At 46.6% G+C, this 143,438-nt stretch overlaps 2 protein-coding genes across 2 annotated transcripts in view; both read left to right on the top strand.

The window, feature by feature from the left end:
* Nucleotides 1-36,820, top strand: part of SCN11A (sodium voltage-gated channel alpha subunit 11) — a gene marked incomplete at its 5' end in the record, with an annotated part of 53,061 nt that extends 16,241 nt beyond the window's left edge. Inside the window, 17 exons of the mRNA XM_081159366.1 lie at nucleotides 1,063-1,236; nucleotides 3,812-3,941; nucleotides 4,970-5,208; nucleotides 8,624-8,791; nucleotides 10,498-10,869; nucleotides 13,115-13,546; nucleotides 16,870-16,980; nucleotides 17,726-17,840; nucleotides 19,798-19,952; nucleotides 22,879-23,052; nucleotides 23,682-23,783; nucleotides 24,263-24,535; nucleotides 25,217-25,270; nucleotides 26,923-27,064; nucleotides 30,942-31,042; nucleotides 32,407-32,677; nucleotides 35,491-36,820. Coding sequence (XP_081015492.1) covers nucleotides 1,063-1,236; nucleotides 3,812-3,941; nucleotides 4,970-5,208; nucleotides 8,624-8,791; nucleotides 10,498-10,869; nucleotides 13,115-13,546; nucleotides 16,870-16,980; nucleotides 17,726-17,840; nucleotides 19,798-19,952; nucleotides 22,879-23,052; nucleotides 23,682-23,783; nucleotides 24,263-24,535; nucleotides 25,217-25,270; nucleotides 26,923-27,064; nucleotides 30,942-31,042; nucleotides 32,407-32,677; nucleotides 35,491-36,515 — 4,038 coding nt within the window. The 3' untranslated portion in view covers nucleotides 36,516-36,820. The remainder of the gene's footprint in view (nucleotides 1-1,062; nucleotides 1,237-3,811; nucleotides 3,942-4,969; nucleotides 5,209-8,623; nucleotides 8,792-10,497; nucleotides 10,870-13,114; nucleotides 13,547-16,869; nucleotides 16,981-17,725; nucleotides 17,841-19,797; nucleotides 19,953-22,878; nucleotides 23,053-23,681; nucleotides 23,784-24,262; nucleotides 24,536-25,216; nucleotides 25,271-26,922; nucleotides 27,065-30,941; nucleotides 31,043-32,406; nucleotides 32,678-35,490) is intronic.
* Nucleotides 36,821-74,531: 37,711 nt separating this feature from the next.
* Nucleotides 74,532-143,201, top strand: SCN10A (sodium voltage-gated channel alpha subunit 10; the record flags this gene model as incomplete). Its single annotated transcript, XM_081159304.1, has 28 exons — nucleotides 74,532-74,655; nucleotides 74,698-74,861; nucleotides 76,249-76,367; nucleotides 79,305-79,385; nucleotides 89,500-89,628; nucleotides 90,205-90,296; nucleotides 91,840-92,049; nucleotides 92,446-92,509; nucleotides 94,829-94,970; nucleotides 95,118-95,315; nucleotides 96,024-96,194; nucleotides 99,621-99,914; nucleotides 101,587-101,698; nucleotides 107,018-107,256; nucleotides 108,304-108,477; nucleotides 113,689-114,048; nucleotides 115,813-116,256; nucleotides 117,605-117,745; nucleotides 119,267-119,390; nucleotides 120,608-120,762; nucleotides 123,600-123,773; nucleotides 127,619-127,741; nucleotides 128,988-129,272; nucleotides 130,047-130,100; nucleotides 130,872-131,013; nucleotides 133,048-133,148; nucleotides 138,201-138,471; nucleotides 141,418-143,201. 28 exons carry the CDS (start codon nucleotides 74,532-74,534, stop codon nucleotides 142,629-142,631), a joined length of 5,901 nt encoding a protein of 1,966 aa, XP_081015430.1. The 3' UTR covers nucleotides 142,632-143,201.
* Nucleotides 143,202-143,438: the final 237 nt, after the last annotated feature.

The following is a 143,438-nucleotide window of genomic DNA, read 5'->3' as shown; positions in this document are numbered from 1 at the left end:
CTGCTGTAGGAGGCCTGGCCACAGCACTCGACCTGCTGGTGCTTTTCTGAGGATTTAAACCCCTTGTGGACAGGCTCTGCTGCTGTCTCTCGCTGAGATGTCCAGGCACTGGGCCCTTGGGAACAGGGAACCCTTGGTTTGGTTGCTCTTTCACCTTCGGAAACCTGGGCCTTCTGGGACAGATTTCAGATTGCTGGCTAGAGGATGTATCTATCTATATCTGTGCCTACGCCTATGCCTATGCCTATATATATCTATATATCCATATACCTATACCTATATCTATCTATATATCTATATACCTATATCTACACCTATATATCTATATATCTATATGTATACCTATCTATATATCTATATCTATACCTATGCCTATGCCTATACCTATACCTATCTATATATCTATATCTATAGCTATACCTATAGCTATCTATATATGTATATCTATAGCTATAGCTATGTATATCTGTCTCCAACCTCTGCTCCAGGCCTTCTTGTGGGAATCTGGAGATGTTTATGTTCAGGGCCTTGCTTGAGAGAGCCTGGGAGGTCAATAATGGTGGCTCTAGAGACAACAGCCATCACCATCTCTCCCTTCTTGAAATTCCTGTCACATATATAGGCCATTCTCATTGTTTTCCTGGTATCTTTAGATTTTTCCAGTTCAATTGTAAGATTTTCAGGGCAGGGACCATGTCTTATACTCCTTCTCACCCTCCACAGAGATTTGTCAGAGGGAAACCTATTGTATGTGCTTAATATATGTATCACAGGCACACACATTTATCAGGTGCCTAGCACATACTGGATGCTGCACTAAGGGTTAGGAATACAGATATGAAAGAGTCCACCCTGCCTTCGAGGGCTGCAATCTCCGTGGGCAAACAGGACATGTTCCCCAGATAAATAATGACAAAGTATATTTCAATTAGGTGATGAACAATCTACATGGAACAGTGCTACCAGGAAAGAGGAGAGAGTGCTCACTAAGGCTGAGGTCATTTGCAGTGTTTCATAGGGAGGTATAACCTGTTCATTAATTACTTTTGTTTCTTTTCTAAGGCTCTGGTTGCCATGGGAATTGACAGAAGTTCGCTTAATTCCCTTGAAGCATCATCTTTTTCCCCAAAGAAGAGAAAGCTATTTGGTAATAAGACGAGGAGGTCCTTCTTTTTCAGAGAGTCTGGGAAAGAGCAGTTTCCAGGGTCAGATTCCGACGACGATTCCCCAAAGAGGGTAAGTGTTGGCCAAGGAATTAATGATAGGCCAAGTTGTCAATCTAATTGAAAGGATTCATTCATTCATTTACTCATGTATCCACTCCTCCATTTGCACATACTTTCCTTCCCCCCTGTGTCTATTCAATTACCCATTTCTTTACAAACATCTGTTTAAAGTGTTGACAGTGTTTCCTGTCTGCTTGGCACTGGGGTAGGTACTGGGGATGCGTGGGATATATAAGACAAACAATGAATGATGAAGACACACTAAAAAGGAGGCAGTTGCTGTTCCATGTGATGACTGACAGGATGACTGCTGGGGGAGAGCAGCATTCCTTCCCAAGCACACCGTGAGACATTAGAGTGCAAGTTGATGATGCAGAAAGCGACCCCAGGAAGCACTGAGAGGGCAGGAAAGAAGTGACACATGGAACAGAGGGCAGCCAATGGAAGTGCATTATCAAGCCAGTTGTCACTGAAGATACTTGGAGTTTAACTTCCCTGGAGTAGGGGCACTAGAATATTTATACACCGACTTTGGTCCATCCTTGGTTAAAGACTTCTGGGATCAGGAGACAATAATTTTCCTGTATTTATGACTTGCTATGCAGTAGGGCAGAGGGGGTTTGGGTCACCAGAGAAAGCTCCCAGGTAAGGAAGGCCCAGGGACTTGTGGATGGGACCAACAACAGCATCTGCTTCAGATAACCAACCCAGACTTATTGGGGGCTCGGGAAAGAGCATTAGATCAGAAAAGAGTTCCCGGAGGAAACTGTGCTTGAGCTGAAAGGATGGATTAGTAAGCAAAAGGAAAAGTCGAACACTATAGGCAGAGAGAGCAACACATGCAAAGGCGAAGGCCTGGAAGCAAAGGAGAGCAGGGGAACATGACCCAGTGGAAAACTTGCATGTGTGTGTGTGTGTGTGTGTGTGTGTGTGTGAGAGATGAGGGTGAAAGGAGGCTGTAGTGATAAGATGGGAGCCATCACAAAAGACCTTGAAACCAAGCTAAGGAATTCACCCTTTTACATGGAGAGCAAGGGGGTAAGCAGCATTGAAAAGTTTTAAGCAAAAGAGTGATATGATAATATTTACAGTTTTGCATTGAAGAAGGGGATTGGAGGAGGGCAAGACTAAACTCAACCAATTAAGAAGTTGTTGCAATAATCCAAGTAAGAGGTGACAGTGGTTTAAACTGTGGTTAGAGCAGAGGATGAAGAGAGAGGAACAGATGACAGTAACCCACAGAAGATAAAATTTGGCAGTGGACTAAATATAGAGGGTAGGGATGATGCCCAGTTTATGGCTTTGGTTGTTGACTTGATGGAGGGCAATTTACTGAGACAGGAAAGGAACTTGTTCTGGGGATGTTGAAGATGGCAAGTTCAGTTTTGGACTATCAATTTTGAGGTCCTTATGGGCATCCAATTACAGATATTGAGTAGCCAAGTGGATATACAGAGATGAAGTTATGGGGGGATGTGCAGTAGAAAAAATATATAATTAAGGTGGGAGATGTTTAAACATGTTTTAATTGTGGAGAGAGGAGTCAGAAACCGGGAAAATGTTGAAGATACAGGCCAGGGAATAAAGGCTAGAGCCACTTTCCTGGGCTAGAAGGGGGATGAAGTGGGCAGCAGGCGCGTGTGCATGCAGAGGATGTGGGGGAGTTAGGGGCCTCTGCAGGAGTAGATGGATAGACGCCATCCACTGCTGTGAGCAGTTCTCTGATGGAATGACAGGGTTCAGAGGCTCTTTGCTGTCAGACCACAGCATATTGAAGAGACTACAAACACTTCCTTAATATTTTGAAAGTTTCTTCTTGTTCCACAAAGACAAAGACCCAGACACCTAATATAAAGTGTTTTTTCCCTTTAATAAAACAGAAAATAGCTATGTAAAGATTACAGGTTGCCTTTAGAATAACTGATCACAGAGGGATAGTTCCCTCTGGGGCTCTGGTTGGTCAGAACTTTTGGGAAATAAGTCATATGGATACTCAAGTTTCCTGGGTAGCTGAAGGTTTATGTTCTTTAATCTCCAGAGAATTTGGAACTGTAGGTAAAGTAGAGTCAGTAAGCTCTTGGGCACAGTCAGAGTATTCGAGGGTTGGTACGTAGCTCTTGCGATATTTATTTTGATCATACTCTTCAGTCACTGTTTCAGAATCTATTTAGGGAGCCATTCGAGGTACTTCACTCTCTGCCCTGGTCCACCTTCCTAAATTTATCTCCCCCTCTCAAACATTGTTCCCAAGTTAGATTTTTTATTGCTTTCATACCCTGAATCACTGCTCATTAGTTTTTGTAAAATTTTGTTTGCTTTTTGTTGACAATGAATAAATCACAGAGAAAGAAAAATTTCTGTAGCTAGGCCTCTAGAAATGTGAGTGGTCAAGCCACACTTCTCCTATTTATTATATATGAGATAAGAGAACTGAACATCTGTCATGCCATGATCATGAAATGGGTCAACCTATGTAAAATATTGAATGCCTTCGCTGTCTGTGGCACTCTGAAGTCTGTAGTTTGTGAAGTTTTGAAGAGAGGCAGCTTCTTGCCTTAGAAGGTCCACCATGTCCTCTTTTACAGCCACACCTCCTAGAGCAAACCAAACGACTGTCGCAGAACCTGTCAGTGGACCTCTTTGAGGAGCATAGAGACCCCTTTCAAAGGCAGAGGGCACTGAGTGCTGTCAGCATCCTCACCATCACCATGCAGGGTAAGTTCTGCCTCCCAGCCCAAGGGAGAGCCTAACTTCAATGATGTCTTCCATTCTCTCTCTTTAGCCTCGACACCTCCCCTCCCCCGCCCCCGGAGCCCTCTGCAACCCACTGTACGTCTTGTAAAGAGTGATTTCCTGTGCCTTTTTGGAGCATGTGAGCAAAGTGGTTTGGAAGAAGTGGGTCTTCCCTGTATGCTCAACCTGAGCTGGCACTTGGGTAGTGTGGGAACTGGCTAGACAGGACCAAGAGCACGGATGGAACCTCCTGATCAGGCTGGGCAGTCACAGGAGGTCTGTCACAATGATAGTCAACCTAGAAGAGAAGACATAGAAGTTTCCAGTAGGTGGCAGATGTCATTGAGGTTAGAGTTAGGACTCTGGCATGGACAATGGAAGACATGTGAAGACAAGCTGGATCCATCTGATGAACCTGGTTAACAGCTCATAACAGGGACCCAACTAAAGGTTGGTGTTCAAGGGCAGGACTCAAGTCCCTACAAGGAGAGGGTCAAGTGGATTGCTTGGCACTTTCGTGCCTGTTGAATCACCTCACTCGGACTGCATTTGTCCCTGGAGTGATTCCAGGGAAATCAGAGATGCAGCTGCTTGCTGACCTGAACTCAACCAGCTTATAGAGTGCCATCTGTCTCAGTGCATACAGATGCTCCTGTCTGAATATCCCTCCTGCCCTGAGCCCTGATAGCTCCTTATGCCTCTATGACAGCTGTCAGCATGGTCTGCCTTGAGTGAACATATCATGGGTTTGTGTTAATCTCTCCCATGGGTTCACAATATAAGTATAAAGACTTGTATACAAGTATAAAGACTTGATGAACTTGACTATACCCCATGCAAGTTGTATGTGGAAAACCTTACTGACCACACCAGTTGGTGCCCTTCTTGACTAGTCATACTGTGTCACAAGAGGCCCTGGGGAACAGGGAGGAAGGAATACATTCAGGCGGAGAGCAGCCAGACAGGTTCAGAGACCACTCCTCAGCCACTCTTTCACTCTCTTTCTCCAGAACAGGAAAAATCCCAGGAGCCTTGCCTTCCATGTGGAGAAAACCTGGCATCCAAATACCTCATCTGGGACTGTAGCCCCCAGTGGCTATGCTTTAAGAAGGCCCTGAGAACTGTGATGACTGACCCCTTCACTGAGCTGGCCATCACCATCTGCATCATAATCAACACTGTCTTCTTGGCCATGGAGCATCACAACATGAATAAGAATTTTGATTTGATGTTGCAAACAGGAAATTTGGTAACTTTAGGCTTTTTACAGTATAAAACACATTTCAGACTTTGAATTCTCTCTTTCAAAGTCTAAACATTTTTTGAGTGACCCAACCTAACCTAGGTCTTTGGTTCCCTTACGTGGAGTAGAGTAAAAAGATGACTTTTAGGATTTTGCATTTACCCTGTTCTGTAATTTCCCATGGGCTCTGTGTTGGCTCCTCTAGTATGGTAAAGTGTCTTTTTAGTCATCCAGTGGTAAGCCAGAAGCAAGTAGACATCTTAAAATGTCAATTATTTGGGATAATTAAGAAAACATATCCAGAGGCCCATGGTAATGAGTACCACGGTCCCCGGTGATACTGATGACATTATTTGTCACAAAATAATGTGATTGCCATTACTAGAGGTTATTCCCTTGGAAAGATGAGTCAGGGCCTGGCAGCTGTGGGAGGTTTGCCTTCTGGGAACGGGGTGTCTGGAGATGGTGGGGTGGAATGAGTTGGGGGTAGGGTTTCAGACTTGAGCCTACTTCAACATGTTTCTCATTGGATGGAGCTAGTCTCAGATTGGGAAAACCAAGGTAAGAGAGTGGACTTTTCATAATTCCTGTAGAAGGAAATTTTTTTTTCCCAAAGGAAAATTAGTTTTCCAAATATCATAAATAACAAATAATTACTCATTGAATGTTCTACCCTAATTAGTTTTTAGCCTAGTTAATAGGCTAAAAATCTTACCAGAATGTCTAGTCTTTTCTTCTTAAAGCTTTATTTTTCCAATTTAAAAAGCAATACATGCTTCTTTAATTTTAAAAATAAGGGAAAATACAAAGAAAGGAAATACAAAGAAAATAATTTCCTATGATCCCATTAGCAAAGACAATAATTATTTAGCATTGTTGAGTGTTTTCATACAGTACGAATATATGTATGCATGTATTTTTTAATTCATTTTTTTACCTTGATGAGAACCTACTGTACCTGTTGAATCAGGACTTGGTTCACAGAGCTACTTCTATGTATTGAGTTTAAGATAGTGTAGAACTGGAGATAGATACCTCTTACCCTCAGTCCCACATTCCTCCTAGGAGGAACAGGGTTACAATGAGACTGCAGTGCAAGACCAAGGTGGTTCTCCTTACAGACAGTCTGTGTCTGAGTTCCTTTCCCCATAGTCTTTGGGAGGAGGTACCCTGTGGGTATGCATGGATCTGATTAGATCCCATGCATAGATAACCCTAACACGCTCAGTATCTTCTGACAGGTGCAGTCTGGGCTCCAGGCTAGTGTATTCAGCTATTTCCTGCTCTGGTACTCCAAAAATGGGCTGATGGTGTTGTTTCACTTGGGATCAGAATCCTATACCTTTATGGCCATGCTTCCTGCCTCAACAGAGTCAGCAGACCCATCTTTCAGCACCTCCTGGTGGATGGAGTTATTGGATAAATTCCAGAGGATACTCAAAGAACAGAGTCATCCCCCTGGACAGGGCTTCACAATTACAAAGGTGGTCTTTCCATCACTTCATCAGCTGGTCCAACTGTGGGAAATGACAAAAGCCCCCTCTCAGATTTCCCACTGGCAAGGTGTCCCGAATGTTGAGATGAAGCCGCATTTGCAGTCAGAAGCTGGCTAATTAAGTGACTATTTTCTTCACTCTCTCCAGAGGTAAAAGGAAACACAGGGACGTTGTTGGTGTCTGAGGGTCCAGGCAGCAGCTGCACCTCAACTCCTGAAAACTGATGAGAAGCATGTAGAGCTGGCTACCCAGCCTGTGCTTCCATTCCGTGTGCACCATTCCCTAGACATGCAATACAAAGGTGGCAGCCCCCCCACCTATTATGCCCTTATGGTGCTGGAGGGAGGCCTAGGGGCCTTGAGTTCCAAAGAACTCATCCAAACCTCCCTCCTCTGATGGGTGGACCAGGAGTAAGCTGGTTTACGGAGTTCTTTGGGACTGAACTTGGAAATGGACTCTCCAGGCTTCAGGACTGCTCGAATCAGGGGAGTATACTGAGCTCCTGAGAGGCCATACGTAGCAATTGAATTGGATTGCAAAACCAATGTCCCAAGGCATCAGGGAGACTGTAGGGTTAGACACCTAAAGCCTGAAGGAGACAGGAGGAAGAGGAGGGTGTCAAAAGGGGACTGGGATCAGTCCAGCACAGTGAACTAGGACAGGCAACATGTAGCCTTTAGGCACTGGGTGTGCGTTGGGCAGGGGTAGGCAGCAATGTTTAAAGGGAAAAGAGAGACATAAGCTTTACATTTTTTCTTGCCACCCTTGATTTCTTTTTATTTGGCTATCATGGATTTATCTTTGCCCATCCTTTTAACTTATGTCATTTTATTTTAGGGATTTAAAAAAGAAATAATAAGTAATTGAATTATTTATAAAAACAGATCACCTGTTACTTTTAATAGGGAGATTTAATCATTAATGGGTTGTTTTCTCTTTTCCAGAATTGTAGAGTCTTGTAATAGACAACATTTTAAAAGACTTTAACCCTTTTTATAGTACCTTACAATTTTCATGCTATTGTTTTTCTCATTTTTATGTGTGTGTGTGTGCGTGTGTGAGATGGAGAATGTGCTCTTTGCTATGAGGAAATTTAGAAGATAGATTTAGTTTTGAATTTAGCTACTACTTATTCAACATTTTGCAAGTTTCTTAAGCCTATATTTACCTAATTATAGGTAAATTTTTGCCTATGGAAAACACAAAATTTAGCACTTTTTTTTTTTTTTAACTCTTACCTTTCCTTTTTAATTCTTTGATATTTAATTCTGGAATGAAGAGCCTTGCATTCGGAGTGAGTTTTTAGGATTATATTCCAACTCACTAATCCTCCTCTTAGCAGCAATCAATCTAAGGTTTATCGTGTGAGTTGCTCAGAGACACTTTTCTGTCCCTAGTAAAGTTTTTCAGTTCTCTGCTCTGGGCCCCTTTTTTATTTTTTTCCTATCAAGGTGCTAAGGTTGAGTGGTTAGGTGAGCTCCTCCTGGATTCTGGTTATGGAGCATATCTGTTTTCAATTTGTAGAGCTGTTGTGTAGTTCCCCCTTCTGGAGTTTTTACCCCTTGTTGTTTTAAAGAATTCAGTGAAATTGATTGACACTTTCTATCATTCTGCCACCTACCAAGATGCCAGCTTTGCCTTATTTTCAACAAAATGAAAATATTTTTTTCTCCATCCTGAGATGTCTGTGAGCTTGGTAACATTGGACTGGGCAGCATGGAAGGGGGTGGAGAGAGAGCACAGGCGGAGTAAGGTTCATCCACAGCAGTTAAATGTTTCATTTTCAGGGATTTTAGGGCATATTGTGCAACCACAAGATTGTGTTTTATTTCTTTGTAACCTCTGTAATTCCTGGGGCCATTCTTAAAAGTGTGTGTGTAAGAAGAGGTAGCTTCCTTTTCCCACTTTTTTTTGTCTCAATGTAGGTTTTCACTGGCATTTTTATAGCAGAAATGTGCCTGAAAATCATTGCGCTCGATCCCTACCACTACTTTCGCCGAGGCTGGAACATTTTTGACAGCATTGTTGCTCTTCTGAGTTTTGTAGATGTGATGATGCCGAAAAATTGGCCAGTTTTACGTTCCTTTAGAGTGGTAAGGCACTTACTTTCTTATTTCTCTGAATAACTTCCCAGCCAGGATTGAAAAGAATCTTGAATGAGTTCAGTGGCTATTTTGGATTAGGCTTTAGCCTCCGAGCCCATGAGGGGGATGGGCACTGCCGGCAGGAGCTTCCTCCTGAGTCCCTCCACAGGGCCGCCAGTGCCACGTCCCACATGCCCTAACCACTGCAGGCATTCTGGCAGCCTGTGCAGAGAACCTGATGTTAGCTCAGGTTAGGCACAGGGACAGCTCAGGGAGGAGGGAAGGGTCGTCTGCAAGGAGTTGGCAGTCCAGGGAGGGTACAAGACAGACCCAGAAATGACCAGAAGACAGAGGAGAGTGTGGCCAGGCACACAAGAGGTTATGGATAGAAAGCGATAGAGAAGTCGTCTGAGCAGGAAGCGGGGAGACCACGAGGGGTGGCCTTTCCCCCTCTTCCACAGGGAATCTGGCACAGATGGGATTTCTCAGCCTGGAGGAGACATTTGGTTCAGTTACCTGAGTGAGTGCACAGTTCATTCTTGGGGATGTCGGGAGAGCACACTGCTCAGTCAGGCACTGTTAGGCTGCTCTACTAAAGTTTTATGGGTGCTCAGGTGAGCAAAGTTACATTTGTTTTTGCTATTGTTTAGGCTTATTACAGCCACATGCTTAGGCAGGGAACCCTGGTGTTGTCTGCATATGAGACCAGGGCCACAGTGTCTCCCAGCTCCACTCTGAGTAGATGGTGATGGTCTTTCTCTTAGGACATAAGACTTACTGCCCTGCAATATTTCCACCCCCAAATAGTTGATACTTAACAGGATTGTACTTGGGATTTAAACCATAGTTTACATTGAAAGTTAATGGAAGAAATAACCTATGAAATTAGTTGCTGTGTTTTCTCTAAGGTTATTGTCTCTAATATATCTGTAAGGTTTCATGGAGAAAATTTCTATTTTTCTGAAAAAAATGTATGTGTTTTGAGTAGCTGATTGCCTTTTCTCTCCCGGGTATAAAACATTTATGACATTCATCATTACCATAAAGTTAGATTCAGACTTGTGGTCTGAATTATACAGTGCAGGAGTTAGCAAACCTTTTCTGTGAAAGGCCAGATGGCAGATATTTTCAGCCTTACAGGTCATGTGGTCTCTGTGAACACCATTCAGCTTTGTCTTCATAACACAAATGTAGCCATAGACATTCGAGAATGAGTGGGCATGGCTGCTTCCCAATAAAACTTTACAAACGTGGACATTTGAACTTCATACAATTTTCATGTGTAATAAAATTCCCTTCTCTTCATTATTTTCCAACCATTTAAAAATGTAAAAAATGTCCTTACCTCGCAAGCCATACAAAAACAGGCAATGGGATGGATTTGGCCCTCAGGCCTGAGTTTTTGACCTCTGATACATATTTTATGTAATAAACATGTATCTCACTCACTTCCATTATCCTGACCCCAGAGTCTTTATCATTTAAAAATAATTAGAACAAAAATACTTTCATTTTTAAAACAAAAAGTAGATGTAGGTGAGTATTAGATTGGGATATGGGGTTGGTGACCATGTTTAGTATGGATTTGGCTTTGAAAGGATTTTTGAAAGTCATAAATGCTGTGGTTTGGGAACATGTCATTTGTTTTGTAACTGGACAGATAAAACTTGTCCTTAACGGGCTCTTCCATTTTTGTTCATTGTCTTTTTCAACAGCTGAGGGTCTTCAAGTTAGCCAAATCTTGGCCAACTTTAAACACGCTGATTAAGATCATAGGCCACTCCGTTGGAGCCCTGGGAAACCTGACTGTGGTCCTGGCCATTGTGGTCTTCATTTTCTCAGTAGTTGGCATGCAGCTGTTCGGCTCTAAGTTCAGTCGTGAAAAGAAAATTGCCAAATCCTGTGACACCACTACAGCCCCGTGTGTTCGACGCTGGCACATGGGGAATTTCTACCACTCCTTTCTGGTGGTGTTCCGAATCCTCTGCGGGGAATGGATCGAAAACATGTGGGAATGTATGCAAGAGGCTGATGAATACCTGTGCATTGTTGTCTTCCTGCTGATCATGGTGGTAGGAAAACTTGTGGTGAGTGCCTTAGGCTTTTTAAAATAAAAATCCATGAACTAAAGAGATGCATTAGCTTCTCTGCAAACATTTCACTAGTGCAATTCTTATTCTAAATATAATATTATGATGTTATGTGATATTAATATTTTGGTTTGAATCTGGTTTGAGGCAAGTATATAAGCATGAAACAAAACAGCATAAGTGCTCGTGCTGACTGATGCCCCAGCAGCTGTTCCACTCCAGGCGATTATTCCAAGACAGTCATATGCTCTTTGCCAGTGATTGGCTGAGGGAGGGATTTGTGACTAAATTTGGTCAATAAGCTACAGAGGGATGTCCACTGAGGAAGGTTTCTTATTCTTTAAGAAGAAGGAAAAGGGACAAGGGAACAAATGGTTACCTCCTCTGGGCCTTTTTATGCCCATGAGTCTGGGTAGAGCTGCAAACATTATGCCAGCCCTGAGGAAGGTAGAGGGACAAAGTGGAACAAACCCGTGTCCGTGTCATAACTAGTCCCCTGCTTCATTTTCAAACTTCTGGGTCTGTTACACTTCCTTATTGTATAAACTGCCTCGAGTCTGTTTCTTGCAGCTGGAAACATAGATCTTTATGGAGTGGCTAATTCAGTGTCCACCAGTGAGGGTGTGAAGAGACAGGAGACACCCAAAGACCCCTGAGCACAAGACTTTCAAAATCAAGTTGGGGTGATGGTGAAAATATAATTAGGTATCTGCACATGGTGGTTTTAGCCTAAGAACATAATGAGAAGTGTAGATAGACAGTAAGTGATACAGGAGTCCAGAAGAGCAGGATATCTCTGATGGGAGTGCGGAGGGATCATTAAGAAAGGGTGGTACTTGAGAGTGGTGTGTGAGAGGCAAGGAGGACGTGGCAGGTGGAGGGTGCATCTTAGCTCGAGCAATGGTACAGAGTCGGGAATTCTCCTAGGGAAGCCAAGGACGATTGACTAGACCCACTCATACCTGACAGACACTCCTCCCTTGAAGGCCGTATATTTTTGAGCTGCCGAGAGCCACAAAGAAAGGAGTCTGAGGAGGTAAAGATGATGAATTACAGCTGTGTAAATGTAAACAAAAATCCTAAGTAGGGAGCTGTGGAGATGATCTGAATTTAAAGTGATACATACTTCAACAGAAGAGCTGTGGATTTGATTCAAACCCCTCTGGCTCAGTGCCGAACCTCACTGCAGTTGAAGCAGAGGGACCTAAAGAGCCTGCACAAAGTACACTATCTCTCAAATTTTGCAAACAGGAGAGGACCCTGCAGCAGCCTTAGACATCAGACCCACATCCCTGTGGGCAATTGCAACAAAAGTCCAAGCTCATGCCTCTGGCTGATTCACAAGGAATATACACTTTTGATCATGCCACATGGTCACACCAGTCTGCTCTAGCCTGGCCAGAGTCTACAATATGTATTACTTATATGTAGATAAGCTGGATTTGGCTATTTGTACCTCTTAGCATCAGTTTTTCTTTTGTTTTATCTCGCTATCTCTATTACTCCTCAATCTCCTCTCCATTTATTTATTTATTATTTATTTATTTATTTATAAGTTGTTTTTTTTAAAAAAAATATATCTTTATTGATTTCAGAGAGAGGAAAGGAGAGGGAGAGAGAGAGAGAGAAACATCAATGATGAGAGAATCATTTATCGGCTGCCTCCTGCATGCCCCCAGATGGGGATTGAGCCCGCAACCCGGGCATGTGCCCTGACCGGGAATCGAACCCCGATCGTCTGTATCCTAGGTCGATGCTCAACTGCTGAGCCACGCCCGGCCGGGCTTTATTTATTTTTTAGATGAAATTTTTTGGGAAATAGAAGGACATACCCCTAGCCAGTTTGCTCAGTGGTTAGAGAGTCAGCACTCAGACTGAAGGGTTTGGGGTTCGATTCTGGCCAAGGGCATATGCACTGGTTGCAGGCTCAATCCCCAGCCCTGGTTGGGGCACATGCATGAGGCAACCAATCAATGTGTCTCTTTCACGTTGATGTTTCTCTCTCCCTCCCTCCCTCCCTCCCTCCCCCCTCCCCCCCTCTCTTCCCCCCTGTCCTTCCACTCTCTCTGAAAAGCAATGGAAAAAATATCTTCAGGTGAGGATTAAAAAAATATCTAAAAAAAAGGACATAGAACTCTCATTAGTTTTGGGTCTTGGGGAAAAGTTGTTCTGGAAACCTACTGTATCCTTTCCTTGTCTAAATTGTCCATTCTCCCTGTGCCCCTACCCTCCCCCACCCCAGGTGCTCAACCTCTTCATTGCCTTGCTGCTCAATTCCTTCAGCAATGAGGAAAGAGATGGAAACTTGGAAGGAGAGTCCAGGAAAACCAAAGTCCAGTTAGCCCTGGATCGTTTCCGCCGGGCCTTTTGGTTTGTGATACATACTCTTGAGAAATTTTGTCGCAAGAGGTGCAGGAAGCGAAAGTTACCGAAGCAAAAAGAGGTGACAGAGGGCTCTTCTGCAGAGAACAAAGATGTCATTCCTCTGGTCACAGAGCTGAAAAAAGGTCCAGAGACCTGGGAGGAGTCTGGTGTACTAACTTCTGCACCAAAGCCCTTGAGTGTTGGGCTCGATCGGACTTGGTTGGCCCCACTTGCAGAGGAAGAAGATGATATTCAATTTCCTGATGAAGATGATGCTCAGCCTGTCACAGAACCTGAGGCTGGGAAACAGGTATGAAGGTTCACTTGTAGACTTAGAGGTTGTGCACAGCTAGAATTATCACAGGGCGCTGGTTGCCATGTGGTGCTGGTTGCACTATGCATGGATAATAAGGGTAGAATATGTGGTGGCTGCCCCTCAATGCCATGTGCACATCCCTGGGCTGTGTTGATCGTGGTCCTGTGCATGTGGCACAGATGGGAGGTGTCAGAGGAGTTCAGAGGGAGCAAGATCAGAGTGGGCTGGGACAACATGAGAATCAAGTGCCTTTGGTTGAGCCCTAAAAGAATTTGGATTGGATAAAAGGTGAGGAAAGGGTGTGGGAAGTGAAGTGAGTAGCATAGACAAAGACAGTGGTAGGAACACATTCGGTCTCTGCAAGGATCAGTGGTGGGGCTCATGGGCGAGGAATGGTAGGGGACGAGGGCTGTCAATTTCTATTACACGTATGTTGCAGCTTTGTAGTTGCCCTATAGATCTTGGGTATTCTCCTCTTTCTTTTTTCTCCATATTTTTTCTCTTTGCTTTTCAGTTTTGGAGGCTTCTGTGGAGATATCCTCAAGCTCAGGGATTCTTTCCTCAGCCTGTGTCCAGCCTACTAATAAGCCCATCAATGGCATTCTTCATTTTTGTCACAATGCTTTTGAACTCTAGCACTTACGTTTTATTCTTTCTTAGAATTTCCATCTCTCTGATTGAATTGCCTGTGTGTCCTCACATGCTGTCTTTATCCATTAGAGTCCTTAGCATTTTAATCATGTTGTTCTAAATTCCTGTTCTGATGAACTCATACACCTTTGCCATATTGGGTCTGGTTCTGATGCCTGCTCTCCCTCTTCAAACTATATTTTTTGCCTTTTAGTATGCTTACTGACCTTTTTCATCATAGCTGTACATGGACTGGGTAGATGAAACTGCTATAAATAGGCTTTTAGTTATGTGTTGGCGAGCTGTGGGGGGAATGGAAGAGTTCTATCGGAGAGGAAAAGGGAGAGGGAAGAATTCACAAATATATGGAAATTAAACAAAATATTCTTAAATAACTAACAAATCAAAGAAGAAATCACAAAAATATTTAAAATACTTAAAGATAAATAGGAGTGGTAATATAATACGCCAAAATTGTTGGATGCAGTTGGATTCTCTCCCTCTCCTTCCTCTATGATTAGGTCACAGTGTTTTCGTGAGCCTGTGCCTCTGGACTCTGAACTTCACAGTGCTTCTCCATACCCCCTCCTCTTAGGTGGGACAGTATGGCCAAAGTAAGCTGGAGTTGGGTATTTCCCTCCTTTCACATGGAAATCTAGAGCTGGCTGGAATTGGGAATTTCTCTTCCCCCAGATCAGTAAGAACCTGATAAAACCCAGCAGATTAGGCTCTGGTTAACTAGTTTCTTTTAAGGATAGGTCTTGTTAGGAAGAACTTAGAATACTCTCCTATATTTCAAAATGATTTATTTTACCCTCCCCCTGCCAAAAACATGAGGACTTTTCTTTAATATTCTCTGTGAGAACCTAGTAGAGCTCCAAGAGGTAAAACTCATAAAAGTATGGGGCCCACCTGAAGACTGGGTCCTATGGAGCTTTTATCTCTTAAACTTGTCCACACTTAGTCTCCAGCAATTTGTCAATTATAGTTCAAATTTCCCTACCCTGTCACTAGTTCCTATTGAGGTTTTGGCTCTTGGGTTTCTGCTCTAGTAAGACGTGATTCTCTGTATTTGCCTATCTCTCTAATTGGGGGGATGGGCAGCATTTGCCTTGGACCTCACTTCTTTTATGGATCTAAATAGAGTTGTTTATTTTCCAGTTTGTCCAGCTTTTTACTTGTTAGGATAGAGTGGAAACCTCCAGATGTCTTACCTGTTACACTAGAAACTGGAAGTCTCTGTGGGAAGTTTCCAAATTATAAATTCAATCTCTTTACTTGCAATAAGGCTATTCAGATTTTCTATTTCTTCTGGAGTCTGTTGTAGATTTTTGTATTTCTAGAAATAAGTCTGTTTCATTAAAGTTATCTAATTTGTTGACATACAGTTTTTTTCTTGAGTAAATTCACCACCCAGTATTTAATTTGGGGGAGGGGAGCGGCTACTTATTTTATGTTTGTCTCCTCATATATTTTGAAGTGGTGGTTTGCAAACTCATTTTTAGTGGGAAGATCTATCACTCTCTTTGCATTCTAAGTTCCATGATGCCTTCAATGGACACTTCTAAGTCATCCATTTCAGAATCAAGTGTTATATCGCCAACTTGGGATTACTGTCAAGTAGTAATACTAAGCATATTGCAGATCCAGTCACTGAATCAATGGGTACCTTTGCTCAGGTCCTATTTCTGAGACTGTTTTTCCTCCTGCCTCCCTAGGTATGCAGTCTTGTATGATCATAATTCCAAGCATTGGCCACAGCTCATTTTGGCTTTCTCTCTTAAGTTTAAGAACTTCAACCCAGCCTACAGTTTCAAGCCTTGGACTTAGCTGTGGTTCCCTTCCTCACATGGGGCACTTTTAGCCACCACTACCTACTATGTGCTTTAATTCTTACCACTGTATGTTTCTGTTCTGTGTGTGGTCCATAGGTATATTTACCTGTTTTCGTGTGTGTATGTTTGTGTGTGTTTGTCTGTGTGTGTTATTGCATGTGTTCATAACCTTGCAGTGTCAGACTCATGAGGACTCTTGCATGGATTTTTGGATAAAACCCTCACCTAAAGTGTGACTTTGCACATCCTTTTTGGATAACCCTAAAAGTCATCATACAAAATTTATTATTTATTTTTTAAAATTTACTTTTATGTAGTGATACATTTTCATATTTTCTTTTATGCCTTTTGTTTTTTTATTTTGCTAATTCAACCCTTTGTACACCAAAGGATAAAAAAATTATTTTCCAAAATTTTCTTCTAACATTTTTACTCATTTGTTTTTACATCAAATTATGAATTTTATTTTTACTACACTCTGGTATTGTATTAATTTTTCAGGGGTAGCTAATTATACTAGTACCATTTATTAAATAATTCATTATTTAGCTACTGAATTGAAAGGACACAGTAAGTTTCACCTCTGAATTTTTTTGGTGAATTTTGTACCAGAACCATATTATAATGATTATATGACTGCTGAGTAAATTTTGTTATCTGTTTTCTTTAGTAGTTTCTCTAGATTCGTTTTATGTTGAGTTTTTCCACAAGCAATTTTAAAAACTAAAAAGAAAAAGAGTAATGTCACAATTTTCATGACAAACAGAAAACCAAAGAGAATTCAAACTTGTTTCATCTCAAGTGAGATTTCCTGGAGGAATATTAATTCTACTCTGGGCTTCTCTGTGTCAGGCCTGTGAGCTCCACCAGGAGGCCAAATCCACCAGCCCAAGAGATCAAAATGTGGAAATTGAGGTATTCTCTGAAGATGATGCTTATCTGTCAACACAGAATCCCCGAAAGGTAATTCTCCCAGGTGTTTGTTCCCAGAAGGAACATGTGGCATGGTCATCCATACACCTCCAAGGGAGCCACTCTGGAAAATATCAAGATTAGTGCAGAGACAACTTCTATAGTCAGATCTTAAGCAAGGGCCTGTACCAGGGTTTCTCAACCTCTGCACTATGACATTTGGGGCAGGATAATTTTTTGCTGTGGTGGGCTGTTCTGTGTACTTTAGGATGTTTAGCAGCATGGTTGGCCTCTACCCACTAGATTCCAGTAGCATTCCCCAGTTGTGAAAATCAAAAATGTCTCTAGACATTGCCAAAAGGTCTCCTGGAGGGCGAAGTTGTTGCGAACCCCCGGTGTAGGCCTATTATTCCAGGAGGCGAGAGAGCTGAGTATCACAGTTGCAGCCAAGTAGCCATCTTCTCGTCACCTGGTTTCTCTATTTGGGGTTAGGCATCTGATCAGGGCTATGACTTGAAGGGAGGAAAAGGTTAAGATACTATGTGTTTATACTCCTCCCCTTTCCTCCACCAGGGGCGAGCAATTAGAGAATTCTCTCCTGAAGTCAGGGCTGATCAGAGCATTTGGAAAAGGGCCCAACAAGAGGGACACTTTCTTGATGTCCCTCATACATAGAAGCCTTTGCCTAGTTAGTTTCATACCTAAAAAGTCATACTTTTATGAGCTATTAGGCACTACCGTGGTGAGACAGGGTGCTGATAAAATGACTCTCCCTTTCCTCTGTTCTGGTGTACAGAAGTCTGACACTACCAGTGTGCTCTCTGAATGTAGCACCATTGACCTGCAAGACCCCTTTAGGCGGTTACCTGAGATGGTTCCCCAAAAGGAACCAGAGAGATGTTTTCCAAAAGGTAAGTGGCAGTATTCCTGCATCCAACTCAGAGAATATTTGCATGGGATTCTGTTATTCTTTGTAGCTCTGTGGTTTTGATACCTGCCTTCTTTCTACTTCTACTGGAGACAAAAGTGGAGAGAAGTTACTCAGATTCTTGGGGTTATTGTCAGGTGGAGGCAGAGGGGATTCCAGGATATTCTTGATCCGGGTAGGCTCAGTTTACAGAGACCAACAACCAGGGTAGAAATGTCAGAAAACTTTCCTAGAAAGCCCAGTGAGCCAATATATCTGTAACTTTGTAGAGTCCCCAGTACATCAGTTGTCAGGATATACTTGAGTCATAGACCGAGAGAACTTAACTATAAGTTTAGGGTTCACTAGAACCCCTACCAGGCCCTCAGCTTATCCCTCCAGATTCTTCTCTGGAAGCAGGACAGCACTGTAGTTAAGAGTTTCATCCCTGGAGCCAGACTGTCTGAGCTCAAATCTCGCCTCTCCATTTACTAAACAAGTTTCATTAACCTCTCTGTGCCTAACTTATAAAATGGGTATAGTAACAGTACCTGCTGCAAAGGGTTGTTGTAGGTCTGAAATGAATGAATGTAAATCATGTAGAAGAGTTTCTGGCACATAATAAGCAATCAACAAGTCCAGCATTTCCTGACTCCTTGAGTGGATGCAGTGGCTTCTTCCTATGTGCCTTCATTATTTCTTGTATTCGTTGAGGGGAATTCATTTGTGTCTGTCTCCCCAACGAGGTTCTTAAAACAAAAGCGGTAACTTAATCAATATTGTATCTCTCATGTGAGAAGAGAACCTGGCCCAGACTATGAGCTCAACAAATGTTGATAAGTACATGAATAAGTAACCTAACAAATGAATAAATGAATATAAACATTAAAAAATTTCTCCATAAGTTTGAGACTAGACCAGGTTCAGAAGGAACACTGAGAATGGGTTTTAAACTCACTCCAGGTTGTTTGAAAGCTCTAAAGCTGCCCATGGGGCCAGAGGTCAGGCTAGGGATAGAATACTATTCTCTTGACTTACATTTGGACTGGTCCTTGAGGTGTACACAGGATGTCAGCAGCGGAGAAGGAGGTGAAAAGGGGGGCAGTTCTAGAAGAAGGGGGGAGTAGGGTAAGAGAAACAGACTTTTAGGAAAATTAATTTATTGATGTTCTGAAAGATGGAGGGAGGTACGGGGCAGACTGAGGAGACCTACAGTGATTTAGGAAGATGATGAGGAAAGGAGAAGAATGTTATAATCACCTTGAAGTAAGCATCCACAGAACTGAGGAGGAGGCAAGGTGAAAAGGGTGATGTGATTCATCCTGAAGGCTCGTGCGTATTGGGGCCAAATGCTCAGCTATTTGTAAGTATGTTGACAATTTGATCCAATTCTTCAATGGGTGGCTGACAAAGCCTGTGTCCATCCCTGCCTCATTCCATGCAGTCCTTAGGATACTGTTTACTATTGCCAGAAACACTGCTGCATAATAAACAACCACAAAACCCCAGTAGCATGTGGTAATAAACATGGTGCAGCTCATCTAGGCTGGCTGTCTCTGCTGATCTTGGCTGGCTTTGTTCATGTGCGTGGAGCTCAGCTGGTCTAGCCTGGGTGTAACTGCAGCTTGGCTCTGTGTAGGATGTCCACTTTCCTCCTAGAACCAGTGGGCTTGCCTGAATACACCTTTCTAAGGGACATGGTGCAGGAGAGCAGGTGGAAACGTGCAACGCCTCTTAAGGTCTAGGCTCAGAACTGGCTCACTCCGCTCTGTTGGCCAAACCAAGTCACATGGCTGAGCCCAGATTCGAAGGGATGGGAAAAAGACTCCGCCTCTTTAGTGAGAGGAATTGGCAAAATCACATGGCAAGGGGGGCATGTGTGCAGGGAGGGGTGAAGAGTTGGGCTATTATTGTAATTTACTATAGACACAGATGACAGCACTACTGCTCCTTCCTTGCAGGCCTGGGTTGCTGCTTCCCGTGCTGGGCTGTGAACAAGAGAAAGTGCCCCTGGATCACTTGGTGGAACCTGCGGAAAACCTGCTACCAAATAGTGAAACACAGCTGGTTTGAGAGCTTTATTATCTTTGTGATTCTGCTGAGCAGTGGGGCATTGGTAAATTATCATGTCTTGTGGGGACATTGGGGAGCAAGGAGCTGGGGGAGCTGCATTCTGACTTTGCCCCTCATGGGGCTGTGAATGTGGGAAGAATAGGCAGACATGGGATCTTTACTGCGGGTGCCCCTTGGGGATAGGATTTCACATAGCAACTCCTGGAGTCATGGGGCAAGTGGGAAATCCCCAAGCCAAAGGCACCTTACCTATAGGGAAGCACCACCCAAACCAGCCCTCTACAATGGCCCCTGAAGTCTGGCCCTTGACCCCAGGTCTATCCATTATTCTTGGAGGATTTCTAGACATTTTCACTGTATCCTACCTTTAGACAGCAGTGCTCCTACCCTCTCTTTCCTGAAGACCATAATGCTGCTTCCTAAAGGGTAAATGTTAGGAGAAGGCTACAGGGACCAGATGAGAACCTAATAAGTTGCCTTGGTGTTTTCCATAACTTTTAATCCCTTGAGAGGAGAGGCAAAGAGAGACTGCTTTATGAGCATGACAGGTCCTTTCAAACCGAGGTATGCTGTGTCCCAGTGAGGTTTGGAAATAACCAAATCCATCAGCCTCCAGAGCCAGAGAGTCATAAACTCCTTCCTGCCCTCTCTCCTCGCCTTTTGGTCCTTTCTGCCCCTGCTTTGCCTCCCCCTTTGCTCTTATCACGCCCCCCCCCCTCCTATCTTGTGTGTCCCCTTAAAAAGCCCATAATATAGAACTAAATTTTCTTACCATTTGTTATGTTAAGTGAATGAAGCCCTGGTTCTTCCTTTTTGATTTAGAGTCACAGAACATTTCACAGCAAGTTCTTAGCAAATAGAGGGGGACAAGGGTATGTTTCGCTTCTTTACCCCGTCCTTTCTGCTTAGTGCTTTACGCCTGTGCGATCTCTCGGTGAAAGGAGATGAGCACAGACTGGGGCCCATCAGAGCCTATAACCAACAGACATCCTCATTTATCTACTCACCACAATGTAAATGAATCCTCAAACAATAAGCAGATCTCTCTAAACCTATCCAAGAGGACTTCCATGATTAATTTCTATGGCTAGTCCTTAGGCTTTGGTTCCCTATAGTCTTTTGGTAATTACAGTTTCACCAGCTGTCTACTCTCATTCAAGTGGTAGGGGTTTCATTGACTCCACAAATGGTACTTGGTGTCTCCCAAGCCCTGTGCTGGTCAGTGGGAAAGCAGTGGTGTTGTCAGAAGGCCACGGACATGTGACCCATGGCACCATATGAGAAAACTTTATAATCAGAGAAGTAGCAGAGGGCAGTCAATCCTCCTGTTTCCCATCTGCCTTCAGCTGAGGCAGGTGTAGGCTGGGCAGAGCGAGTCTGAACACACAATGCAGAGGGTTCCAGAAGAGGGACCCAGGCCCTGTTTCACAATCCATATTTGCAGAGAAACAGAGAAAAGAAACATCTGGTTGATTGCCAGTATCTGTGGTGTATGGGCCAGCAGCCTTAGTTATCTCAGAGAAGCTTGTTAAAAATGCAGTCTCGAGCCTACCCCAGACCTGCTAAATCAGAACCTGGGTGATTGGGGGCTCATGAGAGTTTGAGAAGCTCTGGTCTGGGAACTTAATAACGGGAGCATTCTGGATTAGTAAATGGCTTCATTAGAATGTGGGAGCCTCCAAAGAGCAGTCGCTGATCATCAGCTCGCTCTTCCATTGAGCTAACTCAGGCCTGCTGAGCAGCTTGCTGCCAGGTTTCCAAAATGAGAGAGAAAATGAGCTTCCAATACCATTCATGATTGTCTCTCTTCAAGAGGCAAGCACATGGACAAGCCCCTGACCTCCAGGAGCTTGGAGTCCAGTAGGAAGGCGAGATGGAGTCCAGCCACTATAGACCAGGACAGAGAAGCAGTAGGTGACATGGGGCCATGTAGGGTGGCAGCTAACCCAGTCTTGGTGGAAGGAGGACAGTTTCCTATAGAAAAGATCAGGTAATCTGGGATCGCAGGGCTGACAAGGAGCCCGTGGGGCAGAGGCAGAAGCAGGGATGGAGCGCCTTCTCAAGTCAAGCCCACTTGGGAGTTGGAGGTGAGACTTACTCTGTTGCACTCTTTTACCCCAAGGCCATGGAGCCATGGGATTACTTCAGTCCCCAACAGCAGGGCTTTTGGTATTTGCCCAAATGTCCTGGCAGGTTTAGTGTCAGGGCCCCTTCTCGCCTTCCTTTCATCCTCAGTAGCTGTGTAAAGGCCAAAAGGACAGTGTACATTCTAGTTCTATAGACCCCGAAGAAGCACACGTACACTTTGGGTGAAGGAAATGTTTGTACATAGCATGAAAAAGGGTCTCTGAAAGCCAGGCTGTCTCCTTTTCATAGTCACAACCAATGAATGTTTAGTATTCAAAGTCATTTATGCTGGGAGCTCTAGCCCATAGCCTCTCGAACTTTTGTATGTCATGGTGCATATACAAAATGATCACATGTGTAGGGAACTCTGGGCCACATAGATAAGGCTATTTGCGGTAGGAGATGATGGGCCTCAGGGTGGGCCAGACCCAGAATGTGGACTAAGGTGTTTGGATTTGGTATTATAAGCAACAGAGAGCCACTGGATAGAATCACTAAGGTAACTAGGAGGACAGACGAGATGGTGTGTGTGCCACTGGGTGGTTCTAGAAGAGTTGGCAGGATATTGTTGACAAGAGTTGAAAGGATCAGGAAGCCCAGGAAATGGTGTGGTGATTCAATGAGAGCCTGGGAACACAGTGGCTAGAAACAGGATTTTTCTTCTTCCAGTTTTACTTAAGGAATTGATTCCATTGGAAAAATTCAGCCTTAATACCTGTTGAGCAAAACTTTATCACCAAGAAAGATACTAGTTTATTCAAATAAGGAAGGGAAATGAAAAGTAAAGTCAGCAAGGAGACCTGTGCAAATATTCAACCTGGCCTGTGGTTTTATCATTTCAGATATTTGAAGATGTTAACCTTGGTGAACAACCCAAAATCCAAGTATTGCTTAATTGTACTGACAATATTTTCACATACATTTTTATCCTGGAGATGGGTCTGAAATGGGTGGCCTTTGGATTTCAGAAGTATTTCACCTGTGCCTGGTGCTGGCTCGATTTCATCATTGTGATGGTAAGTTTACCATCTCTGTCAAGGAGTAAAGGGGTGTGGTACCTGCAACTTAATCTCAAGCAGTTTAGAAAAAAAAAAAAGAGAGAGAGAAAATGACAAAGCAGATGGGGCAAAATGTTAATTGGCGCGTATTTCTAAGAGCAAGGATATTGTCTCACACAGTCACAGTACAATCATGAAAGTTAGGAAATTTAACATGACCTAATACTAAAACGTCCATTTTCAGATTTTGTCAGTTGTTACAACAAAGTCCTTTAGAGTTAATTTTCTCTGTCTACCCATCACCTCTCCCCCCAACCCCCAACACCCTACTCCAATCCAGTATCCAATTCAGGACCCCACGTGACATATCATTGACATGTCTCTTTGGTTTCCTTTAATTCATGACAATTTCTCAGCTTTTCTTTGTCTTTCATTCAACAAGTAATGTAAATACATCGTTCTCACCGGCATGGACTGTAACTTTGCCAGACAAGAAGAAAAAGAGCTTCTCCATCTGTCCTCTCCCTTCCAGCAGTTTCTGTGTCTGGATAATCTACCTTGCCTCTCAGAATGAGGACCCTCAGCCCCACATTGGCTTCTCTGGGCATCCAGTCAGGTGCACTCCCTGTGGCTTTTCTTCCCACCAGGTGTCCGTGCCCACTCTCATCGACTTAAAGATCTTTAAATCCCTCCGGACTCTGCGAGCTCTGAGGCCCCTGCGAGCTCTGTCCCAGTTTGAAGGAATGAAGGTACATTCTTCAGGTGCATGAGGGGCCCATTCTTCAGCTATCAAGGAAAGGCGGAGCTTTTCTCCCTGGGCTGAGAAGGCTTCCCTTAGATTGCTAAGCTTTTCCTGGACTCCTTCCATTCCGGCCAACTGCTTAGAATTTGAGAAATGGAGAAAAGTCTAAGATAAAGTCATCATCCTAAAAGAGCTTCTGTGACAGCTGACATGGGCTATGGCTTCCCTTCAATCCTAAGGCAGGTGTCCCATGAGTCTCTAACACCATCACCAGAGAACACTTCTCAAGAGATCCTCAGTGGCAGCAGAAAGGACCCATTACTTATGGAGCTGAGAGCCCATGGGGGTGAGGGGAGGGGTGGGGGTGGAGAGTAAAGACGAGCTCTAAGAGACCCAGCCCCACACATCAGGCCTATTCTGAGACGATCAAGAGCTTGATGAGTCTCACACATCTGTTATATTTTTCTTCTGTTTTGTTTCCTTCAGGTGGTAGTTAATGCTCTCATAGGTGCCATACCTGCCATTCTGAATGTTTTACTTGTCTGCCTCATTTTCTGGCTTATATTTTGTATCCTGGGAGTAAACTTGTTTTCCGGAAGATTTGGAAGATGCATGAATACAACAGCTAACTCAACTGCACTTATAAATTACACCATTGTTGCAAACCGAAGTCAATGTCTAAGTGAAAATTTCACCTGGATCAACCTGAAAGTCAACTTCGATAATGTGGGGATGGCTTACCTCGCCCTGCTCCAAGTGGTAAGTGCTGCCAGCATGATTTTCACCTTTAGGAGAACCATACATTATTTCTCAACTAATAAGAATACAGTGGCTCCCCTGAGATTATAGAGTCAAATCCCAGTTCCTTATGTGGGAGCCAGCACCCTCTGGAATTACTCTTCACTGAGTATCTCCAACGCTACTGTCCACTGAGCCTCACCTTCAGGTGATGCCCCAGCAAGGGCCTGTCCATCTCCCCTGCCATGTATGGTGCCTTGTTCCTCAGAGCTCCAATGAGAGAGGAGAGGAGCCTCGGAGGCCCACCTGCACCTTCAGTAACAAGTCCCTGTTGGAAGTCAGTCCCAGGTCAGGACACAGTTGCCAGGTCTTGGACAGACAGTGCAGACAGATGTGGCATTAGGAAGAGCCTTAAACTGGCTCTTTCCAGTAGTTGGTTCATGGCTTCTCTAGCAATTTTTAAGGCAGAAATTTCTTTTGTTTTTAATCTTTTTATTTTGTACAAATTTAGAAGAAACAAAATCCAAGACACCCATCCTTGCAGTTCCCTTCTACTGTTCTTTTATTTGGACATTCTATCTTGGAAGGCTGGGGCATCATCTTACACACATCTTTCCGCTGGCCTCGCTTGCATTTGCCTGGCACCTGTCTATTGATGGCAAGTCTATAATTATGTTCATGTTTATCTACTTTTCATTGCAGGCAACATTTAAGGGCTGGATGGATATTATGTACGCAGCTGTCGATGCCAGAGAGGTGAGCTTGTGTTCCACCATGTTCTTGAGCACTAGGGTCAAATCAGGAATATTATGACTACATCCCAGCATGCTTCAAAGTCCAGTCCTCTTTCTCCATAGTGGCCAAGGAGAAACCATGTAGGAGAGGGAGGCAGAAACAACAACAGAACCACAGGATGCCTTGATTTTTTTCTCTCACCTTTCTTCCAAATGAGTGGGTAGGCAGAAGCCATTTTTCAAAGGGTACTAGCCCTTGACTGTGGGAAAACCTGAAGATTGGACTAAGTCCAAGCAAGACCACCCCTCTCATGGCTTCAGGCTTCCCTGAGACTAAAGGGATTTCTGGTGATTGTCAACTGTCAAATTCAAGTTAAATAAAAAGTGATCATGGATTCCCAAAGTTAGAAGAATACTCAGCGATCTAGTTTATTTCCATTTCCCAATTGGAAGATTGAGGAATTGAAAGGGTTAGTGTTGCCTAAAGTCATACTGTGAGCAAATGGTCGAATCAAGAACGGAATCAGCATTATTTACTTCTTCCTGTCATCACATGTGTATGTGTTATTGCTTTGGAGAGTCTTCACAGTTGATGTCTGGCGCATAGTAGGTGTTTGATACATGTGAGCTGGTAGCAGCAATAGAGGTGCTATGAGTAGTGTTATAGGAGTAGTACGGGCAATTTATAACCAAGGAAGTATTTTAAAATATTAATGTGCTCATTTTTTTTTTTGGTCTCGGTATACTGCTTTTGCCCTAATTTACTGTGAGCTTCCACCTGCCTTGAGGTGGAACTGGGGGGTGGGGAGGAAATCTTTTGCAGATGCGTGATAGGAAAGGTGTGTGGCTTACGTATGTGAGTGGAAGGGTGTGGAGGGGTACCTGTCCTGAGGCTGGTCCTGGGACATTCTAGTTGGCGTGTGCTGGCTTCTAGCATGATCACCCTTGTCTGTGTAGCCATGGAGCATCCTGCTGGTCTCAAATATTGAAGTTACAAGTGGTTAAGCCATGGGCATTTCTCCCCCCTCAACTCCTTCTGGCCTCAGATACTGACTTGCTGCCATATTCTCCACATGGTCTCCTGGCCTAGCAGTCTACTCCATTCCTTGCTATGAAGGCCACCATGGCAAGCCCATGGTTGTCAACCTCATGTCCAAATCACATGAGAACTGAAAATGTTTGAGAGACCTCTCTGTCCGATTATGCTACCCCAGCCTTCGATGCTTTTGGTTATACCTTGAGCTGGGAAAGCTTGGTTATAATCCATCTCTGTCCATTTTGGAGCTTGATCATTCATTCATTCATTCATTCATTCATTCATGGAATGCTCCATGTCACAAGGTATGCTAGGCACCAGGGGTTCAAGAGCAACAGGACATAAGCATAGACTAAATATGACGTGGGCTCTGTATGAAGGATGTAATTGTTCAACAAGAGTTGGAAGTCAGTCACCTCTGCCCTTGACGGCCTCCCCTCCAGTGTGGTTCCCTCCCACTGCATGGCACCCCGGGCTGGGGGAAATGGGGGGCTCCCTGTAGGCGCCATGGCTGCCTGGAGTGGGCTGAAGAGTTAATGCAGCTGCTGAGAAACGCTTGGCCTTCTGGACGAGGCAGTTAGTATGGCTTACAGTCCTCTCCAGTAACTGCTCTCTCCTCTCATTTAAAACATCCCCAGAAGGAAGACCAGCCAGGGTTTGAGACGAACACGCACATGTACCTTTACTTCGTGGCTTTTATCATCTTCGGCTCCTTCTTCACCCTGAATCTCTTCATTGGCGTCATCATTGACAACTTCAACCAGCAGCAGAAAAAGATAAGTGGGGCTGTCCTGGTTTGGCACTTTACCCCCGTCCTCCCAGGCACTGGACTGAAACCTAACTCTGGTCCAGAGGGTTGTGCAAAGCAGCCTTTATCATCAGCATGGGGGCAGAGAGGGCGCCACCTGCAGAAGGGGCTTGAAAATGGGGCTGGAAAGGGACTGAAAACAGCTGGGTTTCATGGAACCACTGTTTCCTCTCTCCATTCTATCCTTTAACACAAAGGACATTGTTGAACCCCAACAAAAAAGCAACTACCAGCATTGGTATTCATGATGCTATAGTCGTGTGTTAGTAACCCACCAAGTATAACTTGTCATCCAGGGTAAAGAATAAACTCTTCTCGTCAGCAAACCTATGTCCTGGCCCCCAACACCCGAACTCAGCGGATTCATGGAAATAACTAGGAAAGAAGATGGTTGGGAAAGAGGCAGGTGGTTTTGGGGAGATTCCCCCCACCCCCATGCATTGTAATAAACAGATTTTCCCCTTGATTTTGTCATTCCTAATATATGTAGAAGATTTAAACCATCTGTATGGTGACCACCAAGGGATAACCATTTGGATTCGGCCTCATCACTTTGGTACACCCCCTTCCAGTTACTTTCTAACTGGGTTCCTTTCACATAGCTGAGTTCGCATGAAGTTTTTAATTTTGTGGCTTCCCCTCCTTTCCATTGGTTATGAGCCCATGTCACGAAATCATCTTTGTCTTAACAATTTTCGGGGCTGAATTACATCCCATGTTATGGATAGATTGTAAAGAATCCTAAGCATTCTCCCCCTTTCTGGACACTTAGGTCATTTCTGAATTTCTTGCTCTTCTAAAACTGTCACAAATGTTCTTGAACTTCTCTCTGTTTATCTCTGATTATTTCCTTAGGATAAGTTCTTAGAATTTCAGGCATTAAAGATATACTGTCAAATAAGCTCTCAGTAATAGCGCTGGGTGCCCTCCTTGTGCAAGATATGAAAGTGCCTCTTTGTTCTTTTCTCATCATTCTGATTTTTAAATTTTTTATCTTTTCTAGCTTGATGGATACAAGGTTATCTCATTTGGGGTTTTTTTGTTGTTTTTTTAAAAAAATATATCTTTATTGATTTCAGAGAGAGGAAGGGAGAGGGAGAGAGAGGTAGAAACATCAATGATGAGAGGGTCATTGATCGGCTGCCTCCTGCAACCCCCAACTGGGGATCGAGCCCGCAACCCAGGCATGTGCCCTGACCGGGAACCAAACCACGATCTCCTGGATCCTAGGTCGATGCTCAACCCCTGAGCCACGCCTGGCTGGGCTCATTGTTTTATATTCATTTATTTGGTCATGTGTGAGGTTATACACGGTTTCAGGGGATGGTGGCCACAAGTATTTCTCTCTGAAGAATTATGTTTTTAGCCTTTGTCTCTTTAGAATTGAGACTGTCATCTTTTTCTTAAGTTTTTATGTAGTAAGTCCAGTTGGTGACTTGCTTCTTGTATTTTTGTAGTGACGTTTTTGACTTACAGGCATTTAGTGTATTCATGGAGTCCAACTCCCAATCTTGACCTTTATGACTTCTTCTCTTGCATTTCTGAATTCTAAAACCAGGTAACTAAATATTATTCACCTTTGGTTTTCCTAGGTTTTGGGGGACTCTTTTTTATTTTTCTATTGAGCTCTTTTAACCCATCCAAAATGTATCTTGATACCGATGAGCCCTCCCAATGTTTGCAGGGAGAGCCAGTCACTGTCCTTGCGCAGCTCTATCATGTCTGTTACTCAGGAATGTGCTATGTAGAGTCACCTCTGTAATATGCAGCTTGATTGCAATTAATACCTGAATTTGGGTGTGAGGCCTTGCAATTTTGGGTTTCAGCTTCCATGTGAAATCACTGTTTTGATCAGGCCATTGCAATTTTATTGTTTTACTTTTCATTACAGAAAATTTCAAACATGCTCAAGAGGATATTAAAATGAACCCAAACTACGCATCACCCATCACAACATTTATTGATTTAAGAACATCCTTATGTTATCTCTGGCCTCACCCAAACCTGCCACTGGATTTTTTTATAGAACAAATCAAAGACATCATATAATTTCATCCACAGATATTTGAGAACATAACTCTTTTTAAGCATAACAACACTCTATTATCTCACCTAAAAGGGTTAAATGAATTCTTTAAATTTGTCAAATACTAAGTTCATGTTCAAATTTCCTACAGTCTTTCATTTTGTTATAATATTTATTTATTCGTCCTTTCATTGATTAATTCATTGATATTAAAATTTGTTTCTTTTCAAATCAGGATTCAGACAGGGTCCTCCCATTTGACAGCTTCCTTGCTCTCTGGAATAATGAGATGCTCCAGGCATAGATCACACCCTTCCTGGCCAGCTCTGGAATCGGTGTTTTTCTAAGGAGGGCTGGTTTTGTTCCATGAGATGGTGGTCCAGGACCACAGTCTGGAATGCTCATTGTCATTGCTTCAAGGCTTTGTCAGCAGACAGAGCTACTTCAAATTTAGGAATAAATTCAGGACTCTGGGGTTTTCATTTAACTGATACATCTGTCTCTCCTCTCCTCTGCACTGAGAAACCTGGTTCTTACGGGCACAGGAGATGATAGCATTAAAAATTTCCTTAATTACTCATTTTCTCAATCCCACAACACACACATAGGACAGGCTTAGAAAAACAGTGTTAATACTTTCATAATGCATATTGCTGAAGACACTTGTTTCTGTCAGGCATCCTGAAACAACCTGGTTAACTTCTAGGGCTCTACTTAAAAATATATATATATTTTTTACTTTAGTGCAATACACATAACACACAATTTATCATCTTAACCACTTTTAGTGTACAGGTCAGTGGCGTTAAATACATTCATAATGTTGTGCAACTATCACCACCATCCATCCTCATAACTCTTTTCATCTTGTAAAACTGACACTCTGTACCCATTAAATAATAACTCCGCATGACCCCCTCCCCCCAGCCGCTGGCAGTCACCCTTCCACTTTCTGCCTCTATACTTTGACTGCTCTAAGGATCTCACATAAGTGGAATCACACAGTATCTGCCTTTTTGTGATTGGCTTATTTCATTTAGCACAATATCCTCTAGTTTATTTTGTTTCTTTGTCTTGTTTGTTCACCTGTTACTTTCTGTTTTATATCCACATGTAAGTAAAATCATATGGTTTTTGACTTTTTGTGTCTGACTTATTTCGCTGAGCATGATGTTCTCGAGACCCACCCATGTTGTCGCAAATGGCAGTATTTCATCTTTGTGTATGGCCGATCAGTATTCATTGTATGTATGTATAACATCTTTATCCAGTCATCCATCGAAAGAATGTAAATTGGTGCAGCCACTATGGAAAACAGTATGGAGGTGCTTCAAAAAACTTACGACTAGAGCTACCATATGACCCAGCAACCTCTCTCCTGGGTGTCTGCTCCCAAAATTTGAAAACATTTATTCATAAAGATACATGTTCCCCTATGCTGACTGCAGCATTATTCATGGTGCCCAAGACATGGAAAAAATCTAAGTGTCCTGTGATGATGCACTAAATTTTTATGAAGTTTAATTTCTCAATTTTTTGTGTGTGGATGTTTCTGTTTTTGTGGATGTTTGCAAAGAATTTGTAATCTTTGTTTATATTCTAAAAAGTGAAATATAACTGATAAAAATAACATTTCTTTTATTTCTTAATTTAAACCCTGTTTCCTTTCAGCCCTCCCCTAGAGTCCTACCTCTTTTGCTTCCCATTGTAATTTAGGAATTATTGATAGAAGTGTAATATAACTTTCAAAGTATTTCTGATAATTCAGAACTTGTTTCCAAAACTCTGTTAATAATCAATTCTCATCTTCTTCATATACTTAGGTGGCCAAGACATTTTTATGACAGAAGAACAGAAGAAATACTATAATGCAATGAAAAAATTAGGATCCAAAAGACCTCAAAAGCCCATTCCAAGGCCTCTGGTGAGAACAGCTGATTGATTCTAAATGCACAGATCCATTAAGTGGTTCTGAGGAACTTAGATGTCTACACTGCTGTCCTTTAATTTTCAAAATTTACAGACATTACCCAAAAACTCAGTAAAAACCCACATACACTGGTGTATGGCTCAAGTCCTTAGGAAAATTAGACACTCACAGTCAATAGTAAGAGTCTGAGCAGCAACTCTAATTTGCTTTTTAGTGTGCTTATTATGTACTCATTGCAATGATGGGAACTTAGCAGACTGTTGTTGTTTTTTAATTGAATTTATTAGTTCATAAAACCATACAGGTTTCAAGTGTACAACTCAACAAAACATCATCTGCACACTCCATTGTGGGCCCATTGCTCCAAGCAAAGTCTCCTTCTATTCCCATCACCCCCCTTTGCCCACCTCCACCTTGCCCCCACCCCCCTTTCCCTCTGGCTATCACCACACTGTTGTCTGCGTCTCTCAGCAGACTGTGGTAACTTCATCTTGACCAGTTTAAAATGTGTTCATATCATTTGTCAACTTTTTCTGCTGTGATGTTGAGGCCATGCATACTCGTTTCCACTTCACAAGTGTTTCTGATAAGCTTTCTGTATCAGGCACTGGCAGACTCTTTCTGTAAAAGGTCAGGCAGCAAATGTTTTCGTTTTCGCAGGCCGCATGGTCTCTGCTCCTCCTCACTCTGCCACTGTGGCACTAAAACAGCCTCAGCCGGTATGGGACGAATGTGCATGGCTGCGTTCCGATACACCTTCATCTGAAGACGCCAGAGTTTGGATTGCATATACTTTTCATATGTCAAAACTTTATTCTTTTGAGTTTTTTTCTCAAACATTTAAAGACATAGAACCCATTCTGAGCCCCCGGGCTATACGAAAACAGGTGGTGGCCAGATTTGGCCTACAGGCCACAGTTTGCTGACCCTGCTTTCTAGGAACCCTGCTTTACCAGGTACAAGAGGGCTGCTCTGTGCTCACAGTCTGATTGAAGGGCTGGGATTTGAGAGCATCAGATTATAAAATACTAAGACAAGCACCATTGGTAGCTCTGACGTGAGTTTGAAGACGTGCTAAGCGGGGAGGGTGAGTGGGGACTGAGGAGTCTGGGGAGCAGTGTATGGAAGAAAGGCCTGGTGGCTGAAGCATGTGGAGGATTTTGAGATTTCCATTCAAACATAAGACCCAAAATTATCAAAAGTGTGTTAAATTTACTGCTATTCCCAGCTCTCAGAACAGAGCCTGGCATAAAGTGTGTTCTCTGTGTGTATTTGTTGAAAGAAGGAATGTTTTAGGGCATACACAGAGCCCATCCCACTAGGATTAAGTGATCTGCGATTCCTTGTTGTTTCCTCAGAACAAATGCCAGGGCCTGGTGTTCGACCTGGTCACGAGCCAGTTCTTCGATGTCCTCATCATCATCTTCATCCTCCTCAACATGGTCAGCATGATGGCCGAGTCATACGACCAGTCCGACGCCACGAGATCCATCCTCGAGCGTCTCAACCTGGCCTTTGTGGTCATCTTCACAGTCGAGTGTCTCATCAAGATCTTTGCTTTGAGGCAGTACTACTTCACCAATGGCTGGAACTTATTTGATTGCTTGATTGTGGTCATTTCTATTGTTAGTAAGTAAAATCAGCAGCCAGAGGGGTTTTAATCTGAGAGCCAGGAGTAAACTTGTAAATCTTAGTATTTGGAAGTATGTTCCACACTATGCACAGAGCAACAAGGGAGGCTTCGTGTGATTTCTGAAAACATAGGTGTGCTGATGCCATTCTTTACTGGGAAGCTGCTAGAAGATACAGAGTAATTTCCACTCCCTCAGCTGTCTACACAGCTGGAACAGAGAGTTAAATAATAACGTGGGTCATTTATTCCATGGAGACAGGCAACACTAAGGTGACTTGGAAGTTTCTGTGGTTCCGGGTAATTGAGTAAAAGCTCTACCTTTCCTGTGCATCTAGAAGCCCTAATGAACATTTTATAATTTTAAGGATTTGGCATTTAGTTTCCATGTTTTTCTTTGGTTCAAAATCCATGTGGATGTCAGATCATGATTATTGTGCTCCTGTGGCATTGTCAGGCCGTCCCTCACCTCCTGTGTAAGGCCTCTGTGACCCATCCTAGATGGGGCTCCCACAGGTGTGTCAGGAGGCCAAGCAGTACTTTCTCTTTACTCTGTACCCTATGTTAACTTAAAGCACTGCATGAACTATGCTTGTCTCTACTGCTTAGACCCCACTCACCAGCCAGCCTCACTCCGTAATCAGTATGTTTCCCCAACCACAGGCAGGATTAACCATGAGGTTTATGAAGGAAGACTAGGGGGAAGAGGGTTATTGCCATATTCCTTTATTCTTCATGGCTAAACCATTGAGTTTACTCTGGGTTTTTGAAGTCTGCTTTTAACTAAACCAATAATTTGACTTTTTATAATTGTGTAAAACTGCCCAGGGGCCCTTCTTATAGCTCAAAGAGCAGTGGAGACAATAGAAACTGATTTCACAGGTGGAAGCTTTTGTGCTATCTCAGAAAGAATGCGTTAAATAGATATGTTGGATCAAAATACTTTGGTTCCTATCACTAAAGCAGCAGTGATATTTTTCAGGGGACAAGGAAATGGTACAGTTCATAGGCTGTTCTGGTTTCTAAGCCACGAGGTTTATGTAGATAAAGTTTATCAATAGATCCTTCTATGTGCTTACAGTTCAATAGACGTTTAATCTTTATGACTAAATTCCAATCACAAATCCTGGTGAAATTGACAGGAGCAGCTATGTTAGAAAATGGTGGTAGGATGAGGCTGGGGCAGCCCTCTAGGAGCTTCTGGAGCCCTTTCTCCATTATACAGAGAGCAGCTCATTCATTCCACCATCCGCTGAGCTCCTTCCAGGCAGGGCAGGCATCATGCAGTTTGTGGAAACACCCCTGACTTCTGTCCTTTGAACAAATGTTCGGCAGTTGCTTTTACTCTGCCTAGCCCTGGATCGCATTCTGCTCCAATGATCTAGGAAATAGGCACATTGAGCCAAATCCTACTCACCAATGTGGGCAGCATTTTTTATGCCTTTGCCAGTAGGTCTGCCATTCAACGCTTAGCCTCTACACTTTCTCCAACTCTTTCCTAAGCCTTTAAAGAAATACAAAATGAGAGAGAGTCAAAGTGAGTGTCTCTCTCTAGGAGTTAACAATCTAGTCGTTAAAATCCACTCACCTCAGAGTCAGAAAAAGAGAGAGAAATAAATTGAACACCAAACTACATGGTACACAGATGACTTGAGCTCTGAGATGGGACAGATCACTGTGGACTTGATTCCTCAAAGGAGGTGAGCCTTAAAGGATGGACCTCCTCCAGCGGAATTGGTACTTAAATTCCACATCTCACCAGGGTTGGCTGCCCAATGGACTCGTGAATTAAACTTCTTTGGCACTATTGGGCCATCAGTGAAGTATGTCATCAATTAGTTCTTTTTAGTCATTAGGTGATGGCAGACAGTGTTGGCTGCCCAACACCCTAAGGACCTTAGAGGACCCCCAGAGCAAGGCCATGTCTACTCAAGGCAAGCACGTTCCAGCCATTCTTTAATATTGGGGCCAAAATGTGAGTTGTTTTAAATCTTTGTTTCACTTGCCTGCAAAGTAGGCAATGAGAGAACAGGGTGACATTTTAGGCCAAATGTTAGGCAGTTTGCAGAAACCTCTACTTGAGATGCCATTTCTGGACTGTCTACAACAGAGAAAGTACCTCCAATTCAGTCCCTTAAACTTTTTGAGTTTGGACTTCAGGAATCCTTGGAATTACCATATTAACAAATAGGAGAGATCCATGGCAGCTTTAGCCCAAAGATGAACATCCTAACACCACCATCTCCTTCCAGCCCTGACCGCGCCTATGTCACGCTGTGTTCAAATTCCTCTATACAAATAAGAACCCTTCCCTGTGAGGAACTTTGAAGTTAGGGGTTCCACTGATAGCTCAGGCTTAAGCCAACCTTCATTAGCAGACATTTCTCTTTGCACTCTAAGATACTCCATCTGTAGCTTATCTGTTCTCCATTCCATACATTTAATAAATGTGGAAAACTATTATACTGTTATCCCACAAATGACTTTAAATGCCCAGCATAGATAATACATTTCAAGTGCATGAGATAACTCACAAAATAGCCTTTCATCCACTGCCTTTTCTTACCTTTCCTTGGGTCTTGAATATTCCAGACATCCTATCTCATCTAAATTCCCACCTAAAACTGTATGACCCTTGGAAATTATTTTCCAAGGTAAGGCATAGATAGATATTTTCCCTTATATGGGTAAAGAAAATTCTTACTTTTGTGCATAAATGAAAAGGTATTGGTAAAAGTTGGTCCCACTAAGATTTCCAAGGGTCTGAAACCAGCGTGCCTGCTAGAAACTGATGGACTCCTCTCCTCCTCAGGTACGATGATCTCTGCCTTAGAACACCAGGAGCACATTCCTTTCCCACCCACACTCTTCAGGATTGTCCGCCTGGCTCGGATTGGCAGGATCCTGAGGCTTGTCCGAGCTGCACGGGGAATCAGGACTCTCCTCTTTGCTCTGATGATGTCCCTCCCCTCTCTGTTCAACATCGGCCTCCTACTCTTCCTGGTTATGTTTATTTATGCCATTTTCGGTATGAACTCTTTCTGCAGAGTGAAGCCAGACTCTGGAATTGATGACATATTCAACTTCCAGACGTTTGCGGGCAGCTTGCTCTGTCTCTTCCAGATCACCACCTCAGCAGGGTGGGACACCCTCCTCAACCCCATGTTGCAGTCCAAAGAGTCATGTAACCCCAGCACAGACAACTGCCACCTCTCGACCATAGCCATCGCCTACTTTGTCAGTTACATCATCATCTCCTTCCTCATTGTTGTCAACATGTATATTGCTGTGATTTTAGAAAACTTCAACACAGCCACCGAAGAAAGTGAGGACCCTCTGGGTGAAGATGACTTTGAAATGTTTTATGAAGTCTGGGAAAAGTTTGACCCAGAGGCCACACAGTTTATCAGATATTCCGCCCTCTCCGACTTTGCCGATGCCCTTCCTGAGCCTCTGCGTGTGGCAAAGCCAAATAAATTTCAGTTCCTAGTGATGGACTTGCCCATGGTAAGTGGGGATCGCCTTCACTGCCTGGACATTCTCTTCGCTTTCACCACAAGGGTCCTCGGTGACTCCACTGGCCTGGACAGCATGAAAGCAATGATGGAGGAGAAATTCATGGATGCCAACCCTCTGAAGAAGTTATATGAGCCCATAGTCAGCACCACCAAGAGGAAGGAGGAGGAGAAATGTGCTGCTGTCATTCAGAAGGCCTTTCGAAAATACAGAGTGATGGTGAAGACAAACAAGTGCTCCGTGGAAGGCAGGCCTCATTCGCTCTGCAATGGGAACCTGTCTGGCTCCGGGGGGGCTGAGGGCAAGGTCCACTGTGATTGAGCCCCTCACTGCCACCCCTGCCTCACAGCCTCACAGCCTCGCCTCCAGCCTCTGAGCTCCAGGGATCCACAGCTCAGTGTGTGAACAAACAGTGGACTTACTGAACAGGCTATTCCATCATTTTTCTTGCTAAAAGAAGTGATATTTCAGGGGTCACTTAAAATGGTTTTTACAGTGCTATAAGATGAGGCTGCCTGACTATAACCCCTGATACTGTGTTAATAAGTAAGAAGATACAAGTAAGAGGACACACTAACGCAGTTCAAATTATGTCAAAACAAAGGAAACGCAGTTCAAATTATGTCAAAACAAAGGAAAAAGAAGCCAAAAAAAAGAGAAAAAAACATTAAAATTTTGAATTGTGTTTTTCCATATATTTTGAGGTATATTATCCAATACCTTTGTTTAATGTTTTTTTCAATGCAAGTATGTGGCTGATGACATAGAGCTCCTTTGCATGCTGAGTAAAAATTCAAAACCTGCCAATAAATAAATAGCTCACTGCAGATATTTTTACCAACATTAAATATTTGGGGTTTACTTCAAACCTAAAAGCATGATCTTGACTTGTCAATTACCACCATATCTTTCACCAGCTATAGTCTGTTATATATATTTGGATAAATAAATAAATAAATAAATGAGACTTTCATTTTTCATTTTATTCAGATAGTACACTAAAAGCCTCTTGTTTGGCGATTGTGTAAGCAGCGGTTTAAATGCGATGCTTTGTTTGGAATTAAAGGTGAAAGCAGGTGGTGTACGGATAAGGGTATAAAAGCCAGGATTTGTAGCATTTACTGATCTCTGTGGCAAATTCTTCCATCATGGCTGATTTCAAGCTACCAACATGATGTTCCTGAGCATGGAGCTGGGAAGAAATGTCCAGCATCAGATCTCGTGGGCTGGCCCAAGCTGGCTCTAGCACACTGCTGGCTGGAACCAATAAGAGAGGCTCACTTGGCTCTGGCTAAAAATCTGTAGTGGGCACCTTCGGTGGAGAGGCCACCCCCTCAGCAGCATCTGGACCCCAGGGTGGGGAAGCCATGGGACGTAGTGGTTAGCTGGTGATCTTAACCATTTGATGAGCCCTACACTTAGTTCTGGTTGGATGTCTGCATGAAATTCAGCCCAGGGAACAACCCAGGCCTATCAAGTGGGCTTGGCCCCAGGGGTAGCCCAGGACCTCCCTAGAAACTAGAAACACCCAGAGGCTAAACAAGACATCAGGCTGGCAGTCCCCAGAGACTGGACTGAGGACAAAGAACCTACATTGAAAATCCTGCAGAAATAGCCCTGGAATCCTGTACCGCACACAGCCTGGAGGAGTTGATGTTTCTATCAGCAGCCTGAAGTCTGAGGGTTGAGCCTCTGACTGTCCAGTGGAGGGAAGGCCAGTGCCAGATGCTGCGGTGCACGGAGGGGTGATTATTTTCAATGTGTACACAATCTAACCGTGACTCAATGTATTCATGTCCAGGGCCTGAGTTTCCTGAGTTTTGTAGGCAGCCTTGGGCTCTGGAGCATTGGCAGAAAGTAATAATACCATTATCTAATTATTGTCAATATCTAATTTTTACATAATCGGTGGCTGTGCACCAGGCACTGGCTAAGCATTTGTCATGAATAATCTCATTTGATCCTCACAGTAACCCGGGAAGTGTGCAGTCATTCGCCTGGTGGAGCCTGAGCCTCCCCATGCTAGCGAGGGGGAGGGAGGTGTCCCAGGAGCAGTAAAACTTTGAGACACGCCACAGCGGCTCCCATGTCAGGCTGCAAGGGCACCGGTTCTAATGTTATGGCCAGGTCTGCCCGAGGCATTGGGGATGACCTACGTCTTCCATAAAAGATGCCTCAGATTACGAAATGGGTGTTTTACAGATCCCTACCAAGTTTTCTGGAAAAGATGGCTGGCCATCGTTCCAGTAGGGACACCTCCTGAGTGGAAGGAGCGGAGGATCTGGGAATATATGGTCTTGCCCATTCCAGATTACAATTTAGGGGCTTAGATAGGATCTGTTCTGTGCAGAAGCTTTGGCCCTTCTCGCGGACACCTGTTCACCCCCATATGGTCCCCCTTCACCAGGGCTGGATTCCTGGAGCCAGCTCCTGGGGAGAGCACAGGGTCCACTTGGGTTTTGCAAGAGGCTGAGTCACGTTTTCTCCACTAGACGGCAGCAAACGCCCAGCCATGAGAGCAGCACAGCATTTGTGTCCCAGCCCAGCATTCAAAGAGCCAAGGGCTAAGGCGAACCGAGGCAGGAAACGACGCGTTATCCAAACCCTGGTGGGTGCTAGAAAGCTCATTGTCCCCAGAGGCAGCTCTCACCATGTCGGGGCCCGGGATACCCCCAGGAGGCGGAGAGGCTGGCTGAGCTCCGTCCTACAGGCACGTGAAGCTACAAGGCATGGCCAGGAGTCCTCAGCACAAGGGTGACATTCGAGCCCCCAGCAGCCGATGAAATCGTGGACCGAGCACAGCCAGACCTAGAAGGAGGCAGAGGACTCGCCCGGGGCACGCCCTCGCCCTCGGGGACCGAAGATGAGGGGGAATGGACAATTTGGGGAAGGGTATGGGGAGGTCAGCCAAGGTAAACTGGGCACCATTCAGCGTGGGCGCAGAGCAGGCTTCAAGAGGAATTCACAGCCCCCAGATGAGATGCAGGGTCCCAGCCCTTCAGCCCCCCCACCAAGAATGCGCAGGGAGCCAGGGGACGCTGTGGTCCTGTCCCGGGAAGAACCGCTCCCTACTCCTGGACCTCTCTACAGCGCGGGCGCCTGTCTTACAAATGATCCAGGCACAGGGCGGCCGGAGGGAGCCGCCTTGGAATGCCGGGCCCTTAGGAAGCTGAAACCCCGCGCAGGGAGGGGGACCGCTGGTCCCAGGTAGCCTGTTGCCTGGCAACGCAGGTAGAAGCTCCAGGGTCATTCAGTGGGCAGTCCCGTCCCTCACTGCACAAGCAGTAATCAAAGAGGCTTCAGAACACAAGTGCTAACATTTACTGAGCACTTACTCCAGGCTCGGTAGCCACTTTACTGGGATCACCTCCTTTCATCTTCGCGACAGCTCTCTTAAAGAAAGATGAACTATTTTTAATCTTCGTTCTGACGAGAACACGGAGGCATGTGGTGGAAACAGGAGGCTTGTCCAAGGCCGCATAGCCCATCGATGGCCCCGACGAGGCTCGAGCCCAAGCCATCCAGCTCCAGAGCTCCAGCTCCGGGCCAGGGCCCGCACTGCTCACAGGCGGGTGACAGACGCTGCGGGGACAGCACCGCGCTTCCCGGGCGGTCTCTGCAAACCTTGCACCACCCGCTTCTCCTCTGGGGCTAATGCATTTATTTCCTCCGAGATCTGACTTTGTGGAAACACCCTCCACGTGGGGAGACGCTGTGCTCTGTCTCTGAATTTAACACCCTCAGTTCTGTCGCCGCACTGGGCTCCCTAGTACTTGGCCGCAGCTTCTGTGCTCTTAGCAGCCTCTGCGCGCTCCGGCCAAGCTCTGGCTCCCTTCCCCGCCAGCAGCGGGGTGCCCGGGGCTGCAGGGGCCGCCCCTCCTTTAGACGTACTGTATATGACTTTCCTAAATGCAGGCTGAGGTGTGCTAGTCTGACAGCGGCGGGACCAAGAGGTGTCATGGGGTCCAGATTTGGCTTTCCTTAATCTCCACCAGTCCCCAGCCCAAGCCACCTGAATGACCACACGGTCTCACTAAGAACCTTGTGTCTGCTGAGCCATTGCTGCTTCAAGTCCCCTACCTCCTTTCCATGCTCTAAGCTCTTTCCATATTTTCAAATCACTTCTGGAGCCACATCACACTGATGGTTCATAATCGACTTTTTCCCAGGTTTACTGAGGTCTAATTGACAAACATTGTATATAGATGGTGTGCAATATAATGGTTTGACACACAGCTACACTGTGAAATGATTACTGCAATCGTTCATTCTCACACCCATCATGTCCCACAGTTTGTTTGTTTGTTTTGTGGTGTGCTGAGAAAACTTAAGATCTACTCTCTTAGCAAATTTCTAGTATGCAATACGGTATTAACTACGGTCACCATACTGCACATTAGATCCCTAGAACTTAATCATCTTATAACTGAAAGTTTGTACCCTTAGACCAATATCTCCCCAATTCCCCGCCCCCACCCCCTAGTTTCTGGTAACCGCTATTCTACTCTCTGGTTCCATGGGGTCAACTTTTTTAGATTCCACATATACATGAAGTCATTCAGTATTTGTCTCTATGTGTCTGGATTATTTACTTAGCATAATGTCCTCCAGGTTCACCCATATTGTCGCAAATGGCAGGATTCCTTTCTTTTTTATAGCTAAATGATATTCCATTTGTATGTAGTATATACTATATAGTATGTAGTATATAAATATATATGTATACATATACTCTACACTTTTAAAATTCCTTTTAAAAATTAAAAAAATTAATTTTTAAATTACAAATGATGTTCAATATTATATTAGTTTCAGGTGTACAACCCCATGATTTGACATTTATATAACTTACAAAGTGATCACCATGCATCTGGACCTGTTTTGTTGGCTAGTTTATTTTGTCCATTAGATTCCACAAATAAATGAGATCATGTGATATTTGTCTTTTTCTGCCTGGCTTATTTCACTTAGCATATCCAGCTCCATCCAGGCTGTCCCAAAGGGTAAGAGATCCTTCCTCTTTACAGCTGCGTAGTATTCCATGGAGTAAATGTCCCACACCTCTTTTATCCACTCATCTACCGATGGGCATTTGGGCTGTTTCCAAATCTTAGCTATTGTAAATAACACTGCTATGAACACAGGGTGCATATAATCCGGTGTGGTCTGAAGCTGACCACTGTGTGCACTGGCTCTGGAGTCTCCCCAGAGGTGCAAGGTCAGCCACTGCCCGTAGACGGCTGCTACTTGTCTGGGCTTAGAGGTGCCCAAGAGAGGCCAAGGCAGGCAGCTGCTAGTGCTGGGCCTGGAGCCACTTAGCAAGAAGTACAAGGTATGCAGAGGCCAGGTGCTGCTTGTTGAAGAGATTTTAGGAAAGCCCAAAGCGTGAGGCAAGAGAGGCCCTTTGTATGGAAAAGCAACTGGAAAGGCTTGGGTGGGCCTGCAAGCTGGGTGGGGTCTCAGGTAATCACCAGGGCAGGGCTGACTGTTAGCCAGGTGGCTGAAAACTCAGATCCGGCGTCCACCTGCGGGCTCCGTAGGCGAGGGCTCGGCAAAGGAACAGTGGCCTCTGCCTGCATTTGTGTCTGGGAGAAAGCTGCCCCTCTAGCTCTCGCCCTGACTGCAGACAATTCCGCTCCTCGCCGTGTGTCCCTGGCGCCTTTGGAGTTGCTGCTGCAGCGTTGGAGCTCAGAGCAAGCGAGTCCCAGTAAGTGCGCATGGGCCCTCTAAGAGGAACCCTTGGTATTTCAGCAGCCCTTCGTCTCACTCATCTGCAGTCTGGTTTTTACTGCCAGAAGTTATGGGGGTTTTCTTCCGGGCACTGGAACCCTGGGCTGGGGTTCTGATGTAAGGTCTGGACCCCTCGCTCCCTAGGGGGGGCCCTCCACAGCAGAGATATTCCTCTTGATTTTATCTGCCACACGTGGGTGTGGGACCAGCCCGTTTCATGTCTCCACCCCTCCTACCAGTCTCGATGGGGCTTCTTTATATCCTTAATTATTGGATTTCTGTTTAGCTGGATTTCAAACTTTCTGAATGATGGTTGTTCTGTAATTTAGCTGGAATTTTGATGTGGTTGTGGGAGGTTCTGAGTATGATGTTTACCTATGCTGCCGTCTGACCGAAACTCACTCTACACTTTCCTTATTATTTTTTTGAATTTTTAAATTAAAATGTTATTTTATTGTGGTAAGAATACTTAACATGAGATCTTCCCTCTTTTTCAAAAATTTTATTTATTTTTTAAAAACATATCTTTATTGATTTCAGAGAGAGGAAAGGAGAGGGAGAGAGAGAGAAACATCAACGACGAGAGTCATTGATCCGCTGCCTCCTGCACGCCCCCTACTGGGGACCGAGCCCGCAACTGGGGCATGTGCCCTGACCAGGTATTGAACCACGATCTATTGGATCATAGGTCGAAGCTCAACCGCTGAGCCAGGCCACCCTCATATTTTAAAAATTTATCTATATTGTTGAAAGTATTACAGATGTCCCTCTTTTCCCTCATTGACCCCTTTTGTATTCATTTATAGGTAGATACTTAGGTTGTTTCCATAGGTTGTCTACTGTGAATTCGCTGCAGTGAACACTGGAGTGCAGATATCTCTTCGAGACATTGATTCCACTTCCTTTGGGTATATACCCAGTAGTGGGCTTGCTGGATTGTATGGTTGTCCTATTTTAAAATTTTTTTCCATACTGTTTTCCACAATGGCTGCATCAATTTACATTCCCACTCAACAGTGTACAAGGGTTCCCTCTGCTTCCTCCTCAACACTTGGTATATCTTGCCTGTTTTATAATAGTCATTTTGTTGATATCTCGTTTAGTTAATATCTCATGGTGGTTTTTATTTGCATTTCCCTGGTGATTAGTGATGTTGAGCACCTTTTCATGTACCTGTTGACCATTCGGATGTCTTCTTTGGAAAACTATCTGCTCGGGTCCTTCGCCCATTTTTTTAACTGGGTTATTTGGATTTTTGCTGTTGAGTTGTATGAGTTCTTTATATATTTTGGGTATTAACCCCTTTCCTGATATATGGTTTGTAAATAGTTTCTCCCATTTCTTTTGTTGATTTTTTTTTTTTTTCCTGTGCAGAAGCTTTTGAGTTGGATGTGGTGCTATCTGTTTATTTTTTACTGTCGTTGTCTTTGCTTTTAGTGTCATTTCCAAAAAATTATTGCCAAGGTCAGTGTCAAAGAGCTTCCCCCCCCATATGTATATTTTAAGAGTTTTATGGTTTCCAGTCATATGTTTAAGTCCTTAATCTATTTTGAGTTTTGGGTTTTGTGTGTGTGTGGTGTGAGATAAGTGTGTCATTCTTTTGCATGTGGATATTCAGTTTTCCCAAAACCATTCATTCACTCACGTGACTACCCTTGTCAGATCAATTGACTGAACATGAGTGGGTTTATTTCTGGACTCTAGAGTCTCTTCCATTGGTCTATGTGACTGTTTTTAATTGCCATACTATTTTAAGTACCATACTGTTTTAATTACTATAACTTTGTAATATAGTTTAAAATTGGGATGAATTATGCCTCCAGCTTTGTTCTTCTTTCTCAAGATTGCTTTGGCTATTTGGAGTCTTTTGTTTTTCCATACAAATGTTAAGATTATTTTTTCTGTTTCTATGAAAACAATGTCATTGGAAATTTGATAGAAATTTCATTGAATCTGTAGCTTGCTTTGGCTAGTGTGACCATTTTCACAATATTCACTCTTTCAATCTGAGAACACAGGATATTTTTTCATTTAATTGTGTTTTCTTCTATTTATTTCATCGATGTCTAATACTTTTCCGTGTACAGTTCTTTCACCTCCTTGGTTATATTTATTCCTAAGTATTTTGTCGTTTTTTATATTATAAATGGAATTTTCTTAATTTCTTTTTTGGGTGGTTTGCTGTTAGTGTACGGAAACATAACTGATTTTTCTATGTTAATTTCATATCCTGCAACTTTACTGAATTCATTTGCTAGTTCTAACAGTTTCTCAGTGAAGTCTTTTAGGATTTTCTCTATGTAAGATCATGTCATCTGCAAACAGAGACAATTTAGCTTCTTCCTTTCTGATGTGGATGGCTCTTATTTATTTTTCTTGCCTAACTGCTCTGGATAGAGCTTCCAGTACTGTGCTGAATAGAAGCAACGAGCGTGGGAAACCTTGTCTTTTTTCTGATCTTAGAGAAAAAGCTTTCAGCTTTTTACCACCGAGTATGATGCTAACTGTAGGCTTGGCATGTATGGCCCTTATTCTCTTGAGGTACATGCCTTCCATACCTAATTTGCTGAGAGTTATTATCATGAAAGGAAGTTGAAATTTTCAAATGCTTCTTCTGCATCTATTGAGATGATTATATGATTTTTCTCCTTCATTTTGTTAATGTGCTGTATCAAGTTTATTGATTTGCATATGTTGAATCATCCTTGCACCCCACGGATAAATCCTGCTTGATCGTAGTGTATGATCCTTTCAGTGTGCTATTGAATTTGGTTTGCTAGTACTTTGTTGAGGATATTTGCATCTATGTTCACCAGTGATATTTACCTATAATTTTATTTTCTTGAAGTGTTCTTGTCTGGGTTTGGTATCGGAATAATGCTGGCTTTGTAGAATGAGTATAGACGTGTTCCCTCCTCTTCAAATTTTTGTAAGAGTTGGATTGGCATTAATTCTTTTTTTAAGTGTTTAGTAGAATTCACCAGATCCTGGGGTTTTCTTTATTGGAAAGTTTTTGATTACTGGTCCAATCTGCTTACTAATTTTTTGTCTGTTCAGATTTTCTGTTTCTTCATGATTCAGTCTTGGTGGGCTGCATGTTTCTAGGAATTTATCCATTTCTTCTAAGCCATCCAATTTGTTCACATATAATTGTTCACAGTAGTCTCTTAGGATGGTTTGCTTTCTGTGGTATAACTTGTCGTGTTTCCTCTTTCGTTTATAATTTCATCTGAGTCCTCTCCATTTTTTCCTGGTTAATCCAGCTAACAGTTTATCCGTTTTATCTTTTCATAAAACCAACTCGTAGTTTTGTTGAGTTTTTTCTATTACCTTTTTAGCTTTATTTCATTCATTTCTGGCTAATCCTTATTTCCTTCCTTTTGCTAACTCCGGGTTATTTTTTTCTAGTTCTTTGAGGTGCAGAGTTAGGTTGTTTACTTGAGATCTTTCTTCTTTTTATTAATGTAGGCATTGATCACTCTAAACTTTTCTCTTAGAACTGCTTTTGCAGCATCTCGTACATTTTGGCAGGCTGTGCCTCCGTTTTTGTTTGTCTCAAGTTAAATGTTTATTTCCACTTTGATTTCATATTTGACCCACTGGTTGTTGAGGAGTGTCCTGTTTAGTATCCACACATCTGTGAATTTTCTAATTTTCCTCCTGTTATGGACTACCAGTTTCATGCCTTTATGGTTTGGAAGATACTTGATATGATGATTTCAGCCTTCTTAAATTTGTTAAGACTTGCTTTATGCCCCAACATGTAACGATGGCATCCTGGAGAATGTTCTGTGTAGGCTCGAGATGAATGTGTACTCTGGGGTTATTGGATAGAATGTTCCCTGTCTGTCAGGTCTATTTGCTCTACAGTGTTCGGCAAGTCCTCTGTTTCCTTATTGATTTTCTATCTAGAAGATCTATCCAGTGTTAAAAAGCGGAGCATGAAAACCCCCTGCTGTTATTGTACTGCTATTTATTTCTCCTTTCAGACTTAATATTTGCTTTAAATATTTAGGTACTCCAATGTTGGGTGCATATGCATTTATACTCCTTATAGCCTCCTGATGAATTGACCACTTTATCACTAGACAGTGACCTTCTTTGTCTCTCGTGATCGATTTTGGTGAAAGTCTATTTTATTGATATAGGTACAACCACACCTGCTCTATCTTGGTTACTATTTGCATAGACTTTCTCCTTCACTTTCAGCCCGTGTGTCCTTAAAGTGAGTCTCTTACAGGCAGCATGTTTTGGGATGTTTTCTTAATGCATTCAGCCACTCTGTGTCTTTTGATTAGAGAGTTTAATTGCACTAATTGAGAACTAATCCAATTGCACTTAAAGGTAAGGATTTACTGTTGCCATATTGTTGATTGTTTTTTGACTGCTGTGTAGTTCCTTTGTTCGTTTCTTTCTCTCTTGCTCTCTTCCTTTGTGGTTTATTTCTGGTTGTGATATGTTTTAATTCATTTTCTTATATATATTTTCTGTATCTACTAAGGTTTTTTTGTCTGGTTACTCTGAGGCTTACATAAGACCTCTTATACTTATAACAGCCCATTTTAAACTAATAACTTACCTTCAATCACATAAAAACTACACTTTCATTTTTCCTCCCTCTACACTTTACAATATTGATGTCACACTTTGTCTTTTTATATTGTGCATCTATTAACAAATTATGGTAGCTACACTTACTTTTAATGATATTGACTTTCAACGTTCACGCTAGAGATAAAGGCTTCCTTACATCGCCACTACGGTGTTGGAGCACCCCGAGGTTCACTGTGTATTTACCAGTAAGTTTTATACGCTCATCTGTTTTCATGTTGGGCTTAGCGTCCTTCCATTTCAACTGTCGGCACTTCCAGTGAGGCAGTTCCAGTGGTGACAAACTCCTTTAGCTTTTGTCTATTTGGGAATGTCTTTATCTCTATCACTTCCAAAGACCACTTTTGCTGGGTATAGTATTCTTGGGCTTCAAAATTAAAACATTTGCTCTTAAAAGACACTATTAAGAAAATGAACAGGAAGCCACCGACTGGGAGAAAATATTTTCAAAACATATATCGGGCAATGGACTTTTATCTGGAATATACAAAGGGTGCTTCTAGCTCAATAACAAGAAGGAAGGCAGTTTAATAATAATTTTTAAAAATTGACATAGTAAAAGCTTTGACTAGGTGGCAGAAAATAAGTACATGACAAGACGCTCAGCATCACTAGTCATTAGGCAAATGCGAATTGAAGCCTCAGTGAGATACCACTACATGCCTATTAGCCTGGCTGAAAGGAAAGACAGGAGGGAAAAAAGAGAAAAGACTCGCCACACCGAGTTATGGTGAGACCGTGGAGCAACTGGAACAGTCACACATAGCTGGTTGGAGCGTAAAATGCTGCAGGTATTTTGGAAAATAGTACTTTTGATGAAGTTAAATACAAATCTATATCCACTCTGGGTATTCACCCAATGGAAACGAAACCATAGGCCCAGGCGAAGGCTTGTCCACAAATATTAATAGCAGCTTTATCTTCAACAGCCCAAAGCGCCAACAACCCAAATGTCCATTAACAGGTGAATAATAAATTGTGGTAACCGTCTAATGCCATGGCACTCAGCACAGAGGCAGGAGCTGCTAACACGGGCAATGGCGTGACTGAGTCTCAGAAAATCATGCTGAACGAAAGAAAAGCACTAAATAAAAGCAAGCATGTACTGTGTGACTGCGTTTGCATAAAACTCCATAGAAGGCCCTGCAGTAGAGTGTGGGAAAGTAAGCCAGTGGTAACCCGGGCTGGGGAGGGTTAAAGAAGATAAAGGGGCGTGAGAAAGCCTTAGGGGGCCATGGGGACGGTCACCATCTTGATTGTGCTGATAGTTGTTGTTTTTACAAGTGAATAATAGATGCCAAAATTTATCAAATTGAGGACTTTAAACCCGTGCAGTTCATGGTATGTCAATTAGCCTTCACTATACCTATTTTTTACAAAGCCCAGTTCTTGGGTCTTTTTAATGGGAGTCTCAAGCCTCTGGATCTCTTATTTGAGCACTAAAGTCTGAAGGGAGAGGCGGCGGCTATTCGGGGGGCTGCAGCTAAGCCAAGGCACCCCACCGACCTGGGGAGACTCATCCAACGAAGGTGATGCCCAAACAAAGGTGTGGCTGCCGCAGTGTTTGGAAAGAGGCCTTGGGATGGGAATTGGGACACACAGCTCCCACGTTAAAGAATGCCAAAGCTCAAACAACTTCAAGACATCATCTTGTCCAGCCCATCGTGGAAAAGAAAACTGATGCCCAGAGATTGGAGGTGATTGAAACTAGGTCCATGGCTGATGGTAGATAGATTTAGGGACAAAATGGTAAGTGAGCGTGGTCAGGGGAGGGGAGGGACCGTATGAGCACAGACGGACTTCTCTGTCTCCTCTCTCCTCCCCTGCAGGGGTCGCTCATTGCACAGACGTGACTGCTTGAGAGCTGTTGGGTGGGTGGTCTTGGCTCCTGTCCCCCAGCCCCCAGAATTAGTGAGAACCAGTGGCCACTGAACACTGTGTATCCTGCATTCTCTCCTGGGGCCTCACCCCTCTTCTCCCTCCCATGGGAGGGCCCCATCCTGCAGCTCGGAGGATGGGCTTTCTGCACCCCAGACGCTGCCCCAAGAGGCAGTAAATGCCAGGCACTTTCCTTCTCCCTATAGGCCTTGTGAGCTCATTCTGGTAAAAGTTTAATGCCTAAAAGTCAATTACATTTAAAATGCTCTGATGAGCCCCACAGCAGCCTTTCCTCAGGGCCATTCCGGCCTGGGCCTGCAGCTGCTTCCCGCTCCCTCCACCCGATACTGAGAAGACCTTCCTGCCCTTCCTCGGGGCAGCAGGGGCCTGATCTCCGCATGGCCACCAGCTTGCTGCCAGTGCGCCTTTCTCCTCTTTGACTGGTCTCCAGAGAGACAGAGCCCTTCAGGCTGCATCAGTTGGACTCATTGCAGCCTGACTTCCAGTTGGGTGACCAATGGGAGGCGCCAGCAGGAGACTGGAGAGAAGGGAGAGGAAGAGTCAGGGTGTTACTCTGCCTCCTGCTTGCTCGGGGCTGTTTCAAGCAGTGGCCGTGCCTCAGATGCTACAGCTGCTGACGCACATGCCTTCCCGCAAGCAGGCCCAGATCTCCCTGGCTCCAGGAACACGAGCTCCCCTGGTGGGAATGCATCTGCCAGTGCTGGTCCCTGAGTGCCCCCAGGACAGCCCTCAGTCATCTTTGCCTCCTGGTGTTCAGTCCCTCGAGTGGTCCCCTCCTACACTGTACCGGGTTTGTTTGGTATGACCAACAGCAAGCAGCAGACGTGATGGCAGGTCACTTTGGGGATTAGGTTACAAAAGTCCACAGCTTTTGTCTTGAGTTCCTTCTGTCTCTTTCTTTTGGGTCACTCATTCTGGGCAGTCAGGTGGCCAGGTCGTGAACAGCCCTATGGAGAGGCCCATGTGGCACAATAGCCAGCAAAGGTCATGGCCTGCTAACAGTCCCCTGAATGAGTCTGGAAGGAGATCCATAGCCCCAGGCAAGTCTTGAAATGACTGCAGCCCCTGGGACAGCTTGACTGTAGCCTTCTGAAAGACACCAAGTCCGAGCCTTCTGGCTAAGCCACGCCCAGATGCTCATCCCTCAGAAACCACGTGAGGTTGCAAATGTCTGTTGGTTTCAGCTGCAAAATGCTGGGGTAACTTGTTACACAGCAATAGATAACTAATACAGTTGAACCCACACCTCAGTAAACAGTCATGTCATTCACGTTTCCTGAACCATCTCAGGTGGAATCCACTATCTGACTAACAGGGGCTGAAGGTAGCAGCCACTTAACAACTGGCATAGAAAAAGTGTGACATCTTAATGATGCTGTGATTGTTCCGGGGTGTTCCATGTGAGTATTTCCTAACAATCCATCACCTGAAGATCCAGGGTCTGGGGTAGGTCTGCTGCCTTTAGTGGGGGTGGAGGGGCCTTGGACAGGATGGGATTAGGGATTGAGGAGGAAACAGAAAGGGAAAAGAGGGGGAAGGGGAGGAGGGAAGTGAGGGGGAGGCCGATAGGGAGCTGGATGGCAGAATAGAAGATTCAGGCCCAAGTTAGCGCAGAAGAAACCAGAGCAGGCATCTTCCCATCTCCACCCGCTCATCAGATGGGATCAAGGTGAGAGCCAGAGGAGCCCGGTACCAAATGCTGACCGCGCCGGGCGCCCAGGCTCAGCGTGCAGCTCTGCCTCTGTGAGCCAGTGTCAGCAGTGCCTGCACCCCACCGGGAGCCCCAGCCTGGGGAGGGCAGCCCCCCTCCATGGGCGGGGCACTCTCCTCCCTGCAGTGGGCCAGCAGCCTCACATTACTGCTCAGGGGGCCCCTTTGTACAGCCCAGTGGCCTCGGGGTCCCCTCCGTGAGTCATTTCCTGTTATTCTGCTCAGAGAAATCCTGCCATTCTTCAAAGCAAGATTTGACATTTTTACAGGACGAACTTCTGGGGCCTTTTGGTCAAGAAAAAAAGCAGGGATCCTTTCTTTTATATTTACAAAGCCATTAATTGGACTTTTTATAAAATTAGACTCCATTATGAGCTCAGCTGGAGTGGGAGTGCAGCCCTATTTAATCCAAAACACCAGCCTTAAAGGATTCTTTTTAATAACCAAGTGCTCAGCAGCAAGAAGACTGGTAAGGTGGGCTCTGCCCCCTTCTGCTGCTGGAGCCAGAGGCGTTGGTTGGCTCCATGGTGCGCTCAGCGTTCCCATGCACCCCAGGTGCCCACCAGCACTGGAGGGGGGGAGGGGAAGGCGTGGCCCAGGGCCTTCCCAGGAGCCCCCCTGCGACTCCTGCCTCTGACTCCAGGTTCCCATCCAGCTCCAGAGGCGAAGTGTCAGATGAGGGCTCCCCCAAGCCTGACACTGCCACTCTTTAGTGAGCCTCTGTTTCAAGCCATTGTGGGGAAATTCCAGCTGATACAATGGTCCTGCCGTCAGGGGTGAAGGGTGATATGATGTGTTCCGTTGCCAGTGTCACCCAGAGTACTTGGGAAAATGCAGATTCTTGAATCTGCAAATCTAGACTTGCCAAAAGGAAAGAAAAGGGGTGGGGGTCTGGACTATGAATTTTAGGACCACCCCAGGCAACTCCTGAGGTTTCACGGGTGCAGCTGGGCAGGACAATCTTGCTGATGGCATTTGGCTGCCCTCCTGCCGGTCCATTGCTGGGTCTCCCCCATCCCACCTCTCCACCCTCCCTATCTGGAGGAGCCCAGGTACAGCTCCAGCCCACCCTGACCCCCCCTCCAGTGCAGTCCTGGGTGAATTTTCTGCTCTGAGCGCAGGCAACCCAGGAGATCTGAGACGGTGTGCCCTGAGCAGTGAGCAGGGAGCAGGGAGAGGGGTTGTGGGCCAGGGCGCACACTTCTCTTTGCACCAACAACAGCTTCTCAGTAGACACAGTACCCACCCATCTGCCAGCTGTCCCTCAGCTCCACCCCGGCACTGCCATCTTTACTGGCCACAGGCACAGACAGGTTGTTCTAGGATTACCTGTGCCAAGCGCATGAGTCTTCACATCCCGAGCAGCGAGCTTGCGGAGGGAGAGGCCGTCTGCGTGCCATCCCCTGGAACCCAGCTCTGCACAGCTCCTGCTACAGAGACTCCGTCCAGCCTCGCAGGGCAGTGCCTGCCTTCACCTGTCACGGGTCAGGAGGGCACCATTTCTGGCCAGGGAGAGCCGGCATCTCACTGGCCCCCTCGGGAAGCTGTCCCTCAAGAGAACAGACTCCTATCCAGTCCCCCCACCTGGTTCTCATTTTATTCTAATTATCAAAATAATATCTTTTCATGGTAGAAAACCTGGGAAGCACAGGAAAGGAACTGCATTATTTCAAGTATATTTTCAAAACACCACCTCTTCCAATTTCTACTTCATTCATTCATTCATTCATTCATTCATTCATTCATTCATTTGTTCAGCAAATACTTGAGCGAACAGTTCTCTCCCAAAATAAGCATGAGAGAAAATAAAGGTCCCAGAGCAATTCTCACTCTGCATGGAACTACATGTTGGTTTCAATTAAATATATATTATATTGAAATGCTCCTTGGGCTCCTATTTCGTCTTGGATTGAGATGTCCATTACCAGCCATTCCATATTTCCTTTGTCCATTTAGATGAAACTGTATTCTGAGCTCCCGATTCTCCTGGGCACGGCTCAGCTCTCAGAGCACACCCCGCCTCTCTCAGCCATCTCGGAGATTTTCCTGCAGCCCAGGGCTAAGAGGTTTGAGATCCCAGATGCTTTCTCTCCTTATAAAAATCTCCTCGCCCAGCTTCCACCAAATCCACACCAGGCAATGCGTTTTCCTTTGCACAGCGCTCTGAAAAGTGAAAGGTACCGTCTAGTGTGGGGCCCTCAGATCTCACTGTGGATGCTGAATTAGGCGTCTTTTCTTCCACAGTACTTGTGGTTTTTTCTCTCTTGCTTTGAAATTATGGAAACAGGTATCAATTACGATTTAAAACAATTGTCATATAAAAGAATGGGAATCTATTTCAAAGGAAATGTGCGAGATAGTGCTGGTCTCCTGTCAGCACCGCCCCCTCCGATCCTATCATATAGAGGAGCTTGGGTGTGGGAATAAATTCCCATCGCCTTTAATATTCAGATTCCTGTAACTAACTCCAAGCTCTGTTCTGCTCTTTGGGGAGATCTTTCTTTCCTAACCACCTGCTCATGCAAAGTTCAAGAATCCCAAAGACATTCACTGCACTCAGTCCATCCATGGCCTGGTAAGTTGGAGCCCCAAGGGGAAAAGTCGTGGTGTGAATCCATTTCCGCCCAGGTGACTGTCCCCTCTGCAGCATGCCCCTCTCATTCCAGTGACCTTCCTGTCTCAGGAGTTCAGGGTGGAAGGTGGTTCAGTGAACCTCATGCCTGCAGACCCCAGGCCTCCCAAACAAATATCCTGTTACACCTTCCCACCCAGCTGAGGGCATCCCAGGACCTGAGGGGTCTCAGAGGGGTCCCCTTAGCAGCTGGGTCTCATCCCCTGGGGTCTCAGCCAAGCTCCTGGATTTAGTCTTGGCTCCAGCACTTATTAGCTGTAACCTCTGGGATCAGCTCTCTGATCTCCAGGTTTATTATCTCTAATGTTGGCACAGAAAGCATGTTGAGGGTGGTAGCCATTCCCAGTCATGCCTCCTGGAGCAAGAGGAACCCCTTCTCCCCGCATGAATCAGTGGTGCCAGTCCCCAGGGAGAGGGGCTCGGCTGGGGAGGCAGTTTTCAAAGTCTCGGAAAGCTGGGATAGCCATGACCCATCGAACCCACAACCTTTTGGTGTATGGAACGATGCTCCAGCCAACAGAACCACCCAGCCAGGGCTGTAAGCCAGTTTGTTTGTTTTTTTAAAAAAAGTATTATGTGTAAGGGTTACTTTCCAGCCTCTGTGCTTGTCAGGAATGGAGACCATCCCCCCTCCCCCAACCTCTGGAGTCAGGGTCCCAGGGCTGGGCCCAGGGATCTGGGTTAACAAGCTCTGCAGGTGATTCTATTGCACACGAGGTTTGAGAACCATTGTTCCAAACCACTTTATCTCACCTTCCCCTTCACCCCCACCCCAGCCATTTTGCACCAAGGAACACTGAGACCCAAGCACCACAGATCAGGTCTCCTGGTCCCCGGTGGAGTGTCACTCAGCACTGCCCTTTAAACCCTCTCCAACACCCCCTCCAACGGCCACCAGGCCAGCTCGACTACCCTGCCCTTCTCCACAACTCCAGCTCCCTCTCGGGACTCGGCTTCAGGAGCTCCCCTTGCCATTGGCTCTCCTTGCCATTGCCCTCTGGCTCTGCGCGACTCCCTCCTCCTTCCTGCTGGGCCCACAAGGTTGCGTCCTTCTGTCTCTCTGTAACCCTGGCCCCTTTCTCCAGACCCTCTCTTAATCCCCTAACTCCCCTAACATCATGACTATGCAGATAGACTAGTCTAATTCAAGCCCCCCCCCCCCCCGGCCCTGTGATCCAGGCAGGTGACTTCGTGCATTTGAGACTCGATCTACTCCTCTGTGAAATGGGGTGACAGCACCTGTCCCCCAGGGCTGCTGTGGGAGTGACGTGAGGTCCTGGCACATGCCTGGCATGTCCTGGCTGCTAAGGCATGAGCTGTCGGGAGGTGCAGAGGGAGAAACAGAGCCCACCTCCCGAGGGTGCTTACAAGGGAAGAGAAGGGGTGGTGGCCCTGGAGGGAGGTTGACCAAGTGAACTACGCTTCCTGTCCTAGAGCTCAGTTTCCCATCTCTCCCCGCCTTTACGGAACGAATCTCTGCTTATAAACCAGACAAGTCCATTTCTCAAGGCTGAGGGCAGTGTCCTTCATGTGTCGCTGCTCCAGCCCTGAGCCCAGAGGATGGTCCCGGGCCCTGACCGGACGATCCAGTAGGAAGTGAGCGGGTGGGGCGGGGGTGCGGCCGCCTCGCCCCTGTGCACGGGCTCGGCAGGTAGGGGCGCCTTGTTTGGAATCCATGCTTCTGTGACAGCCACGGAGTCGTCCCCGGAGTCCTCCTGCAACTCGGGGGCCTCGGGCCAGCTGTGAAAAGCTGCGGTTAGAAGGAGCCACTTGCCCGCCCGGAGAAAACGTCCTGGGGTTAGTCAGCCTTCCTGTCTCGAGTTCCAAGTGCCATTGCTGCGGGGCACGCTGCGTTGTAATTACCCGCTCCGGGCCTGTCCCCCTCACCCTCCTTCAGGGTAGGGACTATGCCTCAGTCATCCTGGTGTCCCCAGGCCCTGGTGTCCTGGTGGCCCCAGAGGGCATGCCGCGTACCTGGTACAGAAAGGCCCCTGGTCCCCAGTGCTTAAATCTTTCTTTGGTTGGGGTGGGCAGATGGGGGACTAGGACACCTGAGGCTCCATCCTCCTTCCTTCCAAGGGCTCTGCGCCCGGGAGGAGCCGCCTAAATCGCAGGGCGGGTGATGTGGGGACCTGACCACAGCAGCGCAGACCCGCCGTCCCCATGGGAACCGTGTCAGGCAGAGGCTCCAGCTCAGAGCGAGCAGCCCGCCTCTGGCCTGAACCCTGCAGGGACCGATGGCATGGGCACAGGGCTGGCTCGGGCCACCTGCAGCCCCCGCTTCAGGGGCCCGGGAGGGGCTGCAGCTGCGGGGACCTCCGACTGGGGGGGCAGGTTGCCATGGGAACCGAGCTCCTCGCCTTGCCTGGCGCTCGGAGCTCTGACAGGGAGGCCAGGTTCCACCAGGACTCGGCCGAGCACCCTTGCCCCTGGGACCCTTCTCGCCCCCTCAGCCTGCACCCAGGGCTCATTCTGGGCACAGAGATGGATGACGGGCTCAGAGGCCAGGGAAAGCAGAGGGACCAAGGAACTGCCAACGACTCTGTCCCTCCCACCTCAGCTGCCACGGTTCCTGGGGGCAGCTATTGCCTGGGAGGAGATGGCTTGCCCGAAGAGCAGTAACCAAAGGTGCCAAGAGTCACGTCTGGGACACTTGTGGTGTCAAGAGCCTTGGAGTGGGGGATCTTGAAATCTCATCCTGTCCTCATATGTCATAGCTGGGTGTCACTGGTGAAGCCACTCAACCTCACTAAGCCTTACCGTTTCCCCACATAGAAAATAAGAACCCCCCACCCACCAGACAGCCATCAAGAATCATGATGGAAGGTAAAGGGTAAGCTCTAAAGCCCTGTACTATAGGGGACCGTCACTCTAGCAAGCTAAGAACAGAATCTGTATTCACAAGAGTTAGAGGAAGCCACGCGTGACAAACCGCTGATGGATTATAAGGAACAATTGCATTATTTCTTCACTAAGTCTTAGCTCAGTGCCTTTCTATCTAGACAGGCATGGTCCCAGGGCCTGGCAACCCAGGACTAAGTCACGGACCCTGCCCTGGAGGGACTCCAGCCTGGAAACAGGGTTCTCTGTTGGCCTACTGTGCTGTCTAGCACATCACACTTTTCTCAAGGAGCATGAATCCAGCTTCTTAGGGAGCTGCACACAACACACACATCTGCAAAGCACAGAAGGAAGGCTGTAACTTATTGGGAAGATGACTTTAATGGGTGTTTTCACTCGTGACAGGAAGCTTCCCGGGGTGAAGTATGAAAAGTGGAGGTCGAGTCAAAGGGGGTGAAAATTGGTCTGTGTCATCAAATTCTCTGGTTGTCTGGGCAAAAGAAATCTTTGTGAAATATGTTGCTTTGTGGGAAATAATTCTTTCCATTTACCAAAAGTGTCCTTCCTGAGCACCCAATTCCAACATGTGTGTGGGTTGGGGGGAAGGTGTTCCCTCACGTCCAACAAGCAATTCTAGCCGAGGGTCCCTACAATTCAACTCAATTCCCACACTTTCTACCTGGAGACGGCGTCAGACTCCACAAGCTAAGGGCTCAGACCCACAGGACTGGCCTCCGTTTCAGGTGCCCGTTGCAGGCCCTGGTTGTCACCCACGCTGCTGACCAACTGGCTATAAATTAGAGGTTTAATTCCCTACAGTGGCTCACAGAACTCAGGGAACCCATTTACTCTCTCGATCACTGGTTTATTAGAAAAGGGTGTAACTCAGAAACAGCCAGATGGAAGAGATGTGGAGGGCAGGGTATGGGGAAAGGGCACAGAGCTTCCATGCCCTCTCTGGTCACATCCATTCTCCCAAAATCTCCACATGTTCACGAAGCTGGAAGCTCCCAAGCCTGGCCCTTTGGGGGTTTTACGGAGGCTTAGTTACATAGGCAATGTGATTAAACCATTGGCTGTTGGAGACTGGATCAACCTCCAGCCCCCCACCTCCCCAGAGGGGTAACCGAAAGTTCCAACCCTCTGATCACGTGGTTGGATCTCCTGGCAACCAGCCCATCCTTAGGATGGTCCAAAAGTCACCTCATTAACAACAAGAGACACCTTAATTTCGTTCATCGCAAGAGGGCTTTAGGAACTCTGTGCCCAGAACAAGAACAAGGGATAAATATATATTTTTTATTCTAAATCACATCACATATGCATTCATTCATTTTCTAACTGCTGATTTCCTGCCTCCCCTTCTAGAATGAGCTCCATGAGAACAGAAGTTCATCTTTTCTTTCTATAAACTCAGTGCTCAGCAGACACACCTAGTAGGTTCTTATTAAGCACTAGTTGAGTAAATAAATAGTATGTAAGGTAGACATTAAACACGTGGCTCGGGGAGGTGCTTTAGACCCTCAGTGTTGCAAGCACTTGATTCCCTTTATTTTTTTCTCCTGCAATTGGCTGCACAGTAAAATCCTGCCAAGATGCCATGAGTGAGACCCAGAAAGTTCAGCCCTGTAGAAAGAGCTGCATTAGCACGAGGCTGCTGCCAAGGATGGGAGCCCACCCCTGATTGCTAGCTGTCTGAATTTGCATTACCATGGGATCCGTCACCACAACACACGTGATCATGGCCATTCTATGGGTGATTTGTTCCGTGTCTGTCTCTCCGACCAGCCTGTGGGCTCCTGGCACGTAGTTGGTACTCAATACATACAGGATGGTGCAAAAGTAGGCTTACGGTTGCGAGTACATGAAATACAGTTTATTGTGTTATTATTTATTAATTATTATATCCTTTCTTGTATGAACAACCATAAACCTACCTCTGCCTCACCCTGTGTGTGTGTAATGAATGAAAAAATTAATTCATATGAGGGTCTAACATGAGTATCTACCATGGTTTGGAGGTCAGGGAATGTATTCTCAGGGGGTGATGTTTAGTCTGACAAATGAAGGATGACTAGAAATTAGTAAGTGAAGGGGAGGAGAGGAAATTAACTATAAGAAAACAAGAGAGAATACATCCTAGAGGTGTCCGAGCTGGAGGACAGCACAGTGCGTTCAAGCGTCTGAGAGGAGCCCAGTATCGCCGGCTCTTGGAAATGGGGGTGGGTAGGGGGTTGTCACCACCAAGCCGAGATGTTGTGGAGAGAGCTCACCAGCTACTCCCGGGATCTGGGCCTCTGTTGTAACAGCAGTGGGCAGCTGGTTGGGGCCTTTCAGGAAACGGGTGTTCTGCTCAGACGTCTGCTATAAAGAACATTCTAGCTGTTGTGTGCAGAGTGGATTGGAAGAAGCACTGCCCTCCCACCCCACCCCACCCCACATGGAGCTTTCCTGATGCCCAACCCTTCCAGCCTCTGCCCTTTCCACTAAGCTATGCCTGGGAGCAGGGGTGCTGGCCCCCCTTGGCCCCTCTCTTTGGAAGTTGTGGTCTCTACAGGGAGAGGCCAACATCCTAAGAACTGAATTCTGATCTGAAGAAGCTGCTTTTTGTTTGACTTGGGAGGTTTTGAACAAGTGAGTCCTAATGCAATAAAGCACTCGTATCTTGCCAGTTTTCTGCACCATAACTCCTCTGCCAGCCCGGAGTGAGCCAGGGGGCCACCGAGGTGTCGGGATGGGTGCAACCCCTCTACCCCAAGTCCCCTGCTTCTCAGTCCCACAGCCATGAGGACAGGCTATTTTCTTCTGCTTATACTGAATCTGAGGTTTTAGAACTTCTTTGTAATTTCATTTCAAACTATCATTTCCTAAGGCCTGAGTATGCATAAAGAATATGAAAATCACTCCAATATGTTTTTCAATTACATTTATCCAAAAGGCAAAAAATGTTAAGTTTTAGTTGGGAAGGGGAGCAAAACCATTTTAATGGACATGAGAGTTTGTTCTGGAACGAGGGCCTGGATACAAGGAGGGCACCCCGTGGATGGGCCAGCGGCAGGAGCCTGCGTGTCCCGCGGCCGAGCAGCCTTGCTCGGGGCCGGGAGGCGGGTGGATGCGGGAGGCGCTGTGTTCTAAGTGCAGCTTCTTTGCTTCCTCGGGTTTCAGCATTTCCCAAGAGGTCATTTAAAATCACATTTGTTACTTTACCATCTAATCACACATAAGCTTCTCCCCCCCAGCCCCCGCCCTGCTTCCATCCAAGGAATGCACTTTCTGGAGCCAGGGCCAGGGTGGGACTCGTGACGGGAAGTGGGAATGGCACCCAGGAAGGCAGGGACCCTCGCAGCTCCCTGAGCAGCGGCGGGGCGCCCCTCACACAGGCCGCGGCGCCTCGCCGGGAGGACAGCGAGCCGGGTCTCCGCAGGGCCAGGGCCCCCACTGGCTCCCCTGAGCAGCCGCCCGCTCGCTCTCGCAGACGGACGGCAGACGGACGGCAGACGGACGGCAGACGGAGTGTCTCCCTCCTGCCCTGCTTGAGTGCTAAGCCGCCGTGTGTTCCAGGAGCCCGTGGCGTCGGTGGAGGCGAGCTGGGCTGGAGGCGGCCTCTCCCACCTGGAAGACGCGAGACTGAGCGGCAAAGGTTTGGCTGTGGGGCTTGGGGCCAGCCTCTGGCCAGCGGTGGGAAGGGCTATGCTCGGGGTCATACGGGAAGAATTACTGGGTTTATCTATGAGCCAAAAGGGAAGCACTTTTGTAGACGGTTTGAATACATGATCTTCCTCAAACACCCATAGTTCTTAGGAAAATAATTACCCCAATCTATCCAAGGAGAAGATTCCACTGCTTTCTTTCGCCTGAAGGATAGGGGGGGAAATTATAGCTAAATCCAAATACTATCAGTGTCTACATACCACATCAATGTCAAGTTTGCTCTCTTCAAAGAGTCTCGGTGAGATGAAGAGGTGTTTTATTAACAGGTGTGATTTCAGAAATTTACCAAAGGTGTGGTACCAGAGGCCAGATCTCCCAGGAGTATTGATGAAAATGTTAAAACGAGACCAAAATGGACACAGAAAGCCAAGAATCCATGGTCTCTGGGTCGGAGCTCATATGCTCCTTCAGAGATAAGTTTTGCTTCCAACTCAAGGCAACAAGTATCTTGTTAGAAACACAGATTCCTGATCTCAGACCAGGCCTGCTGAACCTGAATGTGGGGTGGCAGCTGGGAATCTGTATGTTTTTTCAATGCCCCCCCAGAAAATTCTGCTGGTCAACAAGGTGGAGGAACCCCTGTTTTAAGATTGTAGTGGAAAAAGACCCACCCAGGTGACCAGGGGAGTTTTCCAGGCTGTGGTGGGGCGTGTGCGCCTGTGCAGAGAGACTCGGGAAGGCCTGTGGTTCTGGCTCTAAAGAGCAAAAAGCCTGTATAATTTTAAAATGTAGTTCGAGTCAGCTTGACTGGACGTGCAAAACGAAGCAGTAGAACCAACCACATGTATGTACTTTGAGCAGCAGAAGCCAGAAGGCTGGGCTTTCTACCACCTGGTGTGGGAGGCGGGTGGAGGTGACGCAGGAAAAGGGGACTGCTTTTAGTCTGATGGAGAAATTTGTTTTGCCACGGTGTGAAGCTGGCCTGAAAGGTTAGGAAGGTTGTGGAGTGGTCTCCAGAAGGCATTTACTGGCTCCGTCCATTCGCTTAGCAGTCGCGTAATGGTGGCAGTGATGACAATAATAATGATAGACATTTAAAGTCACCTCAGCATTCTTCACAGGCACATGAAAGAGCACGTCTGCTAGGGTGGTTTTGAGAAAAATCATCATCAGGAGGGGATGGAATAGGAAGCCGAGAATGGTCTGTAATGGTAAATGGTAGCTAAAGAGTCTTTCACAAATAAATATTGCCAAGGAGATGCTATTCGAGTTGGGTAAAAAGCAGCGATCAGTGATGCTGGGCAGGTGCACAGTCACGCATCCCCTGGTGTCAGAGCCCAGTCAAGCCCAGAGGACTCCCGAGACCTCAGCCTCTCTCCTGAGCAGCAGCCCCACGCTTCTCATTAGCCCCCTCCCCCCGGCCTCAGAACACAGACGGGTCCGAGGGTCCTTCTGCGCCCATGAAAGAGACACCATTCCCTTCCCCTCGGGGGTCGCAGTGCCCTTTCTCTACATGCTTCTTCCATTGGGTCGCCCTTCCCGCAAACTCGCTTGCTGCGCAGAGCCTACCTTCCTCCAAGTCCTGGCCAGGCGGCTTCTCCCACAGGCCCCCTGCCCCGTCCCCTCCCCTCCCCTGCCTCTCCTCGCCTCTACATGCACGTTTATTTCTATGGCGCATGGCGCATGTCTCCTGGTAGAGTGGGCCTTCGATGTGTCTGTCTCCCCACCGAGTGTGAGCTGGTGCGTCTCCTTGATTTGTCTACTCCCATCAATAGTCCCTTAGGACTCTGTCCTCAGGGAGGCCGTCACTCCGTCCACCTCGCTCATCACATCCCACAGGCACTCTTCTTACCTCACTAGTCATGGTTTGCTTTCCCCTGGCTCTCCAAAGATCACTAGAGCCGTGCTTCATGACCTTGCTCAGAAGGGCAGGAAGAGGCGACAGTGGCCACAGCCAGGTATGGAGGACAGAGCAAGGCCTGTGGGTTGGGCTGGATCTTGGGGAGCGTCCAGCTGTGCTGTTCATTAGCATGTGAAACAACTCTCCCCATCCTGTTATTTCCTCAACTGCCAAATGGCCATAATAATACCTATTTCCCAAGAAGATTGTGAGGTTTAAAGAAGGGGACTCAAAGGGCTTAGCCCAGCCTATTAGCTACTATTCCTATTAGTGCTGAGTCCGATGCCCTAGGTTTACAGATAAAGACACTGAGACCTGGAGTTTTAGTTTCGGCGAGTTATTCAAGGTCCCATAGCTGGTGACTGGAGCAAGGTCCCCAGCCCATAATTTGAAGCACCCCCCCCCCCCAGCACCACATGGCACTGACTGGCTCCAAGATGACAGGAGGGGTCCCTGTTGGAGGTGTTCTGTTCGCACTCTGTAGGGAGGGGCCAAAAGCAAATGCACCAGCACCTGTGAGCTTGACCTCGCATTAAACACAGTCCTAGGGCAAAGGGGTGGCATGAACAAGGGGGTGATGATGATGATGATGGTTTTGAGGTGCTCAAAGAGCTGACCAGCAGGACAATTCAGGGATGCTCTAGGGACAGGAGAGTAGAGGGAGGCCTTGAACAGTGGGTGGGTTAGATAGACAGAGAAGAGAGGGGACAGTACCCCGAGCCGGGCACAGTGACACAGGTGAAGGATTAGAGACACTGAGAAGGTGCTCACTCTGATGACAGAAGTCAGGCTAGTGTTACCTCCGTGGAGGGGGCAGGGGGAAGTAGCCACAGGGAAGGGACATGGGGGCGTCTTCTGAGGTGCAGGAAATGTTTGCTATCTTGGTCTTGGTGATAGTTACACAGGTGTTTGCATCTGCTAAAAAAATCAAAGCATAAACTTAACGATTAGTGCACTCTTTACATTTTGTGTATATATATTATCCCTCTATTTTATTTATTTATTTTAGATTTTACAAAATATTTTATTTTATTGTTGACAGTATTACAGATGTCCCCTAATTTCTCTCCCCCTTTACCCCCCCCCCCTTTCAGCACCAACTCCACCCCTGGCCTTCACCACACTATTGCCTGTGTTCCTCTATTTTAAAGAAATCACGAATAGTACCACTTCCAAGAATAGCCAGTGCTAATATTTTTATTCCTCACCTTCTGGGCAAAAGAGGTGAGAATAATGACTCAGGTCCCCAGTAGACTCCGACCTGGGCTGAGCCAGCCTCAGGGTTCGTTCCTGGCGGAGAAATGGGTTCTTAATAGGTTCGGGTCAGAAGGTCCTGCTTAGCCCCTGGCTCAGTGCCCGTCCGCACTGCTCGGGCCGCCTGCTCTGGGCTATTCCAGCCTTAGCTTTGTGGGAAATCAGTGTGAGGACAGGAGAAAGGGGGTCCTGGGGAACAGATGGCACTGGCGCTGGGGTAGAGAGAGCACCGGAACACCTGGGCGGCTGTCCCAGCTCCCCGCCCCTTCTAGCTGGGTCCTTGGGCGGGACCCATTACCCACCCAGGTCTCAGGTCCTTTACCTGCGGACTGGAGGTAGCTGTCCTCCAGAGAAGACTGTGTGGTTTGATGTGACATCAGTCAACTTAATCGTCATGTTCCCTTAGGGAATGATATTAACGACAAAGTTAATGCCATGCTTCCTATTCTCTAAGCACTATACACAAGGATTATTCTAAGCACCCATTTCATTCTCAGGGCTGCCTCTTAGTACTATTGTTGTGCCTGTTTTATAGATGAGAAAACTGAGAACAGAGACGTTAAGGAAATTTTCCAGGGTCCCCAGCTAGTCATTTGTAGAATGGGGATTGAAACCCAGATGATCTGGCGCCAGAGTCCAAGGGCTTAACCATTGCACCAGGTTGTCTGTCTACACATTGGCTTTTTTAACCAGTGGGAACTCTTTCATTGTACTGGGGGAGAGATGTGATAAGTGTAAGAATGTGTAGAAAAGATTTACAGGACTCACATAAGAGATGCACTCCCCCAGTGCATTTTGAAAGATCTGGAATGCTAAGCATATGCTGCGTTGTTTTTAAAATGGGACAATTTTCCGAGACCCCATTTTGACCTAATGACTATTCCATGCTGTGTATGGTGCCAGGTACAGGGCAGGGGGCACAGACCTGTGGACAGAATAACTTTGTTTCTGCCCTCACAGGACTTATAGTCTAGTGAGGCAAACAGATATTATGCAAACAGACAAATAAATGTAATTATAAGCTGTGATACATGACAAGAGAGAACAGGACTCTCGGAGAGATCATCTTGAAGGTACCTAATTTACAAAGTCAAGGTCAGGAAAGGCCTCTCTGAGGAAGTGACATGTAAGCAGTGGCCTAAAAGGAGAAGCTATTTTTGTCAGAATTTGCCATTTGGAAGTAGAATTTGAGGACCAAATCTGAATGTGATTTGTGGACAAAAGACAGGTTCTTTCAACATCAGGAGCACCCCGGCAGCCCCGGATTGTCAGAGTACCCGTTGCCTCCGTGGAGTAAACTGATGGGCGGCATTATGTGGCTTGGCACTGACATAATACTCACGGCGCTGCTGCCTCAGAACCTTGTCCGAAACTCCTTCCTGTCTGTCAGAATGTGCATATTTGTCTTTAGGGACTTAAAAAAGAAAAAGAGGGACTATTGTTCACAAGAAACGTATTTGGCTCTAAAATAATTAATGTTTAAGAAGAAGATGAACAACCACAGAATTGCCTCATGGAAAGGAGCCCCATAGAGGTGGCCCTGCTTTTAGGAGCTGTCCAGCCAAGGTCAGGCACAGAGAGAAAGTGCCCCCGTGGGAGCCCTCGGCCTGGCTGTGCGACTGCGCATCCTTTTAGGGGCCCAGAGGGAGCTGTGCCTCCCCAAACCCAAGTATGTGAACACTCTACACACAGCTTCCTGCGGGGAGCCCCCACCAGCCTCTCTGTCTGTGTTGGCCCCACCTTCTTCAATGCCTTGAGGGATTTGTCTTTATTGCTGACACTCCATGATCAGAATCAGAATCATATCATCATTGTGCAGATGAGAAAACTAAAATCCAAAGAGAATATACGCAAGGACCGAACGTGATTTATCACGGACCTGTGGCTGGGACTTGTCTTCTGACGTCTAGGCCCCCACTCTGCCTTCGATGCCACACCATCTGCCACAATGCCTGGTAGTGTTCCATGCACAGTAGGCCTTCAGCAGTTACTGAGAATAAAAGCATTTTTGAGTATTTGATGGAAGAGGGAAGAGCTAAGTCTTCCTGGCCCACCCTGCAACCTCCAGCAGCTCCACTGGGCACCTCCAGGCTGTGGCAGTTTCAAGAGAGAAGCCTTTGAACCTTAAAGACTTGGGCCATGTTCACATTTGGCTGTAGTCAAGAGGACACAGACCTGTTGCTTCTCATTTTCTAGGGAGTTAAGAACCAAAATAAATATGAAGGGTCATCCTCTTAGTCCCCAATCCTCTTACTGCATCCAGAAGGCAGCTGTCCAATCGTGTTAGAGAGACATCCTTCTGCCAGGCCCATGATCAAACCCAGGCCTGATGTCTGCTCTTGCAAAGTCAACCTGCCTTCGGGAAACCTGCTTAGCTCTTAAGTAGACAAAACCTTCGTGGCCTCACAAGAGCAGACTCAGAAGGGAGTCAAAGTCATAGCATTATCTCCAGATTCACAAGGAACCAGAACTTACTCGGGGTCACCTCAGAGTACTTTCTCATCTCCCTGTGTGCTAACTCCTTCTCGGAGGAAAACGCACACACACGCACACACGCGCGCACAAAACAACACTCACCATCTGGAAACAAGCCAGCAGGAGGCCCGGGGCTGAACCAGGTCTCTTCACTCCCAAATCATAGTCTTTTCATCGCGTCTCAATGACTCTCTCTTAGTAAATGTTGCCAAATTCTCCTTCACTCATCTTCTCCCTCCTTTTAGTTGTCTCTCCTCCACAGCTTCAGGCTTCCCTTTCTACTCAAGGGAAACACAGTCATGATCAGCCTCTTTGGGAAGTAGGGACACATTTTTCCACTCTCGGGTCAAATTGGGCACACTGACAGCAGAAAGTCTGGCCTGAATAATTACAGATCACACGATGCTCCTCTAAAACAGCATGTCTCAGAGAGATTCAGCCATTCATTTGTCCCTCTTCTCAACAAATATTTGTCAAACACTTACACGTGTCACATTGTCCTCATTGCTAAGGATACTACAGGGGAATGGATGAGGTCCTTGGCATTGGAGAACTTATTTCTAGTATAGGAGCATCCACTGGAGAGAGAATTGCCGAAACCAGTGGCCACCATGAAAGCACAGGTTGCTGTGCCAATGAGTTACAAAGAAAACTAGTCCAGCCCAGGAAACAATGCTCTGAAGAAGTGATATTTAAGCTAAACTGGAGGAAAAATAGAAGCCAGCAGGGGATCACGGTGGAAAAAGTATTAGCAAATGAAAAATGCATGTGTGAGTCTTCCAAAGCAGAAAAAACTTGGTGATTTTGAGTAACTGAAAGAAGATGAGAGAAACTACTGGGAGGGAACCAGGGAAACAGTGATGTAGGAGGAGGTGAAGGTGGGGGCCAGATCATACCAGGCCTCGCGTGGCATGTAAATGAACTTAGACATTGTCTGAAGAGCTTGGGAAGCCTTGGAAAGGTGTCATCAGAAAAGGGATATGCTCAGATTTACAATTTTAAGAGATTACCTAGGTTGCTAACAGGACACAGAGAGACAAGTCAACAAGCAGGCCTAGAGGCCAGCCAGGTAAGAGATGGCTGCTGCTTGGTGGTTGGAGCACATGTAGAGAGTGAGGGAGACAGACGATGGGTTTATTATGTGAGCAGATAGGTGCTTGATGGTGCAATTTAACAAAATAGGGAACAGAGGGAAAGCTAATTTAGGTGGAGGGGATATCCAAAAAGAGCAGGGAGGTGGGCAGAAGAGAGGCTTGAGCAGAAGTGAAAACCATAAGAGAAGATTGGATTTCCATGAGGGGGGATGTGGAGTGGGGTTAGGACAGGACTCCAAGAAGCTCCAATCTTTAATGGCCAGACCAAAATATAAAGCCTTCAGTGGAGTTTCAGACGGAACAAAGAGAGAGGATTTCAATAAAAGTGTAGTGGCCAGCTGTGTCAAACCCTGCTGTTAAGTCAAGTAAGTCGAGATTTTAGTCTGTCTGTGTTTGGCACCCTGGAGGTCACTTACAACTTTATAAAAGCTTTGGTGAAAGGGGTTGGGGGAGACATATTAGAGTGTGTTGAGGGGTAAGGACATGAATTAAAGGATGCATTTGTCATGTGTGGTCTTTGTGATATTGTGTCATCTAGTTAAATCTGATGCTAGGAGACCCCAGCATCCCTTAAAAAACACACAACCCTCAATCGATTATGAAATTACCTAAATCCTACTGTCCATCAGGACTTTACAAATGGCACAGAACTGTCTAACTGGTCATCTCAATATTCTTATTGAATCAAGCATGCACTTTATCCTTACAAAATCTTTGGCTTACTTAAATATACCTGGGCACATTAAGTCGCAGTTTTAAAAACTAACTTACAGAGCTTGCCAGGCCCCTTCCCCAAGAATTCTGGAGGTCTGTTAGTGATATATTCTGAAAGAGTCCTGTTGGATAAGGTAGGAATTCTGTTGGGGGAGGGTATTAAGAATCGGAGAAAGGAGGTAGATTCTACATGTTTTAAATAACTCTTACCCACAGCACGGATTCTATTGGAATTCTTGAATCTATTATGATTTTTATTACCTCTTTAAATAAACACTTTTATTTTGAGCAGCTGAAACATATTCAAAAGTATTCACTCTAAACATGGGGGGTGGAGAGAGAAAGTGGAAACATTATGAGTTTCTTATATTGTGTTTAATTGTAAATGATCTCACACGTTTATTTAGTTTATATGCTGAGAGTTAGCGATGTGAAATTGAAATAGGCTAAGTGGCTATTGGCTATTAAATCGCATGCATAATGGGAGATATTAAAGTCTATATTGTGCATTTGTGCAGCACTTAGCTTACAAAATGCTTTCACGTACATTATTCGATTCTCCCAACAACAGTGTCAGATTAGCAGGGCTGACGTTGTCATCTTCACTTTACAGACCATAGAAGCGAGGGTCAGAGAATTGAATTCAAAAACCTAGTTAAAGTCAGAATTCAAGCTCCCTGTCACCAAGCCCAGTACTATTTTGATAAAACCACACTACCGCTCTGCTGTTTTCTTAAAAATAATTATAACTCAAAGTCTCTAGATCTGACTCAGTCAACCATGCTGAGTTTCTGGGTCCACAACATTCCCAGAACATGTGGTGAGAAACTTGCTTTCTTCCTTAGTGAAAAAAAAAAAAAAATTTTCCTTCCTTATGATCTCATTTTCAGTGGGTTTGGAGAGAGGGCAGCGAGGCAGGGACCCTTGAGAAAGAAATGCCCTCTTCCTCTTCACCTTCATTTGGATCTCCATTCTCGTGGGCAGAGGTGTTTTGATTAAATGCCTTGTAGGCACTTTCCTTCCCAAACTCTCAGATCCCTTTCTTCCTTGAATTTCTTCTGTCTTCAACTTTAGCCCCTACAGGAACTCAGTTATCTTCAGCACTTCAGCCTGGCACACCCACTCAGCACCACAAACAGACCAGCTCTTCACCACGCCTCCCAGAAACCGTTTCCCGCTCAGCCCGCGCAGCTCTTGGTCAGGACCGCGGACAGCGCGGCCCACCCGACGGTCTTGCTCTTTCAGGACCACGGACAGCGCACACCTTCCTCTGCACCCCAAATCCCTCGGTTGAACTCCATCCCTGGACAACAGACTAGCTAGCTATTATCTCTGGATCATTTGAAGGCAAATTATGTTCGTCAAGGATTCCCCTAGTTTCCTTCTTTTAGCACCAGAGGCAAGTCAGGACTATTTATCTCCAAAGACAGCTCAGTGATATTTTCCTGGTGCTACAGAGAGCTAAGGCTCAATCTCTGACGCCTGGGCAGGATCATGGACAGTGTGGTCTCACTTTCATCACCACAAACAGCTCTTTGCATTTTCCCAGAGGCAAAGCTACTTCAAATCCTCCCTCATGTCCACTGCCCTGATGCTCCAATCAGAAGAATAACAGTTAAAATTTCAGGACAATGGACAGCTCACCTAGACATAGGTTATCCCTGACTATCTAAAATGCTGACTGTCTCAGGGACTTTTCTAAGTCTTGGCTAGTCTGGTCACATCCTCCAAAACAGGGACAATTAATTCCATTAGCATGGAGAGCCCAGCAGTAACACCAGAGCTAAAGCTAGCTTGTTTGCTCATTCCATGAGCTAGAGAGCCTAACCATGCTTTCCTTTCATCTCCGAGAACATTTAGCCAAGTCGGGTGCTTTTACTGTCCTCTTTCCTCCAAACCCTATCCTAGTTGCAGATGAAAATATTTAGCAATGTTCCATAAGTGTCTGATACATACACTTTCAGGATCCCTTGAGTTTATTCCACAAATATTTATGGACCACCTAGTATGTGCCAAACACTGTTCTCATGTTAAGAGTTCAACAGTTAACCAAACAGAAAAAAATTCATAATTTCAGGGAGCAAAAATTCTAGTTGAAGGAGATAGATAGTAAACAAATTTTTAAAATGCTGATATTAGTTGGTTGAAAGAGTTGTGAGGAAAAATGAAGAAAGGTAAAGGGATAGAGAGTGGCCTAGGGATGTTGTTTGGGAAAGGATGGTCAGGGAAGGCGTCTCTAACAAGCTGATACTTGAATGAGCCATTCTGTTATAAGTGGGAAGAGAATACCAGCAGAGATAATAGCAAGTTCAAAAAGTTTGAGGCAAGAGTGTGCTTGGTGTGTCCAAGAAACAACAAGGTGGTCTCTATGGAACTGGGTTCCAGTGAGCAAGAGAGAGAATGATATGAGATGAGCTCAGAGATAAAGCTTATGGAGACATACCTCAAGGCATGTTTTAAAAACTGCTTTTAAAATATGTATAGACGGCAAGGATTTGAGAGAATGCTAGCTCTGAGACATGTTCAGAACCTATACTAATAACAGCCCAGGCAAGAGCTGATGGTGAATTGGACTATGGGGGCAGTAGTGGCTGTGGTGAGCAGCAGACAGCTAGACTTCAGGAGCAGGGTCCTTAGAATTTTCTGAGGGACCCAATGTGAGATTTGAGAGAGAGACATAATGGCTAATTCCAACATTTCAAGACCTGGGGCCCGAACAACTGGAAGGATGAAGTTTTGATTTATTGAAATGACAATGTCCAAAGGAAGAGCACATTGGGAATAAAGAAATTCATAGGCTTTATAGATCTAGCAGACATCCAGGTGAGAGACAATGAGTAAAGAGTCGACTATCAGAATTTAGGATGTAGTGGAAAGGCCTAGGCTGGAGATACAAATTTAAATTTGTGTTTCAAATGGGACTCTAGACTACTCACGCTGTCATTATAACTTCAATCCTTTCTTCCTCTGCAAAGTGTCTGCCTGGAAAGCTGGCCAGAAAATTTGGCTGAGACCCAGAGCTACATTTAAGCTCCCCAATAGCTATGAGTCTATAGCCTATTTACTGCTGTATCCACAGAGCCTAAGATGATGGCTGCATAAGGGAGGAAACTTGACATAGAAAGAGGCATAAAGGAGGACCCCCAAGTTTCCATCTTAGAAAAATGATTATTCAATTTATTGAAATAGGGAACATAGGGGGAGGAGAAGTTGGAGTGGGAGAAGATGGAGTGATCATGGCAGACAATGATTTTGAAGTGTCTGTGGAGCATTCAAGAGGACATGTACAAAGGCGTTGGATTAGTGGGCCTGGAGCTCAAAAGAAGCCTAGATTTAGGATCACCTGCATGAAAATGATAGTTTTGGTTGTGGGACTGAAAGTTTTAACCCTCTAATCACATGCTTAGCTCCACTAGCAACCAGCCCCCATTCCAGGTGAGTCCCAAAAGCCACATTATAAATATAACAAAGGACACATTTATGGCTCTCATTACTTAGAAAATTCCAAGGGTTTTAGGAGCTCTGTGCCAGAAATAGGGGACTGAAGACCAAATATTTCTTACAAATTACAATATCACACCTGCCCTGCCCATTGTAATCTCAGGGAGACCCTCATTTCCACCCTTATTCACATTCACCTCCACCCAGGGGCCCTAAGTCTGCTGGTCCTCCCGGACCATAGGTCATGACAAAAGACCAACCAAAACTATTTCCATCACCAGTGAAGTGACAAATGTGAAACACCTGTTATCTGTTCAATCACTTTAAGTTGATTTCATCTTCTCTTAGAAACTATTTACTCACTAGGGTTCAGAAATCCATGTTTAAGATGCCTCTATGGCCCATCAAGAGGAGACTCAGTGGGTCCACTTGTAGCCCAGAAACCCCCAGGCACAAGGTAAATACCTACAGAACCCTGATCCTCAGAAACAGCCAAATGCCACTCATTGTTCCCATCCCACCACTGTAGGGTCCCTGAAGTTGCTGACCAGCAGTTGCCCTAATTCTGACAACAGAAGGGAGGAGGTCCCAAGGACTGCCCAACCTGAACCTCTGAAGAGTCAGAGTTCCTTGGGATGATCACTGAACAAGAACAACCCACCACTTGGTGCTGGGTCCCCTCTTCCCTAATACACCCAACATTAACTTCTGACCTGTCTCCAGAATCCAGGAAGACTTTCACCAAACTCCAGAGCTGTGGGAGTAGGTCATCAGGTCCTACCCTGATCCTATGACCCTGAGCTGTACTCTTTCTCACATCCCCAGTTACAGAGGCCTCCAGCACCTCTCAAAGGTAGAACACCTCCAGCAGCTTTAGCGATGGGCCTGTAAAAAATGCAGCCTCCTGGGCCTCCCCTCAGACGTAGTGAATGAGAATCTTTGCAAGTGGGGTCCAGGAATCTTGCTCCCTCTGTGACAGTGATTGGCATTTGAAGACTGCGGTAGTGGGGGAGGTGGGAAAGCTACGTTTTCCTTGGAGCGAATGGTTACTGAAGAGAACTGAGAGAACAGGTGCTTGTTGTAAGAGCTTCAGATCTAACTTCTCTACGGCAAGTAGAGAATATGCCCCATAGATGCCTCTCTACCCATCTGTGATGGCAAGCTATCCTGTTTACTTCCAGACTAGTCCTAGGGGTGCTGGCCCCGAGAACACTGTAGTCCACAGAAAACCTGGAGAGTCATTGGAATGCCTTCCAGGCTTTGTGTGAGGACCATGGTCGGCTAGAGTCCCAGAGACCCTACCTGGCTGCATTGGAGACTATGTGTTAGTTCATGGGTTTGCAAACTTACAGGACCAGAGAAAAAAAATTTTTTTAATTCTTACCTGAAGATATGTTTCTTGCTTTTAGAGAGAGAAGAAGAGAGATAGAGAAAAAACATCAATGTGAGTGAGAAACATCGATCTATGTCCCAACCAGGGATCGAACCTGCAACCTAGGTATGTGCCCTGACCAGGAATCAAACCCGCAACCTTTTTGCTGCACAGGATGAACTTAGCCACCTGGCTGGGGCCCAGAGAACAATTTTAAAATCATCACGACCTGTTAAGTCATCAGTAGGTTCTCAGGAGATGTTAGTGCATTTAGATTAAAATAAACAGCAAAAATGGGCTCAGGAATCAATCACCTGAAGAAATAATGAAAATGTTACTCATATGAATTTTTAAAGAAAATTGTTACATTAGAAGAAAAAGCAACCAATTAGAAAAATGAAAGACTTTATTTTATTTAGAACAAAAATTTACAAACATGCTGCCAGCCAGAGCACATCAAGCAGCGGGCACACTCGTGCGCCATGTATGCAGTGAGCTGGGCCTTCTCCTTAGCTGCCTGCCACGTCCAGAAATAACTGTCACTCCTTAAAAGCACTCCATTACAGAATAAAAGGAACAGTGAAACGTGTTAGGGTCTTCCATACTTCCTGACAAATGCATTTCAAGGGGGAAATTTGGCCGGCGCTGCTTATCCCACAGACCACCTACTTGCAGTGCACTGAAATTCTGCAGAAGGCGTTGGGGGAAAGGCAGGATTAGGTAAATCCTCTCTGAAGGCTCTGAGCTGAAACCCCTGTGACTGATCATGCCATGTGAGGGATGGGAGCTGCTGTGAGAGGAATATCTGCAGGCCTGGTCTGGCTCCTGGAGCTGGAACCAGAGAGGGGCCCCACTGCAGAGAAGAAGGCGCTGGCCCTGTAGCTAATCTTCTCCGCCCATCACTGAGTTCAGGATTAGGTCTGCATAATCTTCCTCCAGAGAGTCCCGCAGGCTCTGGGTGATACAGGCTCTTCAGAGGAACAACAGAGAAAGGCCCTCTCTTGCCTGATAGTAAGAGGGCAAAGGGAAGCAAAGAGCCCCGCTGGCTCATCTTGAGAGGGCTGAATGCCCACTGAGTAGGGAGGCTGGCTTGTCAGAAAGAGCTCCTGGGCTGGAGGGAACACACCCGCAAGTACTCAGGTGGCTATTTCGAAGCCGAGGCTGAGCTTGGGAATGGAGCTTGATTGGCTTCTCCCCAGCCAGCAATCCATGAGGTGAACCCCAAGCCCAGGCTAATTCTATGATGCCTAGGCCCAGCGCGCTGCTTCACGGCAGCCTGCCTCCCCACTGCACTGAAACGGGCTGAGAAATAAGGATTCCCAAGAGCACACGGCCCAGGGCTCTGGCAGGCACTAGCCGCACCTTGCCCACACCGCCGGGGCCCAGAGGTCACCTGCAGACACTTTGCCTGGGGCTTTCTCTGGTTGCTGCTGTAAACTTCTCTAGAGTTAGCATCTCTGGAATGATCCTCAGCCAATGAGAGTGGGGCTGGTGGATTAAACCTCCGTGTCCCATCCTTCAGCGAAACCATCCTGAGCCCTGGTTGCCCACAGGGGGAATCTGATTGTAAAAATAGTATCGGCTTTCTTCTTTCTATCTTACGTTTCATTCTTCTCTGAGTTACTTGGAATTAGCTCTCAAATACACTACTTGCACTCAAATGTTTGTCTCGGGGAGGGGCATGGAAAATCACTGGGTAATGGAGAAAGAGAGGCCACTTTGATCAAGGGACCCCAAGTCCAGAGCTCTCTCCTGACTGGAAAGTCTTAGAAGAAAGTCTAGGCCCTTGTACCTACATCACATCGTTACAAATTTCCACCTGGGAGCATAATCTCACTCCTCAGCCCTGTCAACAACCATGTCCTTGCCCTGGCAGAATTATTATGGACACGTGACATCAAGTGAGCCTTAGACAGAATGAGGGGCGATACCCTCCTGGTTGTGATAGGAGGGTAGGAGGGTGTGGATACAGACAAGTAGGAGGTTTCAGGGCATAAAGTTGAGGGGATTCTGCTTTCTTTATGGAGTAGGTAATATGGTCATGGTCTTACTACAAGGAGAAATAGGGGATAGCAGAAAAAATGAACGGTATTTGAAATATCAGACCTGCTGCCCAGGGAAATCATATGATTCCCAAGTAGCATGATGTTCTCCCTCACCCCCCAGCAGCCCAGATTCAGATAAACCTGAGGTAGCCTCAGGTAGATCAGCCAGGTGTGGCATTTAGGATAGGGCCAGGGCGTGGTCCAGATGGTGGGCCGTAAGATCTGATCCGGACATGGAGAGAAGCCTTGGGCCATGGACAAAGGAAAAGTAGCAAGTGTAGAGCTCCAAATGGAGCTCCTGGAGGGGGAGAAACGTGGAAAATGTCAATAAATAGAAGGTTGCGGTCAGAACGTAGGGTGAGTATGGGGGAGTCTTTGATGAATGTGGGAGAGTGCCCATTGCTCAGTGCTCACAGCAACGAGGGGAGGGCGGTATGGCAAAGCTGGTGGTGGTGCTGGGGCGGGGCTGGTGGTTGGTGGTGGTGGTGGTGCTGGTGGTGCTAGTGGTTGGTGGTGGTGGTGCTGGGGCGGGGCTGGTGGTTGGTGGTGGTGGTGGTGGTGCTGGGGCTGGTGCTAGTGGTTGGTGGTGGTGGTGCTGGGGCTGGTGCTAGTGGTTGGTGGTGGTGGTGCTGGGGCTGGTGCTGGTGGTTGTTGTTGGTGGTGGTGGTGCTGCTGGTGGTGCTAGTGGTTGGTGGTGATGGTGCTGGGGCTGGTGCTGGTGGTTGGTGGTAGTGGTGGTGGTGGTGCTGGTGGTGCTGGTGGTTGTTGTTGGTGGTGGTGGTGGTGCTGGTGGTGCTGGTGGTGGTGGTGCTGGTGGTGCTGGTGGTTGTTGTTGGTGGTGGTGGTGCTGGTGGTGCTGGTGGTGGTGCTGGTGGTTGGTGGGGTGGGAGGAAGGCGGCAGTGGGCAGGCTGCCCCGCGGTTATTCCCACCCTCATAAGCGTATAAATTCTCCCTGAAGAATGAGAAGATGGACTTCCCCTTTGGGTCCCCGGAAACTACCAACTTCCGTCGATTCACCCCAGAGTCCCTGGTGGAGATTGAAAAGAGGATCGAAACCAAGCGGGCAGCAAAGAAAGCTGAAGGTAAGCAGAGTGAGCAGAAGCAGAAGCAGAAGCAGAAGCAGAAGCAGAAGCAGAAGCAGGAGCAGAAGCAGGAGCAGAAGGACCAAGAGGAGAAGCCTCGGCCCCAGCTAGACCTGAAAGCCTGCAACCAGCTGCCCAAGTTCTATGGCGAGCTCCCAGCAGAGCTGGTCGGGGAGCCCCTGGAGGACCTGGACCCCTTCTACAGCACACACCGGGTAAGGGCTACGGGCTGGGACAGCCATTCTCAGCTGTGGGAGAGGAAGCCTCTGTCCCCACCCAGCCCAGAGTCCTCCTGCATCTTGGGTGACGTTGTCAGCTAGGCTCAGCCACTGAAAAAGATATCTAACTCACGTCTTCGATGTCCTCTTTGAATTTTTGTGGTATTTATGGTAGAGGCTGATTAAACCCCAGTCCCCCAAAGCAGTGAGAACTATTGTGGAGTTTTCAGAGGAAGTTGGAGGTTCTCTTGGATGAGTCCTGGCCTAGGATCTCCACAGGTGCTGGCTTTGTTTGCAAGTGGGGAGCAGAGATCTTGGGGGGAGTGTAGAGGAGGTAAGGGGAACAGAAATGAGGCCGATTTAAACCAGTGGTCCCCAAAGTATGACCTCGGAACCCTGGGGTTCTCAGAACCCTTTTAATGGGTTCAGCGGGTCAAAACTATTACATAATAATACTTAGATGTCACTTATCTTATTCACTCGCACTCTTGTGAACGTACAATAGTAAACATAGAGGTATTGATGGGAGATGACATCACTAGTCTAACAGCTACTGGAATGTATGCTTGCATGTTCCTGTGTTTTAAAATTTCCTACATTTAAAAAGTTTAATATATATACACACAAATGTGTACACATATATAAATACACATACACACATGGTATAAGCAAAAAGATATAAGCATTATCAAAAGCTCTTTGGGGTCCTAAATAATTTTTGATAGTATAAAAGTACCTTGAAATAAAAAAGTTTAAGAACCACTCATTTGAACAAGAGCTGTTCCACAGCAGCTACCCTGTTTGTATTGTATCTTAGTTGCTCTCTACAGCCCAAAAGATGGCAGGTGCATGTTTGGGAGTTGGGGGGGGGCAGGAATCGGCCATCTCCAATAAGGTTTTAGAGAAAATAAAGGTACTGGAAGGTTCTTCTTCCTCTGATCTGCCAAGAGCCCTCACCCTCCTAGATGCTCAGGGGAGGGTTTCAAAGGGAAGACCTACGAGGTGGAAAACAGACAAAACATCACAGGATCAGGATGGCCCACTAATTAGAAGAGAGATTAAATGCCACCAGAACTCCATCCCCCAGCCCCGGGCATGATGAGCCTCAGCCGCCCCATGGTCGGCTCCAGTCCACTGGGCACCTGTGGCGGGCTCGCCGTGATGCGCAGTCAGGCATGGGGCCTGGGGTCTTGCTGGGAGGTCGGGGATATGGCTATTAGTCCCTGACCCTTCCTAACTCTCTGCTTTTCCATTTGGCTCTCACTGACCCATGGTTCCCAGGCCCTCTTGCTCATGAGCCTGAGATGATGCCACTCATGCTCAAAACATGGTTGTGTGAGGATGCGTGTTTCTCACTGGATGTCCCCCTTCTGTTTCGTTTTAGACATTTATGGTGTTGAACAAAGGGAGGACCATTTCCCGGTTCAGTGCCACGCGGGCCTTGTGGTTATTCAGTCCTTTCAACCCCGTCAGGAGGATGGCCATCAAGGTGTCCGTGCACTCATATCCTTTGCACGGCTCATTCTTCGCATGCTAGCATCGCGCCTTGCCCCCTCTGTCCAGCGCCTTCTTCAGACCTTAGCAATAGAGCCCTCCTCCAATGGAATCCTTTTTTCAATCATTAAATTGAAAAAGGTGTTTGTGGCTTTAATGTCTCAAACACCTGAAAACTGTCCCAAGGCAGCGGAGGTCTTCATGCAACCGAGATGGGATTGGGTTCACCTAGACCAGTACGGACACACCTCTGGATGCACATCTTTATGAGGGGAGCTGTGCTCATATACCAGGCACGTTCCCACCATGTGCGGTCTGCTCGCCCCACAACACAAAGACCAGTAAAGGGGACTCAAGCCTTCTTTGGTCTAATGGAATAGACACGTATAATTGTGTGCCTTGGCCATGCTGGGGAGGGGCTGCTTATTGGGGGCAAAAGAGCAGCACCTCCCAGAGGTGCTGACCACAATGGGCAGAGGGTAGATTGTCTCAGTGGGACCCCATTGGTCATGGGGCACTGCCAGCATCATAAGTTATCCCCAAACTACCAGCAGGTTAAAAACGTCAATAGCCCGAGGTTCATGCCATTGGAGAATGTAATGATTAGAGATACAATGGTCAAATGTCTGTATTATATTAATTGCTTAATTGCTTTAGGTAGCTTCAGAAGCTGGCTTCAGTTTTTGTTTTGGGGCTGCTTGGGGGATTTTGTTTGTTTGTTTGTTTGTTTGTTTTTTCCAAGACCAGCCAAACTAGTACAAAGAAGGGACTTTGGCTTGATTTCCAAGGATCTTCCCTGATGATTGTCCAAGTTGGAAGGTCCTAAAGACAGTTCAGCTCTGGCTTCCAGAAGGTTGATCTGCAAGCACAGCCTTGCTTTAGCTGCCTGGTAGATGGCGGCCAGCCCCTCCTTAGGAGGCTCCAGGGAAAGGAGCTCTCTCCCCACACCCTGGGCAGCTTGCTGGGTTGCTGGACAGCTCCCACTGAGCTGGTAGCCCTGGCAGTCATCTCAACGTGAAACTGCCTCAGGAAGTTGAGTCACAATTTCCCTTCCCATGCTTTATGATTAACCAGTGGGAAGTATATTTTCTTAATTGAATCTTGGATTTCTTGATTCTACAGAGGATTTTCATGATAATAGTAGGCTCTCATTTGCTAAATACCCACTAAGGGTCAACACTCTCATAGGTACAGAAGCCTTGAAGAAGGGATTAACATCCCCATTTTACAGATAATAAAACTGACACCAGAGGCATTAAGTAAATTGTCCAAGGTCACCCCGCTAGTTAAAATGTCCAACCTGCAACCTCCTTGGCACAGTATCAGCAACAGGGAAGCAGGCAGTTAATGAAAATTAATTGGGGTAATTTGTTTTCTCAGTATGCCATCTCTACTTGGGTTTTTTAATATATGTACGATTACATAAAATTACAAATAAAAACAGCAAATACACAAAATCCTCTCCATGCATCCTGGCTGAATTACATTAAGCAAGAAACCACTAATTAGAAATAAAATCCCTTTAAAGAACCAAGTGACCCATGAATAGTCTTTTTATCTTGAGATTTTATGAGTAAATAATCACGTAGAGCATCTCCTTATCAAAATCTGCATTTATGTATTTAAATCTCATGAACTTGGTAGCTCTAGCCGCAAAAGATACTCTTCAGGGTATGGGATTTTCAGTGTCCTATTATTACTAGTTCATCAAAATTATAATTCTAATCAAATTTACTATGTTTTTACAAGTAATATTATACATAATATATCATATTACTTTTAAAAGTTTGTGGAATTGAAGATATAATTTTAAGTTAATCCTTGGGTTAACATCCCCTCACCCCCATCTGAATACATTTCTTACTTTAATTGCAAGTCAACAGGAAAATGTGGTTTTATTAGTAGAATTTCCCTTTTTAAAATAGATATGTTCCTAAGTAACTATAAAACAGGGCACATTAAAGACATTTACAAAAAAAAACCCCAAAACTAAAATGAATTTAAATACTTCTGCTCAAGTTGAAATGATGCAGGAGGAGCGGTTCCCTCTCTCTGTAGACCGACTTCATCTTCAGGCTTGATTTCCCTTCAGGAGGGAATTGTGAAGAACTCAGCTAGTTCTGAGCAAAATGCCCAACGGGAGACACCGATTGCAGGATTCTCCCCACCAACATTTTCCCCATCTATTCCCCCCTCCCTTGCCTCCCAGCTCAGTGTCCCCTTCCACTTCTGAGAGCCCCCTTGCCCAGTGGCTCCTCATGGACCCTCCTCTCTGGCTCTCAGGGCTCTCAGCACAGCCTAATCCTACTTGGCATTTTCACGCCCAGCCAGCTCTTCAGCCCCTGTGCCTGCCTCCGCCATCCCCGGCCGGGGTCCACTCCCCAGAGTGACTGACCTCAGCTAAGCTAGGAAACCCATCGCACTAAACGAATTCCCGCGGAAGCTTGTAGCCCTCCCCTTCTTTCGAACTCTCTAGGAGCACTCTGTTTCTCTTTTAGGAAGGAGGAGACACGGATGGATAAAATTTCGGGCCATCTTGTAGAGTGAAATGAGGTCTGCAGGGCAGAGGGGCATTCTGGAAGGGGGATTCTGTTTCCTTTCGTCTTGCCCAGGGTCCTGTTATCAAAGGATCTGAGCCCACATCTCAGCATCACAGCTGACTAGCTGTGTGACCAGGGAAAAATTACCTAAGCTTTGTCGGCCTGTCTCCTTAGCTCCAAAATGTAGAGAATAATATCCACCTGTAGGGCAACTGTGTTAGAAATAACGTGGACCAGGTCCCCAGCCCACAGTAGGCACTCGGGAAATGTCCCCTGGGTCTTAAGTGACAAGACCGTAGGCCGATCCTGGTTAAGGGTTAGGGATTTCATCATTCAGCGTCCAAGGCGATCGCAGATGCCATCGGGGGGCACGGTGACCCTCGGCGTCTCCTTAACGTGCGCTCAGGTGGTTCAGCACCTTCATCACGCTCACGATCGTGGCCAACTGCGCCTGCATGACCCGCACCGACCTCCCGGAGAAAATCGAGTGAGTGGATTTGCTGCCACCCTGAGCCTTCCCTTTTTGTTCTCTCTCCCTCTACTTGGCAGCGTGTTCTTGCGGGGCTTTTTCTTTTACTTATTCTGCGGGGTCTCATTTGGGTGATGCGGAGGCCTGTCGTTTACCTGCCTCTGTAATGGTCACACATCTCTGTAGATCTGGTTTCACAAGCACACATGATTTTCGGCTTTAAAGCGCTAGGGAGTAGTGGTTCTCAACCTCGGCTGTCCCTGGAATCCCCTGGGGGACCGATGCCAGGGTCTCAGTCCCAGGGGGTCCATTTTCCGTGGTCTGGGCAGATGTGTTGGCCGCCACGTAGACACACACCCCCGGGCCAGGGGCACACACAAATGCACTTTAGGGAAGGCCTACTCTCGGAATAAGGCGCTCAAAGTATGAGTCAGATCTCTATAAAGAAAATTATTAAAAATATTGAGTAATTTTATAGAAAATCCAATAAATAGAGAAGGATATTCCTGGATTCAAAGTCACAATATCGTTAAGACTCCCCAAAATGTCCAATAAATTTAATGCGATCCCAATCAGAATTCCGACTGGCTTTTTTTGGTATTACTTGACAAATTGATTCTAAAATTGATATGAAAATGAAAGAGATTATAGTCAAGACACTTTTGAGGAAGAAAAACAAGGTGGGAGAAGGGAACTTGCTCTCCGGGATATCAAGATTTGCTACAAAGCTCTACTAATTGATGCAACGTGTCACAGTGTAGGGTCAGACCAGTGGGACAGAAAAGTTGGCCCGAGAACAGACCCTATCAGTAAAAGAAATGAAAATAATTATTTAAATACCTAGCATAAAGCTAGAAAAAGAACAAGTCACTAAATAAGAGGAAAACAGAAAGAAGAAATTAATAATTTAAAAGAAAAATGAATTAATTAGAAAATAGACAAACAGTAGAACTACTAAACCCAAAAGCTACTATAAAAAATATGCCCAAACCTTTATACTGAAAAATGACAAAACATTATTGAGGAAAAATTTAAAGTAAGTTTAAGGATATCTCATGTTAGTGCTGCCCAAATGACTTTACAGATTCCATGAAATCCCAATAAAAATCCTAACAGCAGATATTTTGTAGATATTGACCAAATAAATTTTACTTGCACGGATGAACCAAAATTTATTTACCTGTTATCCTATTGATCGGCATTTATGTTGATTCTAGTCAGCATAATCTTCACATTCTGCCATCACAATCCTTTGGGGAATATCCCAACACACATATCTTTGTACACATAATGTGAGTAACTGTGAGGGATGAATTCCTAGAGGTGGAAATGCTGGGTAAAAGGGACACACAATTTTAATTTTTGAGACGTTGCCAAATTGTTTTCCAAAGCTGCACCTCTTTCCATTCACACTAAATATTAAATCCATTCTTTGTCAGATTTTTGCATTAACTAAATTATTGACATAGTTTCCTTTATAAACACACTCCGAAAAAATGTAAAAGATAAAAATCTGCCTCTCTGGTCCTAGTTCTAGAAACTGATGTGATGGCTATTGAATGATGTTCAGCATCCTCAGCCTCACGAAAATGATCAGACTCCAGATTTTTTTTTAAAATGCCAACTGATAACAGCCCTTGGTGGTTCACTGTGTTGCTGAGAGCCCAAGATCATGCTGTGTATTTTTTAGTAGAAATTAAATCGTAGCCAGTGAGGAATCAGAAGCTGATCCTGTCCCCATGATTTGATACAGTGTTTTGGACACGAGTGGTTCCCATCCCTTATCTCTCTCCCCTGACATTATACCTCCCCGAAATGTTAGCTCGGCACTGTTGCCTGCTGATAAGGGCCGCTCCCTGCCCTCCTCCTGCCTGCCTATCTGTCTGCTTGTGGGAAGATTTTATATATTTATACTATATAATAAATGCATATATATTCTTTTTTTAAAAAATATGTTTGTTTTTTTTATTTCAGAAAGATGAAGGGAGAGAGAGAAACATCAGTGATGAGAGAGAGTCATTGATCGGCTGCCTCCTGCACGCCCCCTAATGGGGATCGAGCCCGCAACCCGGGCATGTGCCCTGACCTGGAATCAAACACCACCTCCTGGTTCATAGGTGGACGCTCAACCACTGAGCCACACCAGCCAGGCTATATATTCTATTTTTTAATCCCTGATGCTCAGAAAGGAACTAGAGATTTACTGGGGCTAAAGTGGGGAAGAATATATCATATTGGGCCTGATGAGGAAATGAAAAGTACAGGGGGTGCAGAAAGTATTAATAGTGACTGGAACAGAACTTTCCAGCCATGCCCACCCCTGAGCTCACAGAGAGTCATTGAAGGGGCCCTAGGACACTCATCACTAACCATACTGAGAATCTGGAGGAACTTCTCACAAAATACAGCAATCCGGTTGCAGGGAAAAGCACACTGGAAGGAAGGTTTTCTCACCTGGAAAAGGGCAGAGGAAATGAAGCTGAAGCTATAGCAAGTGGGAATGGGTGCCAGGCACTGCATGCATAAAGTAGGGTTTTGTGTCTTTACAAATTTATATGAGTGAGGCTATATTGTATGCATGCTTTAGCGGATGCTTCTTAAAAATCAATATGGTGTTTTTCTAAATGGCTACCTGTAGACTTATTTCATCCGTTTTTTACTGCTGTGTAATATTCTATAAAGATCTTCTCCTGTATTTTCTTCTAAAACCATAATACAGGGTGTGGCAAAAGTAGGTTTACAGTTATTCTTATAGAAAACAATGCAATAATTAATAATACAAGAATAAACCCTGTGTTTCGAGTACTCACCAGTGAAAATCTACTTTTGCCCCACCCTGTATTTCTTTCTCTATTTAGATAGTTCATTCTCTTAGACTTGTGTGTGTGTGTATGTACGTGCATGAAATAGGCTCTATATTTTTCCATATGGATTACCCCAAAACCACTCTTAATAGGTCCTCATTTCCCAAGTGATTCCTCCTACCACCTCAGTCATGCGCCACATTCCCATGCATACTCAAGCCTGTTGCTCCCCGTAATTCATTTGTCACTCCCCACGTCAGCACCTCACCCATCTGAATGCTTCAGGATCTGATCTGACTGGGTTGACAATGGTCCTGCTTCCTGTTGTCTCTTGAAAATTATCTTGGTTCTTCATGTTTCTTTACTATCAATTTAAGGGTCATATTTTCAAGCTCTTTTCTTACAACTTCACTGAAACTTTGTAAATGCATTGAATTTACTTATTTCCACAGGAAAATGACCACATTTATAATATCAAGCCTTCCCACACATCAGCATGGTGTATATGCCAATTCTTTTATATTCTTCCATAGCACTTTATAATGATTTATATGAAGTTCTTACATATCTTATCTTACATGATCATTTTGGTTGTCCTTTTGAGTATTTGTTTTTATTGCTAAAAATATATTCGTGTTTTTAACTTCTATATCTTGGTTTTGCATCCAGCAACCTCTCTGAACTCTTTAACAAGTTGCAACAGTTCTCTGTAGATGCTCTTGGGTTTTCTGTTTAAAAGAGTTAAATCATCTGTAAATGATGATAAACGTGTTTCTTCCTTTATGGCTCTTGTGCTACTTATTCACTTTCCCTGTCTTGTTGAACTGGCCGGGACCTTCGACACAGTACTGAGGCTCTCACAGTGAGTTTTATCTTTCTCTTGTTTTAATAGAGTATACTTCTAATATTTCACTATTATCATAATGACTATGGGATTCTCATGATTACCCTTTATCAAGTTATGAAAATTTTTTTCCACTTCTGGTGGTGTTTAGAGTTTCATAATGAATGAGTGTTGTTTTTTTAATCAACATTTCTGTATTTATTAAGATCACCACATAGTCTTTCATCTGTTAATAGAGTAGTTTACATTAATAAATTTGCTAATCTTTTTTTTTTTCATGATTCTAACTTGATCATTGCTGGATTCAGTGTGCCAATATTTCAGCTGATCCATCTGGGTAAATGAGGCTGACATACTCTTCTGTCATAAACTGTCCCTTTGGGTTGCTTTTCCATCTCGCTGCCTCACTGTCTTCCTTCTGTATCCGTCCTGGGAACTCAAATTCTTCTCATTCCGCTTCGCAGAGCAGCTCGGCTCTCTCCACCCCCTATGGGTTTCTCAGTGAGTGACCTAAGGATCTCTCTTGGCGGCAAGAAGTCCCTCAGTACCTTCTAAATCATTTTGCAGATTGGGAAGAAAAAGCTATGGCATCATTTATACATAGATAATTTTAAAAATCTGAAATGTAAGATTAATCATAATTTTTATAAAATGTCTCACTTTTTGTGTTCTTAAAAACAGTGTATTCAAGGACTGACTTAGTTCATACTGGTTAACGTGGTGCAGTTTATCTTAAATGATGTATTTTATTGTCATCTGACAGTTATGGTTTACGTTTGTTGAACTGCATTTGTCACTGTTGCTGTTACATTACATAATATCACAATTTAAAACATGAGTCAGCATTTTAGAAGTGGTTTGCAGAGATATGACAATAGCGATGGAAGTAGAAAAATAAATCCTACAATATGAAATAAGGTCACAAATTAAGTAATAAATGGGCTCTGTCATAAATATAAAGCTTGAACCTGTATGTCTTATGAACAAGTGGACAATGGATGTGGATAATCTCACAGAGGCAGATAAAAAATAAATAAGAAAACAGAAAGCATGACAATGAAAAATGAGAATCCAACTGTATTGAATTAATGACCCTTTTGTCCTAGCACTCAGTTTCTTAGCCCTTAACCCTTTTATCAAATAATAATATGAAGCTACCAAAACTTCTACATTATTTTCCAATAAAGCTTATCAACCTCACTTTTAAACCAATCGACTTTCTTTAGCACAAACAAAAACTAAGGCTTTCCTGCATGAAATTGCCAAACTTTAATGTTAACGTTTGAAAAGACATGAAAACTATAGTCATCATTCACCCTTATAGCAAATACAAGTGCAATTATATTCTTGCTGGTGAAATATGAACCCAGCTTCAACATCAATAGCAAATACTGTAGTTGGAAAGAAAGCAGGAAATGACTGGTAGAATTCCTTCACCATAACTATTGGATTTCTTCTAATGTGATTGGCATTTAAAATGAATGATTACTGTGTATGTCAACAACCAGACATTTCACTTTATAGTTTAATAAAACTATGAGTAAATCAAATGTCAGTAGATATTCACCATATATACAAGAAAGTGGTGCTTGATGACATTTTTCCTATTTATCACAAGGGGAATTTCAAAAGAGATTTCGGGTTTAATTAATGATTAGCTTGCAAACTATGAAATAGAGTTGAAAAGGTATGTTGTACGTGAATGTTCATAGCAGCATTACTTTCAATAGCCAAAGGTGGAAACAAGGCAAATGTCCATCAACAGATGAATGAATAAACAGAATGTGGTATGTCCATACACAGTGGACTATTACTCAGCCTTGAAAATGAATGAGATTCTGGTACATGCTAAAGTATGGATGAACCTTTAAAAAATACTGAGTAGCCCTGGCTGGTGTGACTCAGTTGGTTGAGTGTTGTCCCATGCACCAAAAGGTCGCTGGTTCAATTCCAGGTCAGGGCACATGCATGGGCTGTGGGCTCGATCCCCAGGAGGGAGCGTGCAGGAGGCAGCCAATGTTTCTCACATTGATGTTTCTCTCTCTCTCTCTCTCTCTCTCTCTCTCTCTGTCTCTCTCTCCCTCCCTTCCATTCTCTCTCTCAAATCAATATAAACATATTTTTAAAAAATACTAAGTAAAATAAGCCAGACCCCCCCCCCCAAAAAAAATTATATGATTTCACTTATATGAGGTACCTAGAATAGACAAATTTATGGAGAGAGAAATTAGAACACAGGTTGCCAGGGAGTAGGGGAGGGAGGAATGGGGAGTTGTTGTTTCGCGAGTAGAGAGTTTCCGTTTAGGAGAGGTGAAAAAGCTCTAGAGATGAATAGTGGTGATGGTTGCACCATATCGTGGATGGACTTAATGTCACTGAATTGTATACTTTAAAATGGTCAAAGTAGTCAATTTTATGTTATGTATATTTTACCACAGTTGGAAAAAAAAGGGTGCATGAATTGGTATTGAAGAATCTCCAGCCACAATGGCAGCAAGGAAAGACGTCGCTATACCAATGAAAGGTGCTGCTTCCAAATCAGCCCATGCTTTATTCACGGAAAGCAGTGGGGGGGTCCATAGCATGCCTCTGGAAAAGAAAGGGTTTGCAGTGCTTTAAAATAAGGAATGAAATCCTTTAAAATTACCATTTCTGTGAATAAGCGTGCTGTGTCTCAGGAATACATTTAGGATTTTGAATAGTATGGATCTTTGACTTCAGGGCCAAAATATCAGGATTTCTAAATGATTCGACATCAGAATTTCTTAAAACTGAACAGTGGTTGAGAGTCAGCAAATGGCTCCATGGCTGAGAGTTTGACCTTTTCCCAATACCCGATGATTTTCTTCATTCATCAGAAAACAAACACACACTCAGGCTATGTCTTTTGCATATTACAAATCACATCCAAATGCTGCAACTGAACATGGAGAAATATCTTAGGAGCCGAATGCCAGCAGAGAGAGAGGATGTGAGACTGTCCGCCGCTGTCTTCCAAGTTCAGACCTCTAACCCTGCAGCTCTCAGGGGTGCTGAGCTGGGGCACGTGTCCACTGATGAAACCCTGAGAGTTTCTTTAGAGGAAACTCTCTGCATAATTTCTGGGTTTGCATTTGATCTGAAAAGCCAGAACAATCCGTCAAAGCTTCCCAACAACCTATAATTGTGAGTTAAGATTTTTCTAATTTAGAAAACACAAAGTGGGGGGCGGGGGGACCAACAAGATACGGAAGCTGACAGCTCATGCAGCCGTCCAGCCAGAGATTTCTGCGTGAACGGTTTCAAACACTATTTCTCCTCTCACAGATAGGAAGCATCATTACTGCTATTCATGTTTTAATTTGATTTTTACTTTTATTTAAGATCTACAAGTCTGTGGTTTAAAAGTCACAGTTCTTTAAAGACTAACAAAAACAGCAATTTCTTTTTTCTCAGTTTCTCACTTCTAATTCCATATTTCCAAAGGCAAATAATCTCAGCTTTTTTACCTTTTTCTTCTTTTACCCCCCTGTCTCTAATAATCCACTCATACTACTTTTTTGTTTTTTTCATTTTAAATATTATCTATTGGCTTTCTGTTATGGGAAAGAAATAATTGGGTCCACATACACAGACTCATTTCCTCTCCCACTCATCTTCCCATTAGTTACATCATAAATTTTAGTGAGATAATCAGACAATATGTACATTGTCTGACTGCACATATGATTCTATGTTGCTAAGCAAACTCTGTTCACAGCTGAGTCATGGAGTGTATTTTGATTACATTTTCTTTTTGCTTTCTCTGGAGTTAATAAGGATTGTATGTCTTCATTTGTTTACCAATTTGTCAGTAATTTGTTCCCAAACTCTTCTTCAGAGGTTTAATTATTGCTTCAATTTATTCAAATGCATCAGGTTATCCACCAGTTTCACATTTGCTTGGGGAAATCACTCTTGGAGTCCTCCATCTCCTGCCTCAATCTGGCCTAGATGTTCTCTAGGCCTGATGCACACCTCTTTTCCAGAGATTTATTTTCCCTTCATCTTCTTTTGGATACCATTTGTCCCTCCCTTACATCCCTTATCTTCCTCTTCTTTGGTTACTTCCTTGTTTTGGTGGAGCACATCCTCTAGTAACCTTCTTAGAAGGATTGACAGGAAGTAAATTTTCTGAGACTTTGCATATCTGTAATTGTCTTAACAGTTTAGGTGGAGAAGAAACCCTAGGTTAGAAATTCTCAAAAATTTGAAGGCATTGTTCCATTGTCTTATAACCCTCACAGCTGCTTTTGAGAAATCTGGTGATATTTTGATTCTCAGTCCTTTGTATGTGACCTGTGATTATCACTCCTTCAAAAAGAGTTAAGCTCTTCTCTTGTGCACAATGCTATGAAATCGTGTGATGTTATGCCTTGATATGAGCCTTTTCATTCATTTTCTTCAATACTTATGAGTGTTTATAACTGAATAATTAGATCCTTTTGTTTGGGGAAATTTTCTTGAATTATTTATTTGGTAATATTTCCTGTCTCTTTCTAGATCTCCTATTACTCAGACATTGTAACTCTTGGGCTGACTCTCTAATTTTTATACTTTTTATCACCTCTTACCCATTTCTTTTTGTTCTACTTCCTGTGAGATTTCCTCAATTTTATCTCTAGCCCCCTATTAATATTTTACTTTTCCTGTTGTATTTTATTTTTATTTTCAAAAGTTCTATTTCTTCTTTGAATATTCCTGTTTATTTATAGTTTTCTGTTCTTTTTTTATGTACCCAGTTTCTTCTCATCTCTTAACTCTCTAAAAATATTAACGACAGGGTTGGTTTTTTCCTAAATTTTTTCCTGCTCCCTGCATTGTCTCTTTTGCTTTTCTCTTTTTTCTCCTGTTTGGTTTCTTTAGTCTTCGGTGTTAGAAGCATCTTTAAAATCCCTGATGCTTGTTGGCTGGCTGTCCATATTAGAAGTGCAGTATCTTGGGCTATTAACCTTACGGAGGCTCCTAGGGACTTACTGAGGGGAAGAAGCAGGTGGGTGGGAGGGTTGTCTGCCTATTAGCGTGTAAGCTTTCCCTGTCTCCTGTTTCAGTGTGCAGCTCTCTCCCTCGGGTTCACCTCTTGAGAGGCTGAACATCCAATCCATTTCCAGAGCAGAGGAGGCAGCTCCTCACTGAACGAGTGGTGTGGAGTGGGATCTCAAAAGCCCAGCTGCTTCTCGTCAAGACTTTCAAACTGTTTCGACCCCACTTGCCACCCTCACCCCAGCCCCACTGTCAGAGGCATTTAGCATCTCTACATCCTAGGTGGTTCTGCAGTGTGGGTTGGCTCGCTTCTGGGAGCTCCACGCTCCTAGCTAAGGTTTCGGCTTTCTTGGGTCTGCTCTGTCAGTTACCTGCATCCATCTTCACTCTCCTCTCCAAAATGATGTTGTTTTTTCTACTATCTTTGTCCTAGTGGGTTTATGCTTTTAAAAAATCCTTTTACTGTCATTTAAGATGAAGTTCAGAAAAGATAGAGGTAAATACATAAGTTCAAACTGCCATATTTAATCAACAGTCTTCCCATTTTTAATACCAGTGTTTACATTTGTAATTTTATAACTTAAAAATTTAATGTATCCAAAATTGTGTGATTTATGTGTGCATCTGGACCCCTTTGGCCAGTGGCTCTAAAAGGGTGGTTCCCCAGGCTCGCAGCATTAGCATCAGCTTGGAACTTGTTAAAAAGACAAATTCTTGGGCCCTACCCCAGACTTACTGAGTTAGAAACGCTGGGGGGTGGGGACGAGCCCAGAAATCCACATTTGAACAAGCCCTCCGAGTGCTTGCTAGAGTTTGAGAACCACTACTGTAGGCGATGGAGGGGTTCTGAACATTTGAGAAACACTCCCCTCCTCTAAGCCTCAGCTCCACATCCATCCCTTCAAATCCAGCCCAGCAGAATAAAAGAGCAGGTTTGAGATGACATCTTCTAACAGGATCCTTCCTCCCGAGATAAGGTTTGTGGACTTAGGTGATTTCCCTCCAAGACACCTAGCTGTTTCCTGCCTTAAACGGCTCAGACTGGGATCCCTGAGACCGTGCAAGATATGAGAAGAAAAGACAGTCAGAGTAGAGAAGTTTCGGGAGGAGAAATGTCTCAGGGCCTCGTCCAATTCCACATCTACGGCCGTGCACAGGTTGGAAGAGGAGCCTCTAGCTTCCCTCAGGGTCGGGAGCCTCTGGGAACCTCCCGGAACAGGGGGACCCTTGTTCTGAACTTTGGGGTGGTCCTTCACCGGCCGTTGCCATCCGCCCACCATCAGCAGCAAGTGCTGCCCCAGTGTCAACCACGCACATCCCTCCCGCCCCCACTCCTGAGTTGCTCCGTCTGCGTCTTGTCTTCCTCCTGTCCCACCTTGGGGATGACGCTCTTTGCAAGGTTCCTTTGGAAGGGTTCCCGCAGCTCTCCCTCTGAGCTCTCCCCAGGGCGCCGTTAAGGCTCCTTTCCCGCCCTCCCTCCCAGGCACGTCTTCACCGGCATTTACACCTTCGAAGCCTTGATAAAGATACTGGCAAGAGGATTTTGCCTAAATGAGTTCACTTACCTGCGAGACCCTTGGAACTGGCTGGATTTTAGCGTCATCACCCTGGCGTGAGTATTTCTCCATGCAGATTGGTTTGGGTTTGGGTCCGGGGGGGGGGGGCTGTGGGGGTCCCCAGGGTCACACTCTGGGGCGTTTCCTTATCTCCATCCGGCTTCCTCGTTTGAAGCTGCATGGTCTGGGGTTTTGCTGCTACAGATTGTGACCTTCCGAGTCACTTTCCAGGGTTAGTCCCATATCCTCAGGGGGAAGTCAGAGACCTCCAATCTGAGCCGGTAACTGGCCTGACGAGGTAGATCCGACAGGGCTCAGCCTTGCACCTGCCTGACATGAAGGCCTTTCCCTGAGCAACCAGCGTCTGCAGAGACTGGCTGGCCAAGCCCACATGCTCGATTCCCCATCCATACATGCAGCACAAGGGACCCCAGCCCCTGTGCGTCTTCTCAAAGGTATTGTGACCATTCGATCAGCGTTAGTGTCAGTCTAGAGGTGGCAGTGCTGTTAGATCCTCTGTCTATTCTGGGTCCTTCCTAGGCTCACGTCACCCCCAGTCCTCCTTATCTATGCTGCATGCGTTCCCCTGGCCCTCTCCTGGCAGGGACGCTGACTGACTTCTGGTCCTACAGGTACGTCAGCATAATGACAGATCTCCGGGGGATCTCAGGCCTGCGCACGTTCAGAGTTCTCAGAGCTTTGAAAACAGTCTCTGTGATCCCAGGTGAGCTGCTCTAACCAGCACATTTACTCCTAGAGCATGTGCCGGTGCCCGCAGCCTAGTGTCCTCCTTTGAGTTTCACAAGAGCCTTATAAAGTTCCAGGGCATGGACTCTTTTCCCCACTTACGAGAAAAAGAAACTGAGACTCAGAGAGCAGAAGGCACAATCGCAAGTCCTCATCACTAGGAAGAGGCCAGGTGTGAACTGGAAACCTAGTATCTCGATTCCTCGTGCAGTGCTCTGTCCACCGCACCTCGTGGTCTCACCATCGATACATGACAAGAAGGTCAAGTCCTCATTTTACGTTCTTGTGGAGGTCAGGCAAATCTCCACCTAGTCAGGTTCTCATTTATCCCTTCAACCAAAGTTGTAAACTGGGAAATAGGAAGGAAGAGAGAAGGCAGCCCAGGGCTCCGGTGAGTGTCTTCGCCATTCCCATGGATCTGAAAGCTGGAGCCTCAGCCCCATCTTTAGACACACATAGAAAAGAATTAGGTAACCCTCGATTACAGAGAATTTGGAAATGAAAGTAGTTCGCCAGAGCTCACCTCATTGGGCCTCCAAGATCTCTGTTGTCAGCTGTGGCCCAGAAGGGTCTTCCTGGTCTTCCCCATGTCCCCACACTCCACCCCACTCCATTCCCACCCCCAGGCTCTGGTTAGGGCTGCTCCTCTGTGTGCCCACCTGTCGATAATGCTGTGGAGTTCCCCCTCAATTGTCACACAACTCCACCACATGCCAGCTCCCAGCCCAGGGACAGACGCAGGTAGTGTGGCGCTCAATGGGTTATTCGTTGACCAAAATGACAAGGCAAGGATCGATCCCAGACTGCTTCCCTGCTCAGAGGCCTTTCTGCTACCCTTGAAGCTGCTCTCCCAAAGAAGGTGATTTTATTTGCAGTGCAGCAAATCATCCTTCCTTAAATGAGCAGGGGCCTCACCATGGCTGCCAGCTGTGCTTGGCTCTGACATAGCCCCTCTCAGGTTCTCTGTTCCCAGTATCTCTCATGGTCTTACTCCATTGCTATGCTCATGTTTCTGTGTTTTTGTGTTTATGTCTCTCTTTCTGTCTCATTCTATCTCCCTTGCATCTCTCTCTCTCTCTCTCTCTCTCTCTCTTTCTCTCTCTCTCTCTCACACACACACACACACACACAGACACACACACTGAGGTTCATGTGTCCCCAACCTCAAGCTTCTCCCAGGACTGAGGTGAGTGCAGAAAGACAGATGCCAAATGACTGGAATGAAGTTAGTAACCACATGATTATCACAATGCCTGGAACATAGCAGGCACTTGACAGTTCTTTTTAAAGTTGAATTGCTATAATCAGGAATATATTAGCCTTAAGATGACAAGAAATGCACTGCCTGGGTCTTAGCTGCCTCATCTTTACAATGGGGCAATAATCTTTACTAGGTTTGTATGAGGAACTAGGCTTACAATTGCCCTGGAGCGTGTCAAATGCCTCACTCCCTTACGTACGCATGTGTGCTGTGCGTGGTACCTTATCCATGTAGGAGTATTACTGTCATCTTCCCACAGGGCTGAAGGTCATCGTGGGTGCCCTGATCCACTCAGTGAAGAAGCTGGCTGATGTGACCATCCTCACCGTCTTCTGTCTGAGTGTCTTTGCCCTGGTGGGCCTGCAGCTTTTCAAGGGCAACCTCAAGAACAAATGTGTCAAGAATTGCACAGCTCTCAACGAGACAGCCAATTACTCCTCTTACGAAAGACGCGAATGGAATTTCTGCCGTAGGGACGAAGGTCTGGTTGGCAAGGGGCGGGAAGCCCCTGCATACCTATATAGACGTATATTTTGATTCCCCTTTCCTTCTCAAATGCTTTTTCTGAATTGCATTTTACTTTTGGATTTCCCATTTCTGTTACCAAATGTCCCTTTCACAAAGAAATGAGCTATAAACCCAGGGGCGATTCAGTCTGCCTCCGCTGTGAGAGACTTGGAGCTAAAGTCACTGCTCAACTTTTTCTTTTCCCAGTGTCCCACATGTCCTCTGAGTGCACATAGCCGAGGAAACTCACCTCACTGGGGCAGAACACTTACAAGGTGCTGCCCTCACCACCCAAGGCTTGAGTCGTAGGGTTCAGGACCATATGTGCAAAGCTTCCATTTCTTCCTTTCTTTTGCAGACTTCTACGTCGATAAGCCAGGCACTTCTGATCGCTTATTGTGTGGCAATGGATCTGATTCAGGGTGAGTGTCCAACCCATGATATAGCTCCAATGCCTAGCAGTCCTTTTTTCCTTCTTATCTTCAGCATTTTCTGGGCAGAGACTGGGTTGCAGGTTCTGAAGAAAATGTAGAAATGAATAATAAGTTATGGCTTTTGTCATCCCAGGCCTATGGGGGGAGGGTATATGGGTTAGCTTCTGCTGTGTAACAAACAACCCCAAGATTTGTTGCTTAAAACACCAGCCATTTATTTAGCTCATGATTCTACACATCAGCATGTTGGGCTGAGATCAGTGTGGTGTTCTTCCAGCACCGACTGGCTTCATTCATGCATCTTCAGAGGCAGATTAGCCAGAGGCTGGTTGATCTAGGATGGCCTCCTGGGGTGGTTGGTCTGTGCTCCATGTGGTCTCTCATCCTCCAGCAGGCTAGCCTGAGCTTGTTCTCATGGCAGAGTCAGGGTTCCAAGACAAAGTGTAAATAGTTTCTTGAGGCTTAGAACTGACACAATGTAATTCTCCTGCATTCTATTGCCCAAACCATCACAGGTCAGTCCAGATCCAAGGGAAGACAGATCTCCTCCTGGGGAGGTCCTGGACAGGTAGTGAAGGAGGGGACAGGGCTGGGATGGTGAGCTGGCTGATGGCCAGCTCAGGACAATGGGCATGTCATGAACACCAAACCTGGGTCCTATGCTAGGCTTCAGAGAAGCAGAACCCTGAGCAAAGGCCCACACTGACCAGTGGCCCTATAGCAGGAAAGCCTGGGGTGCAAGGTGGAAAACACATGCTAGGAAATGCTTGATTATTTCCAGCATCTTTCTCATACATTATTCTGGTCTATTCTTCTGGTAGCTTCAAGTTAAAAGCAGCAGGAATTTTAACTTGCATTTTATATATCATAGTTACTATGCGGAAGGTACCATGCAAGAGGCTTCATATTGTGCTGTGATATAATTCTCAGAGCAGTTAGCTGTTGATGTGTAGCAGCTACGGTGGGGTGCTATGAAAGGCATAGAAATGAGGCTGCCCTCGGAGTTCACTAGCAAACCCTACAGGTGATGGGTTGACTAGCTCCTTGGGAGAACAAACTAAGAGGCTATCTATAAATGTGGATCGACAGTGTTTGGGAACCAAGATTGGAGATAGAATTGGGATTGATTATAATTGAGTTGCCAGGACTCTAATCAATTGTATGGATCCCAGGGTTGAGTGTTCACATGGATGTCTGAAATAAGGGGAGCCCCAGAGGCTGGTGCTGGTGGGGGAATCCTAGAGTAGTAGAATCCAGAATACAAGAGCGGCATTTCCATTTCCTTGACCAGGGCTTCCCACGAGGGCGGATGACAGAACCTCACATGCCCTGAGCTGAGAGATATTTCTCAACATCGACTTACCCCCTTATTAAGAGATAGGACTCCAGCACTCCCACTCCAATGCTCTCCAAGCAATCATCTTTAATTCGACTTTCCTTCATAGGTCAATCTTCATAGACTACTTGACAGTTATATTTCTCCATTTAAATACATTGGCATCAGTGTGGTTTTAGGAGCTGACCTCCCTGAACCTCAGCTTCCACATCAGTAAAAAGAATATGGAGCCCTGGCTGGTTTTGCTCAGTAATTAGAGTATTGGCCAAGGCACCAAAGGGTCATGGGTTTGATTCCCAGTCAAGGGTTGCAGGGTCAATCCTGGGCCCCAGTTGGGGTGTGTGCAGGAGCAGCCAATCGATGTGTCTCTTTCACATCGATGTTTCTCTCCCTCCCTCCCCCGTTCCTTCCATCCTCTCTAAAAATCAATGGAAAAAATATCCTTGGGTGAGAATTAACAATAACAAAAAATCATATGGAGATGATTAAATTATAGCATTTGTAAAGCATGTAGAAGAGAGAGGCACACAGTAAGTGCTCAATAAGTGGAAATGTCGTCTTCCTTGTAATATATAATTGGTCCGTGAGCTTGGCTAATGTGAATCCCCCTTTAATAGACAATTCTGCAGTGATGCCAACAGACTCAGGTTTTATGTCTGCGTTATTGGCACTGGCTCTCCCTCCCCTGGTGTGAACTTGCAAAGAGCTCGTCACCCTATGTGGTCATGTCTGAGCGGTCCACTGACCTTCCCCAGGCCACTCCCTTCTGCGCGAAACTCTGAAGTGACAATATGATCATCCCCATTTAATGGGCAAGAGAAACTGAGACCTAAAAGAGACTAAGTGTCCAAGGCCACCCAGCTCATAAGAGGAGGGTCAGGTCCTGAACTCCTATCTTTCAACAGTCCCGGGCTGCCTTGCCCCCAAGCAGGGTGCCGTGTGATTAATCACCTTTTCTGTTCTTGCTGCAGCCACTGCCCTGAAGGTTATTTCTGCCTGAAAACGTCTGACAACCCAGATTTTAACTACACCAGCTTTGACTCCTTTGCTTGGGCTTTCCTCTCACTGTTCCGCCTCATGACACAGGATTCCTGGGAACGGCTCTACCAGCAGGTATTGATCTGCATGCCCCCTTACAGACTTGGTTGATGACTAAGGGATTGGCTTCAACGTGGCTACGTTTTTCCTGGAGGAGCCTGACAATGCCAGGTGCCCATCTACTCTGGGCACATTTCTCTCTTCTTTCTCTTGAATCTGCAGACCCTGAGGGTGTCTGGGAAAATCTATATGCTCTTTTTTGTGCTTGTCATCTTCCTGGGATCTTTCTACCTGGTCAACTTGATTTTGGCTGTGGTCACCATGGCATACGAGGAGCAGAATCAGGCAACCATTGATGAAATTGAAGCCAAGGAGAAGAAGTTCCAGGAGGCCCTCGAGTTGCTGCGGAAGGAGCAGGAGGTATGGGGGGGGGGCAGCCTTGTGAAGCCTGTTACAGGCGGTACATTGCTGGGCAGAGGCCTGGACCAGTGACTTAGACTAAGGCTGTCATTCCCGGGAACTTTAGGAAGGTTCATCTTACCTCAGGGACTATCTTAGATCAGATTTTCTGGGGGTGGGGGTGGGGCGGGGAGAACCTGAGTGAAGATGTTAGGCAAGTGATTTATTGAAGGTTGTTCTTAGAAGGAGAGTGGAAGAGACAGGATGGCACAGGGGAAGAATTAAATGAGAAAGTATCCTCAGCTAGAGACTACCTTCAGCCTGATCCCATGGGAGCTCTGGGGCATGCGTGTACCACAGAGTTAGCCCTACTAACTTGAAGCAAGAGGGCTGGCCTTTTGTACGCCCGTACCTGCCCCAGCCAAACGTAGAGTTAAAGGAAACTGCAGGACGCTGCCGCTCTGTGCCATCGGCAGCTAACACTCCAGAAGCTGGAGACGAGTGTACTGACCGGATAAAAAGGATCTGGGCAGGTGATCAACAGCGTCTCCTCCACGGTGTGAATGAGGGAGGGGACCCAGAGGTAGCTCTTCCCACCACCACCCAGGTCCTCATCCTGACAGCCTCTGTCTCAGGTGCCCTCACTTCTGTGACACCTCATGTCTGTGGGACACGTGTGCTGAGCTCAACCAGATGCTGTTGGCTGCAGCTGCTGTTCTCTCTCCCCAGGTGCTGGCAGCAATGGGGATTGACACCGCCTCTCTCCATTCCCACAGTGGATCACCTTTAGCCTCCAGAAGTGCCAGTGAAAAAAGGCACAGAATGAAGCCCAAGGTGTCAGATGGCTCCGCAGACGACAGCAAATCACCGCAATCTGAGCCTTACAACCAACGCAGGATGGTAAGGGGCTCAGGTTTGTGCCGTAAAGATTACCCACCTTTGCAGCTGTGGTGGGCAGTAGGTTGACGTGGGAAGAGGTTTGTAACAGGGAGACAGCTGAAGGCACAGTCACTAGGAGGCTGTTTTAGTAATCCAGGCTCCCCCCCAAAGAAAAATTATGACCTGTACTAGAACAAGGTCATTATGGATGGGAAAAGGAGATGGGTTATAAAGACTTTGATGGGTAGGGGTGGATCAACAAGACTGGGACTGTGGCATGTGGAAAAAGGAGAGGAATTCCGAATGACTCCCAGGTTTCTGAATGGCTCCAGGGCAATTCGATGGGTGGTACTTCTAAGACTGGAGCACTGGAGGAAGAAGCCAGGTGTGTAGGAAAAGTGGTGAACCCATGTTGGGCATGAAAGCTTTGAGGTGTCTGTGGACCTGGGGACACCAAGGGCCAGCTTCCTTGTGACACACTGATCTGCAGTTCTGGAACGGGGAGGGAGGTTTTGTCCATGGTGCTGAAGCCATTTGCCAGCTTCTTTCTGACCTCATGCCCCACTCCTGCAGCTCAAATTCCCACCTATTGTTGGCACAGAAGATCCCAGCACCCACCTCTGTAATAGTGTCCAGTGTGGGAATAACATTAGTACCGCACTTCAGATCTTATAGCAATTTTTCCCCGCACCACAACCTCTACCTCCCACTCTGAGGTTCACTGCACTCACCAAGCTTCCTCCCACCACCTCCCTCTCCCTGCGGAGTCCTGTGGGCCCCACATATGCCCTTTCCACAGGCCTGAGAGATAATAACCCTTTTGTGGGACAGTACTTTCCACTCTAGTAGATGGGGAAAGGGGTAAAAATGGCTATTTTCAGGCCTCTGACTCTCACTTTCTCCTCAATCTCTTTTCCTGTGCTCATCTGAAGGACATCCTACTTTTTGGAATACCATACATACAACCCTCAAACTTATGTGTGCATGTAGCACACAGACACACTCACCTGCACACTGGCCTTGGAGACACCCCCACTTCAGCATTTATCAGAGATTGTGTCCTTCCCTTCTTTGCTCTGCCTCTTGAGCAACACCTGGCATGCACAGGGCACAGTTCAGAAGATGTTTCAAAGGGGATTTGACTAGGGATCTGACAATCATAGAACAGAATGACTCACAGCTTCTATGGAAATGTCAATGATACTCTGAATTGGGCTTTAATTTCCCCCATCCAGTCATCCCCTCCTAAATCAGCACCTGGATTCCCAATAATCGTTTGGTGTATGTGGTTGTCTTTCCAGCAAGGTTCACCTTCAAAGGGAAAGAAGGGGAACTGTCTTGTTCATTCAACAATACTAGATGCTTAGTATAAAGAGATGACTAAAACATGGCCCTTTTCCCAAGGACTTGCAATTGGATGGTGGAGGCAGATATAAAAACAGCTATGCATTAAATGCTGTATCAGGGGCAAGTGCATGGTGTTTTGGAAACAACAGGAAACACAACTTTTACAGAGGTGGGGGTGTATCAGGAAAGGCTTCACTGGAGGAGGGAATAATTGAAATGCATAGTAAATAGTGAGTAGGGGGTCCCCCAGTAGCTGAGGACTGGGAGGGTCTGGGAAGGCTAATTTTCTAGGCACAGAGAAGAACATATACAAGCAAAGACAGGAGGATGCCACTTGGGTAATTTTTCATGCTTATTGATTAATTGGAGTCCATTCAAGAAGGTATCCCCTTCCTCTTTTCCCAGACATATTCATGTGGTAAATAGACCATAGGCAGTTTTTATATCGAGCCATTTTCTTACCATCAGAAATGAGAGATTGGTTGGGGGTAGCTAGGAGAGACACAGCCAGCGTTTCGGGAAACCAGTTGGCCTGCTCGGGTGATGCATTTTAAGGCAAATTTAATACTTAAATTCAGAAGTCATTGCCCACAATAGGTTAATTCTGAAATATTAATTGGTGACTAAGGAGGCACTGCCTGTCAAATATGGGACCGGAATTTTCTTCCTGATTTCTTCGTTGGTTTGCTTAGTGCCCACATGCAAATCGCTCATCTGTCCAGTGGGAAGGATCTGTGGATTTTAATGAGTCCCATAGCCCTTGGAAATCTCTGAGATTGGATACAAAGTAAAATGAAGAGACACACACTTCTTTTACATTGGTGGGTACAGGATAGTCAACATAGAGATGGTATGTGGGAAAGCAAGATATTAATGAGGGGTCCTGTGGTCTCATGTTCTGCTGAGAGAGTATGTCCTGGGGGGTCTGGAAAAAGGGAATTACTCTCTGACATTCCAAAGGTATGTTATCATATATGCAAAAAGACAATAGTCAGGCTCAGTTAAGGTAAAGATTGACCTTTGTCAAGGAAGATACCGGCCTAGGACGTGACTACTTGCCATGACTCCCCTTTTGTTAGGAAGTTTTCATTTCCAGCCATCCTATGTGGTTACTTCAGGTCTCTGAGCTTGTGAAACCTGGCATGCAGACCTCCCCTGAGCCTGTCAGATTTAGTATGTGGGCCCTTTTTCATCCACAGAATTAAGGAAGGGGGCCTTTTTCAGCAGTATGATCAGAGTCTGGAAGGAAGTCAATGTTTAGATTTTGGAAATACTTTATATGATCTATGGAAGTAACTGATAACTTGTTATGGTCAGGTTTCCACAGTGGTCCTGGGAACTAGCCCACCGGGCATCCTGACTATCCTGGGGCTCTGGGCCTATGAATTAGCTCCTATTCTCTGGCAACTGTAGGCCACATAGTTCCCTCAGAGGCAGATTTTGATGGGAAATGTTTATTGATTTGGAGGAATGTCACTATTCTTCCAGGAAATTAGGCTGTAACTCTCCCTTCAATCTCTCCATTGTCAACTGCAAAGTTTGCCTCATGGGATCCTGGAAGCTCATTACATTACAAAGCTCTTGTCTCCTCCTTTGCAGCACACATAGGCTGAATCTAATGAATTGTAGAAGCTAATTTTCAGGCAATAAAGTGCACTCAGTCATTCAACAACCATTTACCAAGCATGTTTCTGAACTGGTGCACATAATCGAGTCACCTCAGGTCATAGTTTTGCGTGTAGAGTGAGTGTGGAACAGCCCAATGGCCAAAGGCCGGCAAACAGCTGACACATCCGATTGAACCATGAGGTTGTCCTCTAACATGCCTTTGGCCATGAGGACCTATTTGCTGATCTTAAGCACCCTGTAATCTCTCATCTCTCTTGGCTTTTTCTCAGGTTGTGTCAAGAACACTTTTCCCTATTCTCTCCCCATGTTTACCTAGAACACCCCTTAGATCTGTGTCCTTCATTGGCTGCTAGAGGGTCATGAAAATAGGGGCAGGGAAATGGGAGTGAGCACAGGGAAGTGCCAGGCTCCAGATTTTCCTGCAGGACGAGCTCCCAGCCTCCCTTCCTGCTCCTCGGGGGCAATGCCCAGTCTTTCCTAGGCCTCGCCTCTGGGAGACGCCGGGCCAGCCACGGCAGCGTGTTCCATTTCCGGGCCCCTGTCCGAGACGGCTCATTCCCTGACGGGGTCGCAGATGATGGAGTCTTTCTTGGGGACAGAGACAGCCATCGGGGCTCCCTGCTGCTGGGCGGGAGTACTGGCCAGCCAGGCCCTCTCCCTAGGAGCCCGCTGCCTCAACCTACCAACCCCGCATCAGGGCAAGAAGAAGATGGGCAGCCCACACTGCCCCCCGGTGAGCTTGGACCTGGACTCACGGAAGGCTCGGTGAGTTTGTGAATGTTCTGGACTCTGGGGCTGCTCTCCAGCTAGAGGCCTTGGCTCAGGAAGCCCTGAGTGTCACCCATGGAAGGGTCCTTTAGATACCATTCTGCCCAACACCTCCCCTCCACTCCCATTTTACTGACAGGGCAAGTGAGACCCAGAGAGAGAGACTGGAGTTACCTGAGGTCACACAGCTTTTCTGGTTTCCTCTGTCCAGTGGCCCAGATGATTTTCCAGCTGATCCCATATTTTCGTTAGTGTCTCTCTGTCCCCACGTACTAACACTGCTTTAGAGGTAGGTAGGTCGGCTTGCTCTCCGGACAAGGGGGAGGAAAACGAAGGCTCTCTTCCCTCCTGTGGCTCTGTGCAAAACACTCTGGGCTCTGCAAACAGGCCCCAGAGAGTGCTGGGAGGTGCCTGGACTGATCTGAGCAGAAGTAAAGCATCCTTTGCTTTCCTCAGAGAAGTGATAACTTGCCAAAATGCACAATGTAGGCAGCAATGACTGAATGGCCAGCACTCTCAATGGGATAATCAGAGTGCAAGGCCAAGCCAGGGACTCCTCAATGGCTTGGGAGCTGTGACATAATGTGAGCTCTCCATCCAGTTGCAGTAACGATGCTGCTAGTGCTTTTCAGTTGCCCTCACTGGCCAGCCCCGGACCCAGAGCAGTTTGCAAACTGAGTCACCTTTAGCAAGTCCCTTAAATTCTTCAAGCCTCTGTGCGTCCCCTTGTAAAAAGGCTTCTAAGTAGCTAAAGGGTTCAATGGAATAATAAAGTGCCTGCATTTACAGACATGTGTCTGACAAAAACAACAGTATCTTTGGCTGAGTCCTCATGCTTGGAAACTTACTAAACTTTGTTTTTATTAAGCACGTACTGTATACCTATGGGCTTCACCTAGGGTAGGTGCTCAATAAATCCTTGTTGAATTTAGATTCTGAATGGTTTGTGTGGTGCTCAGTCAGCTGCTGTGGGCCTCGGACTCCCCACATCCAGGGTATGTGTGTATCTAGAGTTCGGGGCCTGGCACAGAAACCGGACAGAACTTCCGACTAAAGGTCCAAAGATTGTGTCAGACAACTAAAAACAGGGCAGTCGGCACACACAAATGTTCCCTCAGAAAGAAATTCTGTGGAATTAGAACCTGGGTTATATGTGGGGAGGAAAATGGGCCTATGAGAAGGGAAATCCAGAAAGTCTATCGTGGAGTAGTATATATGTGTGTGTGTGTGTGTGTGTGTGTGTGTGTGTGTGTGTGTGTGTGTGGTGCATATTCTGTGTAAATACCAAATACACAGCTCAGGAGATATCTCCTAATGACTGCCTGGCCTGCTGCTCCTCTCCCTTTGGTAGAAACCTGTCCCCACCCTGGTGCCCAGGTCCCTGTCCTAGGGCAGGAGTTTGCAGAGCCTCCGGTGAGCCCAGGCCACTCTCTTAGCTGCAGACCTGGGCTCTGGTTGCAGTCCAGCTATGTGTCCTGGTCGCCACGCTTGAGCGCTTACCACAAGTTCAAGCAGCAGCCCAGTTTCCCCAAGTGTGGCCACTGAGGATCGAAGCTTCCCTGGGCAGCTACAACTACGGGAGACGGGCCAGTAAGAGGCCAAGTGACCTCAACTTGCCATGGAAAACTTCAGGTTGGGGAGCGTCCTGACTCTTTTTGTGTCCCAGCAGGTGCCCGAAGCAGGACAGAAGAAGACTTTCCTATCAGCCGAGTACTGGAATGAACCCTTCCGAGCCCAAAGGGCAATGAGTGTGGTCAGTATCATGACCTCTGTCCTCGAGGGTAAGTACTGCTCATTGGAAGGATGCTGTCATGAGTCCCCATGTGAGCAGCAGGGGGATACCAACTGTGTCAAAGGGCACCCATCTCTGCGTCCTGGGATCCGAAACACTCCTCTTTTTTGTGCCTCTGGCCCATCACCCTTAATCAATGTGGGTTGTTTTTTTTAATGTGGTGATTTTTCAAAAACAATAGAAGCCAATGGTTGAAATGCTTGAGTCCAGCTGTTGTTCACATTAACATCTGCTTCACGCATATCCACAAAACTAGGTGTTAAAAGGTGATATGGCAGGCACTGGAGGCCGGGCCACCACTCAGGAACGCAAGAAATTTAACAGTGTTTCATTTTCAAACATGGCAAAGTTATCTCAGTGTTTTCCTGGCTTGTAACTTTTATGGTTATAGCTTAATTTCTGTCTCAAGCTCCCCCATTATGCTGATCTTTGGAAAATAATTTAAATAAATAAGTCAATTTTACTAAATTCTTGTTTAATTCAGGGTTTCATCAGTGGAGTGGGAATCCACTTGGTCTCCCCAGGGATGCATCAAAGTTCCAGGTGCTTACAGCCAACCAAGGGAATGGCCCGGGGTCAGGGCCACCTGACACTCAGGTTCCCAAAGAGCATGGCTGCATCCCCCCCCCCCCCGCCCCACTCCCCCAGTAGGAGGCCTGCCTTCTTATCCAGCCTCTATTTTGCCTCAGGGTATGGAAAATATGGCCTTAGTCATAACCATTTATTTACCTCCACCAGACAAATTTAAAACGCCCTAAGCTGGAGAAGGGAGCTTGGATGTGGGTGTGTTCCTCAGGAGAGGCCCTGCATGCTCTCCTCCCAGCCCTGAGCTGAATCCTAACCATAAGGAGAGCACAGTAGACAATATAAACAAACCCCAAAAAATGTTTGAGGGATTTGAAAACAGAGCCAATCTGTGCCTTACTTTCTAGGTGAAGCCAGAGGTGTCAGGCGTTAGAGAGAGACCCACATGCTCAGCATGGAACAGAAACTGTAGGGTAGAATGGGCCGGTAAGGTACCTGGGGAGAGAAGCCCTGAGGCAGCCTCTGAGAGTGCCCTGTGGCCCCAGAATGACAGTAGCTACATGGTGACCTCGCCCTGATTGGAAATGAGTGAGAGACAAATAGGGAACCTGGAGATGCAAAGAGGGAGCAGCCGTCTATCTCCAGGGCTCTCCCACCAGAAACCAGATTGGGAACCATGATGACTTAAGTAAAATGCACTTGGCATTGACTAAGGACCCGCTCAGCCTTCACCTTGAGCCCCCTAGAACTCCGACTCTCTCAGATCATGAAGTGGTAGCAGACATTCAACTGACCAAACCAAACTCCCCAGGTTGGCTCCTTGAGGTGTAAACTTAGTGCAGTTATGGGGGGAAAACCCCTTAAGTTATATTTCTTGCACACCTGAGTTTGTCTTTCAAGAAATACATACATATTCCAGTAACAACAGTGTGTGCAGACTCTTACATTATTTTTCCTCATTGATAATTACTTAATAATTACTTTTCATTGTAATAGTGTCTGTACACCTAACATTTTTTGTGACTGCATAGAATTTCACCATGCTGCTATGCCCATGACTTTTTGTTGACCAGGTGGGTTGTTGGGAATTTTTTATCTTATTTCTGTTAGTCATCAAACAGCAGATGTTAAATACAAACAACTTGCTTTTTTATTTATTCCCCAGACCTATCAAGCTTCCTCCTTCCCTGTTTTTTAATGGACTCACTCATCAATGAAAATTTGTTGAGCAACTGCTATGTGGCTAGCATTGTTCCAGGTGCTGAGGGTTCAGTGGTCAACAAGCTAGAAGTCAGCCCTCATGGAATCTACACCTGGGGGTGGGGAGCACAGATGATAAGCACAAATAGATGTTCAGGTAGTAATAAGAGGTAAAAGGAAAATATAAGGGAGGAAGGAAATGGAAAGCAAGGAGTTACAGAAGGGACTACCTTAGACGGGGTGGTTATGGAAGGCTGTCTCCCTCTGGAGACCCGCAATCAGAATGAAGTAAGGGATTCAGCCCTGTGAGGACCTGGGGGAGAGAGTTCCAGACAGATGAACAGCAAATGCAAAGCATTTTGCAGGAATGAGACAGGTAAGAGCAAAATGTGTGTCCTAAGCACATCCCAATTTGGGTAAGAACAGAGGCAGTCTCAGTTGGATGAGAGGCCACAGAGGGTAGTGAAGAACACAGGCCCTAGAGCCCGACTGTCTGGGTTTTCATCCTGGCTCTGCCGCTTATGGTAAGCTGTGCAACTTGGGGCTCCTTTAACTGCTCTGTGCCTCAGTTTTCTCATCTGCAAAATAGTGAAACTATTCAGTAGGTTATAAATTCTACAAGGGCAGAGATGTGTCTGTTTGGCTCACAGCTGGATCTCTAGAACTTAGAAGAGAAGTGCATGGCACATAGTAGGTACTCAACAAATAGTTGTTGAATGAATGGTAAATGAGTGTGACGCACAAAGGTGACATGGGTGGGAGGGTGGTACTAATTTATAATAACCTGAACTGATGAGTAGGAAGAGAATTTATAATTTATAATGGACTGAACTGATGAACAGGAATTGTCATATATCCTGAGGTAGGACAGACTTCCCCTCAAGGAAGATTCTGTGAGTAGACTGGGAAAGGCAGGAGAAACAATGACATTTTTAAGAGAATCTGGGTAAAGGTGACCTCAGGTTAGGTCAAAGAGTTCAAAGGTTTTTGAGCACAGGACAGATGAGCTGTGATCTTTTCTGGTTGAACATAAATCCTTTACTCCCATGGAGTCCATGAAGGATGCTTGATGCTGTCAGAACTGTGATAGCACTTACAAAGGCCATCACTTTGGGGATGATTGTGCCCAAGAAAGTTTGGCCCAAGCCAATAAGAACTTGGCAGTTCCCTGAAGTCGGGCAGGTGAACCATCTATGTTTGGGGCACAAGCTAAGACTTGACAGTTGTCCAAACCAGAAGACCAGAAGCAGGAGCACAGCAGTGAGCACAGCCCAGTCTCTGCCCTCATGCTGAGTAGGGGACAGGACACAGAACAAGTTGCTGCTGGGGTGCTGAGTGTCTATAGGAGAAGGGCAGGGTGCTAAGCGAGACGTGGTAAGTTTAGCCAGGGGTTAGGGGTGTATTCCAGGTAGAAACAACAGCAAAATCCCTGAAGCAGGAGAGAGCCTAATACTTAAAGAAATGAAAAAGCCTGCTGGAGCTGGAGCACAGAGAGCTGGGAGGAGAAGGGCTTAAAATAAGGCTAGAGAGATGGCCTGGGGCCAGACCCACAGGCCTCCTTAGACCATATTAAGGATTTTGAATTTCATCCTAAGAGCAGTGAGGTGCCACTAAAGGATTGGAGGCAGAGGAGCTACATTTGCATTTTATAAAAGTTACTCTGGATACATGTAGAGAATAGAATTAAGAGGGGAATGGTGTTGGCAGGGGAGCCAAGTAGATAGAAACCATGGGAAAGATGGCAGAGCGTGGACTCTGGGGTGGTGGCAGTGGGGACGACAGGAAATGGAAGGATCTGAGAGCTATCTGAGGGGCATAAGATTTAAGACTTGGTGGTTCACATGGTTCTGGCAGAAGCAGCTGAAGGGATACTGGTGCAATGACATAAAAGGGACACTTTAGGGGGACCAGGGAGGTTCACTGAGGAAAGATGAGTGCGGAAGATCATGAGTTGAGTCTGGGACATATTGGGTTTCATGAGCCCCTGAGACATCCACATAGGGATCCCCAATAGGACGTCGGTTGTATGAAAAGTAGGTCTAGAGCTTAGAGGTTGAGAGTGACCTAGAGATACATAATTGAAAGCAGTTTGAATATAGACTGTAAATCTGCAGTGGTGCAAGTGGATGGATGATGTTGAGGGAATTAAGTAAGACGAGAAGAAGGCCTGGGACCAAGTCCTAAGAAACAACCTTTAATGCTTGAACAGAAGAAACACAGCCCACAGAGGAGGCTAAGAAGGAATGCCTAGAAATAGAAGAGCCAGCAGAATACAGCGCAGAGCCAAGGGTCTAAATTCCTTCAGGAAGAGCAGAGAGGTCAAAAGAAGCAATGCTATGGAAACATCAAGGTCAAGATAAAAAAAAGTCCAGGGCTTTAGTCACACAGATGTCTTTGGTGGTTGAGCAAGAGAGAACTGGAGGAGTAGGGGGGTAGGCAGAGGCCACATTGGGGGGGTGTGAAGGAAAAATGAGAGGGAAGGAAGTGGAGATATTATATATAGACAACTTTTTCAAGGAGTTTTTCTGTGAAGCTTTTTAAAAAAAAAATTTACATGCTAACAGGGAGGGTCTGTGAGACTGGGAGAGACTGAACATAAAGTAAAGAGAGGACTGTTCCATGGCTTCTTGAAGTGGTTAGCAGGAGAGATTGCATAAGTGGGGACACTGGTTGTTAATAGGAGGGGAGAACAGCTCTTTAACAGTAACAGAAGGAAAGGAGGAAAGTTCGTTCTGGAATAGTTTTCTGCAGAAGACTCTTTTGGGGAAGAACCATGATCATGTTGCAAGCTAGCAAGTGCACGATTCTTTTAGCCGCTCTATCTCCCCCAGACAGTCATGATCAACAAAGTTGAGGCTATTTATAAGGTTGAGTCTCTTCCTGTCCTGCCTCGCAGACAGGCTGCTTCCTGCCACAATGGCGTCTCTGCAAGATTCCTTACTCAGCACTACTTTCTGTGCTTCTTTTTGGTGCCAGAGAGAGGAGTGGAAAAGGGGAGATGGAGGCTGGAGGAAAGAGGAGAAGGTGAGATATAGTAGTCTGGAAGGCTGAAGGAGTGACTGAAATAGAGAAATGTGGCAGAATTTCTGGGCCATGACTAGCTGGGACTCATGAATCCCTAGCAGGACCCGTCAGCATAGTTGTGTACTTTTTCCCACCAGGTTCGGCTGGTTGGGTACAGGTGCAGAATAGCCTGTTCTTCGGGTTTATTCAGAGTTAGGGTTCTATCAGACAAGTACAATGAAGGGGGAGAGGGATGAGGGAATCCAGGGTGTCTGCAAAAGAATAAATAGAGTGATGGACATGAACTCTAACTTAGGTAAGTTGAGAAGTAAAGACATGACATAGGTGATGAAAAGTTAAAAAGTGTAGGGTCCATGGTTTGGAGGCCTGGATGGGGACAGGGTCTGGACTGAGGTTGCTGAACTGAAGGAACTTCAAAAAGTAGGAAATAGTCATCAGAGAAAGGGAGGGCTGAAGTGGAGATTGGAGGTCGTGGTTATTAGCAATGACAAGGTCTAGGGGATCGGGGTCCAAGGTGACGTGTTGCTGACAGCTGTCATTGACTACACTTGTGATGCAGAACTTGAGGAATCCCAACAGAGGTGCCCACCCTGCTTGATCAGCTTGGCTCAGAAGTATCTGATCTGGGAGTGCTGCCCCACGTGGGTGAAGCTCAAGAAACTTCTGTTTAGGATTGTGACGGACCCATTTGCGGAGCTCACCATCACCTTGTGCATCGTGGTGAACACAGTCTTCATGGCCATGGAGCACCACGGGATGAGCCCCACCTTCGAAACCATGTTCCAGATAGGCAACATTGTGAGTGCCTGGCAGCCACTGCCCATGGCACCGTGGCTGGGGAGCTCTGGGTGGGGTGGCAGCATGCCCTCATTGGTTGGAGCATTGGTCTCGCTGGCTGAGAGCAGATGAGCAGTGCGAAAGATGTGTGGATGCTGAGTTCAAGGCTTCAAGTCCAAAGGACCAGGCTGAGCTGGTGGCATTTGCTTTTGGATGAATGAGCACAGGGAAGCGGACCAAGAAAGCCCTGACCTGGGGGCAGCTAGCTCAGCCCGTTCCTTCCCTGTAAAGGGGATGCGATCCTCTGTTGCTCAGGCTGGCGACAGGCTTTGATGAGATCAAATGACAGAAAAGCCCCTGACCCTGGTCTGCTTTCTTCTTACCTGTCTCCCTTCCCTGCTGATTGTTGTGTGGCCTGAGCCTGGTCCTGACCTCTGTCAATGTCAGAATTCTGCCCTAAGACACTTAAAGACACCCAAGCGAAAAAGAATCTTAGAGACAATGTATTATTTTTGTTTTGCCAATAGCTGTTATTTATTAGTGAATTACTACCTGCCAGGACCTTTGCTGAGACCTGCACGTGCATCATCTCATTTTTATGTTCATTATACAGATGAGAAAATTGGGGTACAGAGAGGATGCATGACTTGTCCCCATTTACACAAGCTAGGAAATGGCCGAGCTGGGATTTGTATCTGGGTCTGTGTTGTCCCATCCTCCATGCTTTAAACTCCTGAACCAGATTGACTGCTCCTTTACATAATTATGTAATAATTATTATCCTCATGATGATCCACTTGCTCCCCTCCGTCACCATCCATATGGAAACACTGAAGCATGGGTTCTGATGCGTACGCCCTGAGCGCTGGCCCAGGCATTTCTCTGCTGCCACATTGAGTGTTCCCATCCCCAACCCTTCAGGAGCCGGCAGGTAATATAGCAACTGAATTGGAGCGAGGTACAGGGATTTGCTAGTGTACAGAAAAAGGCATTTCTCTGCTGGCCTGTTCGTCACTGCCCCTGACCCCAGGGACCCTTGCTGAGACGGATCCTTGTTTCCATCCGCAGGTCTTCACCGTGTTCTTTACTGCTGAAGTGCTCTTCAAGATCATTGCCTTTGACCCCTACTACTACTTCCAGAAGAGGTGGAATATTTTCGACTGCATCATCGTCACCATGAGCCTGATGGAGCTGGGCATGGCCAAGAAGGGCAGCATGGCAGTGCTGCGCTCCTTCCGCCTGGTAATGCCCTCTCTTGGTGACTCGGGGACAGCTGCCCCCACACCCAGGGAGGCTCACCCCCGGGAACGGGCGCTGTCCTTCGGGGACCCCACCAGTGAGCTCCTTCTTCCTTTCCTGTCCCTCGGTGCTTTTCACTTACTCAAAGTGGGGGCATCCTTTCCCCTCGCAGGCCTGCGTCCCCTCATCTGTGCCAAGTGGGGACTTCCCAGCAGCCTCCTGTTCTCTTGTCAAATAACAGTCACAAGGGAAATCATAGCAGCTACTGTGTCTTGAGCGCCGACAATGTGTTAGGCACAGCGCTACCGTAACACAGCTCATTTCAGACTTACAATAACCCTCAGAGAGGGAGAGTTGCGTTTAAGATCCTCACGGTAGATGCGGGGAACTGAGACGCAGAGCGGTTAAACCACCGCCCGGTCTCCCAGCCAGGAGCGAGCAGCAGGCCTGCGTTTCAAAGCCAGGTTGCTTGGCCCCAGAGCGCTGGCTTCTCCCGCCCCACGGAGGTCATCCTCCCATTCCCTAGTGCCCCAAGCCACAGCCCCCATGCCTCACACCCAAAGACGGCCACCTATTTGCCCCAGGGCCTGACACTTCTCCAAACTCAGCTCCAGGTCACCCTCTACAGGGTGAGTTCTGTTCCAAGGGCTGGGGCCCCGCTGCCCACAGGCCGCCCGTGGGCAGGCGGACCTGTTCTGTACTAATCCCTTCACCTCTTTATCCAGCCACCCCACCCTCCCCGCAGCCTCCCGCCAGAACGCCCCGCGTATCTGAGCTTCTGGTTCCACTTTGTTCGTTGGTTTATTTTGTCCGTTAGGGTCCACATGACCGTGCTGGGACCGAGTGTTCACAGCAGAAATCCTTGCCGCTTTCCTGCTCCCAGAGAGCATGCTTTCAATATTTCAGCAAGTCTGATATTCGTGACAGGTTTTCTTAAAGATTAAATTTTTTTAACAGTTTAGAAAGGTTGTTGTTTTTTTTTTTGTTAGAAATATTTATCCTGGCCCAGGCTGGGTGGCTCAGTTGGTTGGAGTGTGATCCTGTACATCAAAAGGTTGTGGGTTCAATTCCCAGTCAGGGCACACACCTAGGTTGCAGATTGGATCCCCAGTCGGGGTGTGTGCGGGAGGCCACCGATCGATCTCTCTCTCTCTCTTTTTCTCCCCCCTTTTCTCTCTCTCTAAAATAAATTAAAACATATCATCAGGTGAGGATTAATATATATGTATATTTATCATGAATGTATGTTTAATTTTATCAGATGATTGTTCTGTGTGCATTAAGAGAATCACACAATTTTCTCCTTTACTCTGTTAGAGTAGTAAGTTACATTCACTGATTTTCTAATGTGAAATCAACTTTGCATTCCTGGGATAAACCAACCTGATCATATACAATTTTTATACATTGGAAAATTCAGCCTTCTAAGAGTTTGTTTAAAATGTTTGCATCCACGTTGATGAGTAATAGTTGGCCTATAATTTCCTTTGCTTGCATTGTCCTGTGCCAGATTTTAGTATGCTGGTTGCCAGGTCATGCTAATCTTCATAAAAAAGGTGAAAATTATTCCTCCTCTTATACACCCAGACTCTGGGTAAATTGGAATTATTTGCTCCTTATAGGTTTGGTAAAATTCACTAATGAAGCCATCTGGAGGTCAAGAATTTTTACTACTAATTTAATTTTTCCTTTTTTTAAGATTTTTTATTAAATATATCTTTATTGATTTCAGAGAGAGGAAGGGAGAGGGAGAGAGAGAGATAGAAACATCAATGATGAGAGAGTCATTGATCGACCGCCTCCTGCACGCCCCTGACTGGGGATCGAGCCCCCAACCCGGGCATGTGCCCTGACGGGAATCGAACCGAGATCTCCCGGATCCTAGGTCAACGCTCAACTGCTGAGCCACGCTGGCCGGGCTGATTTACTTTTCTTAATGGCTGTGGAACTAGTCAGGTTTTCTATTTCTCTAACTGATTTTAGTAAGTTATGTTTTTCTAAAATTTTCCTTCTTTTTTTCAACTGTATTGGCATAAAGTTTCATATGCTGTTATCTTTTTTGTTTGTTTGTTTATCCTCACTTGAGAATGTCTTTATTGACTTGAGAGAGAGAAGAGAAACATTGTCCCATATGTACCTCAAGCAGGGATCGAACCCACAACTTAGGTATGTGCCCTGACTGGGAATCGAACCCACAACCTTTTCAGTGTACAGGGCAATGCTCCAACCAACTGAGCCACCCGGCCAGGGATGCTATGCTGTTATCTTGTAAGAGTCTATATCACCTGTACTTTGTGTTACTTTTTCCTTTCTTTTAAAAACAGTGATTTGTGCTTTATCTCATCTCTTTTTTTATTAGTCTTGCAAAAAATCATTCATTTAGTCAGTCTTTTCAAAGAACCCACTTTTAGCTTGTTGAGCCTCTGTACCTCATTGATGTTTTCTGTTTCAATTAACCCTGCATCTCATCTTAATTACACTCGGTTCCACATATTTTATTGTTTTCTAACTTCTTAAGGTGGGATTGTCAACCTATTTTTTCCCAGTATATTCATTTAAGTCTTCAGTTTCCTTCTAAGAACCACTTTGATGTGTAGAGTTTTCCTTATTGTCTGGTTCTGAATATTTTCTCATTTTAAATTTGGTTTCTTCTTTGACTCACAGGTTAATTAGAAGCGCGGTTCTCAATTTCAAAACGCATGTGGTATTTCTAGTTATCTTTACGCCATTGAGTTTTGGCTTCATTGTCTTGTGGTCCAAGAACATATACTGTTATGACTTTAGTGCTTCGAAATTTATTGATAATTTCCTTTTGGCTCAATATATTGAAAATGTAGGGTTTCCCCCCAAAAATGTATATACACACTTTGAATAATTATAGAGGCAGTGTTTATTAAAGTACATTTCATTTCAAAATTGAGCTATCAGCTGTTAAAGTGTGTATACATTTTTGGGGGGACACACTGTATATTCCTTATGCACTTGAAAAGAATGTACCTTCGGCAGCTGTGGGGGGCAACACAGCATAATCCACTGAGTAAGAAAGCTCATTGTGTGGTCCAAATATTCTATAACCCTGCTTGTTTTTGTCTGCCTGTTCTAGTAATCACTGAGAGAGCCGTGTATAAAAATATCTCCCACTATGATTATGGCGAGGGCTGTTTCTCCTTACAGGGCTGTCTCGAGGCTGTGTTATTAAATGCATGCATATTTTAAGCTGTTATATCTTCCCAGAGAAGTGAAACTTATCATTAAGGGTTGACCTTCTTTATCCCTAAGATGCTTTTTGTCTTAAAAAAAACTCCTTGCCTGCTGTTAATTCAATAATGCTTTCTTTGGGTTTAGAATTTGCCTCATACATATATCCCTTCTTTTTCTTCTAGGCTTTGTGTGTCTTTAAGGTTTTTATATGTCTCCTGTAAAGAGCATAGTCAGATTTTAGATTCTTATTGAGTTCTGACAATCCAGTCTTTGTCTTCTAACCAAAGCATGTAGTCCACTTATCCCATGAATCCTGATAGATCTGGCTATGTGTCTATCATCATATTTTTATATTTTGGGTTTTCTGTTGCTTCACTGCTCAAGTACGCCTGTGTTCTTTCTCCCATCGCCACCCTTCTTGATTTATTTTGGGTTGTTTTTTCCCTTGTTCCATTTTCCTTTTATTGGTTTGGAAACCAAATACTCTGTTTTTATTCTTCAAGTGGTGACCTTAGTAATTTCAGCACAAGCAGTTAACTCAACCCAAGCAAAAGTTAGCTAAAACCTTTACTTTCCTCCAAGACAAATTTTCATTGGCTACCCCTTCCCTACTTACAATTCTGTTAAGTAGTTTAATTTTATTTTGTTCTTAGAAATCTGCAACAAACTTAATAACAGTAAATAATTATAGCTGTTGTACAAATAGTCCCCGAACTCAGCAGCTCCACCCAATGAAGTTTATTTCTCACTCATGTCATAGTGTGATACAAGCCAGGCCTGCACAACCTTCAGAGCTTGCCTCCAGCTTGTGGGAAATGGGAGGCCAAGGCTCATTTTAAGTTTTAAACAGTCGAAGGCTTTTCAGTCAGGGCTCATGGTTTTCTTCGCAATACGCCTCCTTCAGACCCCTATGAGTGCTACATGCCCGCAGTGTTTTCTCTGACAGAGTTCTCAGCTCTACATTTTATTTTATTTTATTTTATTATTTTATTTTATTTTATTTTACTTTACTTTACTTTACTTTACTTTACTTTACTTTATTTTATTTTATTTTATTTTATTTTATTTTATTTTATTTTATTTTATTTTATTTTATTTTTTTGCTTTCTGCTCCCCATGCCTTTCTTTCTCAACTCAGTGGTAGCCTGGCTCTTGGTAGATGCTCCATAAATACCCCATGACAGCTGAGCCCAGATATTTCTCTCTAACAAATTAGAGGGCCACGCAAATGTGTTTTTAAGTGTTTATACATCTTTATGCATTGTGCTTTTGCTCTCTTGTGGGATTTAGCACATCTGGGTATCCACTGAAGACTTTTGGGGTCTTTGCCTTGTTTTTGTTAACTAAACCATTCATTCCATGAGGGCAGGAGTCTCTCTCCACACACCTCACAGGCTGGCACAGTGCCACGCACACACATGGTTGGCATTCAATAAGGTGGGCAGTTTGGTTGGTCTATTAAATGAACACATGGGTCACTTAATGCTGGGTCCATGATATCATAGATACTTGCTCTTTCAGAGCTAATGGGGGCAACAGACATGCAGGGCCTCAAGATGAGCAATGCCCTAAGAGATAGTTAGCCAACACCTCTCAAATGCATTGGGTCATGCCCTACCTGCAGGAGGCTAGCCTCTCAATAGTGAGCTGTTCTCACTTATCGGTGACCTCCATCAGGCCCTACTTGACCCCCACAGAACAAGCCCACATCAGAAGGCCGGTGGCTACAGAACAGAGTACCTATGGCAAGACCACCCCCCAGTACAAGACCCCTGACTTTGCCACAGTCAGTGAAACACACTGAGTGTAGGGACCATAGAGGACTGATCATATGGCTGAGTAACTGATGACATAGGAAGCAAGGTCTCTGAGAGCACCCTCCTGGGAGGACCCCATCTTAATGGAATGAGCCCCCTTGCGCTTTTCCCAAGCCTTTCGTTTCTGGCCAAGACTTGAGACAAAAGGCAATAAGAAGAGCCTCCAGGACCTGACACAGTCGCTGTCTGTCTGCAGCTGCGGGTCCTCAAGCTGGCCAAGTCCTGGCCTACCCTCAACACCCTCATCAAGATCATTGGGAACTCAGTGGGCGCGCTGGGCAACCTCACCATCATCCTCGCGATCATCGTCTTCATCTTCGCGCTGGTGGGCAAGCAGCTCCTCGGGGACAGCTACTGGGAAAACCGGCGTGTTCTCTCCGCGCCCGGCGAGGGGCTGCCGCGCTGGCACATGCACGACTTCTTCCACTCCTTCCTCATCATTTTCCGCATCCTTTGCGGGGAGTGGATCGAGAACATGTGGGCCTGCATGGAGGTCGGCCAGAAGTCCGTCTGCCTGGTCCTTTTCCTGACGGTGATGGTGCTGGGGAACCTGGTGGTAAGTGCGGGGCGCGCTGGGGCACTGTCTGGGCAAAGGAGGAAACTTCCAGGCTATCCAAAAAGTGAAGATATTTTTTCCATTGATTTTTAGACAGTGGAAGGAAGGGGGAGGGGAAGAGAGAGAGAGAGAGAAACATCGATGTGAGAGAGACACATCAATTGGTTGCCTCCCACACGTGCCCTGACAGGGGTGGGGATCAAACCTGCAACCCAGGTACATGCCCTTGACCAGGAATCGAACCCGTGACCCTCTGGTGCACAGGTCGATGCTCTAACTCCTGAGCCACGCAGGCCAAGGCTATCCTGAAAAGCTTTGACCTTGTGCATTTTTATGTCCACATTGGACCTCCCAGTTGGAAGGCCTTCAAACTTCTCAAAGTCATTTATAAGTCACATTATAAGAACTGAATTGTGGGAATGAGCACATGGGGTAGAAAAGGAAAGACCTGGCCTAGAAATCTCAGCTCCACTGCTAGTAGGGATGGCTGGCCCAGCGCAAGAGACAATCTCCCCCAGCTCTAATTTCCTTGTAATCAAGAAAATAGTGCTTGCTCATGGGCTTACTGGGAGAACTAAATTACAGGAGATGACATATGCAAATTGCCCACTGCAGTGTCTGGGCTATGGCAGGAACTCAATAAATGATAGCTGTTAGTTGTTAAAGAAAAAATTTCCTTCCATGCTCGAGGGAGTTTCATAGAGTATTTTTCTCTGGGGGAGTCAAAGCTGGCAGATTTCACCAAGTGACACAGGTCCTAGCTAGGAGCAGAGAGCAGGCACGATGGGACAAGGTGATAAGGGAAGCTGGGTCATGGGCAGCATCCAGCGCCACAGTGGCAATGGCACAGTCCACTCCCAGGTTTGGGGGGAGCCTCTCTGGAGACTTCCCTGCCAATCAGCCCCAGCATCTCTTCTCTGCCCCAGCCTGGCTCCCCGCCCTCAGCTTGTCCCCACAAGTAGTTCTGGGCACCCTCAGTCTCCCAGCACCTGCTGGCTGGAGGGGGAAGGTGGACTTCCAGGAGCCCCTTTCCTATTGCCCTGGACGTCAACCAACTTAGATTCTTTCCTGTACAAGTTTTACAGACAAGAGAAAGCTAAACCAAGAAAAGAGATGAAACAACAAATCCAGACTCTTCAAAGTCTTTCCCACCCAGGTTCCTGAGTCACAGATGCCTCCTGCCCACATTCCTGAGCGGGGGGCTGACTGAAACCCCTTTATTCCAGGCTGAGCTCACCATCCCCCAGAGCCACAGGCTTCTAACCCTCAAGCAGGAGGTTGGCCTCTCTGAGCTCTTTTACATCCCTCGTGTCACCTCCTCTTCATGGCCACTCAGAGGTAGAGAGTCCCCACTCCCTGCTCCGGGTCAAGAGTGTGAAGCTGGAAGCAGTGAGAAGATGTGCCCAGGATTCCAGAGTGAGGGCTAGAACCCAGGGTTTGGGCAGATGGAGGTGGCCCCAGGGCAGGCCCACGTCTCCTCCTCTCTCTTGTCCCTGGACATCCCTTTGTTCAGCAGGGACAATCCTCCTCTGTGGTGGAGAACATGCTTCCAAGCCTTATCCACATGAGGCAGGTCACTTATGACATCCCCAAGGCTCCCCTCAGTTGCTCTCAGAAGCTCCATTCCCCCGAGAGGGAACGCATCCCGGGAACGCAAGGAGAGGCCAGGTGTGGCCCCCCCCGCCACGTGGCTGCCACCTGGCAGGCTGTGGGGGGCCCAGCTCCTTGGCTGAGCAGTCTTCCCTCCCCCCCATTCCCCCCCAGGTGCTCAACCTGTTTATCGCCCTGCTGCTGAACTCCTTCAGCGCCGACAACCTCACAGCCCCAGAGGAAGACGGGGAGATGAACAACCTGCAGGTGGCCCTGGCCCGGGTCCAGGCCTTTGGCCACCGCACCATGAAGGCCCTTCGCAGCTTCTTCCGCGGCCTCTGCCTGCTCCCCCGGCCCAAGGCAGAGCCCCAGCTGGTGGTGAAGATCCCGCTGTCCAGCGCCAAAGGCGAGAACCACATCACTCCAGATGCAGCCCAGGGGACCCCCAGAGGGCTCTCGGCGCCCAGAGACCCTGGGGACGGCCACAGTGACTTTGTCACCAGCCCTAACATATGGGTCTCTGTGCCTATTGCCGAGGGAGAATCTGACCTCGATGACCTGGAGGAGGAAGCGGAGGATGCTCGGAGCTGCCGGCAGGAGGTGATCCCACACCAGCAGGTGAGAGTCCTCCCATTGGGTGGCCCCCAGGAGCAGGAAGGGGCCTGGGGGGGAACAATAGGGGCAGAAGGGAAATGATGATGCAGAGATTTTCCAACATCAGGGCTGGCACAGTCTTGAAGAGCCCCAGGCGAGCCAGGCAGAGGGGCCCTTGACATAAGGAAGCACAAGCCATGCCATGCTCTCTGGAGGAGATGGCCTTGGATCACCTGGACGAAAGGGTCAGGATCCCCCAAGCAAGCAGGGAGCAGGGGCGGCCCTGAGCCCCAGGCCACTGTGAGGTGCTCGGGAGGGTCTTTCATACAGCCACCCGATTTGCTGGGCCAAACCCAGGCTCCCTGTGTGAGATGCTAATGAGATTCCTCTAAGAACAGGCTGCTGTCCAAGAGCAAGGCTCCTCTAACCTTCACCAGAAGCCTACGGGGTCCTGGTCATCGTGTGACTCATGTATCCAGCTTTTCCCAACAAGGGATGTTATTTGTTCCCTTTGGCACCAAAGGATTTCAGCCTTTGGTGATATATCCCTTAAGTGCTTTGCACAGCTCCCTACTACTTTAAGCTGATGCGTCAACAACCTCATTAACCTCTTCTCAATGACCGGGGGCACGCGTTTCTGCACAATATGGGAAGGCAGGGACCCCAGTGGGGCCCAGGGACATGCAGGGCTGCTGGTCGTCCCACTGAGTGGCCTTAGACAGCGGTGCTTTGAGTGTGTGGCTCTTCCACAGCCTTCTTCCCCGTGGCTGTCACTTCTCTTGCATTCCAGCAGCTGCTATCAGTTGCCATATTTTACATGCCTTTGTCTGGGTAACAGCCAAGGGCAGGGCATCACCACCCCCAGAGTAAAGGACGTGAACTCTGTGACGGCTGTCTCCACTCAGAGGCATTTTTAATTACTTCGGGGTCCTTGGGGGACTCCCGATGGCCAAGTTCACTACCACTCTGACCTTTGGACAATTCATAATGATCATGGTTAATATCTGTTGAGCCAAACACTTTCTTCAAAGTGTTTTATAAGCATGAACATATGTAGTCAACAAAATAACTGACTGAAGTAGAACATGCCAATTCAACTTTGCGGGTGGGAAAAAATGAAGATCAGAGAGGTTAAATAACTTGCCTAACGTCACACAGCTGGTAAGTAATGAAGCCAAGAGTTAAACAGGATCTATCAGGCTATCGAGTCTCCATGCTCACTTTGCACAAGTGGGTGAATGGATAGATTTTAGGTACATGTATTAGGTCCTTAGCCCTGGCGGACTAGGAGGTAGATGCAAAGTTTCGTCAGATTTAGAAGTGGTCGGCTGAGGGTAGGCACAGGTACCTAGCTGGGATCTTCTCTCACTAGCAGGAGCAGCTGCAGCAAGTCGGGAGGTATGAGGACCCCCTGACACCCAGGAGCCCAGGCTCTGGAACGTCCTCTGAGGACTTGGCTCCATACCTGGGGGAGAAGTGGAAAGACGGGGCGGCCACTCAGGCCCCTGCAGAGGTAGGTATGTGAGCTTCCTGGAGAGGGGGGTATTATTCCAGGCTGCACTTGACCTCCTAACCTCACATCACATCCGGAGAATTTTTTAAAGTCCCTCCCAGCCCCAGGGACTTCAGCGGGAAGAGAGAGGCTCCAGAAGCTGGGGGCGGGGGACCACTTCCTCAACCTCTCTGAGCCTCCATGTCTTCATCTGTGAAACTGAACGGTAATCTTGGTAGGATTCTTTAGAAGCTTAAATGAGAGGCTGCTTGTCAAGTGTTTAGCTCTTCCCTGAAATGGAATAAGTGCCCAGAAAATGACAGCCAAGAAAAAAGAAACCAAAGACAATGCACAGAGAAAGCTGGGTGAAGCCAGCAGATGACAGTCAGAGTGGCTCGTGGGTGAAAGTCTCCCCTGTGGCTCCCCACCCCCGCTTTCTTTTGTCCAGGCCTTTTCTCTAGCCAAAAACATTCTGGTGCTGGCGAGGCTGTCTGTGCTGAGCAGTCTACTGACAGCCTTACGCAGACTGAGCAGGAAAAAGGGGCTCAGGGGTTAGAAATGTATTATAAGAGGTAAAAATAAACTTTCATTACAAATCTTTGAAGAAAACGAGCTATGGGGAAACAGGTGTATGTAAAGATGTAGCATCTTTAATACACTGTATTAAAAATCAGGAATTTAACTTGACCCCTAGCTGCTGAGTGTGGACCCTGTGACAGGCACTGGGCTAGGCGAAGATAAGGAAACATCATTCACCCCTAAAGTTATCAAGCCCTTCAGCTTGAGGAATGCCAGCGACTGGCTGCATGCCCCTGGGCAAGGCTGACCACAGCAGGGGGAGATAAGCGGTGGGCTGACAAGGGATCTGGGGGCCCAGGGTGAGCACAGCCACTCAGTTCCAGCTGGGCGAGGGTTGCCGCCTCCTACACGTGGACACCACATTTCCTCCGGAGCCTTCCAAGGACTCCCCTGGCAGGTTTTTCTCTACTCGATGTTTTCAGTCCACAGTTGCTGGGCGTTGGTTTTGTTTTGTTTGTGTTTGTGTTTTGTCCGTGACCCTGGCCAGGGGGGGAGGGGCCTGACAGTGACAGATGGGATGCACCCCACCATTTGGGTCCATTAGCCAAGCTATCAGGTTTACTAATAGGAGAGAGATGTCAGCTCCTAATTGAATTCATCTAGAGACATTACGGGGCTGGAGCTGCCGGGAGGGCTGCAGGCCCCCGTGGCATTGTTCCATGGTTAAATATTCAAGCCAAGCGAATGCACAGAGTCGTTATGGGTGTAATTACGGTGTCTCGGGCCATCGCCAGCCCTCCATCAGGGCAGGGGGTTTGAAAGCCTCGTGTAGCTCACAGAGCATCACTGTTCTGGGCCTCAGCTGGCAAGGCTGCAAACACATGAGGGAGGGAAGCCACCGTGGGTCCAGCCCCGAGGGGCTCTCCCTGCATCTCCGAGCTCTTGGACGGTCCGACCTGTGGTGCAGCTTCCCCCGGGCCCCTCAGAGAGCTGAGCTCACTGCCCTGGGCCTGCGCCCTGCAGGGAGCGAGCGACGGGAGCTCCTCCGAAGGCAGCACAGTGGATGGCCTGGACCCTGAGGAGATCCTGAAGAAGATCCCTGAGCTGGCGGAGGACCTTGAAGAACCGGATGACTGCTTCACAGAAGGTAAAGGGGCGGCCACAGGCCTCCTCACACTGACGTTAATTAGGACCAGGATCCAGTTCAACACTCGTCCGGGCTCCTGTGTATGCAGGCCTGGGGTCCACAGGAGACAGGGGCTCCTGCTGCCTCTCTCCCGGGCTCGAGGGACCAGCCTCGGACACAAATGCCACAAATCGTGGCAGCCTAGGGGCGGGATCTGCATCTCACGCCACATCAGGCAGGGCCCAGGGGTGCTGTGCCCTCCCTGTCCCCCTTGAAAGCCCTTCACTCAGTTGTAAGTTAGGCCTCCTGAGGCTGAAAGGAAAAGAGGGGTCACTACCATAACCGCCCTTGATTTGGGACACAGAGAGCCAGAGGAGGGCAGGGACTCCGGGGCCTTCAATTTTCTGTGTCAAGTCTGAAGGCAGAGACTGCATCTTCCTTTTCTTTTCCTCAGTGTCTACAACAATGAGGCGTATGATGTTCTCAGTAGACATTTGTGCAATAAATAAATAAACGCATCATGAAATTGTGGCCTCAATAATAACATTAAAATGTTTAATTGTTTTTTACAGAGAGAGGAAGGGAGAGGGAGAGAGAGAAACATCGATGTGAGAGAGAAACATCAATTGGTTGCCTCTCGTATGCACCCTGACCAGGGATTGAACCCACAACCTGGGCATGTGCCCTGACTGGGAATCGAACCGGCGACCTTTTGGTGCATGGGAAGATGCTCCAACAACTGAGCCACACCAGCCAGGACAAAAACATTAAATTTGTTTAAAAAAGAAAACACTTCCCGTTTCCAGTTCCATGACCCTGGGCTGGGCTGGACCCAAGCCCCATCCCAGCCATGTGGTGGCCCCTCAGTTCAGCAGAGGCTCAGGGCACAGCTCCTCAGACACCACCAGGTCCAGGCCGCAAGGCTTGCAGGCTTCCAGAGATAGGCGGGCATGAGCACAGGGACCACAGAGGTCATCTGTGGGAAGGAAGGAGTGGGGAGGAGATGAGAGTGGGCAAGACCAATGGTGGAGAGGAACACCTGGGGGCAGGATTGAGACGCTCCTTGTGAGGGACCCCACTTCTCTCATATCTCAGGAAAGAAATATTTTCCAAAGGGGTGGCAGGTGGGTTTCGCCGCAGAGTGGTCTCCCTGCGGGGCTGGAGCAAAAATGCTCCTCCTTTCGCAGCGAGACATCACTCACCATCCATCACCTACCATCCGTCACCTGTCCCCACAGGCTGCATGCGTCGTTGTCCCTGCTGCAAAGTGGATACCGCCAAGTTCCCATGGACCGTGGGCTGGCAACTGCGCAAGACCTGCTATCGCATCGTGGAGCACAGCTGGTTTGAGAGCTTCATCATCTTCATGATCCTGCTCAGCAGCGGGGCTCTGGTAAGGGAAGGCGGCACCCCTGTCCCGGTGCCTCCACATGGGGTCTCCATGACCCCAAAGCCCTGGAGCTGCATCAGCGGGTTCCCTTGACCCCTGGGATGCAGGTCCCCAATGTGTGGCTGGAAGGAGAGCTGCAGCCGAGCAGGGGGGCTCCTCTGGGCAGCAGGGCATTGTGGGTGCTGGAGGTGCCCATGCCCTGGCCTGCTAAACCTGGCCGCAGGTATTTCAAGCAGTGAGTGTGTGCATCCCACTTTATAGATGGGGAAACTGACACTCAAAGGGCTTAAGGGACCTGTCCAAGGTTACCCAGCTTGTCAGTAGCAAAACCTAACTTTGCCCCCATTTGATCCCAAAGCCCCCGGCGGGCACTTTCTGGCCCCCAAGCACACTGACCCTCTCTGAAGGCCCACTACAAACAGGATCACCCTTCCTGGTCTTATCAAGCCACTTGTGAATATAGCTCACAGCAACTCATGACAACAGCACTTCTCAAACTCTGATCACCTGGGGAGCTTGTCCAAGTGCAGTTGCTGGTTCTATAGATATGGGCTGGGGCCTGAGAATCTGCATTTCCAGAAAGTTCCTGGCTGAGGCAGAGGCTGCTGGTCCACACTTTGAATAACAAAGCCTTGCAGGAAAAGAAATTCTGAGTTAGGGGACACTTCCTAAGCCCCTTGCTGAGTCCCCGGCTTTATGGGACAGGGAAGGATGCTTCTTTCAGTGCAGTGGCTTAGTGTCACTACACAGTCTCCACTCATCTTCCCAATGGACCAAGGTAGATGTCAACACAGCCCAACTGTCTGAATTTCATGGATGAGGCGGTCACAGCCCAAAGGCATGAAGGGACCCATCTGGGCTCCCAACTAGTCAGTGAAACGGAGGATGGAACCCCACTCTCCTGGCTCCCAGCTCCAAGTGTCTGATACGCCTCGAAAACAATCTCCTGGACGTCTGGGCACGCACTTCAATGGCAGGTTTCCCAGGAGGGGTCCCCAAACTGCTCCGGGGGTGGCCTGAGCCTCTGGAGGAGCAAAGGCTGCGGGGAAGGCCTGATCGGAGGGTGAGAGGCCAGTGAGGCTGGGATGGCGCTGAGCAGGGGAGCAGAGGGAGCACAGGGCTTCCCGGAGCGGGGCTGGAGAGGGCGCCGCAGCGCCTGCAGGTGCCCACTGTCCCTGCGCAGGGCGCTGATTGTCCACCTGGAATTGCAGTCTCAGCCCAGGGCTGGGTACCGAGGCCCCATCTCAGGGTAAAAGGAGGCTGGGCGGTGCCACCTACCTGACCCTTCCCTCGGTCCTGCCCTCCCTGAGGGGAGTAATCACCACATTTGCTGTTGACTGGGTGCGGCCCTCATTCCCTCGCTGGCTCTCAAGTCTTCGCCATGGGCCTTCTCTCCAGCTTTCTCTGCTCCACTCTCCCTCCCTCCCTCCCTCTCTCTACCCCGCTTCTCCACAAGTTCCCCATCCCCAGCAGGGAGCTCAGATCCTGCCTCAGCAGCAATCCACTCACCTCCCGTCTCCTTCCCCAAGGGACTGAACAGGCTGGCACCAAATTTAGTCTTCCTTATGCTTTTACTTTGAGTACTTTGGAAAAAATAACAAGAGTTTTCATCTGACAAAGTAAAGTGCAAAAAAAAAACCCAAAAAAACCCCACTTGGAAATTATGGGGAAAACGCAAAGAAAAAATATCACCCATTTTCCTATCACTCAAAGAGAATCTCACTTCAAAAACATTCGGTGCACTTCCTTCCCATCTGCCCTATGCATGTAACACACACATTACAAAACTGAAACCACGACCAGGCATTGTGATTTCTTCACTCAGTCTTCTCAGTAAGTAGCTCCTCCTGTCTCTTGTAGTGGTGGCCGTGTAGACCATTCCAGTCTAAGGGGGAGCCTGGGAGAGAAGCAAGAGAGAACAGGGAAAGGAGCCAGGAAAAGACACGGGTTTTGATATGGTCCGTCCTCAGGCCGATCCCACTGGCGCCCTAAAGCTTAAAGGGAGCCACAGAGCTGTCCCGCCTTGAGGCCTTTTTAAACCTCATAAGGTGGAGGCAGTTTCCTTCAGCCCAGGGACATCCAGGAAAGGGGGACGTTAGGAGCTCGGAGCAGCCAAGGGTCACAGCAGGCGGGGGATGGGCGCACTGGCCCCTCTAACAGGATCTGGGTGGGGCACCAGGTGGGGCACCAGGACGTATAGTGTCCTCAGGATAAGTGTTTGAAGGCAGAGTTGCTAAGTTTCTATAGCCTTTGAGACATGTTACCAAATCAGCCTTCTGAAAGACTGTACTGGCTTTCGCTCCCCAGGGGCCATGGAGCAGAGGAGCTGGCCCCTTCCCCACGGCCACACCAGCCCTGGGGCTCCCTGCGCCTTTTTACCTTCACAAATCTGATCAAAGAAAAATGGCATCTTCTCTTCATGTCCATTTCCTTGATCACCAGTGAGCTCCAACATTCTCTTTCACGGGTTTGTTTGGCGATTCTTACCTTCCTTTCTGTGAACTGCCAGGAACATCCTTTTGATGCTTTTATTTTTAAACCAAGTCCCAGTAAGCATCCCTTTGCTTCACTTTCAAAACCCAGTTGGAGAAGGTTTCCTTTCTCACTTGCATTCAGCTCCCCTGCAAAGTACGAGCAGGACCACACGTACTGTTTGCTCAGAAAGGCTGGTTTGTATCTCTCAGCATCTCCTCCACTACCCCACCTCCCCAGAGCAGAGAAAACAAGCTGGTTACCAGAACCCTCCCAGGGGCTGAGGGCAGGCCTGGCAGGTCCTTCCCCTCACTGGGCCCCAGCACTATGAGTCCAGGCAGCCTGCCATTCTGTTCCCTTCCTCCCAGGCCTTTGAAGACTATTACCTGGACCAGAAGCCCACGGTGAAGGCCTTGCTGGAATACACCGACAGAGTGTTCACATTTATCTTTGTGTTCGAGATGCTGCTCAAGTGGGTGGCCTATGGCTTCAAAAACTACTTCACCAACGCCTGGTGCTGCCTGGACTTCCTCATTGTGAACGTGAGTAGCTCAGCGGGCGAACGTGTGGTGTGGGGGCCTCACCTCTGACTGGTGGCTGCTGTTGCCCAAGAAAATCCGGAGGCCTGGCCCTCAAGGGCCACGCCAAAGAAAAGTCTTGAGCACGTGGCAAGGGGTCTGAGAATGGCCCTGCACACCTGTGAATGGTAAGATCCAGGCAGGACAGGATTTTGCCACAACAGTGACCCTCAGGTGAGTCCTCAGTTCCTAGGCCTCCATCCAGAATGGCCACTTACTGTCCTCGGCAGTTTACATCTAAAACAAGGTGGCACATGAGGCTCTCAAAGGTCTTATGACCCTGCATCCATTGACAGGGCTTCTGGATTCAGGGAGCTGAGGAATGCGCAGCCCAGAGAACCGGCCCACCTGCCAGCTCGGTCCTCAGCCCTGGCTGCGCTCTAGAATCACCTGGGCAGCTCTTAAAAGTACAATGAACAAGCACTGCTATTCCCAAAGATTCAGATATCTCAGATCCTGGGGTACAGGGTTGGGGGATGGGGGGTTCAGGCATCCGTATTCTATAAAACTTCTGGATATGTCCAATGTGTAGCCAGGATTGAGAACCGCTGAGCTAACACCATTAACTTCTCCCCAGGGGCACTAAAAAAAAGAGAGGGTCCCTTTGGAGACGTGGTGAGCTGATGCTCATATGTCAGACTCACACTTACCTGTGGCCACTAACCCCAAGAGCTAGACGTGATCTCTCTCTTGTCTTAACCACTACAGTCTTCCATCTCTGGCCAGGCCTTTGCCCTCTTGGCCTTGCAAGATGGCTTCTTGTGTTATTTGTTCACCGGTGCACAGATGAGGGTCCTTGTGGGCAGGGGAGACACGTGTTGTGTTCGTCTCTGCCTCCCCCACTTCAACAGCCACCAGCACCAAGGTCTGCACATCAGAGGTGTCAGGAAATGCGTCTGTATTTGGTGCTTGCCTCCTGAAGCTGGATGGGCTCCAGTACAGAACGTTCTGTCCACCCCCTCTGTTGACAGGTCCTCCCCAGCAGCTCTGAGCACTCAAGTCTCTTCTTTCTTGATACCAATGTGCTAGCAGCATCAGGCCACTGTACCGTAGCGATTAGCTGTAAGGCCTGAAATCTGAGTCACAGGTGATAATTCTGGGCATAAAATAAGTACTCATAGAAGAATGTAAAATGTTTTATTCTGGCTACCCACCCTGTTAGGGGCAGTCATCCCAACCTATGTAGGTCTCACTAGCTTCAGTCTTGATAGCTTTAAATGTGATCATCTGGCCATCCGTCCTTCTTTCCACCCTTCCTTCCATCTATCCAACCATTCACCCTCCCTTTCCCTTCCTTCCAAACATCCATTCACCTTAACTCTTCCATTTATCTTCTCTGTCAGCTCCCTCCTTCCAACCTTCCATCCATCCATTCTCAAAATCCCTTTCTTCTTCCCTTCTGCCCTCCATCCATCCTGACCTTCCGTTCATCCATCTCACCACTGGTCCTTAGGCCTTCTGTCTTCCTATATTTTAATTCATTATTCTATCCATCTATTCAATCATCTACCCTTCCTTTTACTCATTCAAGCACATCTCATCCCATCACCCTTCTTTCCATCCAGTCTTCTATCTTTCTATCCTTTCTTCCACGCACCTGTCCATTTCCTCCCATCCATCCATCCATCCATCCATTCATCCATCCATCCAGTCAACCTTCCATCTGTTCCTAATCTCTTTATGCATCTATTCTATCTACCTTTTCATCCATCCATCATTCATTTACCCAGGCCTCATCCTTCTTCCATCCATCCATCCCGTCCATCTACTACTCCATATTTTTTTCTTGCCTTTTTTGCTTGCTTTCTTCCCTCCTTCCCTTCGACCATCTATACCATTCATCTTTGTACCCTTTAGCCCATTTTTTATACACCCATCCTCAACTTTCCATCCAGCTATTCTTCTTTCTTTCCTTCTTCCATCCACCCCAACATGCTTCTATCTTTCCTTCAATTCATCAAATGTTTATTTATAACTACTGAATATAGGATTGACTCATGAAGTGCTCTGGGATATATAGAAGCCAATAAATTAAAACTCTGTATCTCCAGGAGTTTATGCTTCAATATTCCAGCAGATAAGACACACAGGGAGAGATAAACATATTAAAGGGAGTATGTGGTGAGCACTGCTGGAAATAATTAGCATTTAGGGACACAGAGACATTAACTTGCTTGCACTGGAAGGGGGGGGGGTGTTAGGCAGGCTTCATATAAGAAGGGGCATTAGGTATAGGGCTTAAAATGAGCAGGAGCACCGAGGTGCAAAGATAACTGGGGGGGGGGGGTTGCAATCTTAGTTAAAAGGTGACCCTGAGCAAAGACACAGGCACAGGTGCATTTAGGGACCAATTTGATTTGGGTAGAATATATGGGTGAAATATGACTGGAAAACTAGGCTTAGGCTGTGTCATACAGCCTAAGGAGTATGGAGCTTATGCTAAGGGTGCTTATCTTAAGCACCAGTGAAGGATGGGAATGGGAGATATATGATCGTAACTGGATTTGCAGTGGAGAAAGGGTGGGATGGATGCAGTACTGGAGCCTGGAGACCAGTTGGGAGGCTAAGTAGCCTGAGCGGTGGGAATGGAGCTGGGCTTGGGTAGAGGGCTTTGACGGAGAGGCCCCAGCCCCTGGTTGCCCCAGCTGCAGATCTGCACATGAGCCGACCTTCCTCGGGTGCTGAGCGAAAGACTAAACAGGGTCCGGCATGGAGCTGGCCTCAGACCTCCCTGTTCTGTCACCATGCAGTTGGGTGCCACCTGCTGGTGTATGGAGCCTTGCACAGGTGAAGGAAGGGGGTCCTTTCCATTCTAGTTCTTTACCCTGGTGGAATATGCCACCCATTCCGAGAATAAGCATCTTTGGAGGCTCTAGCACCCACATATAGATCCCTCCCCTTCTGAAGTCCCGGTGTCCGTCCCCACCTAGCTGCCAGGGTAAGCTAAGCCTGAATTCGGCCCACCAGTCGTGCTACAGTGGGGTCTCCTAGGACTGATGCACAGACTCCAGCAAGCTCAATCCTATGCGTATGGTATCTCCCCGGCACCTTCAGAGTTCCTGAATGGTGTGGCCTTTTTTCCATGTCAGTTTCTGTCCTGTGCAACCCTTTGAGAAACTAACAGACCAACAGGGACTCTGAACTCGGCCGTTACGTCTCAGCTGTCTATCAAGGCTGGATTTCGTGGACCCATGCCAGTCACTCTGACTGAAGAACAGGCCTGTGGGGCCTTGGAATCCTCTTAGTCTGGCTCTCTTATCTTACAAAGGGTGAAAGAACAACCTGGACTGGCAAAGCACTGACCCAAGGTCAAAAAGAAATCAGGGGTCGAGAGGAAACTAGACCTTACCCAGACAGGACACTGTGAGCCTTGTTTTTCTGAGCAAGTACAATTGAGACTAACTTTGTATTCCTCAAAGTAAACTTTTGCATAACCCTCAGGAAGGGACATCATCTCTCCAAATCTCTGAAAGTCAATCAAAGTTTCAAGGATGTTGGGGCCCCGGGTGACGCCCCAGAAGGGAATGGAGACGTGGGTTTAATACACTGAGAGCCTGGCCACCTATGTACCAGGAGCTGGCAATGTGGGAGGCTGGGTTTTTCTTTCTCAGGGCTTAAGATAAGTGATGAATGAAGACTTTAATAAAAGGAAAGGGACTGAACTCTCTAGAATTCTCATCGGAATCCAGAGTAAGGCTGGAGCCAGGGCGATGGCTTAGAGTAGGGCGGGAGGGATTTCCTGTCTCCTTCCACCAGGAGCGCCCCTCTGGAATCCTAGAGTGATGCTTCTGCTCTCTGCCTGCACTCAGATCTCACTGACGACCCTCATAGCGAAGATCCTGCAGTACTCTGACATGTCATCCATCAAAGCCCTGCGGACCCTCCGCGCCCTGCGGCCACTGCGGGCTCTGTCTCGATTTGAAGGCATGCGGGTAAGGCCTTTCTCCACAGCGCTTTGGTCTGCAACACTTAGTATCGCTTCCCCCTTTACGCCCTCCACACCACTCACCCTGAGCTCCAGGCCCCAACCCCACAGGTCAGCTCAGGGTCCTCGCTTCTGCTTGGACACTGGCGGTGCTGGGGAGTCCTGACTCTCCCAGTTCCCCTTCAGGTCCCTCTGTGAGCCCCTCTTCCCTTCTCACGTCAAACATCACATCTGCCAGGACTCAGACCTCACTTCTACCCTTAGTGATCCTCCTTAATGGCTCCATAAGCATCCCTTACCTCAACCTCCCCACTCTGCCAAGATGTCCTCATTGCCCAGACTTCGGAGCATCCCAAGTTCTTCATCTTTCCATGACAACTGAGCCTTTCCCCTGATACTCCGTTCAAAAGTAGTGGCATTAGCAGCTCAGCTTCTCAGCCACCACCCACTAGAATACATCTTCTCTCCAACCTACGGCAGTCATAAGGGTCGAATGGATTTTTCCTTTCATCCATGCCTTTCCTCACGTCTCTATCAGCACCCACCTTGCCCTCACTGCCTTCCTCAGGGTGGAATGCTCACAAGCCTGGCCCTTGCTTTATGGGGGGACGAGGGGCTGCGAATTTCCCCCTCCCCTTCCTCATAATTACAATAGTCTCCTGGTACAGATGTGAGGTTTTGCTTTCTTCCTCCATCATCAACTCAAGGAAGACATCAGATCTTCAAATACAAAAGTGGATTTTTAAAATTAACTTGTACCTTTACAAACACTAGGAACTTATGACTGAAGTAGCTTGATATTTATTTTATTTTATCTCCAGGTTGCTAATTTACAAATAGGCAAATTTGTGAATATGTAATTAGGTTGCCATTGATTCTTAACCAAGGCATACTATACACCATTGTCATGTGTTGTAAGTATGTTTCTAGAAATCTGTAGATGCTAGCACAACACATACCCTCACATCCCTAAATGAGCATATGTGTACTTGTATATTCACCCACCTCCTCAGTCTTGAGCGAAGACCCTGAAAGCTGCCCTGAATGAAGTTTAGAGAAGGTCAAACCCACCTTCAGCCGCCCAGTGTCCCTCAGTCTTCTGAGTCTGAATCATTGCACTAATTCACCCACTTTTCTTGCTTCCAAAGGCCACTGGCTCGTGAAGCAGCCTGAGTGAGTATAGAAAGAAGTTGGATCCAGCAGAGAGGGTGGGGCATTGGCGGGGTTCCAGGTCCTTTTGCATTTCCCCCCAGGTGGTGGTAGACGCCCTGGTGGGTGCCATCCCGTCCATCATGAACGTCCTCTTCGTCTGCCTCATCTTCTGGCTCATCTTCAGCATCATGGGCATGAACTTCTTTTCAGGGACATTTGGGCGGTGCATCAACACCACCAACAAAGACTTTTCTCTTGTGCCTTTGACTATCGTGAATAACAAATCTGAATGTAGACTTCAAAACTACACCGGCAACTTCTTTTGGGTCAACATGAAGGTCAACTTTGATAATGTTGCCATGGGTTACCTCGCACTTCTGCAGGTGGTGAGTCCTGACATCAACCATGACTCTTCCTTGGGCTGCTCTTTTACATGGAGGGACTGGGATCTTTCAGAAGATGCTATGGAGGGGCTAGCACTCAGTTTACACTGAGGTCATTCCCTGTTCCTACAGGCTACACCGTAAGGCTAGAGGAGAGGGCCTTACCAGTGAGTGTGATCTCCCAGTGGTGCAATTAGACCAATGTGAGCTAATAGGCTAGAATAAAGGGATGAGCCTGCCATGGAATTGTATCAGGTAATGAGTTAGAATTCACTACTTGTACAAAATAGACATAGTATAGCCACATGTTCAATCTCCTGCAAATTATCCCCTAGAGGGTAATAAATTATGTTCCAGGTCTCTTGTAGTGATAGATAATGCTGGTGATGATGACACTCAACCACATTCATACTTCCATCCATCCATCCATCCATCCATCCATCCATCCATCCATCCATCCTTAATACCTTACCTTCAGCCACTTGTGCATTCAGTACGCTACCCATTCAAGTGTCAATGGAATTGCTTACACATTTGTCATGCAGTTACCCACGAGTTCCTGCATTCCACCATTTGTTCATGTATGCATCTGACAAACAACCCCTGAGTAGCTAGGGTGTGCCAGGCACTGTGCTCTGCCCTGGGAGATACAGAGACATATCAGAACTGGCTCCAGGGGGACCAGTGCTCACTGAGAAAAACAAAGAAGTGAATCAAAACAGAGCCCGGTGTAGATGCATGCGCAGGGACCGATGCGCCTCTGCTCCCTGTTCCCAGGCAACCTTTAAAGGCTGGATGGACATCATGTACGCGGCTGTCGATGCTCGAGGGGTGAGTCTCAGCCCACTGCCTTCCCCCCCACGTGCCCCCTCACATCAGTCTGTTTGAACTGGAGTGAGGAAGGTGGCCTTGGTGCCAGAAGAGGCGACCACCCCACAGCCTGGCCCCGGCCCTCTCCTGTCTAGGCCGACCCAGCCTGCTCCCCTTCGGTGCACAGTCCTCGGGCTTCCGGCGCTCTTCCTTTGCCCCAGGAAAGTGCTAGTTAAAGAACCGTGTGTGAGGGCGCTCCCTGGCAGCAGTGGGAGCAGGGGGGGAGAAAGATGCTGTTGAGGAAAGGCCCGTCCCCACTGTGGCAGACACCCCGGTGCCCTGCCCCATCCCCTCAACCCACCTCTGAGTTCCCTCGCCTCCTGTGCTTCTGATTCTCAGGCCTGACTTCTTCAGGGCTCAGGGCTTGCTCAGCAGCGCCTCCCCCAAGGGTGAGGGATTTAATGTCCCCAGGGGGAACCCTCACAGATAAGTCATGGCCCTCTGTAGATAAACGCTCCAGCTTCCCCTTCCCTTGGAGGTCAAGTCCTGAGGTGTGTTCTACACGGTTCCTTAGGGGACCCCACAGGCTGGAGCGCCGGTCGCCCACAGCGATGGCCTTCTTCCCCACGCCCCCTTCTTTGCTGCCCCCCATTCCTGCTTCCCCTCCCTCCCTCCTGCCTCCTGGATCGCCTCCCAGATGACCCCTGCGCCCAGGCCCTTGTCTCAGGGCTGGCTTTGGGGTGGGCACGAGCTCAGGCACCGCCTCTCCCCGCGCCCCGCCGCCTGTCACAGGTGAACATGCAGCCCAAGTGGGAGAACAACGTGTACATGTACTTGTACTTCGTGGTCTTCATCATCTTCGGCGGCTTCTTCACACTCAACCTCTTCGTTGGGGTCATCATTGACAACTTCAATCAACAGAAAAAAAAGATAAGTGGGGCTCAGGTGCTTATATTCCTGTGGCCCGGCCTCGTGACTAAAGCCAGCCCTCCCCACAGCCCTTCGCCCCTGCCCGGGGACCCAGTTTTGACCCTTAACACCAGCCCCGGCCTTTGCCCCCGGGCTGCGGCCCTCACCTCTGTTTGCTGCTCAAGGAGCGGCATTTCTCTGCATCAGCATTGCCCCCCAACCTCGCCTGGGGTCCCCATCTTCTCTCCCAGGGTGCCATGGCCCTCCTAGCTGGGACCAGGTGTGTTGGGTGTGTCCCAGGTGGCCCCTTGGGGATCAAGAGGGAAAGAAAGGGCTCCAGCACTCGCCGCCTCTGTCTGGAGCCTGGCATCCAGGGCTCTGAGTCTGGGTGCCTCGGGAAGGCCGGAGCCCAGCGTTGGCGGAATCCCGACCTTCCTCAGGATGGGGAGGAAGACCCTCGCCTACATGGATGCTGACGCCAGTGAACAGGAGCCCAATCCCAGACAACCTCTCTTACTTTTATCAAATGTATAAAAGTTATTCATGCTATTCTTTCATCTAAGACCCTCCATGCCCCTGAGGTAGAGAGAGCACCACTTTAGATTTGTGCAAACCTAGATCCAGGGCAAAGAGGGGTCCCACGGAGAAATCATAGCACAGCTCTGAGAGCTCAGCATTGCTCTGGGCATCTCACAAACCTGGGTTTACATTCCCAGCTCAACCACCTGCCGGGTGGCTGACCCTGGCAATTTTTTAAACTTCTCCGAGCCTCCGTGTTCTCATCTTTTCAATGAGGTTAATGATACCTACTTGCATGATTTGAGCGAGAGGTAAATACAATTCTGTACAAAATGCACCTTTCTCAGGGCTGAGCACACAGTGGCCACTAGAGGGAAAGTGTTACTGTTATAAATTAGAATATCTATTTAGTGGGGCAGGCATCCTACCTGTAGGAAGTCCTTGGCCAGGGTTCTGGAGATGAGAAAGGGCAAAACAGGTCTGTGGGAGCCCTAGAGGGACTCAGCGAGGCAGCTGTGAAGCGCTAACCAATGTCATCAGTGCCCTGAGGAAGTGGCAATCATCCACGCAATGCTGTCCTTACAGCTGAGAAACCCTAGGGCCTGACATGGAGATGCCATGTTAGGGAATAGAGTGAGATAAGCCAGTGATCAAGCTGGGGCAAGAAACTATATTTGCTGACTCCTTGCCCAGACTTCTCAGTGTAGCCAACCCTCTGTCCCTGTCCCCACAGATATGTTCCTCCTAGAAAGTCCTCTGTGTCCACAACTTTTCTGAAATCTCCTCTCAAATCCCACAGATCTCAGCCCCTTTCCCCAGCATTTGTGGTGACTAATTTATACAAGCATGCTATTGAAATGGGGGGCTATAAATTACGTCATAAAGTGAGAGGTGAGGGACTGGATGAAGGAGAGCCAAAGGGTCCCTAAAGAAGACCAGCATCCAACTGTAAGGAAGGAAGGCGTCTTTGGGGCTGGAGTTTTCAGCACTGTAACAGCAGAGAGCCGCGCAACTGGCAGGGCCTTCAGAGAGCCCATCAAGGGTTCTCCAAGGACCTTTGGATAAAGCGACAACTCTCCAGGAAGGGGTTGAGGAGCTGGGTCGCAGGGTCTTTGTTCCAGAAGGCCTTGAGGGAAGCTCTTGCCCCTGGCTAGGAGTATGGTTCTAAAAACCAATGGATTTGACTAGAACGAGCAGGCTAGATTCAAGGCTCAGATTTGAACCAACTCATACCTTCTCCTTCGGTCCTATTCCCAAGCCCTCCCCACCTTCATCCATGCAGCATCTCTGGGTTCCTGGAGGTGAGAAACAGGCTCTGCTCCAGAGACCCAGGCAGTGAGTGAAGCTGGGGCTCAGTCCCATTAGCTCTGTCACTGATTGTGGCATGTGGGCAGGACGCCTCTTGACCCTGGCCTTGGCATGTCCTTCTGCAGAAAGGGAGAGAGTTGAGATCTCTTTCCCCTCCAGCATGGCTTTGGCATCCCTGGGAGCTCCTGTTGCTTTAATAACAGTGATGTGTGTTATCTTCTCCTGCACTTAGGGGGCCAGGACATCTTCATGACAGAGGAGCAGAAGAAATACTACAATGCCATGAAGAAGCTGGGCTCCAAGAAGCCCCAGAAGCCCATCCCCCGGCCCCTGGTGAGCCCCCAAGCTTCCCTCTAGCAGAGCGTGAATCCAACCTGAGAGCCTATGCCTGTGCTGGGTAGGGGCTTGGGCAGTGCCCTCTGTGGAGGAGGAGATTTGGGTTGAGTTTAGGGGTGTGGGTAATGAGCATTCTCTGGTCCAAGGAATGAGAAGTCTTAAAAGAAGCAACTCTGGTCTTACGGAGTGAACGTAATCTCTACAGTTACTCCAGATAGAACTGTTTATGGAAGTACTGAGCTCCCCAACAGGTTTAGGGTTCAAGTACAGGATTGAGAGCAGATTAGGCTAAGTGATAGTAGAGCTGGTTAGAGCCCTGAGATGAAACACTGTGTGATTATGCATTATGATCTAGGTTGCAACGAGTCTCTAGCCTTACCCTACATTTCACCCCATGCCTACAGCTAGACAGAGAGGAAGTGGCCAACCTCTTACCCCAGATCCTGAGTTGGTGAAGATCATGGTCAGATGGCACAATAGGAACCCCAAATTATCCCATTCTAGTGTTTAAATATTGACCAAAACTTAGGGCCATCCTCCACTTTCATTCCTTTACTCGCAAAGGCTCTAAGAGACCTGCCCTTTTATGCTCCTGTTAAATGCAGCACCCAAACCACACACGGTTTCTATCATCTAAGTTCTTCTCAGGCCTCTGTCAGAAGATGGAAGGCATCAGCCTTCTGGCTGGCCCCTGATGGAAGTGGAGGAACAGGTTTGGGAGTGGGGATGTCACCATGTTGGAAACACGGCTGAATCTCTTCAAAGAGTTTCTGAGCCATCTACTCCAGTGAACAGAATTGGCATCTTGTCCCTTTATATAGCCTTCCTGTGGTTAAGATCTTTCTGTGGTTAAGATGCAACATTTATGAAGAAAACTACAGGCACTGCCCATAGCAAAATCCCATTAGCTTTCCCCACACAAAGGCAGAGCTTCTGGACCTTCAACAAAGAGACAGGCCTTTCCCTGAATGAATTAGAAAGATATACATTAGAATTTCTAAATCAAGACAATGGGATTTGCATAAATTACTAAAATATTCATGAGCACAGAGTCTTAAAAACATTTATAGAAGGGAGAAAGTGTTAGGAGCTTTGACAGACTTTACTTGGAAGCAGTGGTCATAAATTTCTACTATTCTCAGTTCTGATAAGTGTTACAATGGGAGGTGATAGGATGTCAGACCTCTGTAGAGAAAGAAGTTTCCTCCCAAATCCCCATACAATCAAGATAACTGGGCTTGGGTGAGCCTGAGGGTAAGTCCTTAAAGTTCATTGACTATCCCTCTGTCAACCAGTCCAATGGGCAGGAACAGGCTCAAAATTAAAATATATAGGTGAAAGGCCAAGCCCAGGCAATCAGAGTGAAGTCAGGGGCTACAGGAGGAGGGTTCTCAGACTTGCTGAGAAAGAAGCAGTTGAGTCCATTCTGGCCTTTACTGATGGCTGGACTGATATTGACTCCACATTTGAACCAGGCACTAAGGAGTTCTATGCTAGGGACAACCCTTGGCAAAATCGTGATAGTTTCTGGAACTTTCCTCTACAAACTACTCAATTTATCTATAACATCTCAGCTTCTCCCCTCTCATCAGCCAATCTCAGGGGCCACCATAGCTTCCTCCTCTGAAGTAGGACAATTTCCCTGGGACTGGGTGGGCTGAATTTCAAAAAGGAACCATGGAGAGAACACTATCTTAATACAAAGGAAGGAACCTAATGTTGGAATTCCAGGCACTACAATAGGAGTGCAACTTGATGGTTGGGCAGGAAGACCTGCAATGAAATCATCGTGTTTCCTAATTAAGCCACAGCCAAGATCCTCCAAAGTTGGCACTGGAAGGAGGTTCTTCACATGGATAAAGGAAGCGAGACCATAGCCAACTGTGTTCCTGAGATTCACCGTCCCTTAGGATGGGGTAGGGTATCACTAAACTATAAATACTATACTAGCTTTAGTGGAGGAGCATGGCTCTCTCTTTATTATTCTGGTCCAAGAATGGCAAACACTCTTCCCTTCATTCCCCTCAGCATAACTGAGGCAAGGCTAGAACATTCAAGCAAGATTTTGAAGTCTTAGGGATGCTGCAGGGCCCAAGCAGAGCCTGCATATCGCTACCCTCCAGGGCCCACAGGCCTTGGCCCATCCCAGCTCCTGGCTGACATCCATATGGCAGGCAACTTCTTGGCATCCATCACCCAGTGGCACAAGCCTGATCACCTGTCCTCCTTAAAGTCCAAAGAAAAAGAGAAATTCCCTCTGCTATATATGACCCACCTTCCCAGGTCCAGCTTCCTTTTCACCAGTTTATTGGCACTAGAATGCTCACCTTCTTCTTTTAGGAGTCCCAGCAGGTCAAGCTGGTCAGATAAGCAGAGCATTGGCACAGAAGTTCTGCCCCACAGTTGCATGGCCAACCTGGATGACATGGGCACCTCCAACACATACACATACATACCATGTATCTCCTCTTGTGAAGCCTGGGTTCTAAACCTTATGCTTCATCCATAACAAAGACTAAGACTTCCACAAGACTGAGAAATTGTATTCTATAACATTCTTTACTATAGAAATCACTAAAAGCAGGTTTCACATACTCCACTTTATAGGAAAATAATAGGCTCTATAATGTCACATCATCAGTCACCCACTTCATCTCTGACAGCACTGAGGATTGCACAGGTGTGATCACTGCCCACAGGCTAAGCCAAGAGCAGCCAGCAAGCTGCTGCATTCCCCAGCCTCTGCATATAAAGGGCAAACTCAATACCTGGAACTTAGCAATGTTGCCTGTTCTGTTAATTCAGAGTCATGTGGCCATGCATTGGCTCTGTTTTTTTCACCATTTTCAGTGATGAAATGGAAGCTATTACTGGCTCAGCAATACCCTTCCCACTCCAGAAAAGATGTGAGCCAGCCGTTATGCCAGGACCAGGCCCACTTGGGTCAGATTCTTTGCTCTAACCCCATAGAGTAGCAATTCATCCCCACCATAAAGCAGAAAGTAGGAACCAGCCTCTGTCACAACCGTTCTCCCTTCGGCTTACTTTGCAGCTCCTAGGAGCATCCTGGTGAGACTCCTAACCACTTTCTCTCTTCTTCCCTCACAGCTATTCTTGAAGAGCCTTGAACATAGTACACATTTATTAAGTGTCTGTTGTAAAGAATTAAATTGAATCAAACCCTAGTGGGATGGCTTTATAGTTTTATTCAAGGTGTGGGTAACAGCTGTCTTTTCTGTCATTCATTCATTCATTCATTCATTCATTCATTCATTCATCTATTTATTGAGGATCTATTGTGTGCCAAGTATTATGCAGATGCTGGGGAGAGAGCAGTAAGCAAGATAGACAAAGTTCCTGCCCTCAAGATTATAGTCCAGTGACTCAGAAAAATAATTAGCAAAAGCCACACACATGTTGATTCACAGGCTTGAGAGATTGCCAAGGGAGAAATGATGGGGTGAAAAGCAAAGGGCATCTAGGACTGAGCCTTTAGGAACTCTCACATCTAAAGGTTGGGTAAAGAAGACTCAAAAAAAGAATAGCCGGGTAGTGAAGACAAGAACCCGGAGAATAAGGCATGATGAGAGCCACAAGAGGAGAGTTTCAAGGTGGAGGGGTTGGTAAGCAATGCCAACAAGTGTCCTCGGAGTTAGTGTCATGGAGGTCACTGGTGATCCTAGCATAACCATTTCAGTGGCAGGATGCAGACAAAAGCTATGTTGGAGTGGACTGAGGAGGGAATGGGAAACAGTAGTTGCACCCAACTCTTTCAAGAAAGTTTCCTGTGAACATAGAGAGAGAGTAGGGTGGTAGCTGGGGAAGATGTGAGTTTCAGGAAGATTTTTCTCTAAATTAGGAAAAACTGGGTCATTAGATAGGTAAGGAACCAAGACATAATAGCGAAGAGTAGCCAAGTGTAGCCAAGAGTCTCACTCATCAGTAATGAAGCAGAGGGACCAAGAGGTTGGTAAATGGCAGCAGTGAGGAGGAGGTGAAGGTGGGCTAGCTAGATGACACAAGCTTCAAGGTGGAAGGACTTTACAAGACACGGGAGGAGCAAAGGTCTGGATGAGCGTGGGGAACAAGAAGGATCTCAGGCCTGCCTCCTAGCCCTGGAGATGGGGTGGGGGAAAATAAGCAGCCACTAAGTAAGAGGAGATGTTTGAAGGTCAAGACAGGTGAGCTTCACAGAGCTCAGGAGAAGGTCAGGAGTGGAAAATGGAGTTTAGATCAAGGAGTCCCAGAACTGTATGACGTTAACAGCATAGGAAAGACTACAGTGCCATACTAGGAGCTTTCTTAAAACACCATAAAAACAGCCAAATATAGATGATCTCTTTGTTATCTAGGACATTCTGCCTCTTTCCAAGAACAACCAACCAAGACCTGACCCCATGCTTTATACCTGCATTTGCTTAGACAGCTGCACAGCCCCCAGGGTAAAGAGAACATTTGCAGGAAGAAGTTGCACCATCACAGTAACTTTACCTTGAATCAAGTTCTTGAACTCTTGCTATATGCAAGGTACTACAGGAGCACAAAGTTAACTAAGACAAGGCCCCTATATTTAAAAGCTCATTGTCTAGTAGAGCAGATGAGAAGCATACATAAAATGCTACAACTCAAGACTGACCATAAAGGATGTAGGAACCCAAAGAAGGCGGGGAGCAATGTGGTGTGATATGATTAAGGAAAACTCCCAGGAGGAAGTGGGGCTTAAGAGAGATGGATCACTCAACACTGTTGGGATTTAGGTGGCCAAGAGACAGGGTGGAAGGGCATTGTAAATGGAGGGAGAAGCATGGCCAAGAGCAAAGCCCTAGTGACGTCATGGGACCAAAAGAGGCGATGAGGACTTGAATTGAGGCAATAAGGTAAAGTCAACTAAGAGTGATATTTTGGACAGGGCTTGGCTTCTGTTTGGACATGGAGTGTGAGGGAGACAAAGAGACAGACTAAAAATCCACCTATGGAGAACACTGACTCTCCAGATGCCTGGTTTATGTTGGCCAAAAGGCCCTGATGTACCATCTCTTGTTTTCTCAGAACAAGTACCAGGGCTTTGTCTTTGACATCGTGACCAGACAGACTTTCGACATCACCATCATGGTCCTCATCTGCCTCAACATGATCACCATGATGGTGGAGACGGATGATCAGAGTGAGGAAAAGACAAAAATCCTTAACAAAATCAACCAGTTCTTTGTGGTCGTCTTCACGGGCGAGTGTGTCATGAAGATGTTCGCCTTGAGGCAATACTTTTTCACCAATGGCTGGAATGTGTTTGACTTCATCGTCGTGGTCCTCTCCATTGGGAGTAAGTGGGCATCAAATGTGGTGGGGAAGCCCAGCCTCTGCTTGGGGTTGTTTTGGTTGTTCTTTCAAAACCAAGGGGACAACTAACAAACTTTTTAAACACATTATACATTAGAGGAGCCCAGTGTGTGCTGCCTTCCAAGCGCACCAGATTTAAAATGCCCCTGGGCCTCTCAGTCAAATGGAGAGGTTCCACTGGCATTCTCCATGCTGTCATGAAGTGTCTTCAGGCACCTGCACAGCCATTGCCAGAACTTTGGGGGCTTATAGGAACAATTGCTCCTCCAGAGAACCTAAGATGATGGAGTTTCCAGTGGGCCTTATTTTTATGATCTTCAAATCAGAGAGTGGGTGGTGTGATGTGAAGTGAGTCATAAAATACTCTTTGGAAAAGGAGGTGGGTTGCCAACTGAGTGAGGGAAGTCTGAGAGGAGATTGTTCAAAGGAGATTCTTAAGTGAAGACTCTGGAATTAAATCTCTATATAACTCTCCACTTTAGGAATATGAGTGATAGAAAAGTCAAGGGATCAATGCCAAGAGATCAATGCTATTATGGTCTAGTCTGGGTGTTGTTGAATGACAGGCCCAGTATTTTTGGGCCAAAATTGTTCAGAGAAAATGAGCAGAGTCAGAGGCTAAAGTGGAGAATGGAGCCACCATAATTGAGTGCTTGCTGAGTTCTGAGCATTGGGCTAGGCTCTGTGAATCTTCACAGTAGCCCTGTGAAAGGGGTGTTATAATTCTTTTTTTTTAAATCCTCAGCTGAGGATATTTTTTCCATTGCTTTTAGAGAGAGTGGAAGGGAAAGAGAGAGAGAGAGAGAAAGAAAGAGAGAGAGAGATAAATGTGAGAAAGACACGTTGATTGGTTGCCTCCCACATGGTCCCCAGACCAGGGATCGAACCTGCAACTGTGGTATGTGTCCTAGGCTGGAACTGAACCCAAGACCCTTCTGTCTGCAGGCCAACACTCTAACCACTTAGCCACACCATCCAGGGCTTCTTCTTATTTTATACATTTAAATTTGAGCCTCAGAGATTCAGAAAGTTATGCAAAACTATAGTTTGTAAAGGGTAGAGCTGAATTTAGACCAGGCTAATGTTCTAATGAACTAGCAGTCTCCCACCAACAACCAAGAGACTGTCCCTGGCCTTCGTGGGATTTAGCCGAAGTTTGGCCCTATAAAAGCCAAATCTCAGCACACCAGCTCTACTTTGCATTATAAATACATCCTGACCGGCTATAGCATGACCTGCTTACTTTTCATACCAGGGCATAACTGTAGATTTAATTTCCCATTGATTTCCATCAAAAGCTAATGGCATCTGAATACAACTTGGCAGCACTTAATCAATCTCCCTACTCTGGTGCTGAAATACACCCTTGGGTTGTGTTTAGTTGTTTGGTGGGAAGGGGAGGGTAATGTACTTTTGTTTTTAGTTTTGTTTCATTTTCTTGTTCTGCTGGGTTTTGTGGGAGGTTTGGTTTGCTAGTTTGTCTTCCAAAGTGACAGACTCTAAAGCCCATTTTGATTTTATATTAGAGAAGGGAGCTTATTTGTAGAAATAAAATATACTTAAAGTACTCAATCCTACAATGTGGAAACCTTAATTACCAGTTCCTATGACCTACACAGCAACATGTCACTGTGAAGAAATCACTGAGAGAGACAGCTAGAAACAAATGAAAGGTTCCACCTGCCCATCCTTCTGTTCCCCTCCTTTTTTCTCTTGTATTGAGAATCTAAATGTTGTAAGTATGAACACTTGTGGTAGATGTAGACCAGTTGGCTGGCAGAATCTAAGGAGATTATATAGACACATCATGTACCCCCACACTATGGAAAAATGTCCCAGTTAAAGTGGACTTTAGGAAGGGGGCTTTCATTAAGACTTTATAATCCAAAATTATAATTATTTTCCAAGTCTTCTCCCATCTCCCTCCTCCTTCCAACACAATACTGTGACTACCCGTGTTCCTGTGATAAAAGGCAACTAGGGAAAGAGGTCAAGGGAACCCTGGCAAGGAGAAAGAGCTACCACACTCCTCACCATTTGGCCTAAGAGGTTTTGCATCATGTCTTACCTAAAGGCCTTGCTTAATCTCAGGTAGTCCCAATAGGTCCCACAGTTCCCCAAAACCAAGCTTTACAAATCTTCACGATAGATACCAGATGGAGAGACACGTGCATTCTTCATCTTTCCAACCTTGTTCATAGTTGGGGTGGGGGGCTATAACTGACCTTAAACATGCCCATCTCCTGACCCTGCCAGAGAGTTTAAACAGCTGGAAATGAAAGAAACAAATAAAAGCCATTATGCAGACAGCTGGTCATTCAAAGCCATTCTGCTTTAGCTGTCAGCAAGTTGCCAAATTCCTCAGGCCCCCTTATAATTAATACCAGGCTCTGTACAATTATCCACAGGACCTTGTGCCAGGAACTTAGTCAATTTTCACAGTAGGAGATAGGGAGATGAATCACAGGGGGTCGTGGCCTTCACAGAGCACAGGACCAGGATGGAGGACAAGGCATGACCCAAAGGCTGAATTCTCCTGAAAGAGCAGGGTCTGTGTCGTAGACAGGAGCAGACCAAGGACTGTATGCATGTTTAGTATGGTGCAATCACTCTCAGCCAACTACGCTGCAGAAGACAGGGTTTTGACCATGGAGGTTGACTAAGAAGATACTCTGGGTGGAAGGAAAGAGAAGAACATGGTAGGAAGGGTGAGACTTACTTGAAAGAGAGAGGATGCATGCAGTTAACACTTACTGAGCCCCTACTGCATGCCAACCACTGTGCCAGGCTTGGAGGGCCCACAGTCTTTGAATACAGATGCTCACGTGGAGGTTCATCTGGAGCCGAGATGAGGGAGTGTGATCACAGCCAACCGTCTCAGGCTCATGGTTGGGAGTACTAATCAGATCATTTCCTCTCTCTTTTTAAGGTCTTGTGTTTTCTGCGATTCTCTCATCACTTGGTAATTACTTCTCCCCAACGCTCCTCCGAGTCATCCGCCTGGCCCGCATCGGCCGCATCCTCAGGCTGATCCGAGCAGCCAAGGGGATCCGCACGCTGCTCTTCGCCCTCATGATGTCCCTGCCCGCCCTCTTCAACATCGGGCTGCTGCTCTTCCTTGTCATGTTCATCTACTCCATCTTTGGCATGGCCAGCTTCCCCCATGTCAAGTGGGAGGCTGGCATCGACGACATGTTCAACTTCCAGACCTTCGCCAACAGCATGCTGTGCCTCTTCCAGATCACCACGTCGGCTGGCTGGGATGGTCTCCTCAGCCCCATCCTCAACACGGGGCCCCCCTACTGCGACCCCAACCTGCCCAACAGCAATGGCTCCCGGGGGAACTGCGGGAGCCCAGCCGTGGGCATCCTCTTCTTCACCACCTACATCATCATCTCCTTCCTCATCGTGGTCAACATGTACATCGCAGTGATCCTGGAGAACTTCAATGTGGCCACGGAGGAAAGCACCGAGCCCCTGAGCGAGGACGACTTTGACATGTTCTATGAGATCTGGGAGAAGTTCGACCCGGAGGCCACCCAGTTTATAACCTTTTCTGCCCTCTCAGACTTTGCAGACACCCTCTCTGGCCCCTTGCGAATCCCAAAACCCAATCGCAATATATTAATCCGGATGGACCTTCCCTTGGTCCCTGGAGATAAAATCCACTGTTTGGACATCCTTTTTGCCTTCACCAAGAATGTTCTGGGAGAATCTGGGGAGTTGGATTCTCTGAAGGCAAATATGGAGGAGAAATTTATGGCAACTAATCTTTCAAAATCATCTTATGAACCAATAGCTACCACCCTCCGGTGGAAGCAAGAAGACATTTCAGCCACTATCATTCAAAAGGCCTATCGGAGCTATGTGTTCCACCGCTCCAAGACTATCTTCAGTCCCCCAGTTGTGCCCAGGGCTGAGGAGGAGGCTGTGTCACCCCCAGATGAAGGCTTTGTTGCATTCATGAAAAATGAGAATTGTGTGCTCCCAGACAAATCCGAAACAGCATCTGCCATATCTTTCCCACCATCCTATGACAGTGTCACTAGAGGTCTTAGTGATCAAATCAACATGAGCACATCTAGCTCAGTACAAAATGTAGATGAAACTACCAGTAAGGAAGCCACTACCCCTGTACCCTAGTAAGGACACTCCACCATGGACATGTCCAGTTCTGATATGTCCTTCTACTCTGTGATAACTCTTTCCCACTAGAGGTGGCGCCCAGCTACCACCTCACCATGCATGCCACTGGTCACAATGTCAGAACTGGGCAAGGAATGCAGTTGGTACCCACCTTTGGAGAAGCCTCTGTTCACCAACAAAAGTCAGAAGCCAGGAGCATCTCCACTGGGACTTCCCTTTTGAATTTCAAAATCAGATTATGGGTTCTTTTACTTTCCAGAAACTGTCCCTGGACAGTTTTGATTGCCACCAGAGCTTCCACTTATTGAGACAAACTTCTCAGGACCAGAACTTCCAAAGATCTATGGCAAGGATGTTGCTGAAGGTCCAAGGTAGTCCTCTGTGAAACACCATGTAGAGATTGCCAATGCTATTTAGGATTTTGCATGACTGCATGTTGAGAGCTGCAGACATCTGTTCCAGCCCAAGGTAACACCTGTGGTCTATGTCATGAAAGGCCTTTGAGATAGCCATTAAAATTAATATTTTTAAAGGTATGTCAAGATCGATGTTATATCTTAAAGCATCATTTTTTAAAAGTATGTGATATTGATGTGTCATAAATCACTTCTTCACTTCCAGGGTTTCTGATATTCTACAATTTGAGTTTGAGGCTCAGGTGGGAGGAGGGGAGTAGGAGCACTGTCCTGGGAGCTTGTCCTAATTCTGACTCCTCCGTTGATGATTGCCTGGCTGACCTGGGCCAACCTCTTTTACCTCTGAACTTCGGTTTCTCCACTTGTAAAATTGGTGGGAAGGGGGACA

This window comes from Miniopterus schreibersii (assembly GCF_964146895.1).
Source record: "Miniopterus schreibersii genome assembly, chromosome: 15".
NCBI classification, from domain to species: domain Eukaryota; kingdom Metazoa; phylum Chordata; class Mammalia; order Chiroptera; family Miniopteridae; genus Miniopterus; species Miniopterus schreibersii.
Note: the sequence above shows the minus strand (reverse complement) of the source record. Positions and strands in the feature narration are given on the sequence as shown.